Genomic DNA, 144,179 nt, shown 5'->3' with positions numbered 1-144,179 from the left:
AGGAATCAAATCTAGAGTAGTCCGGTCAGAAATCAAATCTAGAGTAGCCCAGTCAGGAATCAAATCTAAAGTAGTCAGGTCAGAAATCAAATCTAGAGTAGTCAGGTCAAAAATCAAATCTAGAGTAGTCAGGTCAGAACTCAAATCTCGAGTAGCCCAGTCAGGAATCAAATCTGGAGTAGTCAGGTCAGAAATCAAATCTGGAGAAGTCAGGTCAAAAATCAAATCTAGAGTAGCCAGGTCAGGAATCAAATCTAGAGTCGACAAGTCAATAATCAAATCTCGAGTAGTCAGGTCAGAAATCAAATCTTGATTAGCCCAGTGAGGAATCAAATCTAGAGTAGTCAGGTCAGAAAAAAAATCTAGAGTAGTCAGATCAAAAATCAAATCTGGAGTAGTCAGGTCAGGAATCAAATCTAGAATAGCCCAGTAAAGATTCAAATCTCGAGAAGTCTGGTCAGGAATCAAATATGGTGTGGTCAGGTCAGGAATCAAATCTAGAGTAGTCAGGTCAGGAATCAAATCCAGAGTAGTCAGGTCAGGAATCAAATATAGAGTAGTCAGGTCAGGAATCAAATCTAGAGTAGTCCGGTCAGGAATCAAATCGAGAGTAGTCCGGTCAGGAATCAAATCGAGAGTAGTCAGGTCAGGAATCAAATCTAAAGTAGTCAGGTCAGGAATCAAATCCAGAGTAGTCCGGTCAGGAATCAAATCGAGAGTAGTCCGGTCAGGAATCAAATTTAGAGTAGTCAGGTCAGGAATCAAATCTAAAGTAGTCAGGTCAGGAATCAAATCCAGAGTAGTCAGGTCAGGAATCAAATCTAGAGTAGCCCAGGCAGGAATCAATTCTAGAGTAGCCCAGGCAGGAATCAAATCTAGAGTAGCCCAGTCAGGAATCAAATCGAAAGTAGTTAGGTCAGGAATCAAATCTAGATTAGCCCAGTCAGGAATCAAATCTGGAGTAGCCCAGTCAGGAATCAAATCGAGAGTAGTTAGGTCAGGAATCAAATCTAGAGTAGTCAGGTCAGGAATCAAATCTAGAGTAGCCCAGTCAGCAATCAAATCGAGAGTAGTCCGGTCAGGAATCAAATCGAGAGTAGTTATGTCAGGAATCAAATCGACAGTAGTCAGGTCAGGAATCAAATCTGGAGTAGCCCAGTCAAGAATCAAATCTAGAGTAGTCAGGTCAGGAATCAAATCTAGAATATCCCAGTAAATAATCAAATCTAGAGTAGTCCGGTCAGGAATCAAATCTAGAATACCCCGTAAATAAACAAATCTGGAGTAGTCAGGTCAGGAATCAAATCTAGAATAGCCCAGTAAATAATCAAATCTAGAGTAGCCAAGTAAATAATCCAATGTAGAGTAGTCCGGTCAGGGATCAAATCTAGAATAGCCCAGTAAACAATCAAATCTAGAGTAGTCAGGTCAGGAATCAAATCTAGAATAGCCCAGTAAATAATCAAATCTTGAATAGCCCAGTAAATACTCAAATCTAGAGTAGCCCAGTAAATAATCAAATCTAGAGTAGTCCGGTCAGGAATCAAATCTAGAATAGCCCAGTAAATACTCAAATCTAGAGTAGCCCAGTAAATAATCAAATCTAGAGTAGTCCGGTCAGGAATCAAATCTAGAGTAGTCAGGTCAGGAATCAAATCTAAAGTAGTCAGGTCAGGAATCAAATCCAGAGTAGTCAGGTCAGGAATCAAATCTAGAGTAGCCCAGGCAGGAATCAATTCTAGAGTAGCCCAGGCAGGAATCAAATCTAGAGTAGCCCAGTCAGGAATCAAATCGAAAGTAGTTAGGTCAGGAATCAAATCTAGATTAGCCCAGTCAGGAATCAAATCTGGAGTAGCCCAGTCAGGAATCAAATCGAGAGTAGTTAGGTCAGGAATCAAATCGAGAGTAGTTAGGTCAGGAATCAAATCGAGAGTAGTTAGGTCAGGAATCAAATCGAGAGTAGTCAGGTCAGGAATGAAATCTGGATTAGCCCAGTCAGGAATCAAATCTGGAGTAGCCCAGTCAGGAATCAAATCGAGAGTAGTTAGGTCAGGAATCAAATCGAGAGTAGTTAGGTCAGGAATCAAATCGAGAGTAGTCAGGTCAGGAATGAAATCTGGATTAGCCCAGTCAGGAATCAAATCTAGATTAGCCCAGTCAGGAATGAAATCTGGATTAGCCCAGTCAGGAATCAAATCTAGAGTAGTCAGGTCAGAAATCAAATCTGGAGTAGTCAGGTCAGAAATCAAATCTGGAGTAGTCAGGTCAGAAATCAAATCTAGAGTAGTCAGGTCAGAAATCAAATCTAGGGTAGTCAGGTCAGAAATGAAATCTAGAGTAGTCAGGTCAGAAATCAAATCTAGAGTAGTCAGGTCAGAAATCAAATCGAGAGTAGTCAGGTCAGAAATCAAATCTAGAGTAGTCAGGTCAGAAATCAAATCTAGAGTAGCCCAGTCAGGAATCAAATCGAGAGTAGTCAGGTCAGAAATCAAATCTAGAGTAGACAAGTCAGGAATCAAATCGAGAGTAGTCAGGTCATAAATCAAATCTAGAGTAGTCAGGTCAGAAATCAAATCGAGAGTAGTCAGGTCAGAAATCAAATCTAGAGTAGCCCAGTCAGGAATCAAATCTAGAGTGGTCAGGTCAGGAATCAAATCTAGAGTACACAAATCAGGAATCAAATCTAGAGTAGTCAGGTAAGAAATCAAATCTAGAGTAGTCAGGTCAGAAATCAAATCTAGAGTAGTCAGGCCCGAAATGAAATCTAGAGTAGTCAGGTCAGAAATCAAATCTGGAGTCGTCAGGTCAGAAATGAAATCCAGAGGAGTAAGGTCAGGAATGAAATCTAGAGTAGACAAGTCAGGAATCAAATCTAGAGTAGACAAGTCAGAAATCAAATCGAGAGTAGACAAGTCAGGAATAAAATCTAGAGTAGCCCAGTCAGGAATAAAATCTAGAGTAGACAAGTCAAGAATCAAATCTAGAGTAGTTAGGTCAGGAATCAAATCTAGAGTAGCCCAGTCAAGAATCAAATCTTGAGTAGACAACTCAGGAATCAAATCCAGAGTAGTCAGGTCAGAAATCAAATCTAGAGTAGCCCAGTCAGGAATCAAATCTAGAGTAGTCTGGTCAGAAATCAAATCTAGAGTAGCCCAGTCAGGAATCAAATCTAAAGTAGTCAGGTCAGAAATCAAATCTAGAGTAGTCAGGTCAAAAATCAAATCTAGAGTAGTCAGGTCAGAACTCAAATCTCGAGTAGCCCAGTCAGGAATCAAATCTGGAGTAGTCAGGTCAGAAATCAAATCTGGAGAAGTCAGGTCAAAAATCAAATCTAGAGTAGCCAGGTCAGGAATCAAATCTAGAGTAGACAAGTCAAGAATCAAATCTAGAGTAGTCAGGTCAGAAATCAAATCTCGATTAGCCCAGTGAGGAATCAAATCTAGAGTAGTCAGGTCAGAAAAAAAATCTAGAGTAGTCAGATCAAAAATCAAATCTGGAGTAGTCAGGTCAGGAATCAAATCTAGAATAGCCCAGTAAAGATTCAAATCTCGAGAGGTCTGGTCAGGAATCAAATATGGTGTGGTCAGGTCAGGAATCAAATCCAGAGTAGTCAGGTCAGGAATCAAATATAGAGTAGTCAGGTCAGGAATCAAATCCAGAGTAGTCAGGTCAGGAATCAAATATAGAGTAGTCCGGTCAGGAATCAAATATAGAGTAGTCAGGTCAGGAAGCAAATCTAGAGTGGTCAGGTCAGGAATCAAATCTGGAGTAGTCTGCTCATGAAGCAAATCTAGAGTAGCCAAGTCAGTAATCAAATCGAGTTTCATTGGGTTGTCAATCAAATCTATATTTGTTGGGTTGGGACTCAAGTTTAGAGTAGCCTCGTCAGGAATCAAATCTAGAGTAGTTAGGTCAGGAATCAAATCTAGAGTAGTCAGGTCAGGAATCAAATCTAGAGTAGCCCAGTCAGCAATCAAATCGAGAGTTGTTATGTCAGGAATCAAATCTAGAGTAGTCAGGTCAGTAATCAAATCTAGAGTAGTCCGGTCAGGAATCAAATCGAGAGTAGTTATGTCAGGAATCAAATCTAGAGTAGCCCTGTCAGGAATCAAATGGACAGTAGTCAGGTCAGGAATCAAATCTGGAGTAGCCCAGTCAAGAATCAAATCTAGAGTAGTCAGGTCAGGAATCAAATCTAGAATATCCCAGTAAATAATCAAATCTAGAGTAGTCCGGTCAGGAATCAAATCTAGAATACCCCGTAAATAATCAAATCTGGAGTAGTCAGGTCAGGAATCAAATCTAGAATAGCCCAGTAAATAATCAAATCTAGAGTAGCCAAGTAAATAATCCAATGTAGAGTAGTCCGTTCAGGGATCAAATCTATAATAGCCCAGTAAATAATCAAATCTTGAATAGCCCAGTAAATACTCAAATCTAGAGTAGCCCAGTAAATAATCAAATCTAGAGTAGTCCAGTCAGGAATCAAATCTAGAATAGCCCAGTAAATACTCAAATCTAGAGTAGCCCAGTAAATAATCAAATCTAGAGTAGTCAGGTCAGGAATCAAATCTAGAGTGGTCAGGTCAGGAATCAAATCGAGAGTAGTCCGGTCAGGAGTAGCCCAGTCAGGAATCAAATATAGAGTAGCCCAGTCAGGAATCAAATATAGAGTAGCCCAGTCAGGAATCAAATATAGAGTAGTCAGGTCAGGAATCAAATATAGAGTAGTCCAGTCAGGAATCAAATATAGAGTAGTCAGGTCAGGAATAAAATCTGGAGTAGTTAGGTCAGGAATCAAATCTCAAGTAGTCTGGTCAGGAATCAAATCGAGAGTAGTTATGTCAGGAATCAAATCTAGAGTAGTTAGGTCAGGAATAAAATCTGGAGTAGTCAGGTCAGGAATGAAATCTCGAGTAGTCTGGTCAGGAATCAAATCGAGAGTAGTTATGTCAGGAATCAAATCTAGAGTAGTCAGGTCAGTAATCAAATCCAGAGTAGTCCGGTCAGGAATCAAATCGAGAGTAGTTATGTCAGGAATCAAATCTAGAGTAGCCCTGTCAGGAATCAAATCGACAGTAGTCAGATCAGGAATCAAATCTGGAGTAGCCCAGTCAAGAATCAAATCTAGAGTAGTCAGGTCAGGAATCAAATCGAGAATAGCCCAGTAAATAATCCAATGTAGAGTAGTCCGGTCAGGAATCAAATCTAGAATAGCCCAGTAAATAATCAAATCTAGAGTAGTCAGGTCAGGAATCAAATCTAGAATATCCCAGTAAATAATCAAATCTAGAGTAGTCAGGTCAGGAATCAAATCTAGAATAGCCCAGTAAATAATTAAATCTAGAGTAGCCAAGTAAATAATCAAATCTAGAGTAGTCAGGTCAGGAATCAAATCGAGAATAGCCCAGTAAATAATCCAATGTAGAGTAGTCCGGTCAGGAATCAAATCGAGAATAGCCCAGTAAATAATCCAATGTAGAGTAGTCCGGTCAGGAATCAAATCTAGAATAGCCCAGTAAATAATTAAATCTAGAGTAGCCAAGTAAATAATCAAATCTAGAGTAGTCAGGTCAGGAATCAAATCGAGAATAGCCCAGTAAATAATCCAATGTAGAGTAGTCCGGTCAGGAATCAAATCGAGAATAGCCCAGTAAATAATCCAATGTAGAGTAGTCCGGTCAGGAATCAAATCTAGAATAGCCCAGTAAATAATCAAATCTAGAATAGCCCAGTAAATAATCAAATCTAGAGTAGTCAGGTCAGGAGGCAAATCTAGAACAGCCCAGTAAATAATCAAATCTAGAGTAGTCAGGTCAGGAGGCAAATCTAGAATATCCCAGCAAATAATCAAATCTAGAGTAGTCAGGTCAGGAGGCAAATCTAGAACAGCCCAGCAAATAATCAAATCCAGAGTAGCCCAGTAAATAATCAAATCTAGAGTAGTCTGGTCAGGAATCAAATCTAGAATAGCCCAGTAAATAATTAAATCTAGAGTAGCCCAGTAAATAATCAAATCTAGAGTAGTCTGGTCAGGAATCAAATCTAGAGTAGCCCAGGCAGGAATCAAATGTAGAGTAGCCAAGTCAGAAATCAAATCTAGTTTTATTGGGTTGTGAATCAAATCTAGATTTGTTGGGTCAGGACTCAAGTCTAGAGTAGTCAGATGAAGAATCAAATCTAAAGTAGTTGGGTCGGGTGTCAAATCTCGATTTGTTCAGTCGGGTATCAAATCAGGAATCAAATCTAGAGTAGTCAGGTTAGGAATCAAATCTAGAGTAGTTGGGTCAGTCATGAAATCTAAAATAGACAGTAATCAAATAGGCGATCAGTTCACTACCTTTGAGATAGGTTGTCAACCAACTTTTTATTCAAACTTTTTATTCACCATGTAAGGAATAATGAAAAAACCTTTTTTATTTCCATCAATATCTCGACCACATTATAATAATTATATAAGATGTTCTATCAATACCGCTTACCTTGGGGAGGAATTCACAAACCTGTAGTTAGTCTCTGTTCAACGATATTATTTATATACACATGGAGGAGAGAGTGGCACACCTCCAGTATGGCTGACCTTTTGAAAGATGATGGTTCGTGAAATCTCACTGGATGCATGAAATCGACACAACAATATATGTTTGGCTTTTTCGTAATGAAAAGGGTCCTTTACAACACCGGTGATTGTGTAGTTGGTGACTGGAAAAAGGAGTAGGTGGTGGTCATGGAAGCACAAAGGGCATTAATTAAGGGAACAAAAATTGTAGACAATGATAAGATTAGTCACAGCCAAGGTATACCCACAACATTAAAATGCCATGTATCTTTCAAAGTACATTGTATTTCGATTTATATATATATATATATATATATAATTAAACATTTGATGATTAATTTGTCGGGTCTGCACATTACAGTATATTCATTACTTGGTTTAAATTGGAACTCCCAATAAATGTTTACTTATCCACATAAGCGAAGCTAACGAGGTTGAAAGTGTACTTTATCATTTTTAATAGCTTTACACTTTATAATAAAGAGATTTTAAGGAGTGATGGTTTACACAAAGACCTAATGTCTTTTGCAAACTTTAGAATATGTTTTCCTAATCATTGCAACAATTGGTTGTTAAATGGTTGCATTTCGTTTTCCGGAAAATGTTGGTAATTCTGTAATAACAGTTTCATACATGTTTAAAGGTTCATATTTCGGTTCATTTATGGAACAGTATCGAAGCTAACAAACTCACAGTGCAGAAGTACGATAAAAGTTACATTTCTGGAGGTTAAAGGTCAGTTCTAAGCGTATTGCGGTCAACAGACCACATACTTTTGATGGAGCTGTTATGGGGTAGTGATGGAAAAACATCATGAAGGCGAGAAGTTAATCTATGTAGCCATAGTCTCTGTTGTATACAAAGAGCAGTACTGAATAAACTCAGGTTAGATAACTCTTTCAATAAATCAAGCGAACATATGAGCGGGGTCTACCAATCCACATTAACTTAGAATGATGGATCAGGAGAATGTTTATCGATAGTGGTGTCTAAGTTGTGAAGCTGGAGGGATAAAAAAGGGGAAAGAGATATATTGAAAACATAAATACTACTACTACTACTACTACTACTACTACTACTACTATGGCCACTACTTAATAATAATAACTCGAAGCATGCTTTATAACTGTGAGAAGTTATGCCGGGGACCAAGCTGCCCTACATTGATTGAACCCCACTTTGATAGCACACATGACCCATGACCTCATTGTTATCAAACCTGTTTCTCCATGGGTAGTCGGTCACATATTTAAAGGTTTGCATTGATCTGATATGGTTTCTTTTTCTAAACAATATGGCTGCCTGAGCACGTGACCTATGGATTTTTAATTTGAACCTATATTCCCCATGGGTAGTCGATCATACATGTGCAGGTTTACATCTGTTGGTTGAGTGTTTTGAGAGAAGACAATTTTATAAGGTTTTCCCTTCAATCCAACATGACTGCCAGACCATGTGCCCAATGACGATTGAATTTTCAAACTATATTCCCCATGGCTAGTCAATCATACAGTGTTTCCCACGGCAAGTCAATCATATAGTGTATATGAAATTTCACAACGATCGATTAAATGGTTCAAAATAAGAATTTGTTTTAAGGTTTTGTTCAATCCAATATGGCTGCCAGACCACTTCACCAATGATGTTTTAGTTATCAATTTTTATCCCCATGCGTAGTTGCTGATATACTTCAAGCTTCGCATTCATTGGTTCAAACTGTTTGAGAGAAGAAGGTTTTTTTAATGTTTTAGCTTAAATCTAACATGGCTGCCAGACCATGTGACCTATTACATTTACATTTTCGAACTATATTCCACATGACTTGTCGGTCATATGAATGAAGTTTGCATCGATTCGGTAAGCTGTTTTGGAGAAGGTTTTTTAAAGGTTTTTTTTTCAAAACAATATCCTGCCAGACAACATGCCCGATGACGTCATCAATTTAATTCTCTTTCCAAATTCCTTAGTAGACCACCCACAATCATTTTCGTATCGATAAGATGAGGATTTTGACATATCCAATTATGATATCATTAGGGCACAGATTAAGTCATTATCAAAATGTATTCCCCTGTGGAGTACGTGACAAGTGCCAAGTTTAAATTTTCTTCGTTGAGCAGTTTCTGGGATGTCAAAAGCTTTTCCATTTATCCAATATGGCTGCAATATCACGTTACCTATGATGTTGGAATTACACTGGTCAACGAAATTTTTAAAGTTTTATGGTTCTAGTATATTTTGAGGTGATTATAACCAACATGAACCTGTAGATTTCGATTATGATATCCAATTTTCACGAGCACATCCAGTTTTTGAGAACCAGTATTCCATAGGAATATCAGCCACACCCGAAATTCGGGTCAAATTCGTCTTGTACTCACTAATCAGGACTTTGTAACGAGACTATCTGAGCTGGGAAGCGTTGCTTGGGATAGCTTTGTGGCTCTTGCTAACAATTACCTTGGAAATTTTCAAGCACCAAATTATGACGAGCTTGTGGACAAGATGTTGAAGAGTTACCAGGTGCTCGGTGCTCGAATGTCACTCAAGATACATTTCTTCCATTCTCATCTGGACTTCTTTCCACAAAATTTTGGCGATGTCAGTGATGAACATGGAGAAAGGTTTCACCAGGAAATTGCCATCATGGAGACTCGATATCAAGGCCGATTCAATCCAAACATGATGGACGACTACTGTTGGACTTTACAGCGTGAAAGTGATTGCTCCTACAAACGTAAAAATAAAGTTCAGAAGCACTTTTAATGTGATGCAAATAAAAACTTCAAGTTCATATTATTTTTTGTGATATTTTATAAAAAAGTTCATATGATTTTTGGAGATTTACATTTTTTTATGTGATGTAAATAAAAACTTAAAGTTCATATTATTTTTTGTGACAATAAATAGACTTATTGAGACTTAATCAAGAAATTCGCAAGCTCTAAAGATTTTTTCCACACTTATGATGTACTACGTCAAGGTTACGTGATAGCAAAATTTTAAGGACAGATTCGGATTCGTGGGCACCAAATTAGTTATAAATAGTTGAAAATAAGTCAGAACCAATTTGGCTGTTGACCAGTGTTATCAATAAAAAAAAATATCCATTGGGTATGTTGAAACATTTGCATTGATCAGACAAGCGTTTTTTTTTTTTTTTTTTTTTTTTTTTTTTTTTGTATACATAATCGAGGCTCGTGAAAGAGCTAACATTTATCACACAAACAAATCAACAGACAAAGAACCAAAGTATATAAAAATGGGAGCGGTAGACAAGATGGGGAGTTGAAGGGGAAGCACATAAACAACATTTGTGAGGGACATCGGGAATGTGTGGGAGGGAGAGGGCTTGGGGGGAGGCGGCGTGGGAAGGGGGGGGGGGTGGGAGAAGTATAAACACAAGGACACCAAAGACTTCCAGGAAATAAGTTGGTATTTCAAAAATTTCAAAAAAGAGGATTTGGGGTGAAATTAGCGGGGGTAGAAAAGATCAAGGTTTTGGATGGTGGTGAACAGCTGTTTTAAAGACCTGGAGGGAGGAGTGGGATTGAAGGGAGTGAGGGAGTTTGTTCCAGAGGTGGGAGAAATGCGGAATGAAGGAGTGAAGGTGAGCAGAGAGTCTTGATTTTGGCAGTTTAACCATAAGAGGGTTGCAGGCAGATCTTGTGCGGCCTGTAGGAATATTTGGGGGACAGAGCCCAGAGAGAGCTGGAGGAGCAAGGCCGGAGAGGAGTCGGTAGAAGACGGAAAGACCACCAACCTGCCTGCGGTGAGTGAGTGAGAGGCCCTTGAAGTTAGCTTCATCGCGGGAGATTCCAATGATTCTTAATGCTTTGGTTTCAACAGCGTGAAGACGAGCTAGGTGTTCGGCAGGAGCACCAGCCCAGAGGGGAGAGCAGTATTCCATTGAGCTGCGGATGAAAGCCTTGTATGTGGTGAGGAGCTCAGGTGTGCCAAGGAAGGACTTCGCACGACGGAGGATGCCCAGTCGGCGACTGGCTTTGGAGGCCAGATTTGAAATGTGGTTTTCCCAGGAAAGATCATGGCAGATAGTGAGACCCAAAAGCTTGAGTGAGAACTTTGTCACTGTGACAAAATCGTGACAACAAGTTCTGTTGCAGAGAACACGAATTTAAAAGCAAATAAAAGTGAAAATGGTGGCAGAACTATAATATTAATGCATACATCGGTGGAGGGCATGCCTCCACCAGACTGAACAGTTTACATTTTGTATTACACTGACATGCCGGATCTGCATCCAGACCTTAACCAAATTCTAATTGGATTGTTCTTGTCACCAACCCAACTCATCCACCAAGGTTTATTATAATTCGTCCACAACTTGTTGAAGTATCATACTATATATCGTCTTTACCCTATATCTCAATGGTGAAGAATCACCATGCTGTCAGTCATATATTCAACACAGACATACAATAAGAAAAAGAAAACACCCATACCACAAAGCCGACCATAATGAAAGCAACTGGTTCTTCCTCCTGGCAAGAAATACAAATATTGGAAGCCTTGAATTGCATTGCAAGAAACCATGTTTTGATTTCTTCCTTTGGAGACAATGAATGACACTATGATTCGACTGCTGTTACAATATGTCACTAAAATAGAAAAGTTTATCAAGCAACAAAATTGCACTAATATACTGTATATATATATATATATTTAAAGGTTGTCGATTAAAGTAAAATATTATTGGACCTCAGATATTTGACGAATTATACAAATATTGGGTGAATATCTTATCAAATTGAATAGCAACATTAACTAATATTGTTGAAGATGATATAACTGGGGGAAAGCAAACAATGGATAACCACCTTTAGAGGCCATTTTTCCCCGCAAAGCGGGGGTTGGCCTTTTTCGGGAACCGTGGTTGTTGTTGTTTTTCGGTCCCCTTTTTGAAGCAATGTTTTACGGCCGGATGCCCTTCCTGACGCCAACCCTTTTTGCCGCCTTTAACGACAAACAGGGAATTACCAGTGAACTGGTACTCAATTAGCCGACCTCGGAAGGATGACAGGCTGAGTCAACCCCCCTGGCGTTGATTCAGCGATCGACCGGGATTCGAACCCAGGATCCTAGGATCCTAAGCCGGCACCCTAGCCACTAGCCAACACCAGGGATAAAGCAAACAATGGATGTCACCTGATTTTTAAAAAAGGTTGACAAGCAAGTGCCTGATTATACAGGAGATATCAGTTAACAGGAAGAGTGAAAAGTGACTGATTTGACTTCTTGTCTGAAGGTCAGGATGTCCACAAAATGCTGTGTCTCGTGTAGCATTTCCAGCATTGTGTATGCAAATATGGCAGAATTTTTGACCACCATGTCACTGAATTAGCAGTTTGGTCGTGGAGTGGATGAAATCTTGCTGTGTGGCCCTCACTTGTATAGATTCCATTCCCATAGCTGCACAGCAGCATTTCCGCACATGTGAGGGAGTGGCGACCTTTCCAGGATTGGCTTATTGCCATGGGAACATTCACAACTTGTAAGTGCCCCATATGTTCTGTGAAAAGTCTCGGCTTCCCTTGTATAGTTGTATGCACCAGTCTGAACCCCCACCCCCTCAAAGTAATCGTTGGAATTTTGTCTCCACTATCTCATTGCACATTTCCGATATTTAAAACCACAAAACTTCCAAAATTACTCGTTAAGAGTATGTGGGGCATCTGTTAAGATGTATTTTATCTACGATAGCAAAAGTACCTATCCCTAGTGATGGTAAAAGTTTATGTTAATCTATCAATTTCAGTTTTTCACTGACTCTAAAAAGGTCAATTGTGTTGCACTCAAAAAATCCGGCCTTTCAATTTGAGACCAATTGGTCTTCCTGTTTGCAAAAAATTGTTGTTTGTCACCTTGGCCTCAATTTGTGGCCTCAAAACAGACTGAGGCTGCAGACACACAGCCCATGTTACTTCCAGAACAAAGTTGTATTGGTTCCCCGAGTATGGAGTTTGTAGCTTTCAAGATGTGGCTGTGCATAAGGAACAGACCCACAGAGAGAGAAAGAGAAAGACAAATTCACTCTGAATCAACATATTGCTATGGATCCAAGTTTCGGGGTTCACCACGAGGGGACTTATCGGGCTCCTCCTGACTACTGGTCCTGAGGCCACCGGTCCTACGGAAACCCCTCTACCTGGTAGGTTGCTAATCAACTTCGAATGCCAATAAAATGGCCAAATTTCCCAGGGTCCTCCTTCTGACACCATTTACCTGGGGGTGACGTGGCCAACCTAACTGGAGATCGTGCCCTCGATTCATACCCACCATATATCATATCTAATCAGGAGCAGCCAAGTGAACTGTCGAGTATGGACCGGCTAATACTGTGGAGCCAATTGGTTTGGGAAGAACGCCCGTCGCCCCTGCTACCATATTGCACCTTAGCTGAGTCAATAGGAAAAGAGACGAAATAGGCAGGTTGGCAACAGCTGTTTGCCAAAGGAATTCACACGAGCATTTACAAGCAACAATAAAGCAACACGTTTACACAGCAACTGTACAATGGTCAAACAGAGAGCAATTACAAGCACAATTATAATTTACAAGCACAAGACACAATAAAATACCACACAGTCAATAATCACAACCCAAAAAGATTACTCCCACTTAACGCTTATCCCATCACCAGTCTTACTTAATTATTTACACACATCACATGGGCCTAGCAGAATCATGCTCCGAGGAAAGGTAGAGAGAAAGAAATAGAGGAGGGGGAGAATGAGTTCAGGGCTTAGGGTCACCCCTTGTCTTACTTGAGCACTGCCGATGAATGGGTACGGACCCTGATACATGGAGGAGGAGGGAGAGAATGCTCAGTATGATAGTGTGGTGCAGTGTAGTGCAATGTAGCGTAGTACAACATCGTCTTCCACCAAAGATCTCTGATTGGCCTGCCTGCCATCCAGTGAGCAACAACAGGACGCACACACAGCTCAAGAAAATATGACACGAGTTACCATTCCGTGTGTGGCTGGGCTTTCTGAGAAAGTGAGATCCTTCTCCAAGTTTGGAATTGTTACATCATATAAACCACATAATTCTGTGCAAGTTAGTTCATGTTGAGATCCAGATGGATAGGAAATGTGACTTGGTGTATGACATCAGATGTAGAGACCCATCATGCACTGAAGAACGCCATCATGGCGTTCTTCAGTAATAATCTGAAGATAATAATCCATAATAATAATAAATAAGATAATAAATAATAATCCATAATCTGTCACGTACATGGGACAAGACTATAACATCTCTCCCACGCCGTCTGAAATCGTCACCTGACACCCAGATTGGTCTACAGACAAACTCACCCTACCAACTGTGGAATTCACGTGGTGATTCTCAAGCTTCTTCTTCACTCCAACATCTGCCGTGACCAAGGCAAGTGATTTCTCTCAGAAATGTCGGTTTGACCGTCTAGTAAGTCCAGCTGTTTTAAATTATAAACGTTTTCTGCATTAATTATATAGGTTGTAGATCTGAAGAAGTCTCAGTGGTGTCATGGTTAGAGATTAGAGCGTCCACACTGAGTCTGACAGGTCAACTAGTTCAAACCCTTGCCGAGTCATACCAAAGATTTTTAAAATGGTACCTGATGCTTCCTTGCTTGACATAGGTTGTCATCCATGGAGAGTAGGAAATTCCTCCTTCGGAAACTCCTTACTGAGTGTGGTGAGAAAGGCAGTGCCATTGTGGTGACGTCGCTGGTACCCAGAGTGTCTGAGTAGTGATGGCACTTCCCCCAATCTCAGTTGCTCTTTGTTTTGTCTGACCGACCTGTGTTGTGTCTCATGCATTCTTCTGCCAACCGCGGTTTCGAGTATCCACTCTTATTATTCTGTATAACATTTTGCAAACCACTGCACACATTTTTGAGTAACCGCGGTTTTCCACGAAGGCACATCAGTCTGCCGTCCTCCGTTTCAAATGTCCCACCGCCGTGTTCAAGCGCATCAAGCACGGTGACCCACGCTTACCTGCCTCGTTCTTTCTCATATTGTCCCTCTTACGGAATAGACCTCGTGAGTGTTTGCCATTTGTCTTGCAATTTATACTCATTTTTGCCATTAATCGTGGCCTCCAAGCATCCGACTAGTGGCGTTGTTGAGCGTATTTTGAAGAGGACAAGGAAAGTATTGTCTTTGGGAAAAAATATGGAGTTGCTCAATCGTGTCAACATGATTTATTCACTATAGCTTGTGGGAAGGAGGCCTCATCATTGCTGCAATGTCAATTCCATGCAGTCGAGCAAAAAGGGGGAAATTTCCTCCTCAATTATTGTTTAGTAAAACTTATGATTCCATAATTTGGAATTTGTGGACAGGTAGACATCACAGTATGCTGGAAATAATTAGAGCCGTTGTAATAGTAGTAGCAGCAGCAGCAGCAGTAGTAGCAGTAGTCGTCGTAGTAGTAGTATAGTAGCAGCAAGAGATCTGCTGAGGACACCTATTCTATATCTAGTTATCTTTGTTATTACATTTAAGATTAATATTTAATAAGGGGGATGAGAAAAAAAAGCGATAAATTTTTTTAAACTTTTTCTTTCTCTTTTTTTTTTAGAAAAATACAAGTAAAATATGAATTCAGTCTCACGATGAGAGGTGTATTCCTTTAGGAAGTGGCTTTGTTGAGCAATCTGAGGTTGCCTTTGGTCAGATTTGTCTTCCAGGAAGAGAGCATTCCAGTCCAGAAGAGAAGACGTGCCATTGGGAGAAATCAGGGCTGGAAGGTTCACTGATTGGTTGAGGCTCATGTTTGCATATCACACTTGATTTTTCGCCCTCTGGATGTCACAAACATCATTCAGGATAATTGTTGGAGAAGACTGTTGAGTAACTGGTGTTCCGTTAAGTTTAAAAAGCCACAGGTTCCAACACATCCATGTCAAAATTAACAATAAATAGGCAAATAAAAAATATTTTAAAATGGAAAGTAATGATTTGTTTTCCCTTCCCAAAACATAGCCAATGTGGTCCGTAGATGCTCAGAGTGCACCCGAGAGCATCTAAAATCCCAAAGTTTACGGAGTCCTTAAGCAGGTCCACACACTCAGTGACTTCATGCTCGCAACATCTGGGAGAGCATGTACCCATTCCCTTGATTTATGGACACTTCCTCCACCCCCTTTTCAAAAAATTCTGGATCCACCCTGATACAAATAAAGCAAGAAAGAGCAATCAGAAATTGCAGACCCTCGCTAGGACATGTTTTTGGTGGTTTTTATGGCTTTTGTGTTAAAACAAATATGGCGGCCGAACCAGTGACCGATGACATCATCTTATTTTTCTCCACCAATTTATCCCTAGCTGATGCTCAAGAAATTTCATCTTGATCAGATGAAGTTTTGTTCTTGTCGAATTATGATGTCATAATGAAGGCACCAATGACATTATCATTAACATATTTTATTCCCCATGGAGAGTTCTTTATAATGAGCCATGTCTCAATTTTTTTCTATGCAGCACTTTTGGAGATATAGAGGTGCAACGTTCTTCGGTTTTTTCAAGATGGCGCCCATACCACATGACTTGTGACGTCATAATTATCATGAAAAAATATATACAGGTGGAGATGTGAAAAGTAAGTACACCCCATGTAAAGTTTTGACTTTTTCAACATATTTCAACATACAGCTATTTAATCCTCATTTCAACAATATTGATAGATAAAGGTTATATAATATAACAAATATCATGAAACATTTACATTTTGTAGTCCATTGTATAACTTAAATAAACATCAATGCAAATTTCGCATGTGGAAAAAGTAAGTACATCCCTACATTTATCACTACTTCAAATACCTAAAATTAGAATCAGGTGCACCAGCTCAGGTGCAAATGCTTAGAACATCGTTGGAGAGGATCTTGGAGGAACCTGTCTTATTTAAACCTCAGACATTTCGTTTGGTTTGCTCTTTGTTGTTGAAGTGGGCGGCGTCGCCATGCCTATATCAAAAGAGCTCTCTGAGGCCTTCAGAAAGAAGGTTATAGATGCCTACGAGTCCGGGAAGGGATTAAAAAAGATCTCCAAACAATTTGAAATCAAACATTCGACTGTCCGGAAGATCATCTACAAGTGGAGAAGATTCCAAACAACTGCCAACTTGTTCAGGCCAGGCCACCCCAGCAAGTTCAGCCCGAGAGCAGACCGCAAGATGCTGAAAGAAGTCTCTAAGAACCCCAGAATGTCATCACGGGACCTACAGGTAGCTCTTGCCACTGTTGATGTCAAAGTGCACGAGTCCACCATTAGAAAGAGGCTGCACAACTTTGATCTACATGGGAGGTGTGACAGGAGGAAACCTTTTCTGTCCAGAAAGAACATCAGGGCAAGACTAAAGTTTGCCAATGAACACCTAGGCAAAGACCAGCACTACTGGAACAATGTGCTTTGGAGAGATGAGTCAAAGGTAGAGCTATTTGGCCTCAGTACCAGAAGACATGTTTGGCGAAAACCAAAGACAGCATTTGACCACAAGAACCTGATAACAACTGTAAAGCATGGTGGTGGAAATATTGTGGTTTGGGGCAGCTTTGCTGCATCAGGGCCTGGGCAGCTCACCATCATAGAATCCACTACGAATTCTTCATTGTACCAGAGGGTGCTTGAGGATAATGTGAGGCCATCTGTCGGAAAGTTGAAGCTCAACTGAAGGTGGACCTCCTTGCAACATGACAATGACCCTAAACATACCAGTAACTCCACCAAGGAATGGCTGAAAAGAACGAAATGGAGGGTTCTGGAATAGCCAAATGAAAGCCCGGATCTAAATCACATCGAGATGTTGTGGGGGGATTTGAAACGAGCTGTGCATGCAAGAAACCCCTCAAACATCGCACAGCTGAAAGAATTCTGCATGGAGGAGTGGGCAAAAATTTCTCCCACTCGATGTCAGTGACTGGTAGACAGTTATAAGAAACGCCTACTTGAGGTTGTTTCTGCCAAAGGGGGCAATACCACCTATTAGAGCCAAGGGTGTACTTACTTTTTCCACATTCGAAATTTGCATTTATGTTTATTTAAGTTATACAATGGACTACAAAATGTAAATGTTTCATGATATTTGTTATATTATATCACCTTTATCTTTCAATATTGTTGAAATGAAGATCAAATAGCTGCGTGTTGAAATATGTTGAAAAAGTCAAAACTTTACATGGGGTGTACTTACTTTTTCACGTGATTGTATGGTGAAAATTCCTGTCAATTTCCTGGACCAATGGTTGCAGAGAAAATCATATTTATTCTGTGCGGACAAACAAACAGACAGATAGACAAACAAACAAACAGATGAAAAATCACTCATAGCGTGACACTTGGCAAAAGAGAACAAAGTAGAATGGCACTCAGTAGAGCATCCTTTTGACCTCAAAAATAATTGATGGTTTAATTCAGTGACCTGATGTGCAAATCGTCTTCAAATTTGAGGTTAATCGGATGGAAATTGACAATTTTAGAAATCTGTCCTATGTTGACCTTTTGGCCTATGTCGATTTCAAAAATAATTGGTGGTTGAATTCAGTTAGCTGATATGTAAATCCTATTCAAATTTCAAGTGAATCGGATGAAAATTGAGGATTTTAGAAATTCGAAAAAAGTGGTTGACCTTTGGCCTATGTTGACCTATTGACCTCAAAAATATATACGATTTTGTTGGACCACAAACTCTACCATTTTGGTGAGGTTTCGTGAAGATTGGTATAAAATAGTGACCTGTAGGCAAGTATAAGTGAGCGGACAGACAAACAAACAGACAAACCAGAGCGATCAACATACTTGTCAAAAAAACATTATTTGTTACTTGCCAAGTAACAAACAAACGGACTCAAATGCAATACCCTCTCAGGCGAGGGCAACTAGAGAGCTCATAGAACACAATACCCCATACAGTGTCACTACAACTTAAATAAAATAGTGATGTTAAGTAATCGTTAAAAAAATCCGGAAGTTTCGTGTTATTGAAGCATTTCCAAACACCACCCTTATATACCACTCCAATTGTTAACGGGGACGCCTCTTCGTGGTGGCTGTACCCACCAACGCAGGTCTTGGGCCAAATCTTCCCCATTCTTATCGGCTGCCTGGATTCTCAGGGCAGCACAGTCACGATGAGAGTGCTGATCGGTCCCGATAGACTGGCCCTTTCCCTCTTGTCTCTGGCTCTTTCTGTGTCTTTCTCTCTCTCCAACTCTGTCGTGGCCCTGGCTTCGTGAAGGCGGGAGGTACACAATCCTGGATATGATGAATCTCTGGGTCGCTCCTGCGAGATAGATTGGCTGTCGCCATGCCGCTGGCTTGTTTGAGAGAATTGGCTGGGGCTATACAACAACAACAACCCCATGGAACCTTATTTAAATTGAAGTACAATACTGAAAAACTGGGGGTTCTTGGAAGTATTATGACAGGCGATTTGTGTACAACTGTGTTCAAAATTATATAATTAAATTTAAATACAAAAAGAAAATGTAAAAGTCGTATAAATAAATAAATTCTGTTTTTCACCACCATTTCTGCAGTGTCTATTACATCACCTTATATAACATCTCGCATTAGCTATTCGCGTCTGTTGTATGTTCCTTGGTGTAAGCTCGTACGGACAGATGGACATGACATGAACCAATTGCTTAACTCCGCTTTTCGCTTTGCATGCGTGGGGTAACTAATAGGCCTATCGTACTTTTTATTTTCCCTTTGTCCCTAATTACAATAAATTGTATCACATTTTATAATGCACTTATACTTATACCTTTAAAGATAAAAAAAAATACTCTGGGACGCTTGCGAATGCCTCGCCCCGATAACTTTTTGAGCTCCTCTGCCCTCTCTCGTATATTTATCAGAATAATATTTATTTTTGATAACGTCGATAGAAATTGTCATTCCCCAAGCGCAAAGCCCGAAGGCGTGCGAATCCGTTTTTCCTTCCCGCCGATTGAAATGACGTCACAACGGGCAACTGGTGACGTGTGACCTCGCGCGCAGGTCGTCACACGCTCCGGTCGTGCGAGCGATAATTCGCACCCGCGCGCACCCTTCCAACGTGTGAAAAGAGCGGGCAGAAAGGTCGAGTCACGGATGATTTTCAAAATAAGTCTCCTTCGCGGCGCTTTTGACCTTTACGATTGCGAAATAAATTTGTCATTTCACAGCCACACTCGGGCGTGACACGGGCGCCTTCTCCCTTGTAATAATGTTTTTAATTACTCCCTGGGTGTGACGTGTGTCGGAGCAAAGTGAGCTCACATGTTGAAAGCCCCCATGCGATTTCTCATTAAACAAACTGGACGGTAAAACATCATATGTCGTTAGTAATGACCGATGTATCCGGTAACAGTATAAAACGATCAGCTATAAAACACGGTATAAAATTTAATGATTCCGATTTATAATGAAAGCTTTATTCCCATCATAAATGACATCGATAAAGGTCTCCTGGCAGCTGATGAATATGTTGCTTATATCTTGCACTTCGCAAACCGAAAAAGCCTTTAAATAAAGTAATCACATCCGCGGGTTCCACATTAAAAGTTTTGCTTGTTGACTTCAATTCTGTGATTGCAAAGTAGTGTAGCAGCATAGCAAACCTGTTGTGCATTTTGTGATACAAGCACCAAATTTGGCACAAATGTACATTAATATGTTGCGAACATTTTCAGATATTGGGCCACTTGAAATTCCGTAATTTTTTTTTTCAAATTTTTTCAAATTTCGTAATTTCAAATTTTTCGGGTGACACCGTCACAATTTCGGTCTTCGAGGCCGGCCGATATAGTGGGGCGGCTTAGCCCAAATATTCAAAAGAATTGTGCATTTTGTGATACAAGCACCAAATTTGACACAAATGTACATTAATATGTTGCGAACATTGTGTGGTCAGCAATGAAGACGAGAGTCTGAATTACATGTATGCAAAAGACCTTGTGAACCAGTGAAGCAAATACACGGGTAAGCATGAATTAAATCTAGGGCATGATATAATTTCCATGATGTTTACCTCTACACTCAATGGTGGAAGGAGGTAATGTTTTGATCCCAGCTTGTCTGTATGTCTGTTTGTCTGTTAGTCCACAAAATTCCAGACAAAGCTTGTAGTAGTGGTAGTTGTAGTGGTAGTGGTGATAACAGAAATTGTTATATAGAACTGAACTTATATTATTATTATATGCAGAAAATAACTTCATTTCTATATGCCCTGCAGTGGACAGGTTAATTGGTTTATGCACTGAAGGGGTCACCCTGGTGTGCACTGCTGTGTTCTGCCTCACTGAGTTGTTCAGGTATGATGTACTCAGCACAAGCTTCCGGTCGGCCCGGAGGTGGGGGTGCGGGGCCTGTCACGGAACGTCAAAACAAACGGCCTGCCGGGGCCGCCCAAAAGTCGGGCGTGAGGGGCACGTCCACTAATGGAACGCCTCTCGCTTCCCAGATCGAGGACCACGTGGTCAGGAGAACCTCGTCCCTTCCGGTCACACTTTGCCTATCGGCCGGCCTCGAAGACCGAAATTGTGACGGTGTCACCCGAAAAATTTGAAATTACGAAATTTGAAAAAATTTGAAAAAAAAAATTACGGAATTTCAAGTGGCCCAATATCTGAAAATGTTCGCAACATATTAATGTACATTTGTGCCAAATTTGGTGCTTGTTTCACAAAATGCACAATTCTTTTGAATATTTGGGCTAAGCCGCCCCACTAAAGTTCATTTTATACTCGAACCTCGTGCAGGAGCTGCCAGGGATACCTTTAGAGGTGTGTGCACTCGCCTCTGAGTTGTCTAGCCTGTGTATCATTAAGACACCGTGGGTTACTAAACCTCCATTGGTGGGGACTGAAGATCTCACGGTGTGTTTCGCAAAGGGTGGGCGAGTTATCTCCGACACTCTCAACGAATTCAAAATCCCTGCAAACTCCAGTCAAATGTCAGGGCCGGCCACCCGGGTCGTGAAAGACTTGGGCCAAACACGTTCTCCAGCCAGCCACACAAAGTGGGAATAATTAAAGCAGTTGTAGTAGTACCAGCAGTAGTAGTAGTAGTAGTAGAAGTAGAAGCAATATCAGTAGTAGCAGTAGCAGCAGTAGTAGTAGTAGTAATATCATTAGTAGCAGTAGAAGCAATATCAGTAGTAGCAGTAGCAGCAATAGTAGTAGTAGTAGTAGTAGTAATAGTAGTAGTAGTAATAGTAATAGTAGTAGTAGTAGTAGTAGTAGTAGTAGTAGTAGCAGCAGCAATATCAGTAGTAGCAGTAGCAGCAATAGTAGTAGTAGTAGTAGTAGTAGCAGTAGCAGTAATATCATTAGTAGCAGTAATAGTACTAGCAATATCAGTAGTAACAGTAGTAGTAGCAGAAATATTAGTAGTAGCAGTGGTAGTAGCAGCAATATGAATAGTAGCATTGGTAGTGGTAGTAGTAGTAGTAGCAGTAATATCATTAGTAGTAGTACCAGCAATAGCAGTAGTAGCAGTAGTAGTAGTAGTAGTAGCAGCAGCAATATGAATAGTAGTAGTAGTAGTAGTACCAGTAATATCATTAGTAGCAGTAGTAGCACCAGTAATATCATTAGTAGCAGCAGTAGTAGCAGTAATAGCATTAGTAGCAGTAGTAGAAGCAGAAATGTTAGTAGTAGCAGTAGTAGTAGCAGCAGCAATATGAGTAGTAGCAGTAGTAGTAATAGCACCAATATCAGTAGTAGCAGTAGTAGTAGCAGCAATATGAGTAGCAGCAGTAGTAGTAGTAGCACCAATATCAGTAGTAGCAGTAGTCGTAGCAGTAGCAGTATTAGTAGTAGTAGTAGTAGCAGTAGTAGTAGCAGCAATATCAGTAGTAGCAGTAGCAGTATTAGTAGTAATAGCAGTACCAGTAATATCATTAGTAGCAGTAGTAGTACCAGTAATATCATTAGTAGCAGCAGTAGTAGCAGTAATAGCATTAGTAGCAGTAGTAGCAGCAGCAATGTTAGTAGTAGCAGTAGTAGTAGCAGCAGCAATATGAGTAGTAGCAGTAGTAGTAATAGCACCAATATCAGTAGTAGCAGTAGTAGTAGCAGCAATATGAGTAGCAGCAGTAGTAGTAGTAGCACCAATATCAGTAGTAGCAGTAGTCGTAGCAGTAGCAGTATTAGTAGTAGTAGTAGTAGTAGCAGTAGCAGTATTAGTAGTAGTAGTAGTAGCAGTAGTAGTAGCAGCAATATCAGTACGAGCAGTAGCAGTATTAGTAGTAGTAGCAGTAGTAGTAGCAACAATATCAGTAGTGGTAGTAGTAGTCGTAGTAGTAGTAGTAGTAGCAGTAGTAGTAGCAACAATATCAGTAGTGGTAGTAGTAGTCGTAGTAGTAGTAGTAGTAGTAGTAGTAGTAGTAGTAGTAGTAGTAGTAGTAGTAGTAGTCGTCGTCGTCGTCGTCATTGCAGTCGTACATAACTAAACCTTGAAGGAAATATTGGCATTGCAAAATATGAAATATGATATTTCAGAAACATGGATTTAGCAATATACATCCTTTATTGAGAGAAACTGCATTGTATTCAACACAATACATACTAGACAGATGAACAAAGAAATGCATGCGAGTATCCAGTGAAAAGTTCATAGATTAGTGGAAGAAAAAACAAAAACAATTTTTTTTTTTTGTATTATATAGACCTTCCACATTAAGTGGTACTGAGCTTAATGTGTTCAAAATTCAGCTGATCCACTCAGTCGTAAAGGGGCACACCGACACGGGGTTTAAAATCTCAAATGCAAACGAATGTTTGTGTTCAATAAAGTTAGCTTAAGTAGAAACAAAGCAATTGTTATCTTGTCTATGTTAGATAATCCCTGGGATTTTTCACAATAAATATTTGAAGAGGAGCCCACCCACAACTTAAGTGGTGACATGGGAGATGGAGGCTTACACATTCAGCTTTACAATCGTCCCTCTCTTTGCATCCCCAGAAAGCTCCCAACATGACTACACGAGTCACCACTGAGCATTCAAAAGGCGACATTCCACCTGAGATGGTCATACAGATGAAATAGTCCAAATTATTTGTGCCTAGTGGTATCAAGGTAGATTGCAGATGCAGGGTGGAGAACTAATATTCTCTAATCATCTCCACAATAATGTAGTTGCTTACTCCTTTTGTTTACAGGATTGAGATTCATTGAAGAGTTTTACACTTGGGAACTCATGAAGACCTCAAATCAATGAGATTCAGGGAGTTGAGGTGATGGAGGGTGTGAACTGATAGTTGTGCATTGACAACCACTCATCTTTGCATCTTCAGATGCATATGGCTGCCGAAGCAGTTCCTTGACTATTGGGCACAATCCTGGACGGTCGCCATTGCCATTCCGACGCAGGATACTCGAATGGCTCATTCATCCCAGTCAACTGGTACACATCTTGCTGACCTCGGAAGGATGGCAGGCTGAGTCAACCAACGTGGTGTTAATTCAACAACATGGCAGGGGCTTGAACTCAGGACCGTAAGATCTCAAGCCAGCCACCTTAACCGTTAAGTCAACAGCAGGCTCAATAGTGGTGCAATACTTGGATACAATAAGCAAGGGAGTGAACGAGCAAAATGAGAGAGAGAGCGAGAGAGAGAGCGAGAGAGAGAGCAAGAGAGCGAGAGATAGAGGGAGTGAGAGCAAGAGAGAAAGAGAGAGAGAGAGAGAGAGAGAGAGAGAGAGAGAGTATCTCTCTCGCTCACTCTCTCGCTCTCTCTCTCTCTCTCTCTCTCTCTCTCTCTCTCTTTCTCTCTCGCTCAGAGTGAGTGAGAGAGCGAGAGAGAGAGTGAGCGAGAAAGAGAGAGAGTGAGCGAGAGAGAGAGAGAGAGAGAGAGAGAGAGAGAGAGAGGGAGAGAGAAAGAGTGTGAGAGTGAGAGCAAGAGAGAGAGAGAGCGAGAGAGAGAGAGAGTGAGCGAGAGAGAGTGAGCGAGAGAGCGAGAGAGAGAGCGATAGAGAGAGCGAGCGAAAGTGCGAGAGAGCGAGAGTTGAGTAAGACAGTTGTAAACACAGTAAACACAGAAACATAGTAAGACAGTTGAGTTAGGGATGTGGTTAAAGGGGGGTAAAAATATTTTGTGGAGAGATGGGGGATGACATGAGATGGCAGTGCACTGTCTGGTAGAAACCCTCAAGGGAAGAGGAATGCAGATCTATAAAGCCACACTAGGCCACGATAACGGTAAGGTGTGCTCAGTGCTCGAGGAATTACATGGTAGTTTGTGGTGAATATTGTTATATATAAGCCTACCTTAGTAAACTATGTTCAAATAATGGTCAGAAACATGGCAGTGAAGCTGGTTGCCCCAAGAATCGGACCCGCAGCTTGTACACCTAGACGAGTCTCAGCCAATAGAAATGAACGAATACGAAAGTCTTGCGTATCCATTAGAGAATGGAGATATCACCCTCATTATATAAATCTATTGCTGGCAAAAGAAACAAGGAAAGGTAGATAAGGACATGGGTGTCTTTTCTATCCACCTGATCCCTTGGAACCCTTGCACTATATGAATATTAATTATTATTGGTTTACAGAGACACATTTGAGACCATCTTCAGCATCTTCAAGTCATTCTTCTTCGGGTGGTGTGGCCAAGGGATGGGAAGAGGGAGGGGAGAGAAGAACACATTAGGAAGACTGATAATGATTTGGTCAGTAGATAAATACAACAAGTACATTATAATTTAGAAAACAGACCAATATAAACACTAGTAGAGAAAACTGGTAAGATGGAAAAGCTATGAGTACATTTGAACTTTTAGCTAGCTTGCTCTCTCTCTCTGTGTCCTCCTTCTCCTCGCCTTGATCTGATTCTTTCACGTCGACCCTGCTGTCCATCTACCGTGCCACCTTTCCACTATTTCCTCCTTGCTCCGGTCATACACAAGCCTCGACTTCATACCAAAAAAGGACGAAAAAGGCAAGTTAAAAAGACTGCGTAGCCCAGGAAATGCGAAGGCTTTGTCTTTGCAGGTTGCTAAGAAACGATTGTGCACCCCATACATTGCATTGCAAGGGCCATGATAGGATAGTGCTCGAGGTACGCACCCTCGTCTCTGACATGTCTAGCCTGGGTTTGAATTCCGACCCAGCTATAAACTTTCATCCCGGTGTTTCACAAACACGATGAGACATCAATGTGTGTGCCTTCCCACAGTGTCCTTCGCGAAGAATAGTCGAGCTCCAACCAAGAAGAGGAAATGCGTTAGCTGCGTCCCAGAAAATGATGCTACCCACAGCCCTATGCTCCGTATGAAAGAAAAAGAAGACTATTGCGTTGTATAATCGAGAGAACGTTGTGGGGTACTCAGGGTATTTTTGAACATGGTGACTAAAAAACGTCTTTCAACTGAACAAACTCATTGAAGAAAGTTAATTCGGCTCACATTATCTTGTTTTATTTCTTAACGACTTTCTACCATATTTATGCAATACATAGGTGAAAAATGGACCACACCAGATGGTGTCTGACAGGATGGTGCAGAGGTAGTGCAATTATATTTTAGCCTTCTAGACTACATTTGATTCCAAACCAACGATAAAGTGTCAGATTGCTGTTCTGCAGGCATGCATCAGTGAGTCAGTGAGTGTCGTTCTTTGGGCGGACGTCAAAATGGGTGTCTCGTCTATTTGCATTAGTTGGTGAATGTTAAATCTCCCAAGTGCATTTTTGCAGGGAAGGCGATTTCTTGTCAGAACCCTGGAACTAGTTCTAAGTTGGTATTCTCACATATAAGGGGCCTGGAATGCATCAGCAGATCAGTTGCACAACCAAACTCCGAACAATGATGCAAAACCAGCAGCCGAGTGCTACACATGAGAAAGAAGAATAAAGTACACAAGATGATGCACTCCATTATTGCGAGGTTGTTGCACCATCCCGCACTATTTATTTATTTATGTTGAAGGTTCCAGTCACGGACTATGTAGTCCTCATCGAGGCCAGGCCTTAAATAAAATAGCTTCATTGATAGAAAAGTGAAGAAAGAGAGAATAGTCTAAGAGTTTTTGAGGATGTCAAAATAATCTGCTTTTTGAAAAGGGGCAGATCACAAGTGTTTGGAAAGACATGTGAAGGTAAAGAGTTCGTGTTTGGCAGTGGAGAGGAAAAACAAACATCATAACGGCCCACCGTTGAGTTGCCAATGGCCACACAATAAATAAATAAAAAACACCAAATTAAAAAATAATAAACCACTAAAAAAATTAAAAATTATATTTATAAATAAATAAATATAAATAATAAAATAATAAAATTAATAATAAATAATAAATAATAATAATGAATAAAATAAAAATAATAAACCATCAAATAAAAAAATAACGAACGAATGACTTTCTCCTTGAAATATTTGAAGAACGCATAATTTCGCCAAATATCCGAACAGTCTGCCACGGAATTACAAAGGCCGCTCGGAGCTCAAAATTAAATCCATGATATTATTTTCCATGGGAACATTCGAAAAGTCAATCTTTACACAAAAGTCACAAACTATGATAGAGGTGAAGGGGAAAGTTGTGTAATTGTGCAACTCATACGACGAGGACTTGTGTTACAGAGGAATGAATAATAATTTAGTCTGTCTGTTGGAAGAAGGTTGTTGTGAAGTTGGTGCAACATCCTGCACTAACCACAGTCAGTGGAACCAACCTCCACATTCTCCTCAATCTCAATCTTCCCTCCAAGTCTTCAAGACAGTTGTTCACCACCATCTCAGATTGACCCCCATCAGAAACCGTTATATTTTCTACCCCCTGTTAACCACCCCTCCTAGACTCCCCACATTCCAAATTTCCAGTTTTCCCTTCCTGAGAGTTTCCTTCTGTATCCATCTTGTCCATCCCATGCATCCTCTCCTCCCTCTCATTCCTCCCAACACACATTATTTGTCCAAGTCTAACTCTATTTTGTGATTCAGCCCTGCTGGTGGTGTTTTCCCCCCTCTCTCCACTGTTCCTTTTGTTCTGTTATGTCCTGATCCGCTAAGTGTTCTAGCTCTTCCACGAGCCTTGACTCTGCATACAAAAACAAAATGGAGGAAAAATAGTCACATTGCAAATATTGTTCATGATAAATAAATAACCAAAGACTATTATTTATATCATTGTTGCTTTGTTCACATTAAAACTCTTCAATCCTAAATGTATATTTATCATCGTGTGTGTGTGTGTGTGTGTGTGTGTGTGTGTGTGTGTGTGTGTGTGTGCGCGCCGCTATGTTAGTGTTGAAAACTTACATTTTTTAATGACGAGGGTTTTTACCCTTTAGAACTGTAATACCATATAATATAGTATGACTTGCATCAAGATATGGATGCCTAATTAAGACTTCCTCAACAGGGGAAGGCTTATTGCTGTAGTAGGGTTTTTTCTACAATTGGTGCCCCCAGTTTTTAATATTATCACAGAGTTTCTTCAACCCCGAGGAGTACTAAACCATAATTTGTATAAAAAAAAAACATTCTTCATGCACCCGTAAGTTCCAAAAATTTTCAGCTGTATCTCAGATCTGGTGGGACTTTCGGAATGAAATTTTGCATCAATCAAGGGAATAGAAAGTATATGGGCTTGACATTTTTTTTTGACCTTGACCTAATTTTAAGGTCACGACCCCATTATAAACATTTTAACATTTTTTCAACTTAACTCGACTAAGATTTCTCTGAATGGAATGAAATTGCTTTCCCTAGATAGCCTCAGACAAGGCACATTTACGCTAAATTTACATCATACCCCTCCACCCTAAAGGTCAACGTCAAATGGTGGCTAGTCTAAAAAAAACAAAAAACTTTTTGTTTGCCAACAGAGGACCTGTCTGCCAACACTGGCCATTGGTGGATGCCAACATTAAAGATCTCACAGGTATCTCGCAAAGAGTAGGCGAGTTATCACAGGTGCCCTGGCCAAATTCCAAATCCCTGCCACCTCCAGATGAACGTCAGGCCTGGACATTGCACGTCATCACTCAATTTTGTGAACGTGGAATCCCAAAGACCACTTGGCCTTCCAAGATGTTCTTGTATCCTAATAGCGAACTCGCACTGAAGTTGTGCACCTGATATTTGATTAGTGGCCTGATATTACTTGTGCACCTGATATTACCTTTTTTGGATCATGTCCTAATAAACAAAAAACACCTTTTTGATCACACCTTGAATGTCCTCCGATTTTCACGAGGTTGAGTTTTATGGATCGATTGTAGATGGGGACACATTTTCCTAAATGACACTCTAGCCCTACATGTTGAAGGTCAATGTCCTATGGTGGTCCAAAAAATATGGCTATCATTGTTGAAAAAATAGCCAAGTAAGTCTAGTAAAGCAAAAAAAAAATCAAGGCCTTCCGGTCCCTTGAGCAAGGCTGCGACTTCGACGTCTGCACGGCTTCAAAGTTTTATGTATTTTTCCAATTTGTGTCTTTGTCAAATTTCCGCTCGTTATTTCATTGTCTATGTGTACTGTGTGTTTTCGAGTTAAGCCTGGTTTGCAATTCGCAAACTTGTGTATAATTTAATCGTTTTCTACTCGCACCACGTGTGCGACCTGGCAACTTGAGGCTTCTCTCACCCAGGCGGTTTTGTGTATTTAAGTTCTTTCCTTCGCTGTATTGCTTAATTTCTTAGATTTCCTTTTCTCCCCCTAACTTCCCTGAATATCTATCCTTTGTTTAATGTTCCATATACCAAAAAAACAACAACAAACAAACAAAAAAATTATTCTGCTGTTGTACTTGTGTGCTTCCCTCTCTTTCCCAATCTTGTCTCCCGCTCCCTTTTGTGTATGTTTTGTGTGTTCGGTTTTTTTTTTTTTTGTGATTGATGTTAGCTTTTACACGAGCCTCGATCTTGTATACAAAAATAAAAAATAAAAAATAAATAAAAGGCCAAGGGTAAGGGTAAGGGTAAGTAAGGGTAAGCCAAGGGTAAGCCTCCCCAGTCGAGAGAGCCTTAGTGATCACTTTGTGATCACAGATATCTAGTTTCCTACTGTGAATTCCATAATAACTTGTAATAAAGGAGAGAAATAATGTGTTGCAATGATTTAGGAAAAAAAAAAAGAAGAAGAAGAAGAAGAAGAAGAAGAAGAAGAAGGCAGGTACATTTCCCTGCCAGAATAACATGAACACCTATGATTATAAATCAACTTTATTTTAACAATCAGTGATACAAATACAATTAAGTTAACGACATGTATTAGGACCTGCTTTGGAATCATGCAATGTTTGGACCCATGAAGACCTCAAATCAATGATATTCCGTATGGCAGCCTGAGCCACATTTTGCTAAATGTGGAATACATTTTTATTGCAGCTCTTGAATATTACATGGCAAAAGTCAGCTTTTCCTCAGCTGGCGCTTCATGTTCCCAGATCTGTTTGATGTCATTAATGTCAGGACTCAGCGGTGCCGAGGGAATAAGCTGCAGCCCATTCTGTCTCTTCCAGGTATAGGGGGTCTGACAGAAGTCACGTGGCACCATCTTCCTGTAGTAAATGCATTCCATACTGTAAAATTCCATGCAGGTATAGTTTCTTGTAAGCCATCGAGGAATTTTGGAGTGTGGAGCACATTTACTGGAGGAAGATGGTACCACACGCCATACATACATCCAAAACCACCTCTGCCTGGATCTGATGTAATGGGCCTGCAGCTTATTCCTTGGGCACCACACGTCTTGACATGAATGCCATCAAACACGTCTGGGAACATGTTGATCGAGAGCTACGGAAAAGCAAACACCTCTGCCAAGTAATACGCAAGAGCTGCAACAGAATTCTACTCCACGCTCAGCAAAACCTGGATCAGGTGTCACAGATATCATTGTCTTTATGCCTTAAACAGGTTGAAGCGAAGTAGTGTATGATGGCAAAGTTTATAACACCAGATACTCATATATTGTTGTGGAAATGACTGCAAATTTCAAATCTAACGGAAGACCAAATACTGCATTGGAGTCATCATAAGGAACCCGAAAACGTAAAGATCAAAGATGGAGTCATCATAAGGAACCCGAATACGTAAAGATCAAAGATGGAGTCATCATAAGGAACCCGAATACGTAAAGATCAAAGATGGAGTCATCATAAGGAACCCGAAAACGTAAAGATCAAAGATGGAGTCATCATAAGGAACCCGAATACGTAAAGATCAAAGATGGAGTCATCATAAGGAACCCGAATACGTAAAGATCAAAGATGGAGTCATCATAAGGAACCCGAATACGTAAAGATCAAAGATGGAGTTGTAGGAGCTATGCTCCAACGTAAATCGAAAGAATGGACGCGACAAAAAGCTGGAATTCGTCCGAGTTTCTTTATTGTGTCAAATCAACTCGGGTACTCTGAGAAGCCCGTTTATCGGGCAGCAATATAATACACATTATCCCGGAGCGTTTGCCCGGGAAAGGCGAGAGGGGGCGTGCCCGGGCGTCCTGGACGAGGCCTGGCAAGTCGAGAGCGGGCATGCCCGGGCGCGCCTGGGCATCCCGGATGAGGCCTGGCAAGTCGAGAGCGGGCATGCCCGGGCGTGCCTGGGCGTCCCGGACGAGGCCTGGCAAGTCGAGAGCGGGCATGCCCGGGCGTCCTGGGCGAGCCCGGCATGGTGATCGCTCCGCCTCCTCGGTAGGTGCAAGGCGATTGTGTATACCCAGCGGTAGCCGCTACATACGTCCCCCCAGAATCGACTTGCACCGGCAGGGTCAATTTAAGGGGGGTCCTGATTACCCGGCCGAAGCGACCCCTGGCGGGTCGTGGGGGGGGGGGTCCGGTGTGGTGGTGGGCGGTCGAGTGGGGGGCACCGTGGGCGGGGGGCGGCCTCGCCGTGGCGGAAGGGCCAACCGTGGCGGTTGGTCGATGTCCACGTGCGCCGGCTTGAGGCGGTCCACCGCAATCCGGTCCGACCTGCCGCCGATGTCGATGACGAACGACTTGTCATCCCATCGCAGGACCCGGAAGGGCCCGTCGTACGGCGGCCGGAGTGGCCCCCGATGTGCGTCATGACGCACAAAAACGTACTCCGCTGTGCGAAGCGCTGGGGGGACGTAGGACTGGGGGTCACCGTGGTGGGACGTTGGCACGAGGGCAAACCGTCGGGCGGTCTCCTGGAGGTCCGAGCGCTGGTGAGCTGCGGACCAGGGACTGGTAGCGTCGGGTACGAATTCGCCCGGGACGCGTAGCGCCTGGCCGTAGACAAGCTCGGCGGTGGACGCCCGGAGGTCCTCCTTGGGGGCCGTGCGGAGGCCCAAAAGGACCCACGGCAGCCGGTCGGCCCAACCGCCGTCCTGAAGGCCGGCCATGAGCGCGGCCTTCATGGAGCGGTGGAATCGCTCGCACAACCCGTTGGCTTGGGGGTGGTAGGCCGTAGTATGGTGGAGCTTGACCCCCAGGTTGCGGGCGACCGCGCCCCACAGCTCAGAGGTGAAATGCGGTCCGCGGTCTGACGAGATGTCCGCCGGTGCGCCGAAGCGGGCGACCCAGGTGGCGATGAAAGCCTGCGCCACGTCGGCGGTGGTGGTGGAGACGAGGGGAACGGCCTCCGGCCACCTGGTGGTCCTGTCCACCATGGTAAGCAGGTGTGTGAAACCCCGTGATGGGGGGAGGGGGCCCACCAGGTCCACGTTGACGTGGTCGAAACGTCGTTCGGCCACGGTGAAAGGTGCCAGCGGGGCCTGGGTGTGTCGGTGGACCTTGGCCTGTTGGCAGGCTGTGCAGGTGCTGGTCCAATCGCGGACGTCCCGTCGAAGGCCGTGCCAGACAAATCGCGCCGACACCAGCTTCTGGGAAGCTTTCCGGCCCCGGTGGGAAAGGCCATGGAGGGAGGCGAAGATGCGGTGTTGCCAGGTAACGGGCATGATGGGGCGAGGCTGGCCTTGGGAGACGTCGCAGAGCAGGACAGTATCCGCGAAGGGGATGTCGGCCAGGCGGAGGCCCGTGTCCGCCGCCCGGAGGGCTTGCACCGTGGTGTTGGTGGTTTGGTCCGCCGCCATAAGCCGCCGCCGAGGTGGACCACGTTCGCGCTGGCCCGAGAAAGACAGTCGGCCACGGCGTTGTCTTTGCCGGCGACGTGCCGGATGTCCGTGGTAAACTCCGACACGGCGGAGAGGTGGCGCTGTTGGCGGGCCGACCACGGCTCCGTGACCGTGGCCATTGCGTAAACCAACGGCTTGTGGTCGACGAACGCCGTGAAGGGTCGGCCCTCCAGGAGGTGGCGGAAATGGCGAACGGCCAGGTGTAGACCGAGGAGCTCACGGTCAAACGTGCTATATTTGAGCTCGTTCGGCCGGAGTTGCCGGCTGAAAAAAGCGAGTGGCTGCCAAACCCCGTTCACCCATTGCTCATGTACGGCGCCCACCGCGTAGTCGGAGGCATCCGTGGTGAGGGCGATGGGAGCGTTGAGCACCGGGTGAGCGAGCAGTGTTGCGTCGGCGAGGGCCCGCTTTGAGCTTTTAAAGGCCGCGTCCATTGCTGCGGACCATACGACGTCGTGCTTGACCGGCTTGCCCCGGAGGGCTTCGTAGAGGGGCCGCATGAGTTGAGCAGCGCAGGGCACGAAGCGGTGATAGAAATTCACCATTCCCAGGAATTCCTGCAGGGCCTTTATGGAGCGGGGACGCGGAAACGTGGTGATGGCCTCGACCTTGGTTGGCAGCAGCACGGCCCCGTTCTTGGTGATGTGGTGGCCCAAAAAATCAACGGCCGTCGTGCCGAAGTGGCATTTGGCTGGGTTGACGATGAGGCCGTGCTCGCTGAGGCGCCCGAACAGTGTTCGGAGGTGGAGGAGGTGCTCGGCCCGGGACGTGCTGGCGACGAGGATGTCGTCCAGGTAAACGAAGAGGAATGGCAGGTCGCGCAGCACGCCGTCCATGAAGCGCTGGAACGCCTGAGCCACGTTCTTGAGGCCAAACGGCATTCGCAGGAATTCGAATAAGCTGAACGGCGTGATGATGGCCGTTTTTGGGATGTCGGCCACCCTGACAGGTACCTGGTGATATCCCCGTATTAAATCGATTTTTGAAAAAATGACCCGTCCTGCCAAACAGGCGGAGAAGTCTTGGATTTGCGAGATCGAATACCTGTTCGGGGGTGGTAGCGTCGTTAAGGCGGCGGTAGTCGCCACATGGGCGCCAGCCGCCCCCTGGTTTTGGGACGATGTGTAGTGGCGAAGCCCACGCGCTATCGGAGCGCCGCACGATGCCGAGGTGTTCCAAAGCGTCGAACTCGGCTTTGGCCACGGCGAGCTTGGCTGGGTCGAGGCGGCGGGCTCTGGCGTAGACCGGCAGGCCCGTGGTTGGTATGTGGTGCTCGATCCCATGTCGTACTGCGACGGCCGAAAACGTCGGCTGCGTGAGGGCCGGGAACCCACGTGAGCAGGCGAGCAAACTCGTTCGCCGCCGGGAGGAGCATGCCAGCTCGGTCGGGGCGGAGTTGCTCAATGTGCATGCCAGGGAGCTGAAGGTCTCGGCGTTGATGAGGCGACGCCGTTGGACGTCCACCAGCAGTCCGTGTGCGCAGAGGAAGTCGGCGCCTAGCAGAGCCATGGGCACGCTTGCGGTTACAAAAGTCCAATTAAAGCGTTGGCCGCCGAAGCAGAGGGTGACGTTGCGTGGGCCGAAGGTGCGGATGGCCGATCCGTTGGCCGCAACCAAGGAGGGGCCGCAAACCGCGGACTGCCTGTCCTGATCGGAGGCGGGTATGACGCTCATTTGGGCGCCGGTGTCACACAGGAAGCGCCGTCCGGACGCTTTGTCCGTGATGAAAAGTAAGTTGCCCGTGTGGTCGGCGTTAATGGCTGGTAATGAATGCCGGCCCGGCCGTTTCCCGGCTTGCCGAAGGTGCACGGGGGTCGGCATGTCCGGGCCTTCTGTCCGAACCTGGCATGATAATAACACCACGCCTGGTCAGGTGGAGGCTCCGGTCGTCGTGCTGGAGGTGGTCGGCGCGGCGTAGCGGCCGCCAATTGCGTCGGCAGTTCGGTCGTCGACCGTGCCGGGTACTCGGGTGCCATGGGTGTTGCTTCGGACGGCGGTGGGCTCCAGGTCGCTGCTCCAATGCGTTGGCCTGCCGCGGAGATCTTGTCGGCTTCCCTGGCAAGGGCGCGGGGATCCGTGATCGTCGTGCTTGCCAGGGCGAGGCGTACCGGGCTAGGCAGCTGACGGAGGAACAGCTCCCGGAACAGGAATGCCGGAGAGTGCTCGCCGAGCAGCGAAAGCATGTAGTCCATTCGCTTGGAAGGGTGCGTGTCGCCGAGCTCGGGCAGGTCGAGCAGGCGCCGTGCGCGTTCTGCTGATGAGAGGGCGAAAGCGTCGAGGAGGAGCTTTTTAATCGCGTCGTATTTGTCAGCGGCTGGCGGGCTCTCGAGGAGGCTCAGGGCGCGGGCCGCGGTGGCTGAGCCGAGTGCTGCTACCACATGGTGGAAGCGGGTGTCGTCGGCCGTGATGCCTCGCAGGGCAAACAGGGAGTCCGCCTGGGCGAACCAAACTGCCGCGTGAGCCTCCCAGAAGGTAGGCAGTTTGAGGGCAACTGCCGTGTCCATGTCGGGTCACCAATGTAGGAGCTATGCTCCAACGTAAATCGAAAGAATGGACGCGACAAAAAGCTGGAATTCGTCCGAGTTTCTTTATTGTGTCAAATCAACTCGGGTACTCTGAGTAGCCTGTTTATCGGGCAGCAATATATATACACATTATCCCGGAGCGTTTGCCCGGGAAAGGCGAGAGGGGGCGTGCCCGGGCGTCCTGGGCGAGCCCGGCATGGTGATCGCTCCGCGTTCTCGGTAGGTGCAAGGCGATTGTGTATACCCAGCGGTAGCTGCTACAGAGTCATCATAAGGAACCCGAATACGTAAAGATCAAAGATGGAGTCAACATAAGGAACCCGAATACGTAAAGATCAAAGATGGAGTCATCAGAAGGAACCCGAATACGTAAAGATCAAAGATGGAGACATCAGGAGGAAAGATAATTCAGCCCCTTCAGTATTCAACTCCCATTCTCTTCAATCTCACTCTTTACTCCAAGTCTTAAAGACAGCTGTTCACCACCATCTCAGATCATCCCCCATCCAAAACCACAATCGTTTACACCCGTCGAACCCCCACCGGATCCCAAGGGCCAATCTCCTTCCAAATTTCCAGTCTTTCCTTCCTTGCGAATTTGCTTCTCTATCTATATTGTCCACTCCCTGCATCCTCCCCTACCCTCTTACACGCCTCCCTTGCTTATCCGTCTCTGTCTATTTTGTCCCTCCGTCATGCTGTTATATGTCCCCCCCCCCCCCCCCCTTCTCTTTCTGCTCTTCCCTTTGTTCGGTTGTGTTCTGATCCATTCGGTGGGGTTTTTTGTATACAGAGGGAAGGCTCGTGGAAGAGATGGAACACTGAACGGTTTTCAGGACAAAAAGAAATATCAACAGCAGGGGTGAAGGACAAAGTAGAGGAGGATTGGACAAACAATGGGTGTGGGGAGGAAAGACGGACAGGAAAGGATGTCTGGTGGACAGGATGGATACAGAAGGAACCTCTGAGGAAGGAAAAACTGGGAATTTGGAAGGAGTGGGTATTGGGGTGGAGACGGGGCGGGGATTAACAAAGGTTGAAAAGATGATGCTTTTGAATTGGGGATGATCTGAGATGATGGTGAACAGCTGTAATGAAAACCTGGAGGGAAGAATGCGAATGAAGAATGAGATTGTGCACCTATTTCCAAACTATTCAGCCAGACTAATGCAATTACGTCATTTTCAGAAATTAAGAGACTTCAAACATGAGATACTGTATAAGAAAGATGCGTACCGGTAATTTGAAAAATTCTTCATTTCTCCAGCTCTTCCATGAGCCTCGACTTTTTACAGTATACAAAAAGAGCTGATTAAACAGTGGCACAGCCGGGCATTCGCTACAACTTATATGGACGTTTTTCAAATTATGGATCTCTCTCATTGCTCATATTTTCTGAAAATTACGTAATTGCATTGGGATTACTTAATTACCTAATTGCTTGTCCAGCAGTGGTTATGGCAGGAATTTGTAATTTGTTCGGCGTGCCGGAGATAGCTTGCCTACTCTTCGTGAAGTACAACGTGGGTTATTTGACATCCACCAACAAATGCTGGCAGACAGGACACCAAATTTAACGTCCCATCCAATTGAACGGCACACACATTGATGAATCACCAGGTTAACTGTTTGTAGGTGGGTCGGGATTCAAACCCAGGCTAGACAGCTCCGAGGAAAGCGTGCGTATAGTCAGGTTCACTATGTTTTTTCGTTCAAAATCATGGTAGATTAGCAAACCTATACATTTTTGGAAACGTTATTACATGGAAAATCTGAAAATCAATGTTTACATTTGCCAATTCCGACCAATTCGATTCGACCAATTCGACCAATCGACCAATTCCATTCGACTAATTCGACCATTCGACCAATCGTTTCGATCGACCATTCGACCATTCGACCAATAATTCGATCGATTCGATTCGATTCGATTCATCGAATTCGATTCGATCGACCATTCGACCAATTCGATTTGCCAATCAATTTGACCGACCTTTGCTTGTGTGGAACGGACTGTGAAAACGATGCGGACTATATTGTCGGATACGACACACAGGACAGTGATGACGAACTCTAAATGGCATATTCTGTAATCGTGTATGTTTGATGCCATTGACTGCCTGTGTATATTTTGTCATTGACTGCCTGTGTAGATGTGAAGGTATACTGACTGCATGTGTTTGCAATTCAAAACCTTTGATTCGTGTCTTACCATTCCCCATAGCACTAATTTGATACTTTCATTGGATTCCTTGTCCCTGAAAATATAGGTTTAGTATATTTTAAAAAGTTTTTAGGGTAATTAGAGGCAGAAATAGAACAAAATATGTATTTTACAGTGGCCATTTAGAAAATCCAAAATGTCCGCCATACAGGTATCTCTCCAAATGTAAACATTGATTTTTAGTTTCCTTATGCTATAACCTTTCCAAAAATGTATAGGTTTGCTAATCATTTTGAACGAAATATAATTTATTGACATGGTGAACCTGACTAGTACTTCGAGGCCATCCAGCCAGCCCCATAACCGCGATTAAAGAAGCCAATTGCACATCCTATTCTCACTTTATGTTTACGTTTTTCTGTGCTTGTTGTTTTTTCAATTCAAATCCTTAAGTTCAATGACAAGGGAACAAAAGTGGAAGATGAAGGGGAAGATAAAGAAAGATTTTTTGGTAAGTCTTGGAGACAAAGCAATGGGTGGGATTGTGCACACAGATGCATGAGCAAAAGATCAATCAAACCATACTTGTTCACTTTACTTTGCTGAAATAAATATAAAGGAAATGCCAGCCTTTGGAAACGAGTTTGCCGAGGAACGTTTAAGGGTGAAGCTCAAATATGCAAGACAAATGTTCATATCCGTGCACCGACATTCTGCAGGGAACGAATGAATGCCTTCAAGTTTTAAGGGAACCAAAGCAACGCCCTCAATAAGGGAAACCAAACATTGCTTTGGTCGCCCTGCCACCTTCTGGAGAATTCCATACAATAGGAAGACTTTTTAGGATACAGGCAGCTAGCTCTACATCTGCTTTCGTTAGAATGTATACAAGACGGTTAAATATATGTAAGCGACTGTGTTTGCCTGGACAGAGATTGGCAAACACTTTCAAACGTTCCATTGTTAATGCCTCTCTCAATGCCAAGAGAGCTGAAAGCCTTTCGGACGTTTCAGGCGAAAGTGGAATATATAGTGCACGGAGTTCCCATGTCAGCACGAGGGTGAGATCATCCATAATTTGTGCACTTGCTGATTGGGTTTCCTTCATCTGCAGCCTCAGCATAGCATCTCATTCATTCAAATGCAGAAACACACAAAAAACGAGACTGTAGTTCAGTATTGATTCAAGCCATCACGCTTAGAGGTCAAAACGAAGTCCCTACATTGGAGAAGTTCAATATGTCATTGCAAAAGGTTACTTTACTTTAGTTATAGTATGACGTTTTCAATATGGTATATGGCTTCAATACTTCATAGTCACACGGCTTCACGGATAGCTTCACCGATCCTGTTTTTTGGTTTTATATATCGATATATAGATAGATAGAGACAGAATTGGTTGATTAATTTGCATTTGTATTTTTTTTTTACTTCCGGTTTATGTGCAAACCAACAACTCTGAGCATATACACCATGTGCACAACAAAAATGAATATAATTCGAGATTGCATGAATAAGAAGATTTGAAAATCTCCTCATGCACTGCCAGGACACATGAGCTCTTAAATGAGGTATCATTCAGCATTGCACGTGTTGTGGTTATGACATTTACCCCGATCAGACGTAATCAGCAACCTCCATTTATATATATATATATGTATATGTATAAAATTGTATATACTATATACATACCGGCAGGTATGCCATGGATTTATTTTGGGTGCCACGGAGATTTAGGGATTTTTTGATGGCATATTATGATCAGTTTTGGATGCGGTTTGCAACACAGTCCAATGTAACAGAGTGGCAGAAGTTGGAAGTGGGGATCCCGATGGGATGTACCATCTCCCCCGTTTTGTTTGTGCTGGTTATGGAGTTGTTGATACGTGCAGTGAGTGGACATGGGAAAGAAGTGGAGCTAGCCCCTGGTCAGAGGTTGCCAGCGATGTTTGCATTCATGGATGACCTGACAGTTGTCCAACAGTCGGCTGATGCAGCAGTAGAGGTACTGGGACGACTGGAAAGGTTGATGCGGTGGGCAAGAATGGGCTTTAAAGCAAGAAAGTCGAGGAGTGTGGTAGTGAGACGAGGAGTGGTGGATAACATGCACAGGTTTGAACTGGGAGGGGAGGTGGTTCCATCATTGGTGGAGGCCCCTGTGAAGAGTTTGGGAAGATGGTATACAGTGGAGTTGAATGATGTGGGAAGGGTGGACGAGGTGAGGAACAAGCCTGTGAGAGGTTTGAAGAGGATTGATGGATGTGGTTTGCCAGGTAAGTTGAAGGTATGGTGTTTGAAGTTTGGATTGATGCCACGAGTATTGTGGCCATTGATGATGTATGATATTGCGATTGGGCATGCAGAGAGGATGGAGGTTGTGGTGAGCGGGTTTGTGAGGAGGTGGTTGGGTGTGCCACGCTGTTTGACAAACATTGCCTTTTATGGTCAGGGTGGAAAACTCCGGTTTCCCTTGACATCATTAACCGAGGAGTTTAAGGTGGTGAGGGTGCGGCAGTTCATGATGTTGTGGGATTCAAGTGATGCAGTGGTGAAGAATGCTCTCCCAGAGAAGAAGAGAAGTCGGAATTGGAATGCAAGAGCAGAGGTGGATGAGATGGAGGAGCGGTTGCAACAGGAGGAGGTCGTGGGGATGGTACAGCACGGGAAGCAAGGCTTTGGGTGGATGAAGCATGAGCGATGGGGAAAGGCATGTGTGAAAGAGAGGAGGAAGATGGTTGAGAGGCAGGTGAGAAGATTGGAAGAGGAGGGGAGATATGTGAAAGCAGTCGGACAGGCACAGCAAGGTGCTTGAACGCGGTGGGAAGATGTGCGGGCGAGGACATTGAAGTGGCAAGAGATTTGGAGGATGGAGCCAATATTGTTGAGATTCCTGTTCCGAGCAACGTATGATGTGCTTCCGTCACCAGTAAACTTGAGATTTTGGGGGTTGTTGCAGGAGGAGAGATGTTATTTGTGTGGAGTTGTGGGAACGGTGCAGCATGCACTGAGTGCATGCTCAGTAGCATTGGCAGCAGGAGAATACAATTGGTGACATGATCAGGTGCTGGCGGTGGTAGTGCAGATGGTGCAACAAGAGGTGCTGAGATTGAGAGAGAAAAGAGTGGAGAAGGAGACCAATGGGGGAGAGGTGTTTTTTTTCAGAGAGGGCCACGTGGTAAGAGGTGGAAAGCGGAGGAGGTGGAAAGCAAGAGGGTTGTCAGATGCTTGTGATTGGCAGGTGGTGGCAGACCTAAAGCCACAATAGGTATTCCCAGAGGAGATTTGTGTGACAAGGTTGCGGCCTGACATTGTCATCTTGTCAGGTGCAACAAGACAGGTCATCTTAGGGGAATTGTCTGTACCTTGGGAAGAGAACATTGAGGAGGTGCACGAGAGGAAGAGAGGAAAGTACAGTTGGCTGGAGGCAGAGTGCCGGGAGAAGGGTTGGCGAGTTTCTTGTCAACCATTTGAGGTGGGGTGTAGAGGGTATATTGGCAATTCCTTTTCTGCATTTCTTGCTCGGCTTGGAGTGTGTGGGACAGAAAGAAGGAGGATGTGTGACAAAGTGGCCCAGGTTGCCTTGAAAGGCTCACTTTGGATATGGAGGAAGTTTATGGACGCACGTCGAACGGTGTAGGTTGAGGTTGTGGGGGATGGTTCATTTCAGTCTAAAGGGGTAGTGACTGAGCACGGAAGAGAAATGGACATGAATGGACAATATGGAAATGAACATGTTTTTGTTTGAGTAGTGCATGTTGTAAGGGTGATGGTTGGTTGTTTTTTTTGTTTTTGTTTTTTCGGTTTTTTGGTGTGGCAGTTAGTGGATGAGGGGCTGTTGATTCTGGGAGTGGAGGCAGTTTTGTTGTTGTCATCTGTATTCTCACTGGCTGGGGGTGGGTGTGTGTGTGCATCCGGGTGGAGCGGCTGCACGTGGAGGGGTATGTGCCCCTGCTGGCCCACCTTAGCTGACCGTATCGAGGTTGAAGGGCAGAAACGGGATGATGCTGAGGACCTCGACTGAGGACCCGGTCAGTGAGGCACACTTGTGACCAGGTGTGTTTTGAACTTATATATACATATATATATATATATATATATGTATATATATATATATACAGTCACGTGAAAAAGTAAGTACACCCCATGTAAAGTTTTGACTTTTTCAACATATTTCAACATACAGCTATTTGATCTTCATTTCAACAATATTGATAGATAAAGGTTATATAATATAACAAATATCATGAAACATTTACATTTTGTAGTCCATTGTATCATTTAAATAAACATAAATGCAAATTTCGCACGTGGAAAAAGTAAGTACACCCCTACATTTATCACTACTTCAAATACCTAAAATTAGAATCAGGTGCACCAGCTCAGGTGCAAATGAGCAGAACATCGTTAGAGAGGATCTTGGAGGAACCTGTCTTATTTAAACCTCAGACATTTAGTTTGGTTTGCTCTTTGTTGTTGAAGTGTGCGGCGTCACCATGCCGAGATCAAAAGAGCTCTCTGAGGCCTTCAGAAAGGAGGTTATAGATGCCTACGAGTCTGGGAAGGGATTTAAAAAGATCTCCAAACAATTTGAAATCAATCATTCGACTGTCCAGAAGATCATCTACAAGTGGAGAAGATCCCAAACAAATGCCAACTTGTTCAGGCAAGGCCGCCCCAGCAAGTTCAGCCCGAGAGCAGACTGCAAGATGCTGAAAGAAGTCTCTAAGAATCCCAGAATGTCATCACGGGACCTACAGGTAGCACATGCCACTGTTGATGTCAAAGTGCACGAGTCTACCATTAGAAAGAGGCTGCACAAATTTGATCTACATGGGAGGTGTGCCAGGAGGAAACTTTTGCTGTCCAGAAAGAACATCAGGGCAAGACTAAAGTTTGCCAATGAACACCTCGGCAAAGACCAGCACTTCTGGAACAATGTGCTCTGTACATATGAGTCAAAGGTAGAGCTATTTGGCCACAGTACCAGAAGACATGTTTGGCGAAAACCAAAGACAGCATTTGACCACAAGAACCTGATACCAACTGTAAAGCATGGTGGTGGAAATATTATGGTTTGGGGCAGCTTTGCTGCATCAGGGCCTGGGCAGCTCACAATCATAGAATCCACTATGAATTCTTCATTGTACCAGAGGGTGCTTGAGGATAATGTGAGGCCATCTGTCGGAAAGTTGAAGCTCAACCGAGGGTGGACCTTGCAACATGACAATGACCCTAAACATACCAGTAAATCCACCAAGGAATGGCTGAAAAGAAAGAAATGGAGGGTTCTCGAATGGCCAAGTCAAAGCCCGGATCTAAATCCCATCGAGATGTTGTGGGGGGATTTGAAAAGAGCTGTGCATGCAAGAACCCCTCAAACATCGCACAGCTGAAAGAATTCTGCATGCAGGAGTGGGCAAAAATTTCTCCCAGTCGATGTCAGAGACAGGTAGACAGTTATAAGAAATGCCTACTTGAGGTTGTTTCTGCCAAAGGGGGCAATACCACCTATTAGAGCCAAGGGTGTACTTACTTTTTCCACATGTGAAATTTGCATTTATGTTAATTAAAATTATACAATGGATTACAAAATGTAAATGTTTCATGATATTTGTTATATTATATCACCTTTATCTATCAATATTGTTGGAATGAAGATCAAATAGCTGTATGTTGAAATATGTTGGGAAAGTCCAAACTTTACATGGGGTGTACTTACTTTTTCACGTGACACTATATATATATATGTATATATATATATATATATATATACACACACACACATATATACATACATACATACATTGCATGTTGACTACAAAATAAATGCCGATTTTGAAGACAGATTGTCATGCTTTTTGATGGCAGGATAACTTTGAAGTATGTGCACTCACCTTTGAGCTGTCTGTCCTGGATTTAAATCTCGACACAGCTATGAACTGTCATACAATGAGTGTGATGTCCCTCTGAAGAACGTTAAACCAGAGGACCTGTCTGGCAACACTGGCCATTGGTGGATGCCAACATTAACGATCTCACAGGTATCTCGCAAAAGGTAGGTGAGTTATCACTGGTGCCCTGGCCAAATTCCAAATCCCTGCCACCTCCAGTTGAACTTCAGGCTTGGGCAACCGGTTGATGAAAGACTTGGGCCATAGAACGCTCCCTACCCGATCCCACAATGTGGGAATAATTCTAACCATTATAGTGCAGTAGCTGTAGTAGTAGTAGTCGTTGTAGTAGTAGTAGTAGTAGTAGTAGTAGTAGTTGTAGTAGTAGTAGTAGTAGTAGTAGTAGTAGTGGTAGTAGTAGTAGTAGTAGTAGTAGTAGTAGTAGTAGTAGTAGTAGTAGTAGTAGTTGTTGTAGTAATAGTAGCTTGCTGTCATTTGATGCTGGAATTTTTAATATAAGAGCATATCAATTTATTTCTGCATTCCACGGGAGAATTCACGTTCTTTGGTAATTCAAAATCCAGCCGATTAACAAAAGACAAATTCGCACTCCTCGTACCTGCTTCGAGATTTCCGCATATGAGGCCGATGTTTCCAAGAGGAGTCACATTCTCTCTGGCCCCGACACCGTCTCAGCTGTGCCAGTCGAGACAAAAGCTCATTCAGGGCAGCCCGTGTGAGTGTTGCAGCCACATTTTGCAACTGCGGTGAGAAGCAATGGATTTTTGCATCAAATAAATCCTCAATTATTACTCAGCTTTTCTTCTGTCGTTCTTGATTTATCATTCAATGTTTACAAGAACTTGTCACATGGAAGAAACGAGCACTTGTTGATTTATTATTATAGAGTTCATAGAACTCCTTACCCCACACAGTCTTAAGAAAAAGGATATGGGAAGGATATTTTCAACTGTTGCTTTGCGTTTGAGCACAATCTACATTAGCTTTGTTCATGAACTTTGAATAATGTGCGATGGCAACCACACGAAACCGATGCGTCAAACGGAACACTCCAGAGTTGAACCTTCTGCCAACATTTCTCAGATAAACCGACGATTAAGGAACAATCTTTGAGAAAAAGATGCACTAACATCTTTTGGATTAAGTTAGCTCTGTCATTGCATCGCTAGACCTCATTTTGGCTGAATCTCACTGTTACGAGCCCTCAGGGCGCATGGCATATCTGCTATTTGCATCTGTCGTTGCATCGCGTCCTTAGAGTGAGCAGCAAAATTGATTGGTCGAGACGGCATATCGTTTGGCCCAAGTACTGCAAAACTGATGACCTTGGAAGTGCAAACAAGGCGAATTGCGTTATTCAGTGATCAAATATATAATTCAATTGAAATAAAACAAAACTTTTAAAGGCCGTAGAAAAAAATAAAATTAAAAGTAATCATTGGATCGCACGTTTATCGCCATTGATGCACCATCTTTTACACCACCCTATCTAATACGTTAAATTAGTCATTACCTCAATCGTCAAGGTGGACGAAGTTTAAGCTTTCAGCCCTGTCTGTCTGTGTGCAGGATGTCTCAAAAATTGTGGACAGGTTTCGAATACATTTGGTAGACATGTTGGGTGTGTGAGAAGGACGAATTGATTAGATTTTGGTGAAGATCTACATCCAGATACAATAATGTTTTAAGTGCTTCTTCACCATTGAGAGATAGGGCCAAAAATGATATATATCACGATATCTCAAACGGTTGTGGATGGATTCGGACTAAATTTGGTGGACAGGTTTGGTGTGTGAGAAGGAAGAATTGATTAGATTTTTGGTGAAGATCTGAATCCAGATACAATAAAAATTTTTTAATGATTCTTCACCATTGAGAGATAGGGTGAAAAATTATATATATCACGATATCTCAAAAAGTTGTGGACGATTTATGACAAACCTTTGTGGACATGTTGAGTGTGTGAGAAGGACGAATTGATTCTATCGTGGTGAAGATCCGAATCCAGACACCAGAATTATTTTAATTTTAAATTGATTTTTCACCATTGAGAGATGGGACCCATAAATTATATATAGCATGATATTTCAAAAAGTTGTTGATGAGTTACAACAATACTAGGTAGATGAGTTGGTTGGTGACAAGAGCAAGCCGATTCGATTTTAGTTCAGGTTCGGATCCAGATTCAGCCTTTCAGTAGGATACAATTGCACGTAAACTGTTCTGCTTGGCGGAGGTATGTACTCTACCGAGTGCCATTCTAGTTCGTACCTGTTTGTGTCCTTTATGATGTCCCTCAAAACAGTAAGTTTACTGTATGGAATGAGTTTCAATTTTGCTTGACTGCCAGACCAGGCAGACAGACTGAAACAATTGCTGTGCCCATGCGTACACTCGGGATGAAACTCCATCCAATTTGCCAAAGTACTCCTAAACTGCAGGTTCATCATGATCCGATTCGTGTTCTACCATGTTCAGAATATATAATTCAATTGAAATTCAGTAGCTCCTCAATCACATAAATGGAACGACACACAGAGTAAATAGTTGCGCTACGCGTGCGGAGTAATTATATTATCATGGTATTATTACGCGTGCGGAGTATCTCTTGTATAATGTGTAAATTACAATTTCACACTGTGCAGAAACCCATATACAGGTGGAAAAATATCCTCTGATATGAACTTCTGGGATAAATGACATACATACATGGACATTTACATGTAACCAGACATTATGTTATCAGGGCATTCAAAAATTCATCAGAACGAGATATTCACAATAGTCCAAGATAAGCTGATGCTTCATTTGATATTTTCCATTCTACAAGTAGGTATGATTAGTGAGAAAAATATTTTCGTACTAATCAAAACAATTCTGTAGATTGAAAAATAAAACAGTTCCTGTTTTTTGGACAATGGAGTTAGCATCTCGCTGCTGGAATTTCTGAACGCCCCCTCATACATCACCTGGTAGGGGTCGGAATTCAGGTCGAAGTACTCGATGAATCCAGTGATGAATTTGCAGAAGAGGATGTTGTGGGTCTCATTTATCGTTCTCAGGCACCAATAGGTGTTGTTCACGGAGGTCGTGCAGGCACAGAAGTTGCCATCTGCGATTATAAACGTGACAGAGTTTATTTCAATTCATATTTTATAGTCGGGACTTAGAATTAATGATTTAAGGAATATACTGTTTTAACATGATTATACCTTCCCAATTTAGAAAGTAATGCAAATGCAGAGACCAAACGTGTATTATATATGCACAGTTGTAAAGTGAGAATGATAGGAAGAAGCTTATTTTGCAACACTGCTACGTGTATGGGCACTTAATTATATTTACCCGAATAATTGCGCAATGTCTCTCCCAGAGTTCACAGAATTGCCACTGACCAGGAAAAGATAATGATGCATTGTGATAGCAGACGTGTTCACGTGTGAAGTTCTTGACATTGATGCAACATATACTTATTGCAAAAATCGAGCGGTTTCACTATTCCAGCAAGGCGCACATTTCTCACAACACAATGGGTAAGCAGACAACAGTAAATAATTAATTAATTAATTAATCAATAAATTAATCAATAAATTAATAAATTAATGTGTGCAAATAATTTTGAAGCAAACAAATGCTGCATACGAGGAGCAACGCACGGGTCCAGTAGGGTGGAGTGCGCCAATGGTCATTGTCATGCGAGAAGCAGACAACCCCAGGAGACCTGCATGGCGAATCCTTCTTCGATCTGCGTCCCCTTTGCTCTTTCCGACGATGCTTTCGCCTCCCCTTCCTGTGAACACTTGGCGAGCCAAAAAACATTCGAGTATTAAAGATGATGAGAACATAGGGCAAATTTTAAAATAGTGACACTGAGATATACACATACTATTGCTTAAATATTTCAGGTCGGCCTGGATGCATTTCCAACAGAACCTCTGGATCTGACCTGGGTTCAAACCCTGTATACCCAAGTCGAGACCTTGTTTTGAAAAAAATTAAAAAGAAGGAAATTAGAGATACTTTTTCATGCCTCCGCTCCCAAAGGTGCCCACAGGTATTATGTTTTTGGGTTGTCCATCCGTCAGTCTGTAAATGGCTAAACCTCGTTTTTCTCAGCAACCATATCTCCGATTGAGATGAAACTTTCAGGGTAGGAGTGACAACCATGCAGAATGTTTTTATGATAATTGTGATGTCATAGGCCATGTGGTATGGTAGCCATCTTGAATTAAATGCAAATAATTAAAAAATATTTCTCAGAAACCGTTGAATGGAAAATTTTTAAACTTGGCACATTGTCAAATACTCCCAATGTGGAACAAAATCCAGATTGGATTGAAGGAAAATATCAAATAATTATATCTCCGAAACAGCTTACTCTGTCGATGCAAAATTTTACTAAATGTCATCTAACACCATTGTTGCATATAGTTTGAAAATTATGACTATGTAGGTCATGTGATTTGGTAGCCATCTTGGATAGAACAACGAACCTTATCCGATCAACACGAAACTTGACAAATATGATCCCCTACCCATACATATGCAGAGTGTACATTTTTGACGCCATATGTCACGTGGTTTGGCAGCCATACTAGCTTGAAAGGTGATTTTTTTTTTTAAATCCCTTCTCCGAAAATACTTCACCGATCGATGTGACACCTGTCCTGTGGTAAAAATATGATACTGCAAAAGAGCTGAAGGGATTTAAACCAACCTTGTTTTATTTTTAAAACAGTAAACATCTACCCATTGGCATGGGCAGGGACTACGCGGAGGCATATTGGCAACATAGTCGCATTGCTCTAGTTTTCTTATACAAGATTGAGGCTCTTGAAAGAACTAGGCAAGGAGGTTAAAAGGGTGATTAACTTAAAGTGGGGCAGTAGGGTAACAGGTGGGAATGAACGGATAGAAAAAGAATAGAGAAAGGGAGCAAGAGAAGGAGAGGTGAGGAAACACGAATCTGTAAGTAAGAGGGTTGGGTTGGGAATACTTCATCGGTGTAATGAAGTTTGCATGCAAGGACAGAATATGACATAAGATAAATGAATATGAATGAATGATCGTTTTGAGGCCATTTTCCCCGCTAGAGCAGGGGTTAGCCTTGCGGGTCCCATGACAATCATGGTTCCCTTCTTGAGGCAATGTTTTTATGGCCGGATGCCCTTCCTGACGCCAACCCTTGGTCACGCTCTTACGATGCGCAGGGATACAGTGTACCTATCCTGAATCGGGGTACACACCGGGATCATTCATCCCAGCAAGCTGGTACTCAATTTGCCGACCTCGGAAGGATGACAGGCTGAGTCAACCCCCCTGGTGTTAATTTAGCAATCGACCGGGATTCGAACCCAGGATCCTAGGATCCCCAGCCGGCACCCTAACCACTAAGCCAACACGAGGCTAAATATGACATAAGATGGTAGTGCATTATTTAGCTTGAATCTCTGGAGGGAAGAGTGTGATTGAACAGCCTCACAAAGGCCAGATGAGAGGTGATGTGTGCAATAAGCATAGATTTTGAGAATTCAACCAGCTCTCTGTAATGGCAATTCAGTCATGGTACATTTAAGCAATAGTATTGAATGTCTGATAATTAAGGGCAATTCAGTATTATACACAATCCTTCCCTAACTGACTGAGGAATCATCATGTAAATATTTGTCAGATATTGTAGTAAATTTTAAAATTGTCAATTTTCATCCGATTAACTTAAAATTTGAAGATGATGTGCATATCAGGTCACAGAATTCAAGTGTTACATCACATGTGTGACACAAATGAAAAATCACTCATAGAGCGACACTTTGCAAAAGAGAACAACGTAGAATGGCACTCAGTGGAGCATTATTTTGACCTCACAAATAATTGGTGGTTGAATTATGTGACCTGATATGCACATCATCTTCAAATTTTAAGTTAATCAGATGAAAATTGACAATTTTAAAATTTACTACAATACCTGACAAGTGTTTACATGACGATTCCTCAGTCAATTAGGAAAGGATTGTGTATAATAGTGAATTGCCCTTAATTATCAGACATTCAATACTATTGCTTAAATATACCATAACTGAACTGCATGATTGAAAAAATTGACAATTTTAAATTTTAGGCTACACATGCCTAAAAAAGGAGTTTTGGATGTCTCAAAATGCGCAGTTTCTCAAAAACAAGCAGCAACTCACCTACTGCGCTCGCGGCAGATACACTCTTCAGGTTTGATTCTCTTCAAATGTCCTCGAACTCTTTGAAGAATCTCAAGTCTTTGATTCAGCATTTTAATCTGCCACAGGTAGAAACATCTCATTATACACTCATCACCATGAACCATGCCCTATGCAAAGTGTTGGTGTTGCTGAAGCAGTTACTAGGCTACAATCCTGGTTGGTTCGCCATTCCAACTCAGGAAGTCCAGGCAAGAATTTGGCATTTACTCAAGGTGCCGGCAATAGCTTGCCTACTCTTTGTAAAGGACACCGTGCGATCTTTAACGTCCACCAACTAATGCTGACAGATGGGACACCCAATTTAACGTCCAACTGAGGGACGGCAGGCACACACATCGATGACTCACTCACCCTACCTTTGAAACACTGGGATAACGGTTTATAGTTGGGCTGGAATTCAAACCAAGGCTAAACACCTTAGAGGCGAATAATATGCCACCATCTCCATTATACATTATACTTTCTTTGAGCAATCATCGATTTTGAATAAATGACGGAATTCACACATCAGGTTCAATTATCCACAGCCATTATTAAGGGAAAGCCTTCACCGCATGCACGCACCATTGCATCACCTGTTCGTCCAGCTGTTTTTTATGATTTCTCCATCTGTCCAGTGATGAATGTAGCTGCCCATCACATGTTATTGTCTTGTTTTCAAGCAAGGAACAGCTGCCATTATGACAAATCACAGTACATCATTTGTATCCTTTCTCTTTCTCCTTTGTTGCCATGAAAACACCAAAACAATGACTTCAATGACAGTGTATTGGTTAACTATCTTTGCAGGAGATTGCTGCTGAAAACATCATCTTAACAACAACTAAGAGAATGTATATCTCGTTACTCGACTACTTCGTTACCGGCCGCAATTATTTCCACTTTGTGGAGCCAGCCAAGATACGTTTTTAGCCAGTGTCATTCATGAACCGGTTGGTCAGGCCTGAAGTTCAACTGAAGATAACAGGAATTTGAGATTTATCCAGAGTGCTGGTAATAACTCGTCCAATATTCAGAAAGGACACCATGGGAATTTTTTAACATCCACCATAAATTGCTGGCAGATGGGACGCCCACATTAACATCCATCGAGGGACGGGACACACATTGATGCCTTTCCTTGCCTGTGAAACACCAGGATGACAGTTTAAAGCTGTAATTGGAAGGAATAAACAATCAGCTCTCACTGAATCAATTACACCAGGTGGCTAGAATTACCAAATACATGAACTCCTCTGCTCTTAGAGCCAAATAAAGTTGCATAAAACAAACAAGAAAAGCGACACAAGGTAAGCCCTTTGCTGTTTCAAACTCTACCAAGGTTCCTCTACAGCTGCACAAACATTCACAAATAGTACAAACATGAGAATCCTAATGCTACACACCTCCTCAGCCACTGTACTGGTATCATCACTTGTTGGCGAATCATCAGAGACAGTGTAGACACAAATGTGCACCACCAAGGCTCCCAAGCATATTGTACAGTCACGTGAAAAAGTAAGTACACCCCATGTAAAGTTTTGACTTTTTCAACACATTTCAACATACAGCTATTTGATCTTCATTTCAACAATATTGACAGATAAAGGTGATATAATATAACAAATTTCATGAAACATTTACATTTTGTAGTCCATTGTATAATTTAAATAAACATAAATGCAAATTTCGCGTGTGGAAAAAGTAAATACACCCCAACATTTATCACTACTTCAAATACCTAAAATTAGAATCAGGTGCACCAGCTCAGGTGCAAATGATTAGAACATCGTTGGAGAGGATCTTGGAGGAACCTGTCTTATTTAAACCTCAGACATTTCGTTTGGTTTGCTCTTTGTTGTTGAAGTGTGCGGCGTCACCATGCCTAGATCAAAAGAGCCCTCTGAGGCCTTCAGAAAGAAGGTTATAGATGCCTACGAGTCTGGGAAGGGATTTAAAAAGATCTCCAAACAATTTGAAATCAATCATTCGACTGTCCGGAAGATCATCTACAAGTGGAGAAGATTCCAAACAACTGCCAACTTGTTCAGGCCAGGCCGCCCCAGCAAGTTCACCCCGAGAGCAGACCGCAAGATGCTGAAAGAAGTCTCGAAGAACCCCAGAATGTCATCACGGGACTGACAGGTAGCTCTTGCCACTGTTGATGTCAAAGTGCGCGAGTCTACCATTAGAAAGAGGCTGCACAAATTTGATCTACATGGGAGGTGTACCAGGAGGAAACATTTGCTGTCCAGAAAGAACATCAGGGCAAGACTAAAGTTTGCCAATGAACACCTAGGCAAAGACCAGCACTTCTGGAACAATATGTTCTGGACAGATGAGTCAAAGGTAGAGCTATTTGGCCACAGTACCAGAAGACATGTTTGGCAAAAACCAAATGCAGCATTTGACCACAAGAACCTGATACCAACTGTAAAGCATGGTGGTGGAAATATTATGGTTTGGGGCAGCTTTCCTGCATCAGGGCCTGGACAGCACACCATCATAAAATCCACTATGAATTATTCATTGTACCAGATGGTGCTTGAGGATAATGTGACGTCATCTGTCGGAGAGTTTAAGCTCAACGGAAGGTGGACCTTGCAACATGACAATGACCCTAAACATACCAGTAAATCCACCAAGGAATGGCTGAAAAGAAAGAAATGGAGGGTTCTGGAATGGCCAAGGCAAAGCCTGGATCTAAATCCCATCAAGATGTTGTGGGGGGATTTGAAACGAGCTGTGCATGCAGGAAACCCCTCAAACTTTGCACAGCTAAAAGAATTCTGCATGGAGGAGTGGGCAAAAATTTCTCCCAGTCGATGTCAGAGACTGGCAGACAGTTATAAGAAATGCCTACTTGAGGTTGTTTCTGCCAAAGGGGGCAATACCACCTATTAGAGCCAATGGTGTACTTACTTTTTCCACATGCGAAATTTGGATTTATGTTTATTTAAATTATACAATGGACTACAAAATGTAAATGTTTCATGATATTTGTTATATTTCAGCAATACCCCGGCCTACGTCATTAATTCGTTCCATAAGCTGTGACGTCACTCGGTTTTTTACGTAAACCGGGTGTAATGCCTTAAAAATGCCTTTAGAATGCCTTAAAATGAAGACAAACACCGTAAAACTAGAGTAAATAACTGGAGGAGGCTGTGGCTTCGCCCTGAATCTTTGCCGCTCCCCGTCGGGAGTCCCTCCGTTGTTTTCTATCGGTCAAGTCTTCTCCTCGAATGGGGTGATCGGCACGGATGTGTCGACCATGAGCGGGCTTGTGTACCGAGTGGCTCCGCGGCCGCTTCACCACGGCGTGCTTTACCCAACGTGTCCGAGCAGTTTCACCGGTGGTCGTGTCGTGTCATCTGTGACGAACAAACGAGCTCAGGGTTCCGTGAACCCGGCCGCCCCGGAGATCGACGCTCGCCTCCTAGTCGTAGACGTGCCCCGTCTTTCCTCGAGCGGCCGAAGTTGCATGCTTCTTTTTTTTTTGGATGATGTGATATACGCAGAAACAATGATGTACAGGCAGGAATTTGCAAATCCATGCACATGTGCACATGAACACGTCGATCGGTTCGTCGACGCCGGATGCCGGCGAGGTGCCCGACGAGGCACCCCAGCTTAAGGCATGACACGGTCATTCGTTTCACATGGGCCATGGGCCCTGGGGCCTGACCTCGTCGCGGACACTAAACACTCTGCACAGTGACGTGACGTGACGTGACGTGATGTCTGCCGCGGACGGTTGTCCGAGCCGGCATCGTCGTCATGTTTCGCCGTTGCCACATTGCGTTCGTTGTTTTACACAGTAAAGGAATAATCACAAAAATAACAGCGAAAGGCAAAGCAAGCACGCAGCCGCAGCACAGGACAAAATGCATATGGCGTTGCCTTTGTTTTGAATGAGAACCAGCAGCTACGCGTACATATACGTACATTTTTTTTTTTTTTTTACTGTGCTTTTTATTATATTTTTAATTGTTTTTTAGCTTCTTTGATTGTTAATTTTTATGTACTATTTTATTCATTTTAAATATATTTTTTTCACGTCCTATTATGATGTAGGAGTGACGTAAAGTTGCACATAATTACGTTCGCTGAACTGAAATTTACTCTAGAAGAGTGGCGTAAAGTCGGATTTGATGTAGGTCGAAATGGCGTAAAACAGGGTATTGCTGTATATCACCTTTATCTGTCAATATTGTTGAAATGAAGATCAAATAGCTGTATGTTGAAATATGTTGAAAAAGTCAAAACTTTACATGGGGTGTACTTACTTTTTCACGTGACTGTATATACCATGTCACACCCACCCCCAATTATGGCTGAGAGACGTAATTGGATCTAATTGTTATTTATATGTTAACTGCTATTAGCATCGCATGGGGTACATGCTTGGGAGGCTCGGTGGTGCGTGTTTCTCTTGACGCTGTCACTGATGATTCGCCAACAATTGATGTAACTGTTATTGCAGCTGAGGGGGGCATGTTGCATATGGATTCTCAATTATGTACTACTTTTGAATGTCTGCAGCTGCAGAGGAACCTGGTTGAGGTTTGAAACAGAAAAGGGCTTACCTTGTGCAGCTTTTCGTGGATGCTTTATTTGACTTGAATACATGATACAGTCATGACCAAAAATATAGACACCCTTGCACTTATTTCAAATAACTCACAATTTTCTCTAAAAATAAGTTGAAATTGACAAAAGCATTTGGTCTCCACAATTCTTTATCTCACTGTTAATATTACAGAACCTTTCTTTTTGATTCAGAACTTAATATATCCTTTTAAATCAGAAAATAAAAAGAAATGGCATTGATAAAATTATTGACACCCGGGACTTAATATTTGGTATCACAACCTTTGGACAAAATAACTGCAGTCAAGCGCTTCCTATAGCCATGAATGAGCAGACATCTCTCTACTGGCAGTTTGGCCCACTCTTCTTGTGCAAACTGCTCCAGTTCTCCCAGATTTGAAGGGTGCCTTCTCCCAACTGCTGTTTTCAAATCTCCCCACAGGTATTCAATGGGATTTAGATCTGAACTCATTGCTGGCCACTTCAGAACAGTCCAGAGTTTTGTCTTGAACCATTCCTGGGTATTTTTTGAAGTGCGTTTGGGGCCATTGTCCTGTTGCAAGACTCATGGCCTTCGACGGAGATGTCACCATGACGACGAAGCCATGGCCTTCTGACACTGGGTTGAACATTTCGCTCCAACATACCTTGGTAATCTCCTGATTTCATGACGCCGTGCACACATTCAAGGCACCAGTGCCAGAGGCAGCACAGCAACCCCAAAACATCACTGAACCTCCTCCATGTTTGACTGTAGGGAAGGTGTTGTTTTCTTTGAAGGCTTCATTTTGTTTTCTGTAAACATAGAGTTGATGTGCTTTACCAAAAAACTCTAATTTGGTCTCATCTGTCCACAGGACATTCTCCCAGAAGGATTTTGGCTTGTTCAGGTGTGTTTTCGCAAACTCCAGTCGGGCTTTCTTTTGTCTCTCTCTCAGCAATGGGGTCCTGCCATAGAACCCCCTTTCATTGAGTTGGCAATGGATGGTGCGAGTGGAAACTGTCGTACCTTGTGTCTGTAGGTCAGCTTGAATCTGTTTGGCAGCTGATCAAGGTGCTTTCTCCATCAATCGAACAATCCTTTGCTGCAATATTCGAGCAAGTTTTGTCTTGCGGCCACGTCCAGGGAGGATGGCTACAGTGCCATGGGCCTTAAACTTCCTGATAACATTGTGTACGATGGACACAGGAACATCAAGACCTCTGGAGATGGACTTGTAGCCCTGAGATTGTCCATGCTTGGCTACAATCTTGTGTCTGACCTCCTCAGACAATTCTCTGGTTTTCTTCCTTTCCTCCATGCTCATTGTGGTGCACACAGCGACACAAAACAGCAGAATGACTCATTTTCTCTGTTCAAACTGGTTTAATGAGCGATTTTAATATTACAGGCACCTGCAACTCACCATAGGTGAGTTCAATTCCAAAGTAAAGGAGAATCACCTGCTTGAAAGCCAATTATATCTAACAAATTCTAAAAGGTGCCAATAATATTGTCCCGGCCATTTTAGGATTTCTGTGTGGAATAAGATAAGATTTAGTAATTTTTCAGATTTTTGTTTTGTTTTGTTCCACTGCAAACCAAAGAAATACAAATGTGGATACCAAAATATTTTTTACTTTCAACAATTTTCTGGAAGAAACGGTGCATTATTTGAAAAGAAGACAAGGGTGCCAACATTTCTGGCCACGACTGTACAATATATATCGATGTGTATATATATATATATATATATATATATATATATATATATATACATATATACATATATATATATATACACATATACATATATATATATATACACATATACATATATATATATATATACACATATATATATATATATATATACACATATATATATATATATACTATATATATATATATATATATATATATATATATATATATATATATATATATATATATATATATATATATATATATATATATATATAGTTATACACATATATATATATATATAGTTTTATTTATATATATATATATATATATATATATATATATATATATATATATATATATATATATATATATATATATATATACATATATATATATATATATATATATATATATATATATATATATCTGCTGCATTTGGCCATGCATTTAAACTCAGTTTATTGCCTGACCTTTGTTTAGTTGGCCTGACCTGTGTCTGCACATGTTGTAGTTGTCATGATCACCAAAAGGTGGCTTACTATGACCACATCCTATATTCAATGAGAATGAGTGTGCTGCGATTTATTTATTTGTCGTGAGGTTTGAATCAATTGAACATTAATAACAGAATATTGGGATGCTTGGTGCAATCTTTATGAATAATTAATTATCTGATTCAATAGGGACTTGCAGCTACTAATTCATTCCATATAAGTAGACATTTACATTGCTGGTGGTAAACCAGTGAGATATTTATTTTGTATCTCTATGTCGTGGTTACCTATAGAAGTCAACCACCTCCTCCCCCCCTCCCCCATCTAGAACCTCTTCATGAGCGCAGATTTTGATGCAGTCAATACACCTTCGTTAGGTATCAGATATGAAGCATGTGGCCAAGTTTCATCAAAATCGTGTGTTTGGTTCAATCGATAATGGCTGAAGTGTTTAGGGACTCACTCACTCACTCACTGACTTAGCTATGGACACTGCTCGATCGCATAAGCTCACAGGGCTAAAGTCTAGGTGAGATAAAAATTGTAGCATTTCAACAACATGCAAGAATTCGGACTTGTTTTCATGTTCTTGCTCTCCATGAACTTACCTTCCAACACCAGGTTCTTCTGTGTCATATATTAAAGAATACAGTCAAATCATTGAGGCAATGGGGTAGCCTGCAGGACAGACTTGCTTTCTTAATCAATCAATAGCAGTTCGCTAATTTCACACAACATTCGATCACAAGTAAAACTAGAACGAAACTCGGTAGAGCGCAAACCTCCGATAAGGTGAACAGTTTATGGTTTGTATCCCACTAATAGGTCAGATCTGGATCCGGACCTGAAACAAAATCGAATGAGCTTGTTCCTGTTACTTCCCCAACTCATTCACCATTTTTGTCACAACTCGTCCACAACTTTTTTTAATATAATGCCATATCTCGTTTTTGGCCCTATCTCTCAATGATAAAGAATCGCTTCATAAAATTCTTGTATCCGGATACGGATTCGGATGTTCACGAAAATCGAATCATTTCGTCGCTGTCACACACCCAACCTGTCCACCAAAATTTCATCCGAAACCATCAACCTTTTGAGATATCCTATTGACAAACAGACAGATAGAGGTGAAAACAGAACCCCCATCCATTTTAAGTGATGAAGGTAACTATCACCACAACAAAAGTATCACGCTATACTTCATATGCACCTATCATTGCCATGCAAAGCAACAGTCCATTTGACATATAACTCACCAAAATAGCATACCTTCGTTTTGAAGCATTTGTTTTATATTCTTTGCAAAAATGTAGAGCACCTTTTAGAATAAACAAAATGTGAGGATAAACATTCATCATAACGTGCCATGTTCTACACAGAGCATCGGTTCTGCTGAAAGAGTTTCTTGGTGAGGGTTACATATTGGACGGGTCACCAGTCAAATTGATGAATCACCCTGCCTGTAAAACACCGGGATGACAGTTTATAGATGGGCGAATATATGAACCAAGGCTAGACAGCTCAGAGGCGAGTGTGCACACCCTACCTCTCGGCCATCCTGCCATCCCGGGTAAACATTGATCAAAATAAAACAATTGGCTCAATAAATTGGCAGACAAATCATATTGGATAAGATAGTAGTTTTTACTATGCAGTTTGGTAACAGCTCAAGTGTATACCAGGTGGGAGAATGTGCTCTGGCCCAAAGTGGAAAGTCATGCTTCTTCATAAAGCTTAAATACCTAGTACTTAGTGGGAAGCTGCGGAGCAGCAAGGAGCAACCACTTTGCAGAAGATGGCAGGATGGCATCCATCAAAAAATTATTTATAGGCCCTGAGACTCGTGCAGGAGCTACAACACAAAAGGCCAGATGTCAGGTTTATTCTGCACCGGAGAGGCTTTGGTTGATGTTATGTTCAATAAGCTTCAGTAACAGAACCTCCAAGCAAGTGGCAACAAAAGATGTTTGGTGGATTTGATGTACAATTCTATGCAAACAAGAGGTTTTTCTGGATTGAATGATTGTAATGGAGCAGGCTGATCTTCTGGAGGTCAGGAAAACAAGATTCCGCTATAGCAAGGATAAGAAACTGTGCAGTACATCGTTACAAGGAAGTCGTTTGCAAGTGGTACAAGTGGTTTTCGAAATACATCCAAAAGGTTATCAATGCTAGTTTGAAAAAGGATTTGTCCTGTAACACTGGTATGAGGGAGTCGGAGTCACAGGGAGTGCGCATGACAAGAAACCATGGAGTAAGGGCAACTCGCTGCTTGAATGGAGAAAATCTTTCAACCAGGTAAGAAGTCAACCCCCACGGGTGCAAATGTCCAAAAGCTTGGAGAGCAAGGCAAGATGCCAGACTGTGTGGAATGTTTGAGATATGCCTTGAGAGACTGCCCTGACCTTCTTGAGGTTGACAAATTCATTGCCGAGTTAAGAGACGTAGCATATGCAGTGCCGGATAACAAAAGGTTCTGCATACACAAGTCATTATCATCTTGCTATGTCTGTTTCTGGGAAGAAAAAAAAAAAACCGATTTCTAACATTTTCATTGCATTATCTCAAGGCAAACATTATCCAAGTCAAGGCACACTGAAATAATTCTTTTCCCTGTGTCTAGAAAATAGAATAACAAAAAGGTTGCAATTTAAACTGTGCTGAAATGGAAAGTCTCAAATTGAAATAATAAATAACAAGCGTTACGCCTAGGTCCCCCGTCGGGGAAGTGATGTGAGTTGACAAAGTGGAAGACGCAGAAAACATGCTATGATATGATATTTCACTCACAAGGTTCAGACATACATGGAGGCGGCCATCTTGGACTTTGACGTGGCGACCCAATTTTCAATAGCGTTCTTCCTTATGCCTAGATACCCCACACACCAGATTAGAAGTTGGTACTTCGCTTATTTTTCAAGATATTCCGCTCACAAGGTTCAGACATACATGGCGGCGGCCATCTTGGATTTTGACGTGGCGACCCAATTTTCAATAGCGTTCTTCCTTATGCCTAGATACACCCACACACCAGATTAGAAGTTGGTACTTCGCTTATTTTTCAAGATATTCCGCTCACAAGGTTCAGACATACATGGCATCAGACATACATGGCGGCGGCCATCTTGGATTTTGACGTGGGTTGCACCCACACACCAAATTTGAATGCGGTCCTTCGCTTACGCATGCCCACACGCACGGATGGACGGACGGACGGACGGACGGACACACGGACAGAAGGGAAAACCATAGTCCCCCTTTCGCTCCGCGGTGTGACGGGGGACAATTAGAAGATGGGTACAGAAACGTTTTCTTTGCTGAGAGATCAGAGCATACAGATCAGATCAAAAAGGAGCAAAAGAGCAAAATCTGATCTGATCTGAGAGATCAGAGCAAAAAGGTGAATGCTAGACTAAAGAATGTTGCAACAGGTTTGAAAAGCCTCATGGGCAGCCAAAGTATACAAAAATAAATACAGTTTGGTGCAAGAATAATGGCCAGAAACCTTGGAATTACAATTCATGATTGGAGTATGTAGTTTCAAATCTTGAGGAATAATAACGGTAACATTGATTGACTCTGTCATAGACTACTCGACCAAATACTCTACCAAATACCAAACAAATACTCCAACAAGTAATAAATACTAACCTCCACCAAATATTTCAAGGTAGGTAACCTATTCCCATGTTCCCATGAGAAATGATGGAAATACATATATGTATATACAGTCACGTGCAAAAGTAAGTACACCCCATGTAAAGTTTTGCCTTTTTCAACATATTTCAACATACAGAAATTTGATCTTCATTTCAACAATATTGATAGATAAAGGTGATATAATATAACAAATATCATGAAACATTTACATTTTGTAGTCCATTGTATAATTTAAATAAACATAAATGCAAATTTCGCATGTGGAAAAAGTAAGTACACCCTTGGCTCTAATAGATGATATTGCCCCCTTTGGCACAAACAACCTCAAGTAGGCGTTTCTTATAACTGTCTACCAGTCTCTGACATCGACTGGGAGAAATGTTTGCCCACTCCTCCATGCAGAATTCTTTCAGCTGGGCGATGTTTGAGGGGTTTCTTGCATGCACAGCTCGTTTCAAATCCCCCCCACAACATCTCGATGGGATTTAGATCCGGGCTTTGACTTGGCCATTCCAGAACCCTCCATTTCTTTCTTTTCAGCCATTCCTTGGTGGATTTACTGGTATGTTTCGGGTCATTGTCACGTTGCAAGGTCCACCTTCGAACACGAATTAATAAAACGCACATTTTTTAACTGTTCTTTTCGTCAAGTTTAGTTTGAGTACAAAGCGGACGTGGACGGGCTTTGCATTTTGAGATGCTTTCTGTTTTCATTGTAATTATAAATGATGTATATTTCGTAAGAAATAAAATAAGAGGCATTACTTTTGTACCGAACATCATAATATACATATACAAGCAAGTATGTGTGGACACACATTCACACGTACTTTTGAACAATTAAATAAATCATTTATATTCTCAGACCAACCAGTGTAATGGTTAGACAGTCCATTCCAAATCTGGGAGGTCGGTGATTCAACCACCGTCCAAATCATTCCAAAGACTTTTAAAATGGTAGGTCCGTGCTGCTTCCTTGCTTGAAGCTCAACATTTAAAAATATATAGCATGGAAAAATAACTCAGGGAATGCAATGGCAAACCACCCAGTATAACCCTTGCCAAGAAACTGCTTCAGGAGCACCAATGCTCTGTGAAGAGTGTGATACATCAAATCGATTAAAATTCTCAAACCGAGGCTCATGATAAAAACGAAACATCTATACACTGACAGTAGGTGATCAAGCGTAAATTGAACAAGGGTGAAACAAGGAAAGCTGGAGATCCATCAAAGTCAAAAAGGAAACACTGTACGAGATGAGGAAGCAAGTTTCATGACGAGCAAGGATGCAGTGGAGACAGAAATTTCAACATTGGAATGCTGTTGAGATGGTTTACCAATACATGCAGACAACGGTCCGTCTGGCTGAATTAGTCATGGGGGGCTGGTGAAAGGTGCAGAAATTCCGTCGGCCATTTGATTATAGATTCACGTTTCTGGTTTCTGGCGGTTTCTGGCGCTGCTATTTGAAGTAGGAAATAAAGATTGCATTGGAGGAAAGGTTTTTGAAGTCAAAAATACGAGAGCAAGTCAGAAGGTATACACACTAGCAGCTGGCATCTATGTATTTATTATGTTAACAAAATGGCTGAATTTTGATGCTCCCACCCGGTCCCCAAATATGCTAATGCATCTACTCCTTTCTTTACTTCCATAAATCCTCCCAAACTCTTGTTCCTCCTCATTTGTTTCATCCTCCGTGTTCCTTTTTCCTTTTACTCCAGGAATATAAACTAAGTTCCCTTCTCCTAACATTAATTTTCTCAATTTAGCATCCCTCCACCCATTCATACCAAATAATTAAATGTCCCCTTGGGTACTTCATCGAGAGATAATAATACATGGAACTATTGATTGATCAGGGTGGCATAGGCAGGTAATGAGGTAAGTGAAGTTAGATTGAAGGGGAAAATTATATGGGTAGCTGGAGGGAGAGATGGCTGAATCGAGTGCGATGATTTATGAATGTCATCTTATGGTCCATGTGTTCAGGGGATAGTACCGGCTGTTGCTGACATCCCTCTTAGTAAGGGGATTATGCACCCATCTGAGAATAAATAGCAACACAGTGTTTACATTGTGCTATTTATGATCTACAGGCAGGTGTTGTCCATAACCGTTATGTCCTCTGGGACCATTACGTTCAGCTACAGCAGACTTTTGATGAATATATTAGGAGCATCGCATTCGGCCAGACCACGAGCACACAATGGTCTATTATTTTCACAAAACGCAGTGGGATCTCCATTATCCGAGAGAAATTCATCTTTCGGATCACTCAGCTTAAAGTCACCTGGATAGAAGGTAAATCGCTTCTCAGGGTATTTACATTCATGCTGTTTACCGACAGACGTCAGTAGAGTGCAGCCATATAACACCTAGGACCATGCTTACATTTTAGAACTCATCAACAGAAAGAGGCATCACACAGGAAGTGAATGAGATTTCAAATGACTGATAATAAGGTTTCAATATACACAGTAACATATTATATAATGATGGGAAGTGCGACGTCTGTCCGTGCGTTTGTGCGTTCGGCTGTCTCCGGTTTCTGGCGCTGCTATTGAAAATTTCCACGTGGAGAAAAAGCTCAAGATTCAACCAAAACAAACATTTTAAGTGGTGATGGTATATTTTGCCCTCTTTTTATACAAATACAACCTCCACCGCCTGATGTTTCACCACCATTTCGTGATGGGAGGTACACATAACTCAGAGCTTTGAGGGCAACACAATCACCCTCTTTAAAGTTCATGAAATCATTTAAATTGATAAATTAACTTAAACCTTTCCCGGATACCTTTGCTTGCTTTTCCCGTCACAGGGAATGGGTACTCTTCCTCTAATAATATTATAATAACTGGAAAGCAGGTACTGCTCACTGCTGCCACCTAGATGGCAAACTTCAGAATTGTATATAGGATATAACTACCACTCTACTACTACTACTGCTGCTACCACCTCTTTTCAGACCCCAATTATTCCTGCGGTATTGTGGGATCGGCCGAGTAAAGCTTTTGGCCCAATTATTTCACGAGTTGGTTGGCCAGGCTTGACTTTCGATTCGTGGGATCTTCAACCTCCACCAACGAATGATATCATATGGGACCCTGCCTGCGAATCGTCAATCTGAAAGTTTATAGTCAGGTTGGGAATCAAACCTAGACCAGACAGCTCAAAGGTACGTGGGATTCCTCTACACCATACCAGAACAACCTGCCTGTCCTCAGTGGGTTTTTTTAGGGTATGGAAGAGGTGAGGGCAACTTGCCATGGGAAGTTACTATGGTGAGTAGTTGTTCCCATGCTCACCTTTCCACTTCTCCCACCACCACTTCCCATACCCTCTACTCCACCCCCTTTCATCCTTGATTTCCAGAGAAGAAGAAGGAGGAGGAAGAGACAACTTTACAAGTCTGAGATGCAGTGAGTGGGTATACTAGTCCAGGAAAACTTGGATTATTAAGCTCATGTGCCGATTCCTTCAGATCAAATATAAAGATATGTCATCTCAACCTTGCTGGGACCAAAGGTAATGTGAGTCAGTAACGTCACAGGTACAAGGTAGAAAAATCTACGACGAAGACTACTACAATGGCGATGACTATTACTCCTACCCTGTTTAACTGTCCCAACTATTATGACCTTCTTGTGGGGTGGCCCAGGGAATGTTTTTGTCCTACGTTTTTCAGTAACTTTATGGCCGGGGAAGACGTTCGCCTGAAGGTGGCAGGACTTTGTAATTTGTTCAGGGTGCTGGTAATAACTCGCATCCTCTTCATAAAAGACTGTGGTTTTTCTTTAATGTGCATACACTATTGCTAGCATCTAATGTTCATTTGAGAGAGGGACACACATTGATGCACCATCCGACAGGTAAAGCACCAGGATGGAAGTTCATAGCTTCATTGAGATTCCAACCCTGGCTATATAACTCAAAGGTGAGTACACACAACTCTAAGCCAGAACCTGCCAGCCCCTTCTTGCTAATTACATTCAAGTACTTCCATATTGAAAAAAAGTTGGCTCGCTTTCGAGTATTGAGAGGATAACATTCTTATAACTTTTTGATCTTCCTGCTGCCACTCCTCCAACTCTTCCCCTACCTCCCTGCTCACCCCCTCTCGTGCACTATAAAAAGGTAGCTGCCCTTCATTGGGGTATTTTATGTACAATTGTTTAGACATCGTAGAATTGTAGAATTGTTTAGGGCCTTTCACTCAATCACCGCAGGCAGATTGGTGGTCTTTCTGTCCTCTACCGACTCATCTCTGGCCTAGCCCCCCCCCCCACCCCACCCCCCAGCTCTGTCTGTGCTCTGTCCCCCAAATACTACTACAGGTCGCACAAGATCTTCCAGCAACCCACTTCTGGTGAAACTGCCAAAATCAAGACTCTCTGCTCACCTTCACTCCTCTTTTCTCCCACCTCTGAAACAAACTCCCTCACTCTCTTCAATCCCTCTCCTCCCTCCAGGTCTTTAAAACAGCTGTTCACCACCATCTCTTATCTTCCCCCATCCAAAACCTTGATCTTTTCTACCCCCGTTAATTCACCCCAGATCCACTTTTCTGAAATACCGACTTCTTTCCTGGAAGTCCTAGCAGTGTCCGTGTGTTTTTTTACGTCTCCCACCCCCCCCCCCACCCCTTCCCACGCCGCCTCCCCCCAAGCCCACTCCCTCCCACAGATCTCCCGATGTCCCTGCTGTCAAATGTTGTACTTGTGTGCTTCCCCCTCTCTCCCCATCTTGTCTCCCTCTTCCTTTATTACGTCTTATGTGTCGTTTTTTTTTTTTTGTCATTAATGTTATCTCTTACACGAGCCTCGATCTTGTATACAAAAAAAGGGAAGAAAAAAAACAAAAAACGCCCATCACATGAAGAAAAATGTAACGGTGGGGGTACTCATGTCATTATATATTTAACTTTCTATTTGACTTGTACTATGGTGTTTCATCTTTTATCCTCAGATTTATTTCCTGAAAATGAAACATGAAGGGAACGACTGAAACGTCAATTGGCGACACTCAAATCCCTTGTCAGGATGAACCAGAGACCAGAGTTACAATGTTTATTCCACTTAACCTTAAAGAGAACCTGAAATAGCATCACATTATCAACACAACACCTTCCAGCAATCACACACTACTGAGCAACCACACCAACAATATAAAGGTCAGGCTTTCATCACAACATATCACACACCGGGAAGTGAGCTGGGTGACAGTAGGAACTCGATACTGAACAGATCTCACCGCAGCCGCCATCAAGAAACTGCCATCACCAGATCCTTCTTCCGCAAAAGAAGGTCCCTCCGAACCTGGATATGAGGATGGGGGGGAGTTCAGAGCTGAATGAGAAAATTGTTACGGTTGCACCTTTTATTTCAGCAATGCTCACTGCCAAAAAAAAGACAAAATAAAATAGAGGAGGCTCTTAATTACGGGTTCGACCGTCTTTGGCCTAAACAGGTTGAGGCATCGATTCCACACAATGTCCTTCGGTAACAGGTAATAATTGTTTATGAGCACTAAAGGTTGTTGGTCTAAGGATGAAGATAGCTGTGGATAGGTTGTGATGTGTTGGTCTAAGAATCTAAGAGATCACAAAGGTGCTCGAGACGACGAGTCTGTAGGTAGGTGAAGGTGTGCGACATTGCTGCTATTCTCTGTAAAGTCGTTCTGAAGAATACAAGCTTGTTGTTTAGAATATCTTTTGTTGTTATTGTTCATTCACTGATTAGATGTTTGGGTACCTGCTGCTTTAGATGTTTGGGTACCTGTTGTTTGGGTACCTGTACATTGTTCAAAGGGGAAAAGGTGCATGTCTGTTTTTGAAGGTTGATGTGATTTGAGTTACTGTAGCACATCTGTTACATCTTACAGTCTTCTATCTTTAGTTTCACTTTTTATCTCAAGTTCCAAAATGAGTAATAAGCATCCACAACAATCCTTGACCATGTTGTGAAACATTGGCCGAGGCCCTCTTTTCTTTTCTTTTTCTTCCGTCCTCACCTTTTCACCTTTGCTTTTAAATTTGTTTTCTCCACAACTACTGGAGCGATTTTTTTTTTTTTTTTGTGTACAAGATCGAGACTCGTGTAAGAGCTAACATTAATCACAAAAAGACAAGCCGACACATAAAACATAAGATAAAGGGAGCGGGAGACAATATGGGGAGAGAGAGGGAAGCACACAAGTACAACATTTGAGAGCGGGGACATCGGGAGATCTGTGGGAGGGAGAGGGCTTGGGGGGAGGAGGCACGGGAAGGGGGGGGGGGGGGTGGGAGAGGATAAAACACATGGACACTGCTCGGACTTCCAGGAAAGAAGTCGGATTTTCAAGAAAGTATATCTGGGGTGAATTAACGGGGGTAGAAAAGATCAAGGTTTTGTTCAAGGATTGACAAATTTGTAAAGATCAAGGATTGAGATGAAACGTTCAACATGGGAGTGCCTATCCATTGAGAACGTTTAAACAAAGTTAAATGATGCTCGGATGGAAAATGTGGCCGACATTACAAAAAAGTCTGTGTACTGTAGGCATGGGTTGCAGGGTGTTTCACGTATCAGAAATAAACAGCCTCGACCTCTCTTTGCTTGGCCTTGGCCGATTTTTTTTTTTCTTCCCTTTTATTATGTTTAGCACCAGGTAATGGCACTCCAATAAAAACAGATTTTATTTGATAAAAAATATTACGTTACTGCTCGTCTTTTTTCTTATTGTACACTGGCTGGGGTACCCGGCTTTTCCCAGTGCAGATCTGATCCTGTTGGCATTTTTAAGAAATCAATTATTTCTTGTGGGGGCCTAAAATACTTCCCTACACCAACTGAGGTGTGGGGTCGGGGATCAGAATACTACCTTTCACAAAGGCTTAGGTAATTCAGAGCGATTTTTTTAATCCAACAAAATCCTAATTTTTTTCCAGATTTTTCAAAAACGTTTTTTGCGTAAAACGCTCCCCGGCACTCACTGATGAACCTCAAAGTTTGACGAAGATCTGTTTGGTCATCTCTGAGAAAAATGGCGATACACACGCATGAAGACACGCAGCCACAGACACACACCTCTCTTATGGTATAGATTTTCACACTGGCTGCTTGTGACATTATAGCATTCAATGTGGTGACCAACCCTGTCAAAGTGTAGCTGCAAATGCACGAAATTATTTGAACAGGACCTTTTTCCCAGGTAAAGACACTAATTCTACCGGCCATCCATATGACCAGAATCCCTCAGTTTCTTTCACTCACCGATATCACGGTCCAGAAGCCGCAGGCTGCGAGTCATCCTGAAACGATGAGCCATTCTCATCTGGTCATCCTCCTGAGAGCAAGAGCAGCATCGTGATCCACGCTCAACTGCTCTCCGCGCACGCCTCTGCGAGTGCCCGCTCTTTTGAAAGTCAATGCACCTGTGCAGCTGCACACGGCCTGTTGGGCTGGTCTTGCAGTGCCATTGCTGTGAGTAAGACATTTGGAGCAATTCAGGGATTTTGTATGCACTAATTATTAAACAGGAAGCAGGAATATTGCTTCTGCATTACGCAGGCCTTTTTCACATATATATGTTCTGAACCTGATCTCGCCGGACGCATGGCCTCCAGTGCTTGCCCCGCAGGCAGATGGCTTGTTGGAGAGTCATGCTTGGCACGGGATGCGTTGCAAGTGTCTCGGATTTGGACTCCAGGTACTTTTTCCTTAACCTCCTGTGTAGACAAAGCATCCTTGCATTTTTCACAAATAACAATTTGTTGAATTCCAGCACAGATATTAGACCATTTGGCCAGTGATGTCTGTTTCCTAAAATATTTTATCTGTCACAAACTCTTTGCAGAATTTACTCATTGTACAAAATAATATTCATGGTAAACTATAAATGTTATTAGCAGCTCTGATTTCAAATTTCAAGAAGCAACTTGACACTTTAAAACACTTTAAAGAGTTTCATGAATTCACTACATTGTGGATTTCCATTAGTTTACAAACTTTGTAATTATATTCAAGCACATACAATATATGCAAGGACTAAACACAAAGGATACCAGCCAGGGGTCCAATCACTTATCACTTCTAATCCTGAATGGTATGTGTATGTGTGTGTGTCTTTAATTAGATCTATTGGCCGATATATATTCCAAGTTTCAGCTAGTTTCAATGCATGGCCTTTGATATATGAGCGCCAACACATTTTTTTTTTGTATACAAGATCGAGGCTCGTGAAAGAACTAACATTAATCACAAAGAAAAAACAAACGGACACATAAAACATATAATGAGGGGAGCGGTAATATGGGGAGAGAATGGGAAGCACACAAGCACAACATTTGAGAACAGGGACATTGGGAGATCTGTGGGAGGGAGAGGGCTGGAGGGGAGGAGGTGTGGGAAGAGGGGGGGGGGGGGTTGGAGAAGTATACTCATACTTAATAAAAGTCAATAATGCGGAAACAGACGTTGCTGAAATTTGGAACATATTACCACAACGTACAAAGCATTTACTGCTGAAATTTGCAGCCGATTTTGTCCAGTAGAAGCCTCGAAACGTATTTTCAGTCCCCATGTTAAAGCTGCATACAGAGAAACGATCCCTCATATAAAGGGAGGATAGGTCGGGATTTATAGCTAGGTCGGCAGTCAAAGCCAGGCTAGACGGCCGAGAGACAAGTGCACGTACATCTAAGATATCCTGCCAGCCCCACAGTATATACTCGTATATTGAAAAATAAAAATTTGGCATTTCTTGAACTATTGCAATTTGCAAGTAGGCCAACATTCCGATAACCTTTTGAACTCCCCAGATGATATCAACACAAGATCCTCCACTAACCTTGGATCACCATATCATCACCATAGATCAGGTAATTAAACACTTTTGTGGTTGTTCTGAAAGATAAAACACACTTACCCTTTCTCAACAAGGAAACTATCTCTCCATATTATCATCTTCCTGCTGGAGATGCATACAGAAAAAAACAAACACAAAAAAATTCAAAATTCGTGTTAATCACATGCTTTATATGTACAGTCCGTATAACGTTTGTCATCCAATAAAGTAAATAACAACACAACTTCAAATTCTAGCTCATGTAGTCAGGTTCACTATGTTTTTTCGTTCAAAATCATGGTAGATGAGCAAACCTATACATTTTTGGAAACGTTATTACATGGAAAATCTGAAAATCAATGTTTACATTTGCCAATTCCGACCAATTCGATTTGACCAATTCGACCAATTCGACCAATTCCATTCGACCAATTCGACCATTCGACCATTCGACCAATCGTTTCGATCGACCATTCGACCATTCGACCAATTCGATCGATTCGATTCGATTCGATTCATCGAATTCGATTCGATCGACCATTCGACCAATTCGATTTGCCAATCAATTTGACCGACCTTTGCTTGTGTCGAACGGACTGTGAAAACGATGCGGACTATATTGTCGGATACGACACACAGGACAGTGATGACGAACTCTAAATGGCATATTCTGTAATCGTGTATGTTTGATGCCATTGACTGCCTGTGTATATTTTGTCATTGACTGCCTGTGTAGATGTGAAGTTATACCGACTGCATGTGTATATATGATTTTGCTGACTGCCTGTGTATGTTTGGTGATATGAATTATTGTGACACATTTTGATGTTATTAACTGCCTGTACAAAATGATAACAAGTATTTGATTATGCAACTTATCGCGAATATAAAGACAGTATTTTGCAATTCAAAACCTTTGATTCGTGTCTTACCATTCCCCATAGCACTAATTTGATACTTTCATTGGATTCCTTGTCCCTGAAAATATAGGTTTAGTATATTTTAAAAAGTTTTTAGGGTAATTAGAGGCAGAAATAGAACAAAATATGTATTTTACAGTGGCCATTTTTAAAATCCAAAATGGCCGCCATACAGGTATCTCTGCAAATGTAAACATTGATTTTTAGTTTCCTTATGCTATAACCTTTCCAAAAATGTATAGGTTTGCTCATCTACCATGATTTTGAACGAAATATAATTTATTGACATAGTGAACCTGACGAATGGAGCACATTTCAAGATTTTCATTGATAATCATGAAAATAAACATCATTACAAGTTCAACACAAATGTTTTCACAATGTGGCAAGAATTTACAACTTTAACAAGATTAGGATCGTTAACAACCCAATGATGGTTAATTTGCCATTTAATGCTTTATGTGGTTATTGTAGAAGCACCACTTCGAAGAGGATGTGGTTTTTAGAGTGTTAGGTCTGCCATGCCATGTTCTATCTGCCATAATCTTTCCTGGGAAAACCACATTTCCAAGCTGGCCTCCAAAGCCAGTCGCCGACTGGGCATCCTCCGTCATGCGAATTCCTTCCTTGGCACAACTGAGCTCCTCACCACATACAAGGCTTTCATCCGCAGCTCAATGGAATACTGCTCTCCCCTCTGGGCCGGTGCTCCTGCCTCACACTTAGCTCGGCTTCACGCTGTTGAAACCAAAGCATTCAGAATCATTGGAATCTCCCGCGATGAAGCTGATTGTGAGGGCCTTTCACTCTCTCACTGCAGGCAGGTTGGTGGTCTTTCTGTCTTCTACCGACTCCTCTCTGGCCTTGCTCCCCCAGCTCTCTCTGTGCTCTGTCCCTCAAATATTCCTACAGGTCGCACAAGATCTGCCAGCAACCCTCTTCTGGTGAAACTGCCGAAATCTCGGCTCTCTGCTCACCTTCACTCTTTCATTCCTCTTTACTCCCACCTCTAGACCAAACTCCCTCACTCTCTTCAATCCCACTCTTCCCTCCAGGTCTTTAAAACAGCTGTTCACCACAATCTCTTGTCTTCCTCTATCCAAAACCTTGATCTTTTCTACCCCCGTAAATTCACCCCAGATCCACTTTTTTGAAATACCGACTTCTTTCCTGGAAGTCTGAGCAGTGTCCATGTGTTTTATACCTCTCCACCCCCCCACCCCCCTTCCCATGCCTCTTCCCCCCAAGCCTTCTCCCTCCCATGGGTCTCCTGATGTCCCTGTTCTCTGCTGTTGTACTTGTGTGCTTCCCTCTCTCTCCCCATCTCGTCTCCGCTCCCTTTATTGTATGCTTTGTGTCCGTTTTTTTTGTGTGTGATTAATGTTATCTCACACGAGCCTCGATCTTGTATACAAAAAATAATAATAATAATAATAATAATTTTAAAAGGCGTTGCAAGCTAGGTAAAAAGTATACATCTGTAAACAATAAATGTGAAATAAAGAACTTATTATTTACAAGGGCTCTTTAATAAAGTGAGTGAGGTATGTAAATATATAGACAGGAATATAAAGTGCGGTGCTTAACCCCAGTCCACCACAAAAAAAAACCGATGCTTTGATTATTATTTATACGCAGAGGAAGGAATGTAAGGGTCCCATATTCATGTTGACACTATAAGCGAGTGATTATATATCAAAGAGGTGGGTGGTTAAACTTTTTGTTCTTCAACTTGTACAAATCGTCCGTTTTCTGAGTATTATTACAGTCCATAAGCATGTTACAGTAACAGAGACAGCATTGCCTCTTAGTCTGACCACCTGCCATTGTAAATCTCCTGTTCTCCGTTCAGATGGTGCGTTTCCTCCCTTCCTCCCAACCAGGCCTGGATTAAGGCAATGAGGGGCCGCAGGCTAATAGGAGGGAAGGGCTGAAGTTGGTACAACATATTGCATAAGAAAAATCGCACCCATGTCCGAAGGAAGCAATATAGTTTGGCATTTTAATATGAAATAGATAAAGCATAGAAACGAACGAAACTCATTAGAATTACTCTTTGGAACCCTTTATAATTACTCCTTGAACCCCTTTAGAATTACCCTTTAGAACCTTCTAAAATTATCCTATGGAACCCTCTCAAATTACCCTTCATAATTACCCTTTAGAACCCTATATAATTACCCTTTAGAATTAACCTTTATAATTATCCTTCAGAATTACCCTTTAGAACCCATTAGTTACACTTTAGAACCCATTATAATTACCCTTTAGAACCTTCTAAAATTATCCTTTAGAATTACCCTTTAGAACCCTATAGAATTACCCTTTAGAATTACCCTTTAGAATTATCCTTTAGAACCCATTAGAGTTACCCTTTACAACCCATTAGAATTACCCTTTAGAACCCTCTAGAATTACACTTTAGATTTTATCCTGTAGATTTACCCTTTACAACCCTTTAGTATTACCCTTCACAACCCTCCAGAATTACACGATTGGTTAGAACGGCTCTTCTTCATTTTTGTCGGATGGATGAACGGATGGAAGGAAGAACATAGCCAAATATTGAAGCAAGTTCATTGCTTACAAATGATCAATTTAAAAACTAACTTCGAAGAAAGGAGATTGGCAAAAACTCCAATAAAACAATTTGGCTTCGTTTATTAGACATACTAGTCGATCAATCATCAATGCGCAAAATGTAAAACAAAAATGAGATTCGAAAATTTGAGGGCCCAGAAAACATGAGGGCCTTATTAGCCCATGGGTTAAATCCAGCTGTGCTCCCACGCTAACAACCCAAATCCCCTCTGTGCTATTTTAATCCACTTTTTCCTACAAGTCGCTTTACCAGAAGTCCCATATGTGTCGTCATGTACATTGTCATGATGTAGAGAAAGGTCTAGCCACTCATGGAAATACAGAAAATTAAGAACAAAGGTTAGCCTTTTGAGATAGAGAAGCAGGGGGCCTGGGCCTCCCTCTCGGCCATATAGTACAGAGTGTATAATGTCTGCAAATGGGCCTCCTGCTCCACAGGCCTTTACATTTCGTGATTTCTGCTACTTGACAGGCAACGTGGAGCCTCCCAGGCCCTCCTTCCTTTACAGAAATGTTGCGGTTAGACTGTATAAACCATGTTTCCGCTTTATGAGCAGCGTTTAACCTGTTTGCATTATGGTTGGATCAAGAGGGAATGATGACCGCAGTGTGGTTGGAGAGAATCCTATGGTATCCTACTGGTGCCAGGAAATGGAAAGTGAGCGTGCGTTGCAATAAACCCAAGGAAACAAGGACTGCACGAACCATACATTACAGAGGCAATCGTGTCAGGTAAACCACACATATTGAATCTTCTCAAGGCAAAGCCCAATTGTAGAAATCCAAGGTTACATGGGAAAGAAAATTACCCAGGAAAGAAATCTTTAACGTTTCATCTAGATCTCGACTTTGTTGTGGCTGGCCTGACCATCTCGAATAGCCTTAGGTCACAGTCTTTGGCCAAAATATTACATAATCAGTTTCATTAACGACCAAACGATTACACACACATACAGGGCGTCTCTAAGTCATATCTTTAATATTTTGAAAGTAAACTAAAATAATAATAATAATGGACATACAGTACAATCATGCAGTTTGCCCTATCTTGTAGCCAACTCCGAGTTTTTATTGACATGTCAGTACATTTCCATATGTGCACCAATATGGAAATGTCAGTACATTTCCAGCTAGAGGTGCCTGTCAGAATGTCTGATATTCAATGTCAGTCCATGTTCACAATTCACACTTTTTTCAGACATTTTTCACAAGTCGCAACATTTTTCAGGGTTAATCTACAGTGGGAAGATACCTGAAAGAAGACAGAGCAATTCATAATTCTCTGAGTTGGGATACAAGATGGTGCAAACCAAAATAGGAAAGAATTTAGGAACACTGATATATATGTATGTATGTGTGTATGTATGTATGTGTATATATATATATATACATATATATATATATATATATATATAAATTATATATATATATATATACGTATATATATATATATATATATATATATATATATAATATATATATATATATATATATAATATATATATACATATATATAATATATATATTATATATATATATATATATATATATATATATATATATATATATATATATACACTTGTGCAGTATGCCGACACATTACATTGTGTAAGCAACAACAAACCATGCTTCGTACGTAGATACATAATGAATAGAAGCTTTATGATTATCGGCAAGCATCCCCGACCTGCTGCGACTTATCAGTTAGGGTTTATTTATTAATTAATTTAACGGATGCGTTTACGGTTTTTTAAAGTAAATTTTAATTTACGGACGCTTTCCGACGGTTCTGTGATTTTTTTTTCCTGGTGTATCAGCTTCGATGTTCATCGGCATGCCAAATTTCAGGTTTCTACGACACCCGGAAGGTACCGAACATTACTATCATTCAGTCAGTCATTCAGTCAATCAGTGGTTAGAAAGAGTACTTTATATATATATATATTGTTGCGGATATGAGGATTGTATTTTTTTTATTGTGTTGTATTTTTTATTTTTTTTTATTTTTTTTGTATACAAGATCGAGGCTCGTGAAAGAGCGAACAATAATCACACAGAAAGACAAACCGACACATAAAACATATAACATAGGGAGCGGTAGACAAGATGGGGAGAGAGGGGGAAGGACACAAACACAACATTTGAGAGCAGGGACCGAGAGACATGGAGACATCGAGAGATCTGAGAGAGGGCGAGGGCTTTGGGGGGGGGGCGTGGGAAGGGGGCGGTGGGAGAGGTATAAAACATATGGACACTGCCAGGACTTCCAGGAAAGAAGTTGGAATTTCAAACAAGGAGGATCTGGGGTGAATTAGCGGGGGTAGAAAAGATCAAGGTTTTGGATGGGGGAAAATAAGAGATGGTGGTGAACAGCTGTTTTAAAGACCTGGAGGGAGGAGTGGGATTGAAGGGAGTGAGGGAGTTTGTTCCAGAGGCGGGAGAAAAGAGGAATGAAAGAGTGAAGGTGAGCAGAGAGCCGAGATTTCGGCAGTTTAACCATCAGAGGGTTGCTGGCAGATCTTGTGCGACCTGTAGGAATATTTGGGGGACAGAGCACAGAGAGAGCTGGGGGTGCAAGGCCGGAGAGGAGTCGGTAGAAGACAGAAAGACCACCTACCTGCCTGCGGTGAGTGAGTGAAAGGCCCTCAGAGATAGCTTCATCGCGGGAGATTCCAATAATTCTGAAAGCTTTGGTTTCAACAGCGTGAAGCCGAGCTAGGTGTGAGGCAGGAGCACCGGCCCATAGGGGAGAACAGTATTCCATTGAGCTGCGGATGAAAGCCTTGTATGTGGTGAGGAGCTCAGGTGTGCCGAGGAAGGACTTCGCACGACGGAGGATGCCCAGTCGGCGACTGGCTTTGGAGGCCAGCTTGGAAATGTGGTTTTCCCAAGAAAGATCATGGCAGATAGTGAGACCCAAAATCTTGAGTGACAGAACTTCTTGGAGAGGATTGTTGAGAAAGTAGATGGGAGGGTTGTCCAGTCGATCTTTTCGGAGAGACATAGTAAGAGTGTGAGATTTGTCAGGATTGAAAGACATGTTCCACTTTTTTGACCAGTCTGTGATTTTGTCCAGGTCGTCAGAGAGTGAGGAGGCAGCAGACTGCCGATCTGAGGGAAGAGGAATGGAGCGGCAGAGAGTGGAGTCATCAGCAAAGAGATAGAGAGGATTTTCGAGAGAGTCAGAGAGATCATTGATGAAGACCAGAAAAAGCACGGGGCCCAGAACACTGCCTTGGGGAACTCCAGCCTGAACAGGAAGAGGAGATGAGAGAAACCCATTCAGGGCCACACGTTGACGACGACTAGAGAGGAAGTCCGCCAGCCATGTGTGGAGATTTCCATGGATACCAAAGGAGGAGAGTTTGGTGAGCAGAGCGGGGTGCCAGACCGTGTCGAAGGCACGTGATATGTCGAGGGAGACAGCTCTAATTTCCTGTTTGGCATTGAGGACCTCCATCCATTGTTGAGACAGCAGAAGCAGCATGTCCAGAGTAGAGTGACCTGGTCTGAAACCAAATTGATGATCAGAGATCAAGCCATTGGAGAAGAGGAAAGATTTCATATCCGAAGCAATGATGGATTCCATGACTTTGCTGATAATTGGGAGAAGGCTGATTGGTCTGTAGTTGCTAGGATCTGTTTTTGCACCTTTTTTGTGCAAAGCGGTGATGTTGGCTGATTTCCAAGCAGATGGCAGTTGACCTTGAGTAAAAGAGAGGGTGAAGAGAACAGAAAGAGGGTGAGATAGAGCAGCAGAGCAGGATTTTAGGACCCGTGGGCTGATGCCGTCGGGTCCAGTTGCAGAATCAGAGTCGAGGGTTGACAGAAACTTTTCCACCTTGTCAGGAGGAAAGGACACGGAGTCCAGGAGCAGCAGGGTACGACTGGATATGGTGGGTACAGAGAGGGATGGGTTTGGGACACAAGATTTAGAGGCAAACACAGAGTTGAGGCATTCAGCTTTTTCACGTGCGGAGTCAGCTGTGTAGCCGTTTGAGGTAAGGGAGGGGATGGAGGGGGAACAAACACCAGAAACGGATTTGACCAGACGCCACCAGGATTTGGAAGAGGGAGACAGATAAGAGAGTTTGGTCTTGAGAATGGAGAGATATTGTTTCCTGGCTCTCCTGAGGGTGGACACACACTTGTTTCGGGCTTTGTGAAAGGAAATGAGATTTCCTTCCGTTGGATTTGCTTTCCAGGAGACGAAGGCAAGTTGTTTCTGGGCAACAGCCTCACCACAAGATTCCGTGTACCATGGACGGGAGGAAGGGTATGACAACTGAAGACGAGATGGGATAAATCTGTGCATGAGAGAGAGCAATTTACTTTGGAAGAATTCCCAGGATGAGTTGATGTCAGAGGTGGTAGAGATGGGAGACCAGTCCAGATGATTGATGGCTGCTTGAAGACCGTGCCAGTTGGCCTGAGTGAAATGCCAGACTCGTCGACGCTGAGCAGGCTCCCTGAGGATGGACAGAGAGATGTCCACTTTAACAAGGACATGATCAGATGATCCGATCGGAGCAGAAGAAGAGCAGCAGACATTTTCAGGGAAGTTAGTCATAACCAAGTCCAGAAGAGAAGATGTTCCGTTGACTGAGATCCGGGTCGGGAAATTGACAGATTGTGTCAGTCCCAGTGAGTCGCAGAAGTCCTTTGCTGAGGAGCCATGGCTGGTGAGAGAGGTACCCACACCCAGCCAACTGGCATGATGACAGTTGAAATCACCACATATGAGGAAGAGAGAGTTGGGATGAATTTTTTTGGGGTCAAATTTTGGGGAATTCTGGGGAATTTTGGGGAATTTGGGGAATTCCCAGTAACCATTGTGGTATTGTGGTAAATTGCTGTGTAACATTGTTTGAGTCTGGCCCCTCCTGCCTCCAGTGTTGTGTAAAGGTTAAAAGGGCGTCCCGGTAGTTAATTCCAATAAACGTTCCATTGAAGGACACTATAATACCCTTGTTCAGTAGCTTATATCTTTATTATGTGTTTTAGGGTAAGGCCTTGTCTTCCATTAGAATGACACTCCATTGCACCAAGTGAAAAAGAAAGATTCCCTTCATCCTTCATTCCCATTCCCAAAACCTCCATTTCCCCTTTCGTCAATTGCCATTCGCATTGCCAACTACAATTGCCGCCATTAAACATGTGCTCGGGTTGGGGAAGAAAGGCGTGCCCGCCCGTCGTCATCAAGGGCGGAGCCAGAGGGTCATGCGACCAACCATGGCCGAGGTGAGCACACCGATGGGCGTGTCCTGAAGGCCGGCGGCTTAATCGCCGGAGGCGCTATAAAAGCGCGCGAGCAAGAGTGACCAGGGCTGAGCTGCGTGGTGAGGTGCAAAGAAAAGAGCTGGGTCGTCAGAGGAGAGCTGAGTCAAAAGGGTCCAAGAGAGAGATGCAAAGAGAGCTGGGTTGTAAGGTCCAGGGCTGAGCTGCGTGGTGAGGTCCATGAAAAGGGCTGAGTCGTCAGAGGAAAGCTGCGGAGTTGTAAGGTCCAAGAGAGAGAAGGGAGATCATCCAGCAGCGATTCTTGTCCAAGAGAAGAGATCATCCAGCAGCGATTCTTGTTCAAAGGAGATCATCCAGGAAAGCACAAAGCCTGCTATTCGTCGCCTTGCTCGCCAGCAGCAGCGTCCACAGCAGCAACAACACTCAACAGCCGCTTGGGGCCTGGACGGCAGTTTGGAGCAGGGCCGCGAAGGAACGGCGGCTGCCCAACGCGCCGATCGTGCTGCAGGACCCATTGGATTGGAGAGGAGAGTGTGGAGCGATTGGAGGAGAGTGAGGAGCGATTAGAGAGGAGAGTGAGGGGTGATTGGAGAGTGGAGAGGGGTGAGTAGCGATTGGAGGGGAGTGTGAGGAATTGGAGAGGAGTGTGAGGGATTGGAGAGGAGTGTGAGGAGGTATTGGAAGAGAGTGTGAGGAGGAGTGGGATTGGAGAGGCGTGAGGGTGGAGAGGAGAGTGTCAGGTGGAGAGGAGTGAGGAGCACATATTATGTGAAATAAATAAATTGTGTTCATTACACCATTTGTGGATCTGATGAATTCCCAGTAACCATTTTGTAAAATCTAATGTGCAGCATCTAAATCAAGATGTCCAAATGTCACACACGTCCATGTCCGTGGGATTCCCACGGGTGACCCCACTCGTATATATATAGTTTGCAAGTTAAAGTGGACCACACACACAGTGTTCGAAACGTTCTCCGAACGAGATGCTCACAACAGACCAAAAAACACAAACCTTTTTTATATGTATATTTATCTTTTCAGCCGAGTTTATATAGTTAGTAAATAAATATCTTAAGAACCTTACGTTGGAGGCACTGTCTGACAGGACTGGTCGTTGGTGGACAGTAGTAGAGAAATGAGAATTCTGGACCACTTGGCCGTTATAAACCTCATGATTAAATTGATCTTTCAGACCACTTATCACTTAGACCACTTGATATTTTATTCTCCATTAACAAGCCACTTAATATTTTTTATTGCAAGAGTGAAGATGAGTGAACAGGAAGGTTTAATTGACAGTGGAGCAGTATGGCAACAACTGGGCACAACAGGCAAAGGAATTATGGAAGAGGAAAAAAGAGGCGGGAGGGCAGGAAACCAGCCAGCTGGAGGCTTTGGTTGAAGAAGGGTTCATTGAAAGATCATCGCGGATGACGTGACACGAGGCAGTGGTGGACTGCCTGCTTGAAGACCTAGAAGGACGAGTAGGTTAACAACCTCAGAATCGTCGTGCCATACACCGGAGATGCGAGGAACAAAGGCCCTACTCCTTAACCTGTAGTCCCTTATTATATGGACCTGAAAAGTAATAATTCAGATGCCAGCTGAAGATTATCGGTACATGACCTTTTGCACCACTTAAACCTTTTAACTATTATTAAACCACTTCACCTTTCAACCATTATTGAACTACTTAGCGGTTTGACCTCCATAAGACAATATAATGATACAACTTTCATATTAAAAACACATTTTTCTTAAATAAAAACATGACATAAAAAATATATTTCTCCCAAAATTTTCCAAAAAGATATCCCCAAAAATCTATTTAAAGACTATTTGAATACGTTCTTGTTTAGTTAAATAAGCAACAACCCCTCTTCAGTGGGGTGCCTGAAAGTCCTCAAAACGAATGGAGGCTGTATTTTTCCATTTCCTCTTTTTCCTTTAACTGATTTATGAAGCCTCCATTATGCCTCGACTATGTATATATAAAAAAAGTAGTAGATGAAGAATATATATCTGTGCATGTGTGTATGTATATGTGCGTTTATATGTATGTGCATGTGTGTATGTACAGTCGTGGCAACAAATATTGGCGCCCTTGCACTTTTTTCAAATAACTCACAATTTTCTCTAAAAATACGTTGAAATTGACGAAAGTATTTTGTCTCCACAATTCTTTATTTCACTGTAATATTACAGAACCTTTGTTTTTGATTCAGAACTGAATATATCCTTTTAAATCAGAAAATAAAAAGAAATAGCATTGATAAAATTATTGACACCCTCGACTTAATATTTGGTAGCACAGCCTTTGAACAAAATAACTGCAGTCAAGCGCTTCCTGTAGCCATGAATGAGCTTCCTACATCTCTCTACTGGCAGTTTGGCCCACTCTTCTTGTGCAAACTGCTCCAGTTCTCCCAGATTTGAAGGGTGCCTTCTCCCAACTGCTGTTTTCAGATCTCCCCCCTCAGAATGGGATTTAGATCTGGACTCATTGCTGGCCACTTCAGAACAGTCCAGCGTTTTGTCTTGAACCATTCCTGGATGCTTTTTGAAGTGTTTGGGGTCATTGTCGTGCTGCAAGACCCACGACCCACGACCTTCGACGGAGACCCAGGTTTCTGACGATGTGTTGAACATTGCGCTCCAAAATGCCTTGGTAATCTCTTGATTTCATAATGCCATGCACACATTCAAAGCACACAGTGCCAGAAGCAGCAATGCAACCCCAAAACATCACTGAACCTCCTCAGTGTTTGACTATAGGGAAGGTGTTCTTTTCTTTGAAGGCTTCATTTTGTTTTCTGTAAACATAGAGATGATGTGCTTTACCAAAAAGCTCTAATTTGGTCTCATCTGTCCACAGGACTTTCTCCCAAAAGGAATTTGACTTGTTCAGGTGTGTTTTGGCAAACTCCAGTTGGGCTTTCTTATGTCTCTGTCTCTGTCTCTCTCAGCAATGGGGTCCTCCTGGGTCTCCTACCATAGAACCCCCTTTTATTAAGTTGGCGGCGGATGGTGTGAGTTGAAATTGTCATACCTTGTATCTGAATGTCAGCTTGAATCTGTTTGACAGTTGCTCAAGGTGCTTTCTCCACCTTTCAAACAATTATTCGCTGCAATCTTCGATCAAGTTTTCTCTTGCGGCCACGTCCAGTGAGGTTTGCTGCAGTGCCGTGGACCTTAAACTTCCTCATAACATTGCGTATGGTGGACACAGGTACATCAAGGTCTCTGGAGATGGACTTGTAGCCTTGAGATTGTCCATGCTGGGCTACAATCTTGTGTCTGACCTACTCAGACAATTCTCTAGTTTTCTTTCTTTTCTCCATGCTCATTGCGGTACACACAGTCACAAAACAGCAGAATAACTCCTTTTCTCCCTTCAAACTGGTTGAATGAGTGATTTTTTATATTGCAAGCACCTGCAACTCACCACAGGTGAGTTCAATTCCAAAGTAAAGGCCAATCAACTGCTTGAAATCTAATTATTTCTAACAACTTCTAAAAGGTGTCAATAATATTGTCCGGGCCATTTTGTGATTTCTGTGTGGAATAAGCTAATATTTCGTAATTTTTTCAGCTTTTTTTGTTTTGTTTCACTGCAAACCAAAGAAATACATATGTGGATGCCAACAGATTTTATACTTTCAACAATTTTCTGGAAGAAATGGCCACAACTGTATATATACACATATATATACAGTCATGTGAAAAAGTAAGTACACCCCATGTAAAGTTTTGACTTTTTCTAAATATTTCAACATACAGCTATTTGATCTTCATTTCAACAATATTGATAGATAAAGGTGATATAATATAACAAATATCATGAAACATTTACATTTTGTAGTCCATTGTATAACTTAAATAAACATAAATGCAAAATTCACATGTGGAAAAAGTAAATACCATACACCCTTGGCTCTAATAGGTGGTATTGCCCCCTTTGGCAGAAACAACCTCAAGTAGGTGTTTCTTATAACTGTCTACCAGTCTCTGACATCGACTGGGAGAAGTTTTTGCCCACTCCTCCATGCAGAATTATTTCAGCTGTGCGATGTTTGAGGGGTTTCTTGCATGCACAGCTCGTTTCGAATCCCCCCACAACATCTCAATGGGATTTAGATCCGAGCTTTGACTTGGCCATTCAAGAACCCTCCATTTCTTTATTTTCAGCCATTCCTTGGTGGATTTACTGGTATGTTTAGGGTCATTGTCATGTTGCAAGGTCAACCTTCGGTTGAGCCTCAACTTTCTGACAGATGTTGTCACATTATCCTCAAGCACCCTCTGGTACAATGAAGAATTCATAGTGGATTCTATGATGGTGAGTTGCCCAGGCCCTGATGCAGCAAAGCTGCCCCAAACCATAATATTTCCACCACCATGCTTTGCAGTTGGTATCAGGTTCTTGTGGTCAAATGCTGTCTTTGGTTTTCGCCAAACATGTCTTCTGGTACTGTGGCCAAATAGCTCTACCTTTGACTCATCTGTCCAGATCACATTGTTCCAGAAGTGCTGGTCTTTGCCTCGGTGTTCATTGGCAAACTTTAGTCTTGCCCTGATGTTCTTTCTGGACAGCAAAGGTTACCGCCTGGCACACCTCCCATGTAGATCAAATTTGTGCAGCCGCTTTCTAATGGTAGACTCGTGCACTTCAACATCAACATTGGCAAGAGCTACCTGGAGGTCCCGTGATGACATTCTGGAGTTCTTAGAGACCTCTTTCAGCCTCTTGCGGTCTGCTCTCGGGGTGAACTTGCTGGGGCGGCTTGGCCTGAACACGTTGGCAGTTGTTTGGAATCTTCTCCACTTGTAGATGATCTTCCGGACAGTCGAATGATTGATTTCAAATTGTTTGAAGATCTTTTTAAATCCCTTCCCAGACTCGTATGCATCGATAACCTTCTTCCTGAAGGCCTCAGAGAGCTCTTTTGATCTAGGCATGGTGACACCGCACACTTCCACAACAAAGAGCAAACCAAACTAAATGTCTGAGGTTTAAATAAGACAGGTTCCTCCAAGATCCTCACTAACGATGTTCTAATCATTTGCACCTGAGCTGGTGCACCTGATTCTAATTTTAAGTATTTGAAGTAGTGATAAATGTAGGGGTGTACTTACTTTTTCCACATGCGAAATTTGCATTTATGTTTATTTAAATTATGCAATGGACTACAAAATGTAAATGTTTCATGATATTTGTTATATTATATCACCTTTATCTATCAATATTGTTGAAATGAAGATCAAATAGCTGTATGTTGAAATATGTTGTAAAAGTCAAAACTTTACATGGGGTGTACTTACTTTTTCACGTGACTGTGCAGTGTATAGTACAATGTCATACTATATGCTGTACTTGTACCCCATTGAACTAAACAGACAGGATAATTTATATGTATCTAATGATTTATATCTAATTTATATCTAACTGGCAACGGTACCCGCCCTATGGGCGGGGCTCCAATTGGGAAGCCCAAATGAAAAGGAAAAATATCAGAAATTGAAGTTTTTTTTATTTTAAACGATTCATATAAACATCCGAATATATCTAGCGATATATATCGATATTATATCGATAATATCGATATTATTATATTATTTCGATATATATCTATTATATAATATCGATATATCTAGCGATATTAAAGATTCAGGTGGAAATTGCCAAAAAGCAGGGGATGCTGCAGTACCCTCAGCACCCCCACTTCCCACACCCATGCTCATACCTTGATGGAATTTAAATGTGTCGAAATGTTTTGAATTATTTACTTAATGTCTGTTTTTTAGTGATATCCCAAATTTCAAAATTTTAGTGATATCCCAGAAGTCGTTGTGATTTATATCTCCAAGTCGATGACATTCTAGACTCAGTGTTGAGGCGAGAATTGTTTTTGTTCTGCTTTTTAATACATGCACTGCACAAGCTATAAGTTGAATGATGTATGCATGCTAATCTTGCCCAGCAAAGAGGGGATGAGGCTATGTTTAATTTGTCGAGGAAATCCTTTTGGAGCTTCAAAACAAACACACATTTCTCACCAAAGCTTGGGATGAGATTACAGACTTGTTTGAGGCCTTATTAAATGTTTGAGGAATGCAACACCATGACCAACCTTGGTCTTTGTTAGGTAACTCTATGAGAAGTAGGTCTGAAAAAGCGATTATTTTTTAATCAGTAAGTAGTATTATTAAACACATTTACATATTTTAAAACCACATTTTTGCACCCACATGCAGTGTTATGTACAACCAAAAACCCCACCTTTGAGAACCCTGCTGCACTTGGACCACCAAATAAAAGAATGAGAAATGGTAGAAATCCACCGCTCATCTCCCTTATCGAATATTTCTTTAGCATTGGTTTTGTCAAATTTAGTTCAAGTGAGCAATTTTCATTCAGGGTTTTCACCTATTCTTTGGTGGCAAAACATCAATGTTTAAAGCTCCTTTTCTATTCAATGTATTTGCATTAATTGTATAAGGTTCTCGATTTTTGGTTTAGGCTCTAACAATTTAAGGCAACTGCATATACCAGGTGGGGGCTGTAGGACATGTGGGGGACATGTGGCGGGGATGGTGGGATGCCTGTGGGGTACAGACAAGGAAGAGTTAACAGCGGTAAGCTGTCATTCTCTACAGGACGGATTTATCTTGTGGTTTCCCAATTCTGTCAGACAAAGACAGACATCATGACCCGGACAGAAATAAGGGTCATCAAAATCATAAAGGAAAGTAGGGCTATAAGATTTGGCCAACGTCACATGGAGTGCAGACTTGCAAGCATGCCAGATGAAAGAAAGGTCATGAAGATCATCAAGAAGAAGAAGAAGCAGGGGGCTCACAGACAGAAGAAGAAGAAGAAGATATTATAGTACTTAGAAGATGTAGTACTTGACTAAGTATATATAAAAAAGTAGAAGTAGAAGTAGAAGAAGTAGAAGAACACAAAGATGGAGAAAAAGAAGTAGAAGAACATGAAGAAGTTGAAGTATAATAAGTTGATCTTAAGACGAAGAGTTCAAGGTGTGAGATATTATTGTCGAAGAGAAAAGGGAGATCAATCTTTTTTATGACATTTAGACACTTTCAATCAAAGAAGCAAATTTATTTTAATAGTAATGTATTAAGGAAAAGGATAAAGAATAATGAAGGAAGTAATAATGAAATAGTAATATTTGTGTAAAATTCTTCAAAATTTTGGGATTTTTTATTTATTTTTAAGATTTGATAAGGGATAAGTATAAAATAAGAAAAGCATGAGAGCCATGATAAGAGAGATTGTGTGATAGAATCACAAATTTGACATGACAGAGTCAAGTAGTCACGGGAGTGGATATAAAACCCAAATGGCAGCATACATGAAACTAGACCAACACTCAGTAGAGCACATAAGACCTCCACCAGGCTGAACTGTTTACGGTTTATATCCCAAGGCCGGATCTGCATCCAGACCTTAACTAAAATCAAATCGGCTTGCTCTTGTCACCTAGCCAACCCATCCACAAATGTTTGTCAGAAACCATTCATAACTTTTTTAGATATCGTGCTAGATATCGTTGGTAGCCCTATCTCTCAATGGTGAAGAATTACTTTTAAAATTATAGTATCCGGATCCGGATCTTCACCCGAATCTAATCAATACGTCCTTGTTACACACCCAACCTGTACACCAAATTTCGTCCGAATCCGTCGATAATGTTTTGATATATCGTGCTATATATAGATTTTGGCCCTATCACTCAATGGTGAAGAATCACTAAAAATTAGAGTATCCGGATCTTCGCCAAAATAAAATCAATTCATCCTTGTCGCACATGCAACATGTCACCCAAGTGTTGACTGAATCCTTCTAACGTTTTGAGATATACTGCTCACAGACAGACGGGAACACAAACATACAAACAGGGGTGAAAACAAAACCTCCATCCACCTTCTGTGGTGGTTGTAGTAACAAGGGAAGACTACCAAATGTCATTACCCTGCGTTCGCGAAGCGAAAATAAGGGGTTAAGCATTCATGTGCGTACATGTGCCGTACGTGTCTGCATTTTAAAAATTCATTTTCTCGGCACCCGTTGGTCCGATTGACACGAAATTTTACCATAGAAGCGCCTCCGCCTGTAGAATGTTTTTATTCATAATTATGACGTCATAGGTCACAGGGTACAGACAACATCTTGGAAAGACGTTCCACCTCTATATCTCCCAAACCACTCAATCGAAAAAAATGAAAGATGGCTCCTTGTCAAGTACTCACCATGGGGAATAAGATATGTTGATGGTGATGTCATCGGTGGCTTAATTATGACGTCATAATTCGACAAGTACAACGCTTGATCTGATCAGTACGAATAAAACAAAAATTCCTCTGCAACTGTTAGACCGATGGACACGAAATTTTCAAAATATGTGCAGCTCCTCCTGTGGAATTTATTTATAATTATAACGTCATGTGTCACGTGGTACAGACGCCATCTTGGAAAAAAATCGAAAAAAGTTGCACCTCCATATCTCCGAAACTGCTCCATGGAAAAAAATTAAACATGGCTCATTGTCAAGTACTCCCCTTGTGGAAGAAGATATGTTAATGATGATGTCATCTGTGCCTTCGATATGACGTTGTAGCGGTTACCGCTGGATGCACACAATCGCCTTGCACCGGCCAGAACACGGCCAGACGCGCCTCTCCCGGGCATGCCCGGACTCACTGTTCCCGGGCACGCCCGAACCTCCCGGGCACGCCCGGTCTCGTCTTTCCCGGGCATGCCCGCTCTCGCCTTTCCAGGGCTCGCCCAGAGCGTCTGGGCATGCCCGCTATCGCCTTTCCAGGGCTCGCCCAGAGCGTCCGGGCATGCCCGCTATCGCCTTTCCAGGGCTCGCCCAGAGCGTCCGGGCATGCTCGCTCTCGCCTTTCCAGTGCTCGTCCAGAGCGCCCGGGCACGCCCAGCCTCGACTTGCCAGGCCGCAGCCAAACACGCCCGGGCAGGTCCAGACTCGCCTTTCCAAGGCTCGCCCTTGATACCCGGGCATGCCCGGTATAGCTTTTGCCGGGCAAACTTCCCGACATAAATGTGTATATATATTGCTGCCCGATAAACGGGCTTTTGGTCAGAATACCTGAGCTGTTTTGTTTCAATAAAGCAACTCGGACGAATTCCGTCTTTGGTCGGGTCACTTCTTTCGACTCGCGTTGGAGCGCAGCTCCTTCAACGTCATAATTCGACAAGTACAACACATCCGATCATTGTGAATTTTTTTTCTCAGCAACTGTTCGTCTGATGGGCACAAAATTTTCACCATAGGAGTGCCTCCTCATGTAGAATATTTTAATGATAATCATAACGTCACAGGTCATGTGGTACAGGCGCCATCTTGGAAAAAACAAAAAAAATGTTGCACCTCTATATCTCCAAAACCGCTGCATGGAAAATATCGATGCATGGCTCATTGTAAAGAACTCCATATGGGGAATAGGTGCTGTTAACGATGACGTAATTTATGCCATAATTATGACGTCATAATTTGACAGGGACGCTTAGTCTGATCAGTTTGAAATGTATTGGGCGTGATCTATGCAACAATTATATTAGAGAATATAAATTTATGATGTCATTGCTCACGTGGTCTGGCAGCCATATTGGATCAAAGAAAAAACATGTTCAAAAACAGAAGAGTTGGCTCACAACAAGTTGACTGCGCAGGGTAAGTATTCTATGAATACCATCCAGTTAGAAATTGTGTTGCATCACAAACTGAGCCATTCCTTGACTCGACGTTAAGCTCAGTGTTCCGTATGCTAACATTCATTGATGGGCGTTAAAAATCCTTGCATAGTGTATTTTCTCAAGGAGCGAGCGAGTTATCCCTGGCACCCTGGCTACATCACAAATTCCTGCCCAAATCACCTTCAGTTGAACACCGGGCCTGGCCAAACGGCTCACATTGAACAACAACCACAAGGTTTGAGCCAGGACCAAGTTTATACATACCGTATTGTTGGAAGAGACATAACGCTGATGCTTTCGATATTTGATGGTCATTTTAACAATCGGTTTTTTTGTGTTTCACACTGAATGAAAAATGTAAAGGTAGAGCATGGCGATTGTGATATATGACAGGTTCGACAATATGTTCGGCATATAAATCAACATGGCGATGCGTGGAGAGTCAGTCACAGCACCGCCGTAATGACATCAGACGTAATCGCATCACCCTGTCATGTGACCAGATTCTCAGCTCTGATTGGTGTACGTTTGAAGGGACATACATACATATATACATACATACATACATACATACATACATACATACATACATACATACATACATACATACGGACAAACATTGTTCTATACGGCTCTGCCCGATGGGCTATGCCGTAAAAAAATCATGCAAGGAAAAGAGACTGCAATGTCGGGTTTCCGTCACCTTGCCAGCGGTAGTTTAACCGACACCAGGGGGCTCCAAATATTATATGCCATTAAATTCCCTCCCTATTACTTGAGCAGAAAAATCAAGTTTGAAGTAGTGCAAAATGGTGAAAACAAACATGGAAGGGTGTTCAACTGAAGTTGCATAAATTATTCTTTCAGTTTGCTCATGTTGTCTGGTGCGACATTCTCACTCTCCACGGTGAGCTTGTGATTTCAGCAGGCTGAGCAAAGAACGGCCATCCATATCTGATGGAACATCCAGGCCAGCCATGTCGAGGAGCGTAGGTGCCAGATCAATGTTGAGAGCGATCTGTGGAACTCTGCCAGTCGGAACACAAGGTTTGAACGAAAAGAACCATCAATATTAGAACCCACTTGCCCCATCGCACATGTAGTTAATGCATGAGTAAAGGTGTGCCCTTCCTCAAGTGATGAAATAGTACCATTTTGCTTTTTTTCAGATTATCCTCAAAAACTTTTATTTTAAGATACCGGAGGATCAATAGTATTTTCAGCTTTACAATTATTATTATTCTTCGCTCAAACTTGGTTGTCATTGCCATCTCGGTATGTCCCTCATATGTTGCTTCAATCTCATGTTCAATTTCTCAACACCGAGTTGATTTGTACATTGTCTACTAATGTCTGGAAAACTCGTGTCAAAGTACACTGATGGGTGCGACTAACGTCCTCATCCTGCATGCGTTTTATGTACAAGTGCCGCCATTCCCCTTAGATCTTTCAAACTCGAAGTGTCCCTCCATTTCCAAAATGTGAATATGCAGCAATTGCATTAGTGCAACTAGATTATACAATTATACACAATGTTTTTTATAATGTCCATTATAAAATACACCCTTACCCCAACTTTTTAGGGTTTCAAGACCCATTCATTACCTGACCTATTTATGCATTCCCCCTATGCCACCTTCCTGTCCCCTCTGCATTTCCATTCACTGAGGTTTCCCAGTTGTAATCTCATCTTGGAAGACTGGTCCAACTAAGGAAGGTTCACAAAATGTCAATACTTTAAAGTCATCCACCACTTCTATCATTCTAGTTCCTAAATCTCAACATATTCCTCATCAAACATCAACCCTCCACTCCCTGGAATTTCCTTAGCTCTCCCTCCCATCCCATTCTTACACAGATCCAGGCAGCACTCCAGGACCTCGCACATAGAGAGGAACACGGATGTCAAATTCGTAGGGCATGGACTTGCCCTTCACCAAACCAAACTGGCCCAGGTGGTACCCATGGTCCGACGTGTACACCACATATGTATTTTCCAACTCACCTGCACGTTCCAGCTCCCTGCAAATCTGCCATTACACGGAAGAAGTGGAGCGATTTTAAAGGTCCTGTAATGTCTGCATCATTGCACATTCTAATGTTGTAAAACGAGGAACAAAAGGTGCCGATGCATACCCGATAAACTGAATCGTCAACAGACAAGAGGGTCTGCAGGCGTCGTCGATGAAGAGCGTTAGTGAAGTCCATGTGGATAGGCAGCATGAGTCCTACATGACGAAGAATCCAGTGCTTGTCCTGGTTTGGAGCTTTGTTGTAGCTTGGGGTTCTGACACAATGGAGAAGAGCACAAATCATAATTGGATATTTCCATAAAGCATCTTATTTATTATCTCAGAACTTGAAATCCTAAACACGTGGCAAGTGTGATCTTATGTTAATGTACCCATGTGTTGAAAGTTGAGTTGGGCATGTTGAAAAGTAATGCCTCCTATTCTTGTTCTCCAAAACAGGTAAAGATATTCGAATGAAATGAGGCGTAGTCTGCACTTTCGTTCTTCCCATCACTGGGTGTGAAGTTTAATAATTCTGAAACAAGATGTCTCAGCGCTCTGTTGGTAAGGATGGCGGAGGGGCAGCACAACATCAGCACTGTGAAGCATGAAGCGCTGGAGATGAGAGTTTGGATGACTGACTAGAGATAAGATGACTGGAGAGGACTGGAGATGAGCATTGGGTCCACCAGTATGGTCCTGAGGGCAAAAGAGGGTCAATGGAGTACCGCCACAAAGGATCACCAGCCCTGACTTGGATCCGTCAGATTTTTATCTCTTCTCTAAAATTAAGAATGGAAGTGACAAATCCCACAAATCCTGAGAAATCCCACATTCTTACTATGTCTCTCCGAAAAGACCGACTGGAAAACCCTCCCATCTACTTTCTCAACAATCCTCTCCAAGAAGTTCTGTCGCTCAAGCTTTTGGGTCTCACTATCTGCCATGATCTTTCTTGGGAAAACCACATTTCCAAACTGGCCTCCAAAGCCAGTCGCCAACTGGGCATCCTCCGTCGTGCGAAGTCGTTCCTTGGCACACCTGAGCTCCTCACCATATACAAGGCTTTCATCCGCAGGTCAATGGAATACTGTTCTCCCCTCTGGGCCGGCACTCCTGCCTCACACCTAGCTCAGCTTCACGCTGTTGAAACCAAAGCTTTCAGAATCATTGGAATCTCCTGCGATGAAGCTAACTCCGAGGGACTTCCACTCACTCACCGCAGGCAGGTTGGTGGTCTTTCTGTCTTTTACAGACTCCTCTCTGGCCTTGCGCCCCCAGCTCTCTCTGTGCTCTGTCCCCCTAATATTCCTACAGGTCGCACAAGATCTGCCAGCAACCCTCTTATGGTTAAACTGCCAAAATCTAGGCTCTCTGCTCACCTTCACTCTTTCGTTCCCCTTTTCTCCCGCCTCTGGAACAAACTCCCCCACTCCCTTCAACCCACTCCTCCCTCCAGGTCTTCAAAACAGCTGTTCACCACCATCTCTTATCTTCCCCCATCCAAAACCTTGATCTTTTCCACCCCCGCTAATTCCAGATAGATACACTTTTTTTGAAATTCCAACTTCTTTCCTGGAAGTCCTTGCAGTGTTGTTATGTTTTATACCTCTCCCACTCCCCCCAATCCCTCCCCCTCCCACATTTCTCTCGATGTCCTGCTCTCAAATGTTGTGTTTGTGTCCTTCCCTCTCTCTCCCCATCTTGTGTTCCGCTCCCCTTATTTTGTGTTTTCTGTGTCGGTTGACTTTTTGTGTGTTTAATGTTAGCTCTTTCACGAGCCTCGATCTTGTGTACAAAAAAAAAAAAAAAAAAAAAAAAAAACCTCCGTGGGCAACATTTTTCTTTTGACGATATCAAGTCACCGTGACAGTGAAGTGTTGGTTACGTTAGCAGGACGCACAGTTCCATTGTGACGTCATCACAAAACTACATGAACGTTGGTAGAAATGTGTGGATGTTGGTGATGTTGAGAAATAAATATGCACCATGGTAGAACAAAGATCGAGGTTAGTTTCGGTCTGTGTTTCTTTCAAATATCCTTTACCTGTTTTGGAGAAAAATAATAGGAGGCATTACTTTACAGCATGACCTCGTATGTTATTATCATCATCAACATCAACATCAACAACAACAACAACAACAACAACAACAAACAAGTGAGTTCAAACATTGAAGTTTCTCTGTCAAAAAGAAGTGACAAGGGTAAAGCAAACATGCAAAGAATGGTGTTGAAGAATGGTGTGCAGACCAGAAAAATAATTTGTCCTCAGACCATAAGAAATTGACCCAACGATTATAAGGAATGGAGTGCAATAGTCACGTAGAATGTACACAACGACGTTTCAAACTTGATGTCTTCATCAGTGAAACAAAACATTTGATAAAATGGAATAAATAAGCCCAGTCATTTTTAAGCTAATGAGCACCATAAAATCGAGAGCAACAAATATTAAAGGATGTTGCAATGGTTCTCAAGATGAAATCAAACTGAAATTTAATGCTTTTACATCTGCCTGAGCTACGAGGATTCTGGTTCCCAGGCCGAGAAATGTGGGTAGATCAGTACACATTATGTTCGCTTGAATAAGAAATGCGTGGGTGGGAGAAAGCATTTCTGCAATGCGAGGAAAGCGAAGGAAAGCACTTGTGAGATGCAATCCATATGAAAGGTGTGGATGAGGTACACAATGCAAGACCTTGTGAGCGAAGAGCTGCACAAGCATGCCCTGGGTGAGAAAATATGATTGATGAACCGTTTGCTTCCACCAGTCAATATCCATACATGTGGGATGAGATGTTGGAGAAGTGAGTCGAGTACTGAGGTGCTACATCCTCAGGCCCGTGCGGTGCAGCGTGACTCAGCACCATGAGGATGGGCTGTGTCGGGTAGACTCTGCGTGAGTGGCGGAAGAAATCGATGCTCTCGTTGGTGATGAGATCAGTTAGGTAATCCTAGGTTGGGAGAGGATTGTGGGTGATGTGTGATCAAACAGAAGGGGCCAGATTATTGATCCGTCAATGAAGGGAGAAAATTAACTGAAATTATGTGAAACAAAGAAAGAATGAATGAATGAATGAATGAATGATCGTTTTAAGGCCATTTTCACCACTAGAGCGGGGGTTAGCCTTGCGGGCCCCATGACAATCATGGTCCCCTGTTTGAGGCAATGTTTTTATGGCCGGATGCCCTTCCTGACGCCAACCCTTAGTCGCCTCTTACGATGCGCAGGGATACGGTGTACCTATTCTAAATCGGGGTGCACACCGGGATCATTCATCCCAGAAAGCTGGTACTCAATTTGCCGACGTCACCGCCATCTACGTACGCTCTGCCTGTCAAGCTCTCAAGAGAACCCTCCGACAGAGCATAATTTTGATCTTAGTTCAGATACTGTCATAAGTGCATGTAAAACTCACAGTTACCGACCTGGTTACACCCTGTTGGGGCTCATCAGGGCAACGCAGTGAGTCCTGCATACACGTATGACTCTGAAAACCTTTCGGTTATTTTGTTTTCGGAAAAAAAAAAAAAACCTGGAGAACTGAAATTATATTTCGATACGTATCTATCTATAATTCCACTAATCTCTGTCTGTGTGTGTGTGTGTATGCGACCGCTGTTTCTCGACAACTACCGGTCCGATATACTTGAAACTTGCCAGGTATATTGCTGGGGACCCGAGGATGTGCCTTTTCAAGGTTTCATATTAATCGGACAAGTAGTTACCGAGCTATGTCCAAAAAACGATTCAACCAATCAGAGAGCAGCGAGCTATCACGTGTGCCGAACGTGCCGAACAGACTCTGCCTCGGACGGCACATTTGAGAGCGTATTCATTTATTTCACGTTGGCAAACTATGTTGGCGTTAAACTATGTTTTAAAACTAATTAAAACTACTTTGCGATTCATCGTAACTGCGATTCGTAACTGCCGTTCGCTTTGGCTTTGCGAATGGACCAAACCATTTCATGTAAATAGAGGGGGGGGATTGTCACCGTACTCGCAAGCCGTTCGCTTTGGACCAAACCATTTCATGTAAATAGAGGGGGGGGATATAATTTTAGATATAGATATAGTACGGGCATGCCCTAGTATATATAAATACTAGCTTGGGTCGGCTCGCTGCGCTCGCCTCACCAAGCATCGTTACTGAGGCACAGGCTTATTTTAGCTGAGGATAATGACTGTACCTGAGTTGCTGTGTTGTCATGATTTACACCAATCATAATACAAACAATTATTTTGCACAAATGTATTTGTTGTGTTTGTGATATTACATTTTTATAGGCAATTTAGGTTGAAGATTTAGGTTGAATGTTTTTTTTTTTCAAGAAAGAACCCCTCAGCACATACATAGGGGAGGGGTAGGTGCAGACTGGAAGTTTGGGACGATTACACCTCACCACCACGTAATTCAAAACACCTCACCACCAAGTAATTTAAAACACCTCACAGCCATAAAACACGTAATAAAAACACCTCACCACCACGTAATTCAAAACACCTCACCACCACGAAATTGAAAACACCTCACAGCCATAAAACACGTAATAAAAACACCTCACAGCCATAAAACACGAAATAAAAACACCTCACAGCCATAAAACACGAAATAAAAACACCTCACAGCCATAAAACACGTAATAAAAACACCTCACAGTGATAAAACGTAATAAAAACACCTCACAGCCATAAAACACGAAATAAAAACACCTCACAGCCATAAAACACGTAATAAAAACACCTCACCACCACGAAATTAAAAACACCTCACCACCACGAAATTGAAAACACCTCACAGCCATAAAACACGAAATAAAAACACCTCACAGCCATAAAACACGTAATAAAAACACCTCACAGCCACGAAATTAAAAACACCTCACCACCATATAACACGTAATAAAAACACCTCACAGCCACGAAATTAAAAACACCTCACCACCACGTCATTTAAAAACATCTCACCACCAAGTAATTCAAAACACCTCACCACCACGTAATTCAAAACATCTCATCACCAACTAATTCAAAACACCTCACCACCACATAATTAAAAACACCTCACCACCATGTAATTATAAATACCTCACCACCACGTAATTCAAAACACCTCACCACCACGTCATTTAAAAATACCTCACCACCACATGATTCAAAACCACCACAACGTTATTAAAAACACTTCACAACCACGGAAACAAAAGCTTGAGGGAGTCGTTAAGTGACAACACAGACACTGCCCAGATGTGTAGATATATAGATAAATGACTGTACCCGAGTTGCCGTTTTGTCATGGTTTAAACCAATCATAATGCAAACAACAATTCAAAATATTCAATATTCAAATGTATTTGTAATATACGTGATATCACATTTTATAAACAATTGAAGTTGAAAAAAAAAAATTCCCCCAAAAAATTCCAAAAAAAAGAAAAAAAAAATCGAAAACTTTTCAAAGAAAATACCCTTAGGACATACCGACGGGAGAGATATGTGCATACCAGAAGTTTGGTACGATTTCACAAAAGTTTGAGAAAGTAGTTCAGTGACAACACAAGACAGACACTGCACAGATATATATATATATATATATATATATATATATATATATATATATACTGAAACGCAGAAGAAAATTACCACCTTTGAAACCTTTAAATATCAACAATAACACTGCGTGTAGTAAATGTGTGAACTTATTTGTGGACAATAGTGTCCTCACTGTCAGACAAAACGGTCACGGATGGTCACTTGAACCTTCAATGGTCAATTCATAGCACAGCTGTTGAACAGCCGTTTTGACTGTCAGTGATTAGCCAAGGGGTACGGGATGATTTTAATGAGCTGCACGTGATGTCTTGATATTGGCTTTAAAAAGACCAGTGCAAAATGGGCATTTCAATCAACATGCCACGATTGTCAAGGGATCAACGGCAGCGTGCCCTGGGCATGCTGCAAGGCGGACTGAGCTACCGTGAGGTGGCACGTCGCCTTGGCTGTTCACACCAAACGATATCGGCCCTGGTGGACAGAGACACCCTCCACAACTCTGCAGATGACAGACCTCGATTAGGGAGGCCAAGAGTCACCACTGCAAGGCAGGACAGGCAGATGGTCCGAAGTCATCTGCGGGATCGATTCCGTCCAGCATCCCGCACTGCGGCAGAAACTCCGGAGCGTGCAAACCCACGGATCTCCAATGATACTGCACGAAGACGACTGCATGACTATGGTCTGACTGCCAGAAGACCATACAGAGGCCCCGTGATGATGGCTGCCCATCGCCGCAACCGACAGAGATGGTGCCAGCAGCATCAGCGGTGGACCTTGGCGCAGTGGAACGAGGTCGCTTTCAGCGATGAGTCAAGGTTCTGTGTGGACAGTCCTGATGGGTGTGAGCGTGTCTGGAGAAGAACTGGTGAGCGATATGCCGATTGTTGCGTGCGTCAAGCCAACAGGTGGGGTGGCCCAAGTGTGATGGTGTGGGCCGCCATATCAGGCCGGTACAGGACGCCACTGGTGGTTGTGGATGGGAATCTTAACGCCCAGCGGTATGTGGATAACATCCTGCGACCTCATCTGCTGCCATTCCTGCTAGACCACCCAGAACTGAGAACCTTTCAGCATGACAATGCTCGTCCCCATGCTGCTCGCTTTACCACTGCATTTCTCCAAGGCGAGAACATCAACACCATGCAGTGGCCTGCGCTCTCCCCTGACCTGAATCCCATAGAGCACCTGTGGGATGAGCTTGGGAGATGCGTAGTTGGCAGGGCCAGGACACGGGCAGAGCTGCTTCAGACATTGAGGACTGAGTGGGACAGAATCCAGCAGCAATCCATCCAAAGACTGGTAGGCAGTATACGCCGACGATGCACTGCCTGTATCCAAAACAATGGTGGCCACACACGCTATTGAAAGGGGACTGACATTGCACCCTGTGCTGTTCTGTACTGTAGAACAAACTGATGAGATGGTGTATCTTGGTCAAAAACTTGACATGTCATCAATAAAATGTCAATGTTTCAATTAGCAATTGTTGGTTTGTTTTATTTTGAACTGTTACAATTTTATTACATTTCAAACAAGTGGTAAGTTTCAAACTAAGGATGCTGGATGGAATCGATCCCGCAGGTGACTTCGGACCATCTGCCTGTCCTGCCTTGCAGTGGTGACTCTTGGCCTCCCTGATCGAGGTCTGTCATCTGCAGAGCTGTGGAGGGTGTCTCTGTCCACCAGGGCCGATATCGTCTGGTGTGAACAGCCAAGGCGACGTGCCACCTCACGGTAGCTCAGTCCGCCTTGCAGCATGCCCAGGGCATGCTGCCGTTGATCCCTTGACAATCGTGGCATGTTGATTGAAATGCCCATTTTGCACTGGTCTTTTTAAAGCCAATATCAAGACATCACGTGCAGCTCATTAAAATCATCCCGTACCCCTTGGCTAATCACTGACAGTCAAAACGGCTGTTCAACAGCTGTGCTATGAAGTGACCATTGAAGGTTCAAGTGACCATCCGTGACCGTTTTGTCTGACAGTGAGGACACTATTGTCCACAAATAAGTTCACACATTTACTACACGCAGTGTTATTGTTGATATTTAAAGGTTTCAAAGGTGGTAAGTTTCTTTTGCGTTTCAGTATATATATATACAGTCACGTGAAAAAGTAAGTACTTTTTCAAAGTACATGTAAAGTACGTACATGTAAAGTTTTGACTTTTTCAACATATTTCAACACAGCTATTTGATCTTCATTTCAACAATATTGATAGATAAAGATGATATAATATAACAAATATCATGAAACATCCACATTCTGTAGTCCATTGTATAATTTAAATAAACATAAATGCAAATTTCGCATGTGGAAAAAGTAAGTACATCCTTGGCTCTAAAAGGTGGTATTGCCCCCTTTGGCAGAAACAACCTCAAGTAGGCGTTTCTCATAACTGTCTACCAGTCTCTGACATCGACTGGGAGAATTTTTTGCCCACTCCTCCATGCAGAATTCTTTCAGCTGCGCGATGTTTGAGGGGTTTCTTGCATGCACAGCTCGTTTAAACAAAGAAAGAATGAAGTTATCAAAAGCAAAGGCAGTCTACACCGGCCAACTTTGAACAGACACATGTCTATTAAAAAAAAACCGTCTCGCCCAAAAAAGGTTTGTCAGTGTATGCCATCTCAAGGCGATGCAATAAATTCATTTGTCAACTTAGCTTAAACTCTGCTCCGAGCATCCCTTTGTCAATCATTAAATGGCTTCTATCCATGCTTGAGCAGTTGTGATTTAATTGGTGTAGTTCATCAAGAGCAGATAGATGAGACCATATAGCCATCTCAACCAAAGCAGAATTACAGTGGGCAGAGCCCATATAGGTCATGGTTCAAGAAGCAGAGAAATCTTTTAAAACTCTGCCAGTATGCATCCTGCATTGTATACATGTGGGTTATAATACCGAAAGGACCCCAAACAAAGAACAAATGAACAAAATAACAAAAACAAAGAATACAACCCCAAAGCTGTTCTATACAACATGTCGGTCAATGTATGCCCCATTTTAAACTTGTGTTTCTTATTCATCAAGGTAATAAAGAATGATAGTACTTGCATAACTTCATTTGTGAGTTAAACTTTGTGCAATAAAAGTTGAATGCGATGAGATGTCATTTCTTCATTTGTAAAGGTAAGTTCAGGGGAACAAGATGGTTCCAAAAAACTGCTCTCCAAGTTCACACGTGATGGACATTACAGACAGGAAGTCCTGTTACCTTGAGATTACAATACTCCTATTTACCTGAGACGTGTCGCAGGTCTACAAGAGCTCCGCATGGTTGTTGCTGTTGTCGTGGTTCTTGTTGGGGGTTGATTTTCGAAATGTGCACTCATTGGTCGGATAGCTGCCGGACCCCACCCACATTTGTCGCTTGACTCCACCCACCATGGCCCCAGACAAAATAATATGGCCGCCATCTTGGTTTTCTGGTGGGCCTAAGACATTTGGCCTCTCGGTCTCTGATTATGCACTGTCCGGGTTTATTGCGTCAGATTTCCATTGGCTTTATTTAGGTCGAGTGTTACTCATAATGAGGGAGGTCAAAAAATTTAATATCAAATAAAAATTATTGGTAAGGTTTAATCATGCGTGCAAGCCCACCAGCACACATGGTACACACCTATCTAAAAAAATGTGTTACATAATTTTTGAACGGCCCCATATTGGGGTTAAACAATCCGTGATCGAGTGACGAATGAGCTCGTTCTGATATAACCTTGCGGAGGGTGACATGGATGAGGGGTGTTAAGTTAATTTTTCTTAACAGTGCTTTAAATGTGCATTTGCCAATCAGCCCGTTACTGGGTTGTGACCACAGTGCAGTCATTCTTGTTTCACTATACAGAGGATGAGAAATAAAAAAAATGTGAGTCAAAACAATCCCACCAAACCAAATGTTCATCCCAATAAATGCCATAATACAGCAACATGCATGCAATGTTAAACCCACCCCCCCCCCCCAAACCCTCCCTCCTCCACCCCTCTTTGGGTACATCTCATCTACAGAGTGGTCCAAATAATATTTAATGAATTTTATTAGACAGCAGCCACATTTGCTTCACAGATCAGGTATTCTTCCTTCTACCCTACCTCCCCAATCATGACTCTAACTAAAACTCCCTTTTAATTATCATTTTATGACCATTCCACATGGGTCCCCACTACCCCGGAGCTTAACCGAAACCCCTTGCCAGACATTCCCATTTTCCCATGTTCTGCATAACTTGACTCAGGCAAGCTTTTTCTTGCTTTCACCTAGTTATCCAAATCATTCAGATGCATTTACTGTGTGCTCAGTTTACAGATTTATTTGAATATTTAATTTGATTATACTGCCCAGACTCGAAGTTACCAATCTATATTAAGCGATTATTATTCATTCCTTCAACATCCATCCAAGGTACATTGAATGTACTGGCAGAGTACCCGCCCTACAGGTGATCTCGTTCCAGGCGTGGAACATGTTCTTCTGACACTCTCTTAATTTGGGTGGTGTATAGGTACCGGCTCAATTGTGAGATGCTCAATTGTGTGAGAAAACAACCTGCTCAATTGCTCCCAAAAGGAAAACACCCGGGTTACGTATATAAAGCAAAAACATACATACTACTCATATGCATATATAGCTCAGATAATTCCAATTGCACCTCCCCACCCCCACCCCCAATCCCCACCTCCACGCGGTCCTGCCAAAGGAAGAAAATGGCAAGATGGGCGAAAAAAATATTTAAATCTTGATGGAATCAAACAAAACTTGCACGGGCACAACTTCAGGGTAAATTATTAAATCTTACAAATAAATTATTAAACCTTACAAATAATTAAATCTTACAAAACTTTCCTTGAAGTCCTAGCAGTGTCCTTTTGTTTTTACCTCTCCCACCCCTCCCTTCCCATGCTTCCTCTCCCCAAGCCCTCTCCCTCCCACTGATCTCCCGATGTCCCTGTTCTCTACTGTTGTACTTGCGTGTTTCCCCCTGTCTCCCCATCTTGTCTCCCGCTTCCTTTATTATACGTTTTATGTGTCCGTTTATATTGTATTGTGATTAATGTTAGCTCTTACAAGACCCTCAATCTTGTCTAAAAAAAAAAACAAACTAATTTTAAAAAAAAATTATCCTCATTAATCCCTGAAAATTTCAGCTTCCCCAGTCAAATCCCATCAGAGGAGTAGATGATACATACATACATACATACATAATATTGCATAAGGAATGTACCTTTTTTTTGTATATGTAGTCGAGGCTCGGGTAAGCGCTCCTACTAGTACACTGAACGGATCCGGACACAACAAGACAAAGGAATAGCAAAGAAAAGAGGGAAACACCAACAACAGGCTAAGATAGAGTGAAACTTGGACAAACAATGGGTGTTGGGTTGAATGGGGACAGGAGAGGATGCAGAGGGTTGACAATATTGATACAGAAGGAAACTCCAAGGAGAGAAAACTGGAAATGTGTAATGAGGAGGGATTGGGGTGGGGTGGGGTGGAGTGCGGTTAACGAGGGTCGAAAAGATTATGGTTTTGTATTGAGGACAATCTGAGATGATGGTGAACAGATGCCATGAAGACCTGGAGGGAAGAGCAAAATTGAAGAGAATGTGGAAGTTGGTTCCACGGGCAGTAAAGAGGAGGAACAAATGAATGGCGGTGAGCAGTGATCCTGGATTTTGGGAGTTTTACCTATAGAAGGTTGATGGTGGGCCACTGGGCCATGTGTGCCCTGTGGACATGGAGGAAGAGGGAGGGGAGGAGGACAAAGCACAGAAAGAGTAGAGGGTGCATGTCATGTATGAAGCTGCAAATATTCACCGTTGTATCCCTACACCGGGACCGCATTGTATCCCTACGTCCCAGCTCGGATGGCGCGGCAGTTAATCGGGCCTGTATCGGCAGAGTGAATAAACGAGTACTACAATCGATCGTAGTTTGTCGAGATACCTTACATGGCGACGAGGATAAACATCTAGACCATGACTTCTTTCGGCCATATCGGTGAATTCGACCCTCATGAGGGGGATTTTGACACGTATTCTGAGCGGTTGTCTTTCTACTTCGAGGCGAACGGCATCGCGACCGAAGCCCGGATGAAGGCCGTCTTCCTGTCCGTTTGCGGAGGTGAGACGTTCACCCTCGTTAAAAACCTGATTCGGCCTCAGACAATCCAAGAGCTCACGTATGCAGAGCTCAAGGCCACGTTGAAGGAGCATTGTAATCCATCTCCTTCAGTCATCCTGTGTCGGTTTAATTTTTACATGTGCAGACAGCAGCAAGGTCAGTCGATCGCAGACTTCATTGCACACCTCAAAAAACTATCACATCTGTGTGAGTTTGGGGACACGATTGATGACATGCTCCGTGATTTGCTGGTGGTTGGCATGTCCGATGACCGCACTCGTAGACGCCTGCTTGCTGAGAGAAGACCGACGTTCCAAAATGCCAGAGACACCGCCATTTCCATGGAAAGTGCTGAACGCAACGCTACAAGCATCGGTGCCACTCGCTCGTCTGGTACCAGCCCTGCTGTGAATCGGTTGGATCATGTTCAGCCAAAACGTTGGAACAAGTCTCCTCGTCAGAAGTCAGTGCAGTCTCGAACACACAACAAATGTTTTCGGTGCAACGGAAAGCACCCTCCGGAGACGTGTCGGTTCAAAGATGCAACCTGCCATTTCTGTTCGAAAACTGGCCATATTGCTCCAGCTTGCATCACTCGCAAATCGGGAAAAGGGAAAGCTGCTGACAAGATTCATCAGTTTATCGGTTCGGAGGAACCTGAACTTGACCAGGTGAGCTCTGTTTCCGACAACTCAGAATCGTATGACCTGCTTCATATTGATTCTCACCATAGGCGGGACCCTCTTCTTGCCACTGTTGTCTTCAACAATCGACCATTGCAAATGGAGGTCGACACTGGTGCGGCCGTCTCGCTCATCAGCCATGCTGTTTTCACAAACCTGTGGAGTGATGCTGACCGACCCCATCTGAAACCTACTACCTATGGACTCTCCACCTATACAGGTGAGAAGATTGTTCCCTGTGGTACATGTGACGTCATGGTGGGCTACGATAATCGTGAGTTTCACCTACCCCTGATCGTCATTCCTGAAAAGGGCCCTTCCTTACTCGGCAGGAACTAGTTGAGCATAATTCGACTGAAGTGGAAAAGCATTCATCAACTCCGGGCAGCCAACGTTTCTCCTACCGCAGCATACACACTCAAAAATGAGCTGGATATGTACCCGGATGTCTTCAAGGATGAGCTTGGAACCTTGAAAGGACATACGGCTAAACTCAGTGTTGACCGGGATGCCAATCCTATATTTTGCAGAGCTCGCCGAGTCCCTTTCACCCTGCGGGAGCGGATTGACAAGGAACTGGATCATCTTGAAAATCTGTGGATCATCGAGCAAATCCAGTATGCCGAATGGGCGGCGCCCATCGTTCCGGTCATAAAATCGGACCAGTCCTTCCGCATATGTGGAGATTATAAAATGACCGTGAACAAGTGTTCTTCATTGGATAAATATCCAATCCCGAGGATCGAAGACCTCTACGCTCGTCTCACGGGAAGCAAGACTTTTACGAAACTCGATCTCAAATCCGCCTATCTACAGCTCTGCTTGGATGAGAATTCGAAACAGTATCTTACCATCAACACGCATCGTGGGTTGTACAGGTACCACCGACTCCATTTTGGAGTGAAATCTGCACCTGGAATTTATCAGCGTGTCATGGACAGTTTGTTTGCCGCCGAACGCAACGTCGTTTGTTACGAGAATGATATTCTGGTTACTGGTCGTACGGACGCGGAACATCTACAAAACCTGGATAGAGTTCTGAAGAAGATTTCGGACTCCGGCCTACGTTTGCGTCGAGACAAGTGCAAGTTTATGGGGCCATCAGTCACGTACCTGGGTCATACGATTGATGCCGAGGGTCTACACCCGACAGATGAGAAAGTCCGAGCTATCAAGGATGCTCCTGCTCCACGAGACATGACCAAATTGAAGTCATACCTCGGTTTGCTTCAGTTCTATGGTCGTTCTATCCCGAATGTGACCGACGTTTTGGGCCCCTTTTATCGGCTTTTGAGGAAAGGAGTCTCCTGGAGCTGGGGGTCTACTGAACAATCAGCATTCCAGACCTCTAAGGATCTGCTCAAATCGTCCAATGTTCTCGTTCATTTTGATCCAGAGAAGGATCTTGTGCTGACATGCGATGCCTGTCGGTATGGAGTGGGGAGTGTATTATCACACGTGATGCCTGACGGTACAGAAAGACCGGTTGCATTTGCATCCAGAACGTTGTCCCCGGCAGAGAATAACTATTCCCAACTTGACAAGGAAGGATTGGGAATCGTTTTCGGCATCAGCAAATTTCGCCAGTACCTTCTTGGACATCATTTCACGATTCGCACTGATCACAAGCCGCTGATCAGTCTGTTTGGTCCAACTAAGGCGACATCTGACCACTACCGCCCAGGATCATCCGCTGGTCCCTGTTTCTCGCTGCTTATGACTACACCATATGTTATAAGCCCGGTTCGTCTATCACAAATGCAGATGCCCTGAGTCGGTTACCCCTTCCAGAATCCGTTGATGATTCGCCTACACCAGGATCCATTATCGCACTGATGGATCATCTGGAAGATTGTGCTGTCGATTCCCGCCAGATCCGCACTCATACTCGACGAGACCCCGTTCTGTCCAGAACTGTCCATGCTGTACAGCTTGGATGGCATTTGCTACCTGAGGGTGACCCAGATTTTGCGGCTTTTAAAGCACGTAAAAACGAACTCGGTGTGGAAAATGGTTGCCTACTCTGGGGATGTCGTGTCGTGATCCCAAAAAGATCTGCGTTCCAGGGTCATGGATGAAATCCATGACTGTCACCCTGGGATTGTGAAGATGAAGTCACTCGCTAGAAACTATGTGTGGTGGCCGAATCTTGATGCTGATATCGAACATCATGTTCGACATTGTTACCCCTGCCAGAGCACCCGGAATACACCTGCGAAAGCGCCACTGCATCCCTGGGAATGGCCCAGCTAACCGTGGCATCGCCTACATCTCGATTATGCCGGGCCTATTAACGGCAGCATGATTCTAATAATTACGGACGCGCACACAAAATGGATCGATGCCTATGTGACGCGTGGTACTACGTCAGCCATTGTCATCGAAAGACTCAGACGCTGTTTCGCCACTCATGGTCTGCCCAGGATGATCGTGAGTGATAACGGTTCGTGTTTTTCCAGGTCCGAGTTTGCCGAGTTCACACGTCGGAACGGCATCAAACATAAGTTTGTCAGCCCACATCACCAGGCTTCAAATGGCTTGGCCGAACGATCCGTGGGAATCATCAAATCCGGATTGCAGAAACTTCAGGAGGGAACCCTGGAAACAAAGCTGTCTCGTCTCCTGTTCAAATACCGCATCACGCCACAATCAACAACCGGTGCAGCTCCGTCTGAGTTATTGATGAAACGACACATGAGATCGACACTTGACAATCTCAAACCAGACATATCATCAAATGTTTATCAGAGCCAGCTTAATCAAAAGTTGGTGCACGATAAGACGTCCAACAGTCGCTGTATCAACATTGGAGATCCAGTGTTTGCCCGAAATTTTGGTGCAGGTGCGACGTGGCTACCAGGGGACATCATCAAGAAGCCAGGTCCACTGTCCTGCGTGATTCACCTGCAGGACGGCCGCGAAATTCGTCGACATCAGGACCACATAACCTACCGTCACTGTGAGTCGATAAAGCCTGCAGCATCGTCACAGTCAGAACAACAGTTCGACCCGCCACTGCCGGAGATCGTCGTGGCCGCTCCAGCCGGCTCGGATGCCCCGAAAACCTCTGCGAACGCTACACCCTTCGTGGAGACCAAAGGAATCACCTCGGACTCTGTATCCACTGGTACACCGCGACCCAAAGGAATCACCTCGGACTCTGTATCCACTGGTACACCGCGACCCAAAGGGATCACCTCGGACTCTGTATCCACTGGTACACCACGACCCAAAGGAATCACCTCGGACTTTGTATCCACTGGTACCCCGCGACCCAAAGGGATCACCTCGGACTCTGTATCCACTGGTACACCGCGACCCAAAGGGATCACCTCGGACTCTGTATCCACTGGTACACCACGACCCAAAGGAATCACCTCGGACTTTGTATCCACTGGTACACCGCGACCCAAAGGGATCACCTCGGACTCTGTATCCACTGGTACCCCGCGACCCAAAGGAATCACCTCGGACTCTGTACCCACTGGTACACCGCGACGCTCAATGCGTGAGAGAAAAGCACCCGACCGGCTGAATCTTTGAAGATGTGTTTTTTCACGGTGACACATGTTCTATTTTCACGTTGACACATGTTCTATTTTCACGGTGACACATGTTCTATTTTCACATTGACACATGTTCTATTTTCACGTATTTTCATGATTCTCATAATCGTTTGTACACATATTTTCACATGTTTTGGAAATGTTGCTTTTGAAATGTCAATTCTTGATATCCAGCACGTATTGTTCTTGGTAATTTTGGACTTAAAGGGGAGGATGTCATGTATGAAGCTGCAAATATTCACCGTTGTATCCCTACACCGGGACCGCATTGTATCCCTACGCCCCAGCTCGGATGGCGCGGCAGTTAATCGGGCCTGTATCGGCAGAGTGAATAAACGAGTACTACAATCGATCGTAGTTTGTCGAGATACCTTACAGTGCAAGATCAGAAAGGAGGCGGTAGAAGACAGAGACCACCGACCTGTCTGTGATGCGAAAGTGATAGGCCCATGGAATGTTCTAATAATCTTGAAGGCCTTGGTTTCCACAGCGTCAAGCTGAGCAAGGTACGAGGCAGCCCAGAGGAGGAGCAGTACTTCATCAAGCTGAGGATGAAGGACTTGTAGATGTATCAGAGTTCAGATGTGCCAAGGAATAAATGACTTCGTACCACTTGTACCTGTGATCTGGGAATTTCAATGCTTCCTGGACCATTCAAAATTCGCAATTACATCTGCATTACCTTTTCAGACAAGTTACCAAATTATAAAAGATAATTAATAAGTCAAACAATTTTCTTGTGCTGGATATTCCATAAACAGGAAACAGACAAGTGTTTTTAATTAAATGGAACAAAATATGCAAGGCCAAATGTACTTTTACGGCATAGCCCATAGGGCTATGTATGTATGTATGTATGTATGTATGTATGTATGCGTGTATGTATGTATGTATGTATGTATGTATGTATGCGTGTATATATGTATATATGTATGTATGTATGAATGTCCCCTCAAACGTATATATTCCAGAGCTGAGGATCTGGTCACATGACATGGTGATGTGATAAATATGCCGTTCATGCTGAACATATTGTTGAACCTGCCATATATCACAATCGCCATGCTCTACGTTTACATTTTTCATTCAGTGTGAAACACAAACAAACCGATTGTTAAAATGATCATCAAATATCGAAAGCATCGGCGTTACGGATCTTCCAACAAAACGTTACGTACCTAACCCTTGTGGGGTATAATCTAGATTACAGTAGATCTTCCCTCGGTTCTGTAAGTAAAACTGACCTCATGGATGTCGGGATTCCTCCAAATTTCTTTGTTTAATGTTATAAACAGCATTATCGAGTGTTTAAAAAGCTAATCATGTGTGTTTGTGGTTTATAATCTTTTACAAGGCCGGCTACGCCGCTGTTAGACTTCCGGACTTGTTTTTATTGAAAGTTAACAGGAAGGAAAGGTTGCAGCAATGTACCTTGGAGTAGTCAAAACCATGCTGTTCCCTCATGCCGTTGCGGTTGAGCGTGTAGTTGTAGAAACGAGCGTTCTTCACTTGACCCAGCCAGTGCCTCCAGCCCTGCGGCACGTAGTTGCCATTGTACTCATTCAGATACTTTCCAAAGAAGCCTGTAAGGTAGATATCGGTTCAGAGATATTCACAATATGCCTGTACTTTTATTTTTGGTATGTTTTTTTTTTTTGTGTATACAGAATCGAGGCTCATAGAAGAGCTAACACATGGAACATGAAAACATGCACAGACACATAAAACATACAATGAAGAGAGTGGGAGACAAGAGAAGGATGGAAGCACACAAGTACAACAACAGTAGAGAACGGGGATGTTGGTAGATCTGTGCAAGGGGGAGGGCTGGGGAGGGGTACAAGGTATAAAACAAATGAACACTACTAGGAATTTCATGAAATAAGTTGGAGATTGAAAGAGGCGGATTTGGATAATACTGTTTGTATTACATGGTAGATTCAAATAAGCTAACAGTGCATTTCATTTCATTAACAAGTGTTACGCCTCGATCCCCCGTCGGTGAAGTGATGCGAGTTGACAAAGTGGAACATGCAAGACGGCCATCTTGGATTTTGACGTGGCGACCCAATTTTCAATGGCGTTCTTCCTTATGCCGAGATACACCCACACACCGGATTATAAGTTGGTACTTCGCTTATTTGTCAAGATATTCCGCTCACAAGGTTCAGACATACATGGCGGCGGCCATCTTGGATTTTGACGTGGCGACCCAATTTTCAATAGCGTTCTTCCTTATGCGTAGATACACCCACACACCAGATTAGAAGTTGGCAGTTCGTTTCTTTTTCAAGATATTTCGCTCACAAGGTTCACACATTTACTTTTCAAGATATCGCGCTCACGTGGTTTAGATATGGTGACAGCCATCTTGAATTTTGACGTGGCGACCTCATTTTCAATAGGGTTCTTCCATATGCCTAGTTGCACCCACACCACACACCAAATTAGAATTCGGTCCTTCGCTTACGCACGTCCGCACGCACGCACACACGTCCGCACGGACGGTCGGACGGACGCACACACGGACGGAGGGGAAAACCATAGTCCCCCCTTTCCCTCCGCGGTGCGACGGGGGACAATAAACAAGATTGAAAGTCACAAGGTCATATGGGTCAGCACAGCTATGAATGCAGTCCTCCAGATGTTCTAATACTCAATAGTATTTAGTTTGTGTAGTACATTCCACTTTCAATCCTCAATTCCAGCAATGTCGTGAATGAATGAATTTTACTTTTTTTTAAAAAGTGCCGAGTCATTCCTTCCATATTCTTCCTAATCTCATCAACCTCTCACCTGTGCTATATCCAGCATTCTGCATGTGCACTGCAAAAGTTTGCGACTCGTGCATGGCTTGCCAAGCACGCGAGGAGCAGTTCTCGTTGTTGGTGTACACGTTGTGGTTGTGCGTGTACTTCCCTGTGAGAATGGAGGAACGTGATGGACAACATATGGGTGTTGTGACAAATGCATTGGGGAAGTGTGCACCACCTTCCTCCATAAGCTGCCTGGTCTTCTTCATCGCATACATTGAGCCTGAGCAGAGACACAGCAATCAATGGTTAGTTATCACGATCACCACGTGATGATGGCAAATTTGAAGAAACCTTTTCAATACTCAAAGAAGCAAAAACCGAATCGATCTTAGTTCGGGCATTAGATCTTCCAAAGCTCAATGTTGACATCCATACCAAGCTCCACATCCTGATCATCGGTGAGCACAAGCAGCACATTGGGCCGGCGCAGGTGAGTTCTTCTCAATACAGACCTTTGAGGTTTGTGTTGGTCCCGAGCAGAAACGGTTAAGACAGATCCACAAATAAACAGCCACAGTATGGTCCAGAACAGGAAGGAGCACCAGGGAAAGCTCATCGCCATTTTGCAGTCAGAGAAAAGGCGCGGTGTGGAGAAACAACGGTGCTGAACAAAGCCGGGCATGAGGATACGACTGGAAAAAGGCCCAAGGTTTTCCCATACCTGAGCAGAAGAGCGAGGGTAATGAACGAGCTTCACAAATAAGGTTGATGGTATGAAAGAGTTTTGCTGCATCGATTGTTTCCCAAGTAGAACAGGAGGTAGACTGTATCGTCCTGGGTAATCATTGGTGTAAACCATTGTTCACCGTCGGTAGTCCGCACGTTTAGCGATGAGGTGATCACGCCATCAGCACCACATACCATCCACCCTTCGTATCAAAGGAATACACAATCCGCTGTCATCGATGATCTCTCTGTAGGGAATAAAAATGAAGTGACCCAAGGATACACACAAGGACACTAGAACGGCACTCAGTAGAGAGCATACCTCTGCCTGGTTGGCCATACTCAATGGTGAAGAATCACTTTAAAAATTAAATAATTCTCATTTCCGAATCCATTATTCAGATCTTCACCAAAATCGAATCGGTTCTTCCTCGTCACACACACAACCTGTCCACAAAGTTTCGTCCAAATCCATCCATAACTTTTTGAGATATCCCGCAATGTTGGTTTTTGGCCCCGTCTCCCAATGGTGAAGAATCACATAAAAAAATTAAATAATTCTGATATCCGAATCCATATTAGGATCTTCACCAAAATCGAATCGAGTCTTCGTTGTCACACACGCAACTTGTCCATCACGTTTCATCCAAATACATCAATAACTTTTTGAGATATCCCGCAATGTATAGTTTTTGGCCCTATTCTCCCAATGGTGAAGAATCACTTAAGTAATTAAATAACTCTCATATCCGAATCCATATTAAGTACTTCACCAAAATCGAGTCAATTCTTCCTTGTCACACACCCAACCTCTCCACCAAGTTTCGTCCAAATCCATCAATAACCTTTTGAGATATCCTGCTATGTATCGTGTTTGGCCCTATCTCCCAATGGTGAAGAATCACATAAAAATTAAATAATTATCATATCCGAATCCATATTAGGATCTTCACCAAAATCTAATCGAGTCTTCGTTGTCACACACGCAACTTGTCCATCAAGTTTCGTCCAAATACATCAATAACTTTTAGAGATATCCCGCAATGTATCGTTTTTGGCCCTATCTCCCAATGGTGAAGAATCACTTAAGTAATTAAATAACTCTCATATCCGAATCCATATTAGGATCTTCACCAAAATCTAATCGAGTCTTCGTTGTCACACACGCAACTTGTCCATCACGTTTCATCCAAATACATCAATAACTTTTTGAGATATCCCGCAATGTATAGTTTTTGGCCCTATTCTCCCAATGGTGAAGAATCACTTAAGTAATTAAATAACTCTCATATCCGAATCCATATTAAGTACTTCACCAAAATCGAGTCAATTCTTCCTTGTCACACACCCAACCTCTCCACCAAGTTTCGTCCAAATCCATCAATAACCTTTTGAGATATCCTGCTATGTATCGTGTTTGGCCCTATCTCCCAATGGTGAAGAATCACATAAAAATTAAATAATTATCATATCCGAATCCATATTAGGATCTTCACCAAAATCTAATCGAGTCTTCGTTGTCACACACGCAACTTGTCCATCAAGTTTCGTCCAAATACATCAATAACTTTTAGAGATATCCCGCAATGTATCGTTTTTGGCCCTATCTCCCAATGGTGAAGAATCACTTAAGTAATTAAATAACTCTCATATCCGAATCCATATTAGGATCTTCACCAAAATCTAATCGAGTCTTCGTTGTCACACACGCAACTTGTCCATCAAGTTTCGTCCAAATACATCAATAACTTTTAGAGATATCCCGCAATGTATCGTTTTTGGCCCTATCTCCCAATGGTGAAGAATCACTTAAGTAATTAAATAACTCTCATATCCGAATCCATATTAAGATCTTCACCAAAATCGAGTCGATTCTTCCTTGTCACATACGCAACCTGTCCACCAAGTTTCGTCCAAATCCATCAACAACTTTTTAAAGATATCCTGCTATGTATCGTTTTTGGCCCTATCTCCCAATGGTGATAGAATCACTTTAAAAATTCTACCTGCCGGATCCGAATCCGGATCTTCACCAAAATCTAATCATTTAGTCCTTGTGACATTCGCTACATCTTTGCCAAATTTCGTCCGAATCCGTCCACAACTTTGAGATATGTTGTTCACAAACAAACAAACAAACAGACAGGGGTGAAAACATAACCTCCATCCACCTTTGGTGGCGGAGGTAATTAGATGCAGAAGAAGGCCATTCGGGTCCGTCATGCAGAATGTTAGACTATCTTGGAAAAAATGCAGACCAGACTACCCACAGCCTAAATGTTTACCTTTATTATTAATCATTATTATAAGATGACAAATGCATGCGACCTTCCAGCTCCAAGTCATGTTGGGATGTTGCCTTTACCAAAACATTACATCCCCAGAATTATTCCTCTGTGGCGGACACAATGCCAGTGGGCAATAATTCCGCGCACCATTGGGTGGCGCGAGCGTCCGGGCGTGGAAGCGCAGCTCGGGCCACGCCCGGAGCAAAGGCGTCACGAGGCGCAGGGTGGAACTGAGATACATGCCCCGCCTTTCGGCCGACCGGCCACACCCGGGGGCAAGGCGTGGCCTCGGGACATATATGCGGGCTCGAAAGTCGAGCCGGCCCAGTGCTGACTTGCGAGCTGTTAATAAAGTGTTTTGGTTTGTACAACGCGTTGTGGCCTACCTTCTTGGCAAACGAGTCGTGTGTGCACAGCACCACACTGGTGACCCTGACTGGTTCAGCCGCAGCTGACCCCTGAACGCGCCATGGCTACCAACGCTGTCACCGTTAAACTCCCGGAGTTCTGGGAAGCGCAAGCCGACGTTTGGTTTGTGCAGGCCGAAGCCCAATTCCAGCTCCGGGGCATCATGGCGGACGACACCATGTACTTTCACGTGGTTGCCGCCCTCGGGCCCGGCACTGCCGCCCGCGTCGTGTCCATCCTTCGGCGCCCGCCTGGCGCCCACAAGTACGCGGCGCTCAAACGTCTTCTCCTCGCCACGTTCGGGCTCACGGAGGCCGACCGCGCCGACCGCCTCCTGGACCTTCCCGCCCTCGGCGACACATGACCGTCCATTCGGATGGATTACATGTTGTCCCTTCTTGGAGACCAGCGCCCGGATTTCCTTTTCCGTGCGCTTTTCCTCCGCCAGCTACCTGCGCAGGTACGGCTTGCGCTGGCCGGTTTGGCTATAACGGAACCCCGCGCCCTGGCCAGAGAGGCGGACAAATTTTTTGCGGCCTGCGACATGCGGCCGACGCATTGTACTGCCGTAGTGGATCCCGGTGCGGAGGCTTCAGCGCCCCCTGAGTCCCTTGTGGCCACTGCTACGCCCCGCCCACCACCGCCATCACGGCCGACGCGGCAGCCACCACCGCAAACCTGGTGCTATTATCATGCCAGGTTCGGCCGCAAGGCCCGGGCGTGCCGCCCGCCGTGTTCTTTTGACGGGTCGGGAAACGACCGGGCCGGCGCTCACTTGCGGCCATTAGCGTCGGCCATTCCGGCAGCCTCCTGTTCATCACAGACACCTCATCTGGTCGCCGTTTTCTGTGCGACACTGGAGCGCAGGTAAGCGTCCTCCCTGCCTCCGCGTCCGACAAGCAAGCCGCGGGCCAGGGCCCCGCCTTGCTCACCGCCAACGGAACTCCCATCCGCACATTCGGGAAGCGTTGCCTCTCACTGCGTTTCGGAGGACAGGGCTTCCAATGGTCTTTCGTCACCGCCAGCGTGCCAATGGCCCTGCTCGGTGCGGACTTCCTTTGTGCGCATGGGCTGTTGGTGGACGTTAAGCGTCAACGCCTCGTCCAGGCCGAAACCTTCAGCTCGCTCGCTTGTTCGCTGAGCGGCTCGTTGAGCAGCTCGCTGAGCGGCTCACCGAGCGGCTTACCAAGCGACTTGCTGAGCGGTTCCGTCCCGGCGAGGTTAGTCTGTACGCTTCCGGCAGCGGACGAGTTTACCCGCCTCCTCACCAGTTTCCCGGCACTCACACGGCCCACCTTTTCAGCGGTGGCCATCAAACACGGGGTGGAACAGCATATTCCCACCGTCGGGCCACCGGTCTACGCCCGGGCGCGCCGCCTTGACCCCACGAAGCTCGCCATGGTAAAAGCGGAGTTCGCCACGCTGGAGCGGCTGGGCACTGTACGGCGCTCCAACAGCGCATGGGCCTCTCCTCTGCACATTGTGCCCAAGCCCGGTGGCGGATGGCGGCCGTGCGGTGACTACCGCCGGCTCAACGACGCCACCACCCCCGACCGCTGCCCGGTCCCACATATTCAGGACTTTTCCGCCCGGTTGGCGAAAACGACCATTTTCTCCAAGGTGGACCTCATCCGGGGCTACCAGCAGGTCCCCGTACAACCGGACAATGTACCGAAGACGGCCGTCATCACACCTTTCGGCCTCTTCGAGTTCTTGCGGATGCCTTTTGGGTTGAAAAATGCGGCCCAGGCGTTCCAGCGGCTCATGGACAGCGTCTTGGGCGACTTGTCCTTCATCTACGTCTACCTGGACGACATCCTAGTCGCGAGCGCGTCCCGGGAGGAGCACCTGCTCCATCTCCGCACGCTCTTCGAACGCATGGGCCCGCATGGCCTGATAATCAACCCCGCGAAGTGCCGTTTCGGCGTCACCGCCATCGACTTCTTGGGGCACCGCATCACCAGGCACGGGGCCATCCCTTTAACGGCCAAGGTGGAGGCGGTCAGGAGTTTCCCGTGCCCCCGCACGATCAAGGGGCTCCAGGAATTCCTGGGCATGGTGAATTTTTATCACCGCTTCGTGCCCCGCATCGCCCAACTCCTGCGCCCCCTGCACGAGACCCTCCGTGGGAAGCCGGGCAAAGGTGACATCGCCTGGACGGAGCAGATGGCCGCGGCGTTTGCGGGCGCAAAGCTGGCCTTGGCCAATGCCACCACGCTGGCGCACCCGGCGCCCGATGCACCAATCGCCCTCACCACCGACACGTCGGACTACGCGGTGGGCGCAGTGCACGTGCAGTGGGTGAGTGGTGCTTCGCAGCCGTTGGCGTTTTTTAGTCGGCAGCTCCGCCTGCACGAACGCCGGTACAGCACCTTTGACCGCGAGCTGCTCGGGCTCCACCTGGCCGTCCGACACTTCCGCCATCTTCTCGAGGGCCGGCCGTTCACGGCCTTCGTCGATCACAAGCCCCTTGTTTTCGCGATGGCCAAGGTCGCCGAGCCGTGGTTGGCCCGGCAGCAACGTCACATCTCTGCCGTGTCCGAGTACACGACGGATATCCGACACGTCGCGGGTAAGGACAACCCGGTGGCGGATTGCCTTTCCCGGTCCGTCGCACACGCGGTCCACCTCGGGATCGACTATGCCTGGATGGCGGCGGACCAAACCGCCGACCCAGACATCCCGGCCTTGCGGACCGCCGTCACGGGCCTCCGCGTCACCGAGGTGCCGTTCGACGTCGCGGGCACTGCCCTCTTGTGCGACGTCTCCCTCGGCCGGCCTCGCCCCACTGGCTGGCAGCGCCCGGTTTTTGACGCCATCCACGGCCTGTCCCACCCGGGCACGAAGGCCTCCCAGAAGCTTGTCGCGGCGAAGTTCGTCTGGCATGGCCTCCGGAAGAACGTCCGTGACTGGGCCAGGACGTGCCTCGCGTGCCAGCGTGCAAAAGTCCACCGCCACACCCAAGCCCCTTTGGCCCCGTTTACGGTGCCCGAACGTCGGTTCGACCATGTCCACGTCGACTTGGTGGGACCTCTGCCCCCCTCGTGGGGTTTCACCCACCTCCTCACCATGGTGGACCGCACCACCTGGTGGCCGGAGGCCGTGCCATTGGCGGCGACGGCTGCGGCTGACGTCGCGCAAGCTTTCATCGCCACTTGGGTTGCCCGGTTCGGCGCCCCCTCGGACATCTCGTCCGACCACGGCCCCCAGTTCACCTCGGAGCTCTGGGGAGCAGTGGTGCAAGGGCTCGGCGTCAAGCTGCACCGCACCACGGCTTACCACCCCCAGGCCAACGGCCTGTGCGAGCGCTTCCATCGCTCAATGAAGGCCGCGCTCCGGGCCAGCCTCCGTGACGGCAGCTGGGCCGACAGGCTCCCCTGGGTCCTGCTGGGCCTCAGGACGGCGCCCAAGGACGACCTGCGCGCGTCCTCGGCAGAGCTGGTCTTCGGACAACCACTGCAGGTACTGGGCGAATTTATCCCCGACTCCACGGCACCTTGGTCCGCGGCGCAACAGCGCTCCACCCTTCAGGTGACCGCCAGGAGGTTTGCCCCGGTGCCGACGGTACACCACGGTTGCCCGTCCTCCCACGTCGACCCAGAGCTTCGCACGGCGGAGTACGTTTTTGTCCGACACGACGCCCGCCGGGCGCCGCTACGGCCCCCGTACGACGGGCCCTTCCACGTGCTGGAGACCGGGGACAAGCATTTCACCATGGACCTCGGTGGTACTCCAGATCGTATCTCCGTGGACCGCCTCAAGCCGGCCCACCTCGACCTGGACCACCCCCCGCAAGCAGCTCTGCCTCCGCGTCGAGGCCGCCCCCCGGCGGGCAGACCCCCGGCACCCCCAATCCCCGCCGTCCCGCTACCCCCCAGCCCTGCACGCATCGCCAGAGGGCGTTTCGGCCGGATCATCCGGCTTCCCCGCAAGCTCACCCTTCAGGTGTGCGGGAATTCTGGGGGGGCGCATGTGGCGGACACAATGCCATTGGGCAATAATTCCGCGCACCATTGGTGGCGCGAGCGTCCGGGCGTGGAAGCGCGGCTCGAGCCACGCCCGGAGCAAAGGCGTCACGAGGCGCAGGGTGGAACTTAGATACATGCCCCGCCTTTCGGCCGACCGGCCACGCCCGGAGGCAAGGCGTGGCCTCGGGACATATATGCGGGCTCGAAAGTCGAGCCCGCCCAGTGCTGACGTGCGAGCTGTTAATAAAGTGTTTTGGTTTGTACAACGCGTTGTGGCCTACCTTCTTGGCAAACGAGTCGTGTGTGCACAGCACCACACCTCCATATATATAGTGTTGTTGTTTTTTAACCTCACCAATGAATACTGGGTACAAAACGGCAACTGAAGACCAATGTCAACATTCACTTTTACAAAGACCAGTGGAAATCTCATGCTGCAAGACATATGAAAGGAATCTTGCATAACAACAAAAAAGCTATAGGAAGCTGCAAATAATAACCTGGGGAAGAGATTAAAATATCAAATATATTAGTTGGAATAACATGTATAAGAACGAGAACGGCATTCGGGAAAGCGCAAACCTCTGCCAGGCTCAACAGTTCATGTTTTGTATCCATGGAGCTGTATATATAACTGGAGGATGCCTGCAGAACGCCTTTGCAGGACAGGCAGCCGCCATGTTGGAAATGGCTGCCCTTCCCTCGCTAGAACGCGAGAGGTACAGGCATAGCTGAGATTGTGATAAGCACTTTACTTTATCAGGTTCCTTTGATAGATTGATTCACATTTCTTTACCTCCTCTGTTTTCCTTCAGAGACTTGTAGTAGCCTTTTCCTTCAGAGCGTCCCCTCTCCTCTGTCACTCTCCTCACTTTCTTTTTCTTTTCTTTTATTTTTCTTTTATTTTTCTTTTCTTTTATTTTTCTTTTCTTTTTCGTCTCTGTCTGTCTCTGTCTGTCTCTGTCTCTGTCTCTGTCTCTGTCTCTGTCTCTGTCTCTGTCTCTGTCTCACACACACACACTATGGCCTATGGGGGAGGAGGGAGGGGGAGGGGAGGAGGGGAAGGGGGAAGGGGGAGGGAGAGGCGAAAGGGAGGGGAAGGGGGGGAGGGAGGAGGAGGAGGAGGAGGAGGAGGGGAGGGGGAGAGGAGCGAGGAGGAGGGGGAGAGGAGGGAAGGAGGGGGGGAGGAGGGAAGGAGGGGGGGAGGAGGGAAGGAGGAGGGGAGGAGGGGGGGAGGAGGGGGAGAGGTGAGAAAGGGGGAGGAGGGGGTAGAGGAGAGAAGGGGGGAGGAGGGGGGAGAGGAGAGAAGGGGGGAAGGGGGGGAGGCAGCACTATTGAGCGATATCAAGCGAAAGCCCCATAAAGGATTTTTTTTTTTTTTTTTTTTTTTTTTTCTAAAACACTCCCAGGCACTCGCTGATGAATCTCTGAAAGTTTGACGAAGATCCGTTCAGCCATCTCTGAGAAAAATGGTGACATACAGACAGACGTCTCTCTTATATCGTAGAATACTTTGCAGACTACCTGCTCCATGGGCAATCTTGTTTCAAGCCTGCAACACCTTATTCTGACACATACCATTATTTGCGCGGTGTATAGGCACCTGACTGCTCCCTAAATTGCTCCCAAAAATAAAAAAAAAGTAAAAAACCCAGGTAAGCCGCATGGAGCAAAAAAAATGACTACCGGTACTGCTTATAATTCAAGACACCTCACTGCAATGGAAAACGTGAGGACAGTTTGAGTCCCATAGAATTGAAACTGCACGAACTGTGAGAAGAATGTCCGTGTGCCACATGAGAACATTACCCTCTGCCTTACAACCTCATCAAACAGTAGCTGAGTTTACGGTCAGGTGTAATAATAAACCAAAATGTGCCCTTTGGACCTAATAGCTGCATCATGGGTGTTTTAAACGTCATGAGCTAATTACGTACAGCTTCGCTTCTACACGGATTGCTTCAGCGACCTATATATACTCAGTCTATGTTAAAGACAGGTTCTAAGGTCACGAGTAAAGGACCGTGGAGTCATTTACCATCGTTTCACTCATTTTAGAGCTTATCAGAACGACCTACACCAAAATCCTTTACTACCGGTACTGAAGATATCCGTGTAGGAAACAAACTGTACGTAATTAGCTCATGACGTTTTGAAACGCCTTGAAAAACGTTTGAAACGTTTGAAAAAGGGCGGGGCTTCAATTGGGAGGCCCAAATGAAAAGGCAAAATATCAGAAATTGAAGGCTTTTTTTTATTAAACGATTTATGTAAACATCCGTTAAATCATATCACACGCAAATCATCAAAATCTAAACAGTATTTGTAGAATTTCAATAAAAGACACATAACTGTTCATATCGGTAAATATTATTCCATCGTGTTTGGAAAAATTGGAAATTGGAAAATTGGAAAAACAATATCGCCTATTTTATTTTACTCCAGGGGGTCCCAGGATTACCCACCCAAAATTTCGTTGCGATCGGTTCAGCCGTTTTATGGTACCTGGAAACAGACAGACATTTGGTGAATTGTAGTAAGATATATATATATATATATATATATATATATATATATATATATATATATATATATATATATATATATATATATATATATATATATATATATATATATGATATATATGTGATATATATATGATATATATGATATGATGTGTTCCCAAGTGGATGCACCAGATAAACAGTAAAAGGGCGATGCGATATCATCAGATACTTTTGAGGAAGTTGGAATTAAACAAAGCTTACATCAGAGTTGTGACGTTGTACCTTTTCAATTCCTTAAAAGGTGAAAGTGCACAATCCACAAATCTGTGTACACTCCATGACACCATGCAGGTGATGTGCCAATCGGCCGGTATTCCGCTTTAATGAGCTTGCAATGAAAATATCAAGGATTTTCCAAGGGGAAGTTCTAATATATAGTTTAGAACTTCCCCAATAATGGAATGGATCACCCTACCATGCTCCCCTCACCGATATACCTTGTCTCAGTGGTGCAACGCACAGATATAGCGGCGTATAGGATAACACCACGATCTCTGCCATGTGCCCCCGGGACTCTTCCATCAGTGTCCTGACGTGCACTTCCCAACGACGGTATATCATCTCTTCGCCTTCATCGATTCTCCCAGTTTACTGGAGAATAGTTTAGTCGGACAAAAACTAATATTTTTCTTTCCTCGCTGCAAGATGTACGGCTGTAGACCCTTATATAATTAGTTCTATATGTGCATACCAACTTACTGGACAATCATATTTTCTGCGTAAAACTGAAAACTTAAAGGGTTAAATGTGGGAAATAGCAGAAAATCACGAAAATGTCTGTTCAGCACAAACCATAGAACGTGCTCTCCCGCCCGGACCGCGCTCGCAAAGAGAGCAAGTTTACAAAAGCAAGATTACCCACTCCGATCGCCCCGTAAAAAAAAGCAATCTGAGAATGGCAATCCCGCTGCCAATTGTCCGTTTTAACCAAGACTCGTGGCCTCAGAGAGCTCGCAGAACCCGACGCACTTACCGGCACGGCTTCTCGATCCAGATGGTGCGCGCACGGCGCCAGCACTCAGAGCGGATTCCTGCGTCGTCCGCCTTGGAAACGCACCCGAGATCGCCAGGGGGAAGCGCACTGGGAGAGAAAGCATGGAATAGAAACAAGAAACTATAGACACTAAAGGGGGCAAGACCCTTCAGCCCAAAAATGTCCAAATAATGTTGTGCAGGTTTTTAATAAACCAGAGAGAAAATGCAAAATGGTTGATTTGGAACCTTTCAGAAGGGTAGCCTCTGGTAAGCTGCAAAAGTCACATCTTCCACGTAATATAAAACCCACATCCATACATGTCAAACTGTATACCGAGCAAGTTTCATCAAGCCATGTGGATTACTTCCTGAGATACAGGCCGGATACTATAAACTTGATGGACAGACAAACAGCGATGGCAATTCCCCTTGACATATCTATAACGCTCACCTTCAGAGGCTAAGTTTGTTGACAGCAAACAAGGCTAACAGCAAAGGAGGTGAGTAAGAATGAAAAGTGGAAGAAAAAAAACCCTATTGGCATGAAAAAGATGAAATAAAACAGAGCATTTACATGGTGGGTTCTCATAAGAGTCCAACAACTCCAAAAGTTAATTTAGTATTTTATTGAATGTTGCTGCCACACCTCTATCCACCACTATGTGTTCCAGGGAATTGCTGATAAATTGTGGAAGTCTCAGAGCATACGATAAGAGACATCCCTAATGTCTGACCGGCACGCGTGCGGACCTGACCCGAGCAAGAATATCGCTCAAGGGACACAGATTCGAGCAATTTATCTCTGAGGGGCCTCGGTTTAACGCCTGCAATCGTGGAATTTGCGGCTTGGGCAAAGGGCACGCAAGGGGCCCGAGGGAGTGCTTGGATCGCCCATGCGTTGAACGTGCCCATTTTGGCCGCCATCCTCAGCAAGAGCGGGTCCTCATGGTGCGGTTGAGACTTGAGCATCTGCAAGGGATGCGTTGGAACTCATTCAAACACACTCCAAATGCAAAGGGGCCCTGAAAGGGGAATTTGATGAGAACGCATAGTGTCCTCCACTGGCGGATGTCCAGCTCGCCATAGTGTGCTATGGTTCATGGTAAAAGGCAGGTGCACCCTGCGTGCTGCCGGACTTACTCAGCCAGCAGTTTCCAGGTTTCCGCTGGCCAAATGAAACTTCACAAATTAATGGGAGGCTTGCCAGGAACACACGTGGCTGAAATACCACTTCTCATTAGGGAAACCTACTGTGACCTAGAAGTTGAGGTCGTTATGGCAAGGTTTGCGAATACGTGGTATTGCCCCACTTTACTATACTTGGGTTGCACCTTCAATTTCAGTGCAACCACACATTTCTGGCATTTGAAGTTCTTTTCTGATTGCGATATAGGAGTAGTTTACCAAAGACTTATCGAAGGTTCGTCGACTTTGGATGGGATTGTCTTCCTCCCCACCTTTCCTGATACCCAACCCTTTTTGCATCAACCCACAAGTCACAGACCACGATCCTCTCTCAGTATATCAGCAATAGAATATGTAAAGGGAATGTTGAAGCTATTTGTCAAGAATATTTGGAATTTATGATTTAAAATTGATGTAATTGCAAGCAGCCTTAATTGCTAAAAAGCACTAAAAGAAAAGTGTTTTTACCTTGAGAACTTGCTTGATTCTGATCCACTCTAAACAATACGATGCAAAACTTTAAACAAGTGAAACTCCATCATGGCCTGAATTTACAATTTGATGCCAGAAGGTTCTCATCAAGTGGTCACATTTATCTCGGACAAATACACTGATGACAGGTGGCAGTGGAGGACAATGTTCGCCAAAGAGAAGCCTGGACAAATTAATTGCATCATCAAGACCCAAAGATGGACTCATCTCATCATGGCCTGCATTTACAATTTGGTGTTCAGGAGCGGGATTCCTGTCCGAGCACCGTAACAATATATATATGTACACTGTACAGTATGTACAATATATATATTGTTACGATTCTACGCCACCCTTCTTCCCCTTACTAAAGGGGGGATTAATCCCCTCTTCTTTCTGGGCTGGACGGAACCGAGACTTCAAACGTCCCTTCCGGGCAAACGCAAAGTAGGGTTTCGGGACCAACTCTCGCTCGTACCTAATTCCCTGCGCCGCCATGGACGCGAGGAAGCAAGCCTCGCATGAGCCACGTGTGGTTTGCGTACGCCGAGCAGATTGAGTACCACGTGGTCCGTGCAGTTTTAGTAGTGGAACCCAATTTGAACAGTTCTATTCGTACCACGCTTAGCCAATGAAGAAACCACAGGAACGATCGAATGGAAGAAAGGAAGAACACAGGTTTAATTATTCCCACATGTATGTACAATGATCGGGGACGCAGAGACACAGGGCAGCACTTAATCAATCTTATCTTATTCCCCGGACTCGGGCCCGTCATACTCACACAGGGAATTGCAGATGGTTTGATGTTCAGCCAACGCATCGACGCGGTCGTCCAGGAACGGCCCCGTCCGGCTCTCCACGGTCCCAGCACGTCCCGCGAAGATGGCAGCAGGCGATGGAAGGAACCTCGTACCGTGTCTCCTGAATGAAGGCAGCGGATGAGGTGGAACGGCAAATGCGGGACTCTCAGCGCGGCTGGCGATTTCACAGCCGTTCTCCCTCACGTGACTTAATGCACTGTATATTGATCGGCCTCCAACTCAACCGAGCGTCACTTATTAATAGCGCGTATTTCGGTTCATGCACGTCTTGCTTCGCCCGCGTGTCTTTCACAGTTGACTGATGCTCACAACTCCTCCAACGATTCCTCCGAGTTGGTTAGTGCATGCGAGTTCTCCCTAGGCAGTCCCTTGGTGCAAGTCCTCCGAGTTCTTTTGCTGCAAGTCCAGTCCTCTTGGGGGCTTTGTGCAACGGGTTATATAGCTATGCCGCCGAACCTTCTGGAATCCTCTCGAACCTTCTTACCACGCCCTGTGACGCAGCACCGCCGCCACCATCTCTGAGCCCTGATTGGTGGCTCGTGCTTACCGTCAGCGCTTCTGCCGCTCCTCCTTCAGCTCCGCCCCGACCCTCCTAGCCTGCCTCGTGTTAATTTGCCCAAAATGAACCAAAGTTAGCGCAAAGGGGCATGAGGCTAGGGAAGCTGGAAAGTGGGTAGAAGTAGGGCCTATTCTCCTGACTCTACTCAACGCAGAACTAACAATGGAAAAGGACTAAGCTCACAAATATTAAGAAATAACTACACTATCGCGAGGCTACATGTTGCTTGTGTGACTAACTACGAGGGGGAAATTTTAACCTTTATTAAACTCACTGTACAAACTCAAAACCGCAACAATATATTGTTACGGTTTTTAGAACCTTCACTTTGTAAAATAATAATTCTTGTAAATATCCCCCTTTGTAAAGGTCGCACCCTAGTTAGGTCATTTTGCAACACGTAGGACACCATACATTCTTCTTTAGTTATTTCATTAGTATGTGTTTCAGTTAAGGATCTGTTTCCAAAAGTTGAATCTGCGTTGCATTAATCAAATAAGATAGGCCCCTTCAATTATCCCCAATCATCTCCCTCTCTTCAAAGTGCAGTAGCGGTAGGGCAGCGTTCGCTGCCCCTTGTTTTGGTTTGATTGCTGGCCCCAAGCCGCCATTACGCACGCGGTAATCTGGAGGAAAAAGGGGTGGAGTGGGTTTGAGCACCAGGAACGGGGCGTGGCCTGTCAATGTCTCCTCAAGAGGTGGAGCCAGCGAGCCCTCGCCGGCCAACCAGGGCCGAGGTGAGCCGGCCGGTCGGCGTGTCCTCGGAGCCGGCGGCTGGATACAGCAACGCCCAATAAAAGCGGCTGCGAGGGACTGCTTCAGGAGATGAGTGCGAAGGTCCGAAGTACGAGGTACCAGATATACAGCTGAATCGTAAGACAGGAGAGTGGGTCCATTGACGGCGACAATACGGCAATATATTCGTATTGTCCGACCGCATGAAACCAATACGTGCAGCTGCCGCCGGGTTTCGCCTCAAGCCCGGAGCGTGGACCGGAGCGCGACCTGGAGCGGACCTCGACGCTGTGCCATCTGCCCGGACCTTCCTGCCCTGCCATCTGCTTGGACCTTCTCCCCCTTCCAGCCATTCCTTCCTGCCATTCCCTGTTCATGTAAGTCTGTTTGTTCTGTGGGGCGTATGGTAATATAAGACTGTTTTAAGGCTGCTCTGTGTATCTGCTTCTTCCTCTCCTTGTAAATGCCCTTCTTTCATTTCCTCTTCGTGTTTCGTATACGTACATAATTAATAAATATCTGTTCTTCCTTTACTTTGGTTTCTTCTTCCCCCGATCGCTTTAGTCCCTTCCCAATTGAGTACCTGTGGCACGATTCGGCCAACGCTCGGAATCGGGTTTAGTCTCTTGTTAACGGCCCGAGTCGCAGCTCGCTTTGCTCGGTGCATCCAATCACACTGCGGCCCGGGTGGGAGTATCTCCTCGCTTACGGCCGGTGGTGGTAATTAGGTAGTAAGACGGATTGGGCTTACAACCCTACTCACCACCGACCGGAAGTGACGTCATACTTCCAGGACCGGCGGATGGCCAGCTTAATAGGACAAGGGGATTAACCCCCCCCCCCCTCCTTGCTAACGGGAGTGCTGTCCCCCAAATCCGTAACAATTGGTGTCAGGAGTGGGATTGGACCCGAACCAAATTTTTAACATCTGAAAAAATTTGGTCGAAATTACGAGCGGCCAAAATTTTATTTTAAAAACCAAATTATAGTCGTGCCATGGATGATCAAGGCGGTCGGATGCCGGTGGGGGAGATAGAAGAGGGGTTAGAGTCAACCCAGGACCCCAGGGAAGCAGTGGGAGTAATGGAAGAGGGGGTTGAAGAAGGTGTAACAGTGGGGGTTGCAGGTGCACAAGATGGCGGCGCCTTGCACATGGCCGCGGCAGTCGAGCCCACATTGTCAACGGCCTGGGATCCATTTTTTGCAAACTTGCTGACATTTTTGACCCAGTGGGAAGAAGAAAACAGAATGTATGCCCAGGTGCTCATATCCACCAGGGAAATTAACAACATGGGTGTTCAAATGACTAATGAACTAAAAGAAATGACGGCAGAGTCAAGAAGGGAGGAATCCAGGTGTGATATGGAAAAGATGGGGACGAATTTGGCAATAGGGGAGAACCTTTGGAGCAGGCTGTGCGAGGGGGTTGCGGGGGTGCACGACGAGGTAGCGCGACTCGAGGAGCGTGGGAGAAGCGAGTTGGAGCAAGGCGCAGGTAACTGGATGGGTATAGAGATCGTGACCCGGGGTATGGAAAAGCCGGCGACCGCCGAAGCAGAGAATTTTATTTTATTAGAACAGGCGGCCGTCGAGGAAAATGAAATTGGCAAAGAAACCAAACAAATAGTAGTGGAAATTGAAATTGGAGAGCCCAGGGACTTAGAAAAGCACTCGCGGCAGGAAGAAATGGAAAATGTGCAAAGTCCGTGCCCGCATCATGATGTCGTGCTGCATAACCCGAATAAAGATTTGCAGGTGGTGTTGGAGCGAGGAAGAAGAAGCGCCCAGGTGAGTCGGCCTGTATATTGTGCGGGGAGATTTTGCAGGAGAATATTTGGCGCGAGAGGGTTTTTCGCGCGCTTGGGATCGAGACGGCACCCAGGCGTTGGTGGAGGGTCCTTGTGAGTGGTGTGAGTGGAAATTGCGTGCTTGTGAGGAAAAAGTGTGCGTCAGAGAGTGAGTGTGTGACAGAGTATGGGAGTGATACCGGGTGCGAGAGCGAATGCACGTCGGAGGGTATGTGCGAAACCGAGTGTATGGAGTGCGACACGGACAGTGAGTTGGTTGTGGCGCGTGTGCGGGAGGGCACATTGGAGCATGTGATGGGGAGTGTTACAGAGGATGTAACCGGAGAGTGTGCGCAAAAGTTGGCACGAGGGTGTGCGGTGATGATTGGGTGTGCAGAAGAGTGCACCCCCGTTGTGAGTGTTACAGAGGATGTAACCGGAGAGTGTGCGCAAGAGTTGGCGCGAGAGTGTGCGGTGATGATTGGGTGTGCAGAAGAGTGCACCCCCATTGTGAATGTTACAGAGGATGTAACCGGAGAGTGTGCGCAAGAGTTGGTGCGAGAGTGTGCGGTGATGATTGGGTGTGCAGAAGAGTGCACCCCCATGGTGAGTGTTACAGAAGATGTAACCGGAGAGTGTGCGCAAGAGTGTGCGGTGATGATTGGGTGTGCAGAAGAGTGCACACCCGTGGTGAGTGTTACGGAGGACGTAACGGGGGAAGAAAGGTGTGGAATGGAGTGTGTGATATGATAACAGAGTGTGCGAATGGTGGAATGGATGCGCAAGAATGTGCGCGAGTAGAATGCATGGGATGTACGAGAGGCGTTGGAGCACCGGGTTTGTTAAATGTAAAAAGGAACGCGTGGTGTGAGCATGCAAGTGAAGCATCGACGTTGACCGGGGCAGCAGTTAGGCCGACATATAGCCGACGCGAGCTCCCAGTCCGTGCCGGGCGGTGTGGGCTGCGGGAGCCGGCAGGGATCGGTGTCGCGTCGCTCCTATTCGGAGCGTCGTGCACGATTCGGGCCGGGCCCCGCCCTGCACAGTCGAGTCTGCGCTTTGCCAGGCAAAGCGGACGGGCCGGTACGAGGGATGGTAGGAGGGGTCGGAACGGCGCCCCCTTGTGGTGGCGGCGTTCCACCCGGGCAAGGCTGGCCCACCGCGCATGGGAGCGAAAGGCCCCGCGCCGGGATGGTGCCTTAAACCTTGGCCTGACGAAACCTCCTCCCCTGAACCGAATGCCGGACGGACTCAACCTGCAGGAGACCAAACCACCCGTATTCATTGCTCGGCTTTGCGAAGCCGAGCTTTAATGATGTAACGACGTACCAAGAGGCTCAGAATAATGGACGATTAGGGGTAGCAGTAAAAATGATTGGCAGTAATGATTGGCAAATTTGATGGGTAAAAATGATTGGCAGTAATGATTGGCAAATTTGATTGGGAAAATTTGATGGGCAAAATTTGATGGGTATATGGTATAGTGGGAGATGCCCGATGTGGAGGGATGGCAAATCCACCATCCCTCATCATAGACAGGGCGCATGAGCATTAGTTTATGGGGTGGCTGTGCAAACTAGCCCGAGAGGGTTAGGATAAAATGATAGGGATCTAGAAAGATGACCATAGGTAACATGAGAGTTAAGTAGCGACATGTACCTGTAGTAGGGGACGTAGGTAGATTAGTTTGGATGATAATGACGTGGGTTGTGCATAGAATAAGGGATGACTGGGGGAAGCACTAAGTTAGAGGGAAAACCAGGTAGATCAGATGATGCAGTGTGTGAGAGGTGAAAGTGATTGAGCAGAGTATTGTGAAAAGTGTGATTGTGCGCTGTATTGAATGAATGCGCCTGGAAGGAAGGAGGGTGCAAGTGCCACCAGGTGTGCAGGTGACACCAGGTGTGTGGGCACAGGTGTGCAGGTGACACCAGGTGTGTGGGCACAGGTGTGCAAGTGGAATACAGGTGAATGGAGAATGGTTGCATGAAATAGATGGTCTGGAATGAATGAAGTATGGAATAGATGGCATGGAGTATGGAATGGATGGTGTGGAGTGAGTATTGTGGAATATGTGGAGTGGAGTGGTTGGTGCGAAAGGAGTGGATGGGGAAGATGGACCCCTTCACGAGTACCCGGGGATGGTAGTTTAAAAGTAGGTAGAGGGAGTAGGTAAATTGTGGTTGGATATTGGCATCTGTGGTGCGGGTAGTTGCACAGGAGTGTTTTGATTGGTGCATGAGTAAAATGAAATTGGCTGGGCGTGTGGCCTGTTAGTACGTATGATTAAATGGGCACTCTGCCACGGTTAGTATGTCAGCCAGGTGAGGCCGCAGGTAGGCTCTGGGAGCCAGTAGAGTTGTTCAATGGGGCCCGAGGATCCGGAGGACGGACCCGGGTAGCCTGACGCCAGAGAGGGCGGTAGGGGGTGAGAGCGCCAGAGGGCCTTCCCCAGGTAGGTTAGGGTAAGGAGCAGGAAAGCTCGGGAGGCAACTGCAGTGGCGGAGGTGTGCAGGTGAGCGGACCTGCTGGGAGCGCCACACGACCCAGCCCGGAAATTGTGCGAAGGCACAGGGTGAAGAATCGGGGGAGTGAGACCCCAAATTGATGAGCACCACAGACTGGTCAATGGGAGTTCGGTTTTTAGAACCACATAGAGTAAAATGGCCAATGGTTTGGCAGGGAAAGTACCCCGGGTAGAGTAAGTGTGTTAAAGTCATTTAGAGTATAGTTAGGATTGGAATCTCTTCGCACCATCTACATCCACTCACCAAGGTGACAAGACTCCACACCGCCGGTTTGTGAAAATGTTTGGAATGGTGAGACGCATCATGACGTGGGGGTGACATTGTGCTTGTTATCCCATCTCTTCCTCCTGAGGAGGGATTGGTGATAAATTGACTTATGGCAAATTTGGTTAGAGGGATTGTGGACGAATTTGGTATTAGGGGAGATATGGGGAAGACAAGACGATAGCAATGGATTTGTAAATTGTGTAAATACGGGGTAAGGGGCAAGGGTAGATTAGGTGACAGGGGGGGGGGGGGGCGTACGGTAGGGACGAGCTTTCTCCGCTCGCTCTCCTGCGCACCTCACCTCTGCATTACCTTGTGATGATGTGTACCCTTAGGCCCTTGCACCCCGATAACTCTGCTTTGTCTTCCTTCCCCACCTATGGACCGTGCTCTCTGGGCACTGAGGGGAAAGCGTGCAGGCGCCGCAGTTGTGTGCCCGCACCATCGCTGCTGCCTGCCTGGACCGGTACCACACTTATGGACCGCACGTTGTTGTGGCCGAGCACCACCATATGGACCACATGTCTGTGGCCGAGCACCACTCATGGACCCCACGTTTTGGGGCCTGGCATCGCTCCTGGGAATCTTGCTTGCGGCCCACGGTTGAGGTGGCACCTAAGCCATGCAGGTGGACCACCTTAGTTGGCCCCTGCTGGCCATAATTAAAGAAATGGACGCATTTTGTGCCTTCTTATTATCAAATAGGCCGCAAGCACAGAACATCAAGAAGTCGTCTAGAACCAGCGGACCAGCAGAGAGAAGAAGACGTCGGACGCCATGATTATTGTTTATTGTTGAAATGTGCACTGGATGGTGCTTTGTGTTTTTTTATTGGGTGCTTTAGGGTGGTGTTTTTGGTGCTCTGAGATTGCACTGCAATATCAATTGTGCGTCTCGGAGCGCCCGTGGGTGTGGTGTACCGGTGCAGTGCAGTGCATGACCTTTCCTCTTCTCAAAACATCTTCTTTTGATTCCCAAAAGACAGGTCCTGGGTTCGCGTTTGTAAATACCAAATAGTGGCTTTGTAAATAATGCTCCCCACTGTCAATGTGTAGTTTTGAGAATTAATTCCGTGATTCGGTTATCCTGTGGGCGTGAATCTGTTAGATAGAATGCAACGCAGCAGGGGGACATACTTAATTGTTTTAAAACTGTCGCACTCAGGGAAAGGTTAATAGTAGAGGGTTACTACACCTGAGTGTCACATTAAGTTAAAGTTCTTTCGGGCCGGGACGGGCCTGGAGGAGAGACGGGTGCTGTGTTACGGTTTTTAGAACCTTCACTTTGTAAAATAATAATTCTTGTAAATATCCCCCTTTGTAAAGGTCGCACCCTAGTTAGGTCATATTGCAACACGTAGGACGCCATATATTCTTCTTTAGTTAATTCATTAGTATGTGTTTCAGTTAAGGATCTGTTTCCAATAGTTGAATCTGCGTTGCATTAATCAAATAAGATAGGCCCCTTCAATTATCCCCAATCATCTCCCTCTCTTCAAAGTGCAGTAGCGGTAGGGCAGCGTTCGCTGCCCCTTGTTTTGGTTTGATTGCTGGCCCCAAGCCGCCATTACGCATGTGGTAATCTGGAGGAAAAAGGGGTGGAGTGGGTTCGAGCGCCAGGAACGGGGCGTAGCCTGTCAATGTCTCCTCAAGAAGTGGAGCCAGCGAGCCCTCGCCGGCCAACCAGGGCCAAGGTGAGCAGGCCGGTAGGCGTGTCCTAGGAGCCGGCGGCTGGATACAGCAACGCCCAATAAAAGCGGCTGCGAGGGACTGCTTCAGGAGATGAGTGCGAAGGTCCGAAGTATGAGGTACCAGATATACAGCTGAATCGTAAGGCAGGAGAGTGGGTCCGTTGACGGCGACAATACTGCAATATATTTGTATTGTCCGACCGTGTGAAACCGATACGTGCAGCTGCCGCCGAGTTTCGCCTCAAGCCCGGAGCGTGGATGGGAGTGCGACCTGGAGTGGACCTCGACGCTGTGCCATCTGCCCGGACCTTCCTGCCCTGCCATCTGCTTGGACCTTCTCCCCCTTCCAGCCATTCCTTCCTGCCATTCCCTGTTCGTGTAAGTCTGTTTGTTCTGTGGGGCGTATGGTAATATAAGACTGTTTTAAGGCTGCCAAGTGTATCTGCTTCTTCCTCTCCTTGTAAATGCCCTTCTTTCATTTCCTCTTCAGGTTTCGTGTACATAATTAATAAATATCTGTTCTTCCTTTACTTTGGTTTCTTCTTCCCCCGATCGCTTTAGTCCCTTCCCAATTGAGTACTTGTGGCACGATTCGGCCAACGCTCGGAATCGGGTTTAGTCTCTTGTTAACGGCCCGAGTCGCAGCTCGCTTCGCTCGGCGCATCCAATCACGCTGCGGCCCGGGTGGGAGTATCTCCTCGCTTACGGCCGGTGGTGGTAATTCGGTAGTAAGACGGATTGGGCTTACAACCCTACTCACCACCGACCGGAAGTGACGCCATACTTCCAGGACCGGCAGACGGCCAGCTTAACAGGACAAGGGGATTAACTCCCCCTTGCTAACGGGAGTGCCGTCCCCCGGATCCGTAACAATATATATACAGTATGTACAATATATATATATATATATATATATATATATATATATATATTGTGACGGATTCAGCCCTAATTATTGTTGGTATTATTATTATTGTTGGTTCTCAGTAAGGGTAATTGTGGTTAAAAGGTTTAAAAGCGCTCATGACAAAAATGCTGCCGGAAATCGTCTAGGGCACCGGAAGAGGTGGAGCGAAAAAGAAGAGCGTGGGAGGCAGAGGTGAAACGAGGCGTTGTGTAAAAGCTCCGGACACAGCGTGGTCGAGCATCCATGGAGAGTGAACTTTGAGGCCTGGAAAAGAATCTCGTGCGATCGTTGATATCGCTGGGGTCGTGGAAAAGCCTGTGGAGCCAGGTACAGGTGGGAGATTCCGGAGAATCTTCGCCGAGAGGCTGCGGCCCGAGGAAGAACCGACCGCCATTTCGGGGACCTCGCACGTCGTTCGCGGACCCTTGGTTAGCCGCGTCCGTTGGTCCCGCCCTCCAGTGGTTTGCCGAGGATGTGTGTGCGCGACAGCGGCCTTTGAAGAATACGGTGTGGTTCGCAACTGCACGGTGTATGTGCACGTTTGGATAGCGTCTTTGGGATTGCTCTTTCCACCGCCAATTGGGGTTGGCTGGGACCATGTGACAGTCCCCGCCTGACCTACATCTCCTTACCCGCCTCATCGCCAGCGCCTCTTCGCCGGGAGCACCGTTGTGTTCTAGAGACATTGAGAAGGGCTCTGCTTCAGTCCCTGGGGTTGCCGTGAGTCTGAGCTAGGGTACCATCTTACGATTGGATTGCAGGGTTGATTGCCCCCATTGTTGTATGGTGCTTTTAATATATTGTTTGTTCATAACCCTTGGTGTGGTTTAATTATTGATTAATTTCAACCAAGGATAACATATTTTTCTGCCGGGGACCCTCTCGGGGTTCGGAGGTTTACCGAGACCAGGGGATTCGGGGAGGACCCCTTAACAATATATATATATATATACATATATATACATATATATATATATATATACATATATATATATATATATATATATATATATATATAGACGTCGATATATATATATATATATATATATATATATATATATATATATATATATATATATTTATATATATATATATTTATATATATATATATATATATATATATATATATATATATATATATATATATATATATATATATATATATATATATATATATATATATATATATATATATATATATATATATATATATATTTATATATATATATATATATATATATATATATATATATATATATATATATATTTATATATATATATATATATATTTATATATATATATTTATATATATATATATATATATATATATATATATATATATATTTATATATATATATATATTTATATATATATATATATATATATATATATATATATATATATATATATATATATATATATATATATATATATATATATATATATATATATATATATATATATATATTTATATATATATATATATATATATATTATGTACAATATATATATGTACAGTATATATACTCAACATCAAAATAAACTCATCAAATCTTTAGAAGGACACTCATTGAAATCCTCCATGCAAAAATGAAAAATATTTGATCACAGAGGTAAAAGTTCAGCGATCTTTGGTAAACACGTCAATAAATAAGAGGTTGCCTCAATCACAAAAAACAAAAAGCATGAAAATCACAAGGGGTTTTGCAACAAAAATCACAGCACTGCAACACAAAGGCATGCACCTGAATACAGTCAAAACAAATTGACACAGGAATGGACACAACACTCCTAACAATCAAGGACAGAATGAGAGCAGTCCTCAATATCGTGTGAGTCCTCCCTGATCTGTGATGCAGGCTGTACACCTCCGACGCATGCTCTATACCAGGCGTCTGATGCGGTCCTGGGGAGGTCTGTCCCACTCCTCCTGCAAGCCTTGAATGAGCATTTGCCGATTGACAGCTGTTGATCTCCTCGATGCAAGACGTCGACCAAGCTCATCCCATAAATGCTCAATGGAATTGAGATCAGGGGAATAAGGCATCCAAGGCATCACTTCAACACCCTGTTCCTGGTGGAAGTTGGTGGTCAGGCGGGCAGCATGGGGTCGAGCGTTGTCCTGCTGGAAAACTGCGATGTCAGGATGAGCATGGAGAAATGGCAGCAGATGAGGTCTCAAAACTTCATTGACATAACGTTGACTAGTGAGATTGCCTTTGATGACGACCAGAGGTGTCCTGAAACGGGTGGAATTGCCGGCCCATACCATCACACTGGGTCCTCCCCAACGATTGATCTGGCGAATACTGCATGATACATACCTTTCCCCACCCCTGTGCCATACCAGTTGACGCCCATCAGCAGCATTGAGGCAAAATCTGGACTCATTCCAGATTCTGGACTGGATTCTGGACTGGAATCTGGACTGGAAAATCTGGACTGGATTTGGTTTGGCGAATGTGTTGGTTTGGCGAATGTGTTGGTTTGGCGAATGTGTTGGTTTGGCGAATGTGTTGGTTTGGCGAATGTGTTGGTTTGGCGAATGTGTTGGTTTGGCGAATGTGTTGGTTTGGCGAATGTGTTGGTTTGGCGAATGTGTTGGTTTGGCGAATGTGTTGGTTTGGCGAATGTGTTGGTTTGGCGAATGTGTTGGTTTGGCGAATGTGTTGGTTTGGCGAATGTGTTGGTTTGGCGAATGTGTTGGTTTGGCGAATGTGTTGGTTTGGCGAATGTGTTGGTTTGGCGAATGTGTTGGTTTGGCGAATGTGTTGGTTTGGCGAATGTGTTGGTTTGGCGAATGTGTTGGTTTGGCGAATGTGTTGGTTTGGCGAATGTGTTGGTTTGGCGAATGTGTTGGTTTGGCGAATGTGTTGGTTTGGCGCATGTGTTGGTTTGGCGCATGTGTTGGTTTGGCGAATGTGTTGGTTTGGCGAATGTGTTGGTTTGGCACACGTGTTAGTTTGATGAATGTGTTGGTTTGGCGCTTGTGTTAGTTGGCGAATGTGTTGGTTTGGCACATGTCTTGGTTTGGCGAATGTGTTGGTTTGGCACACGTGTTGGTTTGGCGAACGTGTTGGTTTGGCACTTGTGTTAGTTTGGCGGATGGGTTGGTTTGGTGCATGTGTTAGTTTGGCGAATGTGTTGGTTTGGAGCATGTGTTAGTTTGGCGAATGTGTTGGTTTGACACATGTGTTAGTTTGGAGGGTGTGTTGGTTTGTTGCATGTGTTGGTTTGGCGCATGTGTTGGTTTGGCGCATGTGTTGGTTTGGCGAATGTGTTGGTTTGGCGAATGTGTTGGTTTGGCGAATGTGTTGGTTTGGCGAATGTGTTGGTTTGGCGCATGTGTTGGTTTGGCGCATGTGTTGGTTTGGCGCATGTGTTGGTTTGGCGAATGTGTTGGTTTGGCGAATGTGTTGGTTCGGCGGATGTGTTGGTTTGGCGGGATTGTTGGTTTGGCGCATGTGTTAGTTTGGCGAATGTGTTAGTTTGGCGTGTGTGTTAGTTTGGCGCATGTGTTAGTTTGGCGAATGTGTTAGTTTGGCGAATGTGTTGGTTTGGCGCATGTGTTAGTTTGGCGAATGTGTTGGTTCGGCGGATGTGTTGGTTTGGCGGGATTGTTGGTTTGGCGCATGTGTTAGTTTGGCGGGTGTGTTGGTTTGTTGCATGTGTTGGTTTGGCACATGTGTTCGTTTGGCGAATGTGTTGGTTTGGAGCGTGTGTTAGTTTGGCGCGTGTGTTCGTTTGGCGCGTGTGTTAGTTTGGCGTGTGTGTTAGTTTGGCGGGTGTGTTGGTTTGTCGCATGTGTTAGTTTGGCAAATGTTTTGGTTTGGCAAATGTTTTGGTTTGGCGCATGTGTTAGTTTGGCAAATGTGTTGGTTTGGCGAATGTGTTGGTTTGGCGAATGTGTTGGTTTGGCGAATGTGTTGGTTTGGCGAATGTGTTGGTTTGGCGAATGTGTTGGTTTGGCGAATGTGTTGGTTTGGCGAATGTGTTGGTTTGGCGAATGTGATGGTTTGGCGAATGTGTTGGTTTGGCGAATGTGTTGGTTTGGCGAATGTGTTGGTTTGGCGAATGTGTTGGTTTGGCGAATGTGTTGGTTTGGCGAATGTTTTGGTTTGGCGAATGTGTTGGTTTGGCGAATGTGTTGGTTTGGCGAATGTGTTCGTTTGGCGCATGTGCTAGTTTGGCACATGTGTTAGTTTGGCGAATGTGTTCGTTTAGCGAATGTGTTGGTTTGGCACATGTCTTGGTTTGGCGAATGTGTTGGTTTGGCACACGTGTTAGTTTGGCACACGTGTTAGTTTGGCGCCTGTGTTGGTTTGGCGCGTGTGTTAGTTTGGCGCGTGTGTTAGTTTGGCGCATGTGTTAGTTTGGCATGTGTGTTAGTTTGGTGGGTGTGTTGGTTTGGCGCATGTGTTAGTTTGGCAAATGTTTTGGTTTGGCAAATGTGTTGGTTTGGCGAATATGTTGGTTTGGCACATGTGTTGGTTTGGCGAATGTGTTGGTTTGGCGAATGTGTTGGTTTGGCGAATGTGTTGGTTTGGCGAATGTGTTGGTTTGGCGAATGTGGTGGTTTGGCGAATGTGGTGGTTTGGCGAATGTGTTGGTTTGGCGAATGTGTTGGTTTGGCACATGTCTTGGTTTGTTGCATGTGTTGGTTTGGCGCATGTGTTAGTTTGGCGAATGTGTTGGTTTGGCGAATGTGTTGGTTTGGCGCAAGTGTTAGTTTGGCGAATGTGTTGGTTTGGCGCATGTGCTTGTATGGCGAATGTGTTGGGTTAGTACATGTGTTGGTTTGGCGAATGTGTTGGTTTGGCGCATGTTTTAGTTTGGCGAATGTGTTGGTTTGGCACATGTGCTCGTTTGGCGAATGTGTTGGTTTGGCGCTTGTGTTAGTTTGGCGGATGCGTTGGTTTGGCGCATGTGTTAGTTTGACACATGTGTTAGTTTGGCGGGTGTGTTGGTTTGTTGCATGTGTTGGTTTGGCGCATGTGTTAGTTTGGCGAATGTGTTGGTTTGGCGCATGTGCTTGTATGGCGAATGTGTTGGGTGAGTCCATGTGTTGGTTTGGTGAATATGTTGGTTTGGTGCATGTGTTGGTTTGGTGCATGTGTTGGTTTGGCGAATGTGTTGGTTTGGCGAATGTTGGTTTGGCGCATGTGATTGTTTGGCGAATGTGTTGGTTTGGCACACGTGTTAGTTTGGCGAATGTGTTGCTTTGGCGCATGTGTTAGTTTGGCACATGTGTTAGTTTGGCGGATGTGTTGGTTTGGCGCATGTTAGTTTGGCGAATTTGTTGGTTTGGCGAATGTGTTGGTTTGGCGGATGTGTTGGTTTGGCGAATGTGTTGGTTTGGCGCATGTGCTTGCATGGCGAATGTGTTGGGTGAGTCCATGTGTTGGTTTGGTGAATATGTTGGTTTGGTGCATGTGTTGGTTTGGTGCATGTGTTGGTTTGGCGAATGTGTTGGTTTGGCGAATGTTGGTTTGGCGCATGTGATTGTTTGGCGAATGTGTTGGTTTGGCACACGTGTTAGTTTGGCGAATGTGTTGCTTTGGCGCATGTGTTAGTTTGGCACATGTGTTAGTGTGGCGAATGTGTTGGTTTGGCAAATGTGTTTGTTTGGCGCATGTCTTGGTTTGGCGAATGGGTCGGTTTGGCACATGTATTAGTTTGGCGAATGTGTTGGTTTGGCACATGTGTTAGTTTGGCGCATGTGTTAGTTTGGCGGATGTGTTAGTTTGGCGGATGTGTTGGTTTGGCGCCTGTTAGTTTGGCGAATGTGTTGGTTTGGCGAATGTGTTGGTTTGGCGGATGTGTTGGTTTGGCGAATGTGTTGGTTTGGCGCATGTGTTGGTTTGCCGCATGTGTTGGTTTGCCGCATGTGTTGGTTTGCCGCATGTGTTGGTTTGGCAAATGTGTTGGTTTGCCGCATGTGTTAGTTTGGCAAATGTGTTGGTTTGGCAAATGTGTTTGTTTGGCGCATGTCTTGGTTTGGCGAATGGGTTGGTTTGGCGCATGTGTTAGTTTGGCGGATGTGTTGGTTTGGCGCATGTTAGTTTGGCGAATGTGTTGGTTTGGCGAATGTGTTGGTTTGGCGGATGTGTTGGTTTGGCGAATGTGTTGGTTTGGCGCATGTGTTGGTTTGCCGCATGTGTTGGTTTGCCGCATGTGTTGGTTTGCCGCATGTGTTGGTTTGCCGCATGTGTTAGTTTAGCAAATGTGTTGGTTTGCCGCATGTGTTAGTTTGGCAAATGTGTTGGTTTGGCGGATGTGTTAGTTTGGCGGATGTGTTAGTTTGGCGGATGTGTTGGTTGGGCGCACGTGTTAGTTTGGCGGATGTGTTAGTTTGGCGGATGTGTTAGTTTGGCGGATGTGTTGGTTGGCGAATGTGTTGGTTTGGCATGTGCGTGTCTCGCATGTGTTAGTTTGGCGGATGTGTTGGTTTGCTGCATGTGTTACTTTGGCGAATGTGTTGGTTTGGCACATGTCTTGGTTTGGCGAATGTGTTGGTTTGGCGCATGTGCTAGTTTGGCACATGTGTTAGTTTGGCACATGTGTTCGTTTGGCACATGTGTTCGTTTGGCGAATGTGTTGGTTTGGCCAATGTGTTGGTTTGGCACATGTCTTGGTTTGGCGAATGTGTTGGTTTGGCGAATGTGTTGGTTTAGCGAATGTGTTGGTTTGGCGAATGTGTTGGTTTGGCGAATATGTTGGTTTGGCGCATGTGTTAGTTTGGCGATTGTGTTGGTTTGGCACATGTGTTAGTTTGGCGAATGTGTTGGTTTGGCGCTTGTGTTAGTTTGGCACATGTGTTAGTTTGGCACATGTGTTGGTTTGGCGAATGTGTTGGTTTGGCGAATGTGTTGGTTTGGCGAATGTCTTGGTTTGGCGAATATGTTGGTTTGGTGCATGTGTTAGTTTGGCGATTGTGTTGGTTTGGCACATGTGTTAGTTTGGCGAATGTGTTGGTTTGGCGCTTGTGTTAGTTTGGCACATGTGTTAGTTTGGCACATGTGTTGGTTTGGCGAATGTGTTGGTTTGGCGAATGTCTTTGTTTGGCACATGTGCTAGTTTGGCACATGTGTTAGTTTGGCACATGTGTTGGTTTGGCGAATGTGTTGGTTTGGCGAATGTGTTGGTTTGGCGAATGTGTTGGTTTGGTGAATGTCTTGGTTTGGCGAATGTGTTGGTTTGGCGCTTGTGTTATTTGGCGGATGTGTTGGTTTGGGGCATGTGTTAGTTTGACACGTGTTAGTTTGGCGAATGTGTTGGTTTGGCGCATGTGTTAGTTTGTCGGGTGTGTTGGTTTGGTGCATGTGTTAGTTTGTCGGGTGTGTTGGTTTGGTGCATGTGTTAGTTTGGCACATGTGTTAGTTTGGCGAATGTGTTGGTTTGGCAAATGGTTTGCTATACTAGTTTGCAACACTATACTATACTATACACTATAGTAGTTTGCTATACTATAGTTGCAAAAATGGCTTGCAACTATAGGTTTGCACGCCGTCCCTCCGTCCGTCAGTCCGTCAGTCCGTCCGTCAGTCCATCAGTCCGTCACGCAAAGAACAGTTTTCAGGACTTCTTTTCTAAACGCTTAACGCAAATGATTTCAAACTTGGTACATGGTTTCCTCATGATAAGTTACAGATCAAGTTTGAACTTCACGACGTTTCGATAATTTTTGACAAAGTTATGGCACTTTGAACTTTGGGAATTCTGATAATTCTGATGATCCTTAACTCAGTGCCATTTTAAGTTTTAATTTCCTTTAAAAAAGATTTTCTCTGCAATATTAGGACCGATTGAGATCACATTTTCACCATAGGAGGGACTCGGTCTGTATAATATTTTAATGGTAATTATGACGTCACAGGTCACGTGGTTCGGGCGCCATATTATTTCTCGTGAAAACACGAAAACCCCTTTTTCTCTGCAACGGCTGAACAGATTGAGGCCAAGCTTTGCAGGCAAAATCGCATACCCATGACGAACAAAAAAAGTCAGCGAGCATGACGTCATGCGTCACATGGTTTCAGAGTTATGACGTTTTTAAGCATGAACCTTTAAAACCGAGCCGCTCCCTCATTTTTGATCCAATCGAGGGGAAGCTTCACAGATTTGTTCCGCATGTCAATCTACTAAAATGTACTTTTGGAATTTGTGATAGCTCACGTGGTTTGGCAGATATCGTTAATTAAACGAAAATATTAAGAAAATGGATATCTCTTGAATCGCTTTATTGATCGACGTGAAACGTCATACTATAGTCGGAGTCATGAAGAGTAACAAGTGTGCAAAATTTCAAGATGATTGGATGTACGGTCTGGAAGCTATAAGTTGTTATTGCGTGAAGAAGAAGAGGCGTCAAGTGTGCGGATTTAATTATTTATCACATGTACAGACTGAAAGCATCGTTGGACACGACCTGTCGCGGTCATTTTAACCTCAAATAAAATTCGAATTTAAGATTTGGCAATAGCTGAGGTATATTAACAAACGAATAGAACAGATTTGGTCAAATTCTGACTTTTTAAACTCAATCGCATTTGACAGAGTTGTGACAAGCTGAGGAAGAAGAAACCTCGCATTGGCTTCTCCAATGTGCCATAAAAAAATGGATATCTCTTGAATCGCTAGTACCTCAGACCGTGAGTTGGTAATAATTTATATAATTCACACAGTGCGATACGTGCAGGCTGCTCCACGGAGCGACCTTGCGGGCTTATCAACGAGGCGAGGCGTGACACACGTGTCTCAGCATACCTGATCAAGTTTGAAAACCAGCATCAAACGTGCATAAATTTGCATATTCGATCAGTTTTGACAAAGTTATGGCACTTTGATCTTTGGTAGGGGACATTAGTCTAGTAGGAAGACTAGGTACCTCTGCACCCCCCGGAGATATACTTCTAATCAGTGTTTCTAGATTGGAAAAAATGTGTAGAAAATGACTAGCTATGGCCCCAAGCTGAAGAAATGTCCCACATACCATTTTTATGCAAATTACTGCTGCAAATTTTATGCAAAATTATGCAAATTTTATGCAAATTTTTGATGAGGAGTAGAGTTGAGGGGTCTTTGAGGGCTTCATCGAGGTGCTCTCGGTTGCAAGACTGGGTCATTCTGAGAAGCACAGCAGGGTCAGAGATCATGATGTTCTCCTCCTCAGTGAATCTCTCCATCAACAGCCTCTCCATTGCCTCACACACTGTTTTGAGGCAAAAGAGGGACTTTGCGTAGGCCTTTCCACTGAGAACACCTTTGAGAGATCCACTTGTTACTAGTTGTGCCTCAAAGAGAATCTCTGCATATCCAGAACCACGCATCTTGTGTCCAGTGAGCATCCCGATGTAGTTCATGGATGTGTGGAAGGGTCCAATCGTTACTACATGACTAGCAAATTCATTTGGCCAGCGCCAGATGATGGGAAGGGCTTTCATGCAGACACCCAGATCAAATGTATTCAGGACCCATCTCTGACCCACCTCAGCAGTTGCTGCCTCGGAACGCTTCAGTAGCTCACGAACAACTGCGTTGTCTGTGATCGGTTGGTGGATAGGCGTGCAGTAGTCGACTGTTGATTTGCTGGGTGGGGGAGAACCAGTTGCAGAGGTGAAACCCCCTAGCCCAGGCACAGGCTGCAGGCCATTGCCATGCCATGCAGGCACCAGGCACAGACCGATCACAGACAACGCAGTTGTTCGTGAGCTACTGAAGCGTTCCGAGGCAGCAACTGCTGAGGTGGGTCAGAGATGGGTCCTGAATACATTTGATCTGGGTGTCTGCATGAAAGCCCTTCCCATCATCTGGCGCTGGCCAAATGAATTTGCTAGTCATGTAGTAACGATTGGACCCTTCCACACATCCATGAACTACATCGGGATGCTCACTGGACACAAGATGCGTGGTTCTGGATATGCAGAGATTCTCTTTGAGGCACAACTAGTAACAAGTGGATCTCTCAAAGGTGTTCTCAGTGGAAAGGCCTACGCAAAGTCCCTCTTTTGCCTCAAAACAGTGTGTGAGGCAATGGAGAGGCTGTTGATGGAGAGATTCACTGAGGAGGAGAACATCATGATCTCTGACCCTGCTGTGCTTCTCAGAATGACCCAGTCTTGCAACCGAGAGCACCTCGATGAAGCCCTCAAAGACCCCTCAACTCTACTCCTCATCAAAAATTTGCATAAAATTTGCATAATTTTGCATAAAATTTGCAGCAGTAATTTGCATAAAAATGGTATGTGGGACATTTTTTCAGCTTGGGGCCATAGCTAGTCATTTTCTACACATTTTTTCCAATCTAGAAACACTGATTAGAAGTATATCTCCGGAGGGTGCAGAGGGACCTAGTCTTCCTACTAGACTACATGTATTGCAGCGCAATACTCAGAATGCTTGTTTTCTCTATAATTTGGTCCTTTTGTAAGCAAGACACATAATGTTTTATCTTTCACTATTCTGAGATCACCTGTGATGACGTGTCTATGATGTGGATCTTTGAATGCGGAATGTTCACAATTACAATGATGTGTGTTATTTAACCATTCCTCTACATCTATACATTGTACAGTGTCCTTGTAGTTGAAGATCTTTCCCCGAATTGAATTTCCCAAAGTGTACACAACTCTTGGTCGCTCTCTCTGTTGTATTGTTTCTGGAAGTTTACTCCACACTTCCTTATGTTGAAGTATTTTCTCGATATTTATCATTTCCACCCCTTTGTTATCAAACATAATTTTGATTATATCATTGTCTTTTCTACAATTCACTTTTTTAGGTTTCTCTTTGTACATTTTATGATCAATCATGTCCAGAATTGCTTCCATGTGTTGGATTTGGAGTCCCTCTTGATCGTCCTCTTCCATTAATCTGTTCACGATTTGCCAAACTTCTTTTAGTTGCTGTTTTTTTAAGGTATTGATCTTAATTCTGCTGCTGTTAAATAATGTGTAGATATTTGATTTGTTAAGATCTAACCATTCATTTACAATTTGTTGTGATGTATCTATAATTGGACATTTACGTCCATAGTTATGTACTCTGTCTCTGAGAGTCTCGTGGTAAGGTGTTAAAAACAGAAGCGATGATGTTTTGTCCATTTTGCTGTGTATATGTGTCATTAATTCTTTCATTTAATCCATAAGGATAAGCAGTTCTTAATTCTTTAATCCAGAAAAGTTCTCTACGCTTACGCAATTGTGTGATTGTTTTATCTTCCATCCCATTCTTTTTACGGCCATTTCCGCTCGTCTTTTCTACAACCTGAACATTGAAACTCGCATTTTCACAATATCCAGAAGTAAAATGATGGGTAAGTAGTGGACAACCAGTAGTTCTACCTGAGTTTTTCATGCCGCCCCTGTGTGCATTCATTCTCACATTACATCTCTGCATTGTTTCACCAACATATTGCATCGCACATTTGCTACAGGTCAATAAGTAAACCATATTTTAGGTTTTACGTGCAATTAATTATTTTGTTTCTTTTAACTTGTAAGATCTAGCCGTTACTGTACAATTAATCATATTGTTTGTGGCAAATAAAAGACAAGTTTTGCAATTGCAAATCCCACATCTACGCAGTTTGCATTCGGACAAGTGTTCCCCATTGGCTAACCCAGAATGGCCACCTCCTACAGCCTGGATATTTGAGTTAACTACAGATAATACACACAGATATTAAACATTACATATATATTAAACACACACAAACATTATTATTAAAGTTATATTAAACAGAACACACACACACACACACACACACACACACACACACACACACACACACACACACACACAGTGGGCTTTTTTTAACATCTCCCCTTTATCTCCCAAAGGGTACGGTAATCAAAACGATGAAATGACAGCTCCTAAGGGTCGTGGGTTAAAATGAAATTGAAAGCAGCACAAGTGAATGGCAAGCTTCTGGACAATATTACTTCCAAGATTATTAAAATGCTGCTATTGGATTGTCCATCATACACCCATCTGGATCACAAAAGACTCAACGGGATAATCTGCCCTTTCAAAAATCTGACGAGTCAAGACTTCAAGGGTGACAAAATTGCCCTTATAGACCAGTCAATCTAAATAAAATTTGACAAAACCCACCACAAATTGCAACAGAAATGAAACCTCTTCTATTTGTCTAAGTAAGGTCTACTTGATAACGTATCAAAAGTATAATGACATATTTGCGGTGGAAAATGGTGAATTTTGATAATTAAAATTATCTGTTTTTAACCCATTTTCATTATAAAACGCCGAAATAGCAGAATTTTCAGATAGGCATAACTTTGTCAATTTTCAAGATAAAACAATAAAAACAACACCATAACGCATAATTTAATGGTCTATTAATAATATGGACGTGTTTAAAGTATTATATTGGGTAACTAGGGGAGAGTGGGGATAGTTGAGCCGGAGGTAAGTTGAGCCACCCCCTCTAATTCGCGCTGGCATATATTTTGGGCAAATTTGGCGGTCACGGTCACTTTCTTATCGATTCTGTGCTTCATACACTTTTGCTGTGTGATATTTTCCAAACAAAGCTGTCCATATCACCCCAAGACATCAATTCTGAGGAACTTGAAGCAATAGGAAACCTCTACGATGATCTCGTTTCTGGTAAAACCACAGTGGAGGAAGTGAAATCATCTTCAGAGCTGAACTTTCTGCAAAGGAAACTTGAAGCAAGCACAAAAAGTCTACTGGAGGCAAAATACATCACTGCCAAACTGTGGCTGCAGTATATGGAAATGGTTAATATCATGATGACATTTATCAGATCTGAACGAACAGGCGATTGGTCTCTCCACCTAGGGACATTGCAAGCCATGTTACCATACCTTGCAGAATCTGGCCATAACCTCTACACAAAGTCCTTACACTTGTACCTGCAGAAGATGACGCAGTTGGCAACCACACATCCCGATGTTCACAGGCAGTTCACCCAGGGACTACACGTTGTCAGGAGGAGTGATCGTTTTTGGGGAGGGTTGTCCCCGGACCTTGTTATTGAGCAGGTACTAATGAGAAGCCTTAAGACGTGTGGTGGTCTTACGAGAGGGAGGGCCATGACAGAAATCCAACGACTCGTTTGGTGTCTGTCAAGACCTGCTTGCGCAGAAGTGAACATTGCCATGCAGCAGCTAACGTCAGTCACATATGAGACAAGTGAACAACACAAGGACCAATCAAGATCTAGGCAAACAAGGGACACTGCGGATTCAGAAAAGCTCATGTCATTCATTGAATGGAGGTCCCCATTTGAGGCAAAGCTCTCACTTCGGAACGTAGTTAGTGGCATCACAGCTGGACCAAAGGTTAATGTTGATTGTGCAAAACAGATCGGAGAGGCCATTCTAAATGAAATGGATGGAAAAACTGTGCTTCAGTATTCTTTCAAGAGAAAGAACCAAGCTGTAACGTTTGATTTTAAGGCAGCAGTCCAGATAGGTAATGACGTGGTCCAAATAGACCCTCTACTCCTATTCCAAAGGCTAATCATCACCGGATCTCAAGCTAATGATCTTGCGAATGCCCTGACCTATGAACTCTGTAACTACCCCCCTGCATTGTTTGAAGGGAAGGACAGACTCTTAGAAGCCGTGAAAGCACAACTTGCTAAAGCCATCTGGACTGTTGTACCATCACAACCACCACCAAGTCAGAATTTCAAGTATGTTCTTGATGGAGGGGCTCTCCTGCATCATATTGCTTGGCAAGTGGGTGACACATATGGCAAGATATTGGAGGATTATAGCAAATATGTGACAAAACACTATGGTCAGGCAGTGGTCATATTTGACGGGTATAAAGCAGGGCCTTCAACAAAGGACAGCACACATCAGCGCCGAGGGGGGTTTGAAGGGCAGAAAGTGATGTTCAATCCATCCACGAAGTTGCAGTTAAAAAAGAATGAGTTCCTCTCAAATCAAGAAAACAAGGTACGGTTCCTTGACCTTTTGGGGGAAAGTCTAGTCAGGTGTGGCTGTGAAATAGCATTTGCTGCAGGAGACGCTGACTTACTTATTGTCCAAACAGCAGTGGACATCTCAGAAACATGCGAAGCAGTACTAGTGGGTGATGACACTGACCTGCTTGTTCTGCTAATTCATCTTGCTGGCAGAAACAAGCACAATATCTACTTTTGACCCAAACCAAAGAAAGGAGAAGGTGTCAAATGTATGGGGGTCAATGTCATCAGGGACACACTAGGGCAGAACATCTGTGAGAATATTCTTTTTGTGCATGCTTTCCTGGGGTGTGACACGACATCGAGGATATTCGGGGTTGGAAAAGCAGTTGCTTTGAAACTGGTCAATGACAACACAGAATTCTGTGAACAGGCTGAACTATTCGGAAATAGACAGTCATCAAAGGGTCAGGTCAT

General features: G+C 44.1%; 1 protein-coding gene across 1 annotated transcript; it reads right to left on the bottom strand.

The window, feature by feature from the left end:
- Window positions 1-23,078: 23,078 nt before the first annotated feature.
- Window positions 23,079-118,921, bottom strand: LOC137432639 (extracellular sulfatase Sulf-2). The gene is made up of 18 exons (XM_068124725.2): window positions 118,826-118,921; window positions 108,331-108,869; window positions 107,936-108,175; window positions 106,571-106,722; window positions 91,992-92,161; window positions 89,331-89,481; window positions 89,049-89,224; window positions 88,094-88,222; window positions 68,772-68,816; window positions 67,443-67,572; window positions 67,118-67,325; window positions 65,065-65,179; window positions 50,017-50,113; window positions 49,400-49,497; window positions 46,865-47,007; window positions 46,178-46,320; window positions 43,807-43,949; window positions 23,079-25,158 (listed from the first exon to the last, which is right to left on the bottom strand). Exons 2-18 carry the CDS (start codon window positions 108,752-108,754, stop codon window positions 25,146-25,148), a joined length of 2,577 nt encoding a protein of 858 aa, XP_067980826.2. The 5' UTR covers window positions 108,755-108,869; window positions 118,826-118,921; the 3' UTR covers window positions 23,079-25,145.
- Between the last annotated feature and the right edge of the window lie 25,258 nt (window positions 118,922-144,179).

Source organism: Myxine glutinosa, chromosome 8 (genome assembly GCF_964187855.1).
Source record: "Myxine glutinosa chromosome 8, kmMyxGlut1.1, whole genome shotgun sequence".
NCBI lineage: Eukaryota > Metazoa > Chordata > Myxini > Myxiniformes > Myxinidae > Myxine > Myxine glutinosa.
Note: the sequence above shows the minus strand (reverse complement) of the source record. Positions and strands in the feature narration are given on the sequence as shown.

Bases quoted from the DNA above. Each gene is read 5' to 3' on its own strand.
- LOC137432639 (XM_068124725.2), bottom strand. From the start codon at position 108,754: ATGGTTTACACCAATGATTACCCAGGACGATACAGTCTACCTCCTGTT. The intron at 67,326-67,442 runs GTTCAGAACATA...TCTTACTCACAG, and splicing joins CATGCGTCCGGCGAGATCAG to CAATGGCACTGCAAGACCAG. The intron at 43,950-46,177 runs GTGATGTATGAG...TTCTCACCGCAG, and splicing joins TGAATTCCGACCCCTACCAG to TTGCAAAATGTGGCTGCAAC.